This window comes from Lepidochelys olivacea (genome assembly GCF_965140295.1).
Source record: "Lepidochelys olivacea isolate rLepOli2 genome assembly, chromosome: 9".
NCBI lineage: Eukaryota > Metazoa > Chordata > Testudines > Cheloniidae > Lepidochelys > Lepidochelys olivacea.
In genome coordinates, this window is record NC_140419.1 from 82,181,645 (window position 1) to 82,304,964 (window position 123,320).

The 123,320-nt window shown below is 45.7% G+C and overlaps 2 protein-coding genes across 3 annotated transcripts; one reads left to right on the plus strand and one right to left on the minus strand.

Annotated features, from left to right (window-relative positions):
* Positions 1 to 37,453: 37,453 nt before the first annotated feature.
* On the plus strand, positions 37,454 to 39,185 carry LOC311526545 (G-protein coupled receptor 12-like). The gene has a single exon (XM_084639703.1). The coding sequence runs from the start codon at positions 38,048 to 38,050 to the stop codon at positions 39,128 to 39,130; it is 1,083 nt and encodes a 360-aa protein (XP_084495829.1). The 5' UTR covers positions 37,454 to 38,047; the 3' UTR covers positions 39,131 to 39,185.
* A 16,750-nt stretch (positions 39,186 to 55,935) lies between these two features.
* Positions 55,936 to 120,529, minus strand: LOC311526236 (actin-binding protein WASF3-like). Of its 2 annotated transcripts, none has more exons than XM_084639067.1 (10): positions 120,501 to 120,529; positions 90,631 to 90,790; positions 85,431 to 85,565; positions 81,731 to 81,884; positions 80,472 to 80,589; positions 78,741 to 78,856; positions 77,834 to 78,094; positions 74,824 to 75,215; positions 73,783 to 73,998; positions 55,936 to 58,940 (listed from the first exon to the last, which is right to left on the minus strand). In XM_084639067.1, the coding sequence occupies exons 2-9, from the start codon at positions 90,761 to 90,763 to the stop codon at positions 73,841 to 73,843; spliced, it is 1,467 nt and encodes a 488-aa protein (XP_084495193.1). In that variant the 5' UTR covers positions 90,764 to 90,790; positions 120,501 to 120,529; the 3' UTR covers positions 55,936 to 58,940; positions 73,783 to 73,840. The 2 variants fall into 2 exon arrangements, with proteins under 2 accessions (XP_084495193.1, XP_084495192.1); XM_084639066.1 differs by having other exon boundaries at positions 78,681 to 78,856.
* Between the last annotated feature and the right edge of the window lie 2,791 nt (positions 120,530 to 123,320).

The window sequence follows — 123,320 nt, forward strand, 5'->3', positions numbered from 1 at the left end:
TTCCAGTACAGTGGGGCCCTGATCTTGAGCAAGGCCTCTGGACACTACTGTAATACAAATATTGAATAAGAATATGAATTTTGTAAAGTGCAAAGCTCAGTCTAGAACATTAAAAAAATCTCAGTATCATCTTTATGCAGATGTTTACAAATAGTATAATAATAATAATAAAAAAACCCAAAGCCCCAAGTGTTCCTGAGACACTGAGCAGCATGTGTGATTCACTCTGCAATTCAACACGTTCTGGCATCACAATACAAGTGTTTGCAAACAAACAGGAGGAGATAGTACACACCTCCAAAGCAGTGCTGGAATATTGCTGTACACAAAGATGTGGGGATTGCAGAAGTGAACTACAGAGCTATCATTTCAATTATCATGCTTGTTAATAAGGATGGTCAGAGATGTAGAGCAAAGAAGCAGTTCACTCAGGTCAGAACTGTAGCACTTTGGAGAGACAGCAAGGGGGAAGCTTATACCATCCTTGTCCGAGCTATTCTTATTCCATGGATAAACAGAGGACCTCTAGGGTTGTCAATCCGGCATCTTTCAGCAGCACCAAGTAAAACAGGCTGCGTGGCAATAACAGCACGCTGATAGCATCATAATGTACATCAGCTAACCATAAAACATAGAATTTCCTGGCTTAAAGAGAACAGAAAAAACCCTGCAGAGGTTCAGTAACAGGTGACTGGAAGTGCTGTTAAAGGAACAATTTGTTATGAGATTTCTCTCAGTTCCTTGAGTCATCGTTGCCTGTTACTTGGTAACAGTGCCCGCCAATATAGGAGAGTATTCAGTCAGAAATGGTGGCTGTCAGAGTGGACTGTAAATGAGACATGCATTGTGTCTTACACATGGCCAAGAAGGGTGTGGAATTCTGCGATGGTTTAATGCTTCGTTGGGAGACAAATAAGTGGCTACACCTCAGGATAATCTTTCCTGAACTGCTTTTATTTCCAGTAGCCGCTTCGAACACACAACCCAGCCCCCACCTGCTGTGGGAAACTTGTGTGTTACAGCTCCATCCCAAACATCTTACAGTCCCTTTGTAAAAACAGGTGCTTGGCTGTCTGTCAAAAACATTTTAGGCTCACAGATACTGAGCCAAAATCATCCTCAGTGAAACTCCATCAACAAGCAGAGGCTTGTTTAATGGAGGCTTCTGAAAAGGGATCTAGCATGCCTTGTTGTTGGCTACATTTGCATCTAAAGGGCTGCTTAGGACCAATTCAGCTCCCTCATTGGTGACACCCGTTGTCAGCAATGGGTAATTTTTGTAGTGTGGACAAGGCTTAAGTATCTTAGGATATGTCTACACTACAAAATTAGGTCTAATTTATAGAAGTCAGTTTTGTAGAAAGCGTTTTTATACAGTTGATTGTGTGTGTCCCCACACAAATGCTGTAAGTGCATGTAGTCGGCAGAGTGTGTCCACAGTACCGAGGCAACCGTCGACTTCCGGAGCGTTGCACTGTGGGTGGCTATCCCACAGTTCCCGCAGTCTCCGCTGCCCATTTGAATTCTGGGTAGAAATCCCAGTGCCTGATGGGGCTAAAACATTGTCGCGGGTGGTTCTGGGTACATATCGTCAAGCCCCCGTTCCCTCCCTCCCTCCGTGAAAGCAAGGGCAGACAATCATTCCATGCCTTTTTCTGTGCAGATGCCATACCACAGCAAGCATGGAGCCCGCTCAGATCACTTTGGCAATTAGGAGCACATTAAACACCACGCGCATTATTCAGCAGTATATGCAGCACCAGAACCTGGCAAAGCGATACCGGGCAAGTAGGCGACGTCAGCATGGTGACGTGAGTGATGAGGACATGGACACAGACTTCTCTCAAAGCACGGGCCCTGGCAATGTGGGCATCATAGTGCTAATGGGGCAGGTTCGTGCAGTGGAACGCTGATTCTGGGCTCGGGAAACAAGCACAGACTGGTGGGACTGTATAGTGTTGCGGGTCTGGGACGATTCTCAGTGGTTGTGAAACTTTTGCATGAGTAAGGGCACTTTCATGGAACTTTGTGACTTGCTTTCCCTTGCCTGAGGTGCAAGACTACCAAGATGAGAGCAGCCCTCACAGTTGAGAAACGAGACAGCTACCGGTCAGTCGGGAATCAATTTGGAGTGGGTAAATCTACTGTGGGGACTGCTGTGATGCAAGTAGCCAACGCAATCAAAGATCTGCTGATATCAAGGGTAGTGACCCTGGGAAATGTACAGGTCATAGTGGATGGCTTTGCTGCAATGGGATTCCCTAACTGTGGTGGGGCCATAGACGGAACCCATATCCCTATCTTGGCACCGGAGGACCAAGCCGGCGAGTACATAAACCGCAAGGGGTACTTTTCAATAGTGCTGCAAGCACTGGTGGATCACAAGGGAAGTTTCACCAACATCAACGTGGGATGGCCGGGAAAGGTACATGATGCTCGCATCTTCAGGAGCTCTGGTCTGTTTCAAAAGCTGCAAGAAGGGACTTTATTCCCAGACCAGAAAATAACCATTGGGGACGTTGAAATGCCTATATAGTTATCCTTGGGGACCCAGCCTACCCCTTAATGCCATGGCTCATGAAGCCATACACAGGCAGCCTGGACAGTAGTCAGGAGCTGTTCAACTACAGGCTGAGCAAGTGCAGAATGGTGGTAGAATGTGCATTTGGATGTTTAAAGGCGCGCTGGTGCAGTTTACTGACTCGGTTAGACCTCAGCAAAACCAATATTCCCACTGTTATTACTGCTTGCTGTGCGCTCCACAATATCTGAGAGAGTAATGGGGAGACGTTTATGGCGGGGTGGGAGGTTGAGGCAAATTGCCTGGCTGCTGGTTTCGCACAGCCAGACACCAGGGTGGTTAGAAGAGCACAGGAGGGTGCAGTGCGCATCAGAGAAGCTTTGAAAACCAGTTTCATGACTGGACAGGCTACAGTGTGATAAAATGACACCATTTCCATGATGAAACCCACCGCCCCTTGGTTCACTCTACTTCCCTGTAAGCTAACCACCCTCCTCTCCTCCCTTCAATCACTGCTTGCAGAGGCAATAAAGTCATTGTTGCTTCACATTCATGCATTCATCACACAAATAGGGGGATAACTACCAAGGTAGCCCAGGAGGGGTGGTGGAGGAGGGAAGGACAAGACCACACAGCACTTTAAAAGTTTAAAACTTTAAAACTTATTGAATACCAGCCTTCTGTTGCTTGGGCAATCCTCTGGGGTGGAGTGGCCGGGGGGCCAGAGGTCCCCCCACTGCATTCTTGGGCGTCTGGGTGAGGAGGCTATGAAACTTGGGGAGGAGGGCAATTGGTTACACAGGGGCTGTAGCGGCGGTCTGTGCTCCTGCTGCCTTTCCTGCAGCTAAACCATACACTGGAGCATATTGGTTTGATCCTCCAGCAGCCTCAGCATTGAATCCTGCCTCCTCTCATCATGCTGCCACCACCTTTCAGCTTCAGCCTTCTCTTCAGCCCGCCACCTCTCCTCCTGGTCATTTTGTGCTTTCCTGCACTTGGACACTGTCTGCCTCCATGCATTTGTCTGTGCTCTGTCAGTGTGGGAGGACAGCATGAGCTCAGAGAGCATTTCATCACGAGTGTGTTTTTTTTTTGCCATCTTCACTAGCCTCTGGGAAGGAGAAGATCCTGTGATCCTTGAAACACATGCAGCTGGTGGAGAAAAAAAAAAGACAGTGGTATTTAAAAAGACACATTTTATAAAACAGTGGCTACACGCTTTCATGGTAAATCTTACTGTTGACATTACATACACAGCACATGTGCTTTCGTTCCAAGGTCGCATTTTGCCTCCCCCCACCACGTGGCTAGCCCTTCACCCCTCCCCATGGCTAACAGTGGGGAACATTTCTGTTCAGCCACAGGCAAACAGCCCAGGAGGAACGGGCACCTCTGAATGTCCCCTTAAGAAAAGCACCCTATTTCAACCATGTGACCATGAATGATATCCCTCTCCTGAGGATAACAGAGAGATAAAGAACGGATGTTGTTTGAATGCCAGCAAACATACACTGCAATGCTTTGTTCTACAATGATTCCTGAGTACATGCTACTGGCCTGGTGTGGTAAAGTGTCCTACCATGGTGGACGGAATAAGGCTGCCCTCCCCAGAAACCTTTTGCAAAGGCTTTGGGAGTACATCCAGGAGAGCCGCAAATGCCAGGGCACATTAATCATTAAACATGCTTGCTTTTAAATCATGTATAGTATTTTAAAAAGGTACACTCACCAGAGGTCCCTTCTCCGCCTGGCGGGTCCGGGAGGCAGCCTCGGGTGGGTTTGGGAGGTACTGGCTCCAGGTCTAGGGTGAGAAATAGTTCCTGGCTGTCGGGAAAACCGGTTTCTCCACTTGCTTGCTGTGAGCTATCTTCCTCGTCCCCAAAACCTGCTTCTGTGTTGCCTCCATCTCCACTGAAGGAGTCAAACAACACGGCTGGGGTAGTGGTGGCTGAACCCCCTAAAATGGCATGCATCTCATCATAGAAGTGGCATGTTTGGGGCTCTGTCCCGGAGCGGCCATTTGCCTCTCTGGTAGGCTTGCCTCAGCTCCTTAAGTTTCACATGGCATTGCTTCAGGTCCCTGTTATGGCCTCTGTCCTTCATGCCCTGGGAGATTTTAGCATTTTGAAAACTGGAACAGAGTTCTGATAGCACGGATTCCTCTCCCCATACAGCGACCAGATCCCGTACCTCCCATTCAGTCCATGCTGGAGCTCTTTTGCGATTCTGGGACTCCATCATGGTCACCTCTGCTGATGAGCTCTGCATGTTTACCTCTGCTGATGAGCTCTGGCCAGCGTGGCAAGCTGCAGGTGACCATGCAAACAGGAAATTGAAATTCAAAAGTTTGTAGGCCTTTTCCTGTCTACCTGGCCAGTGCATCTGAGTTAAGAGTGCTGTCCAGAGCGGTCCCAACAGAGCACTCTGGGATAGCTCTCGGAGGTCAATACTGTCTAATTGCATCCACAGTACCCCAAATTTGACCTGTCAAGGCCGATTTAAGCACTAATCCACTTGTCAGGGGTGGAGTAAGGAAATCGATTTTAAGAGCCCTTTAAGTCGAAAAAAAGGGCTTCATTGTGTGGACAGATGCAGGTTTACATTGATTTAACACTGCTAAATTCGACCTAAACTCCTAGTGTAGACCAGGGCTTAAGCACTGAGTCATTCAGCTGACCTGTGCAGAGATGAGGTCAGCTCAAATAAATCTTTGTTTAATGAATGCATTATTTCCTTACCTTTCCCACTCTTGTTGCAATAATTTCTCAATATCTCACCATTCCTCAGGGGCTCTGGAAGGTGGCAACAGAAACGTTACAATGTAGGAAAAGTCTTTTATTTATTTGGTAAGTATACTCTGTGCATAATGGAGCTTAACTATGCTTCTTTCAAACGTCTTCCCCAGTAATATACAGTCATTCTGTCATAGACAAAGTGACTACATGGTACTCACATAGTTAAAGTGTCCTCAGATGTAGAATTAAAACTGTGGGTCAATGTAAATAGGAGGTTCCAGTTTACTGTAATTCGACTGCCATGCCTGACTGTTTTCCAACTCCCTCTGCTTTCAAGTGGAATGCTCCTACAGACTTCAATGAAAGTTGGCTCAGATCCTTATCTGAAGAAAAGGATTTATGAATGTATAGGCATGTACAAAGCAGGCAGGATAAAAACTTCATGATGTCTTCCTCAAAGCCCACTAACTCACTTCCACTAGCAACCCAAATCCATTACCAATAATAATACACTGAAATAGCACATTCCTCTGGGCCCCTCAGTGTATCTGAGCTGTTTGTTCAGAATGTAAACTCATGAGATCAGGGGCAATGTCTTTAATGTGTTTTTTTTACACACACACAGTGGTGAGAACAACTTATGTCATGATACTGTCTTGTGGACTGTGAAGATTGTATCATGATCAGTGGAACTGGAGTCTGAGCACCAGTATTCCCTGGAGGGACTGCTATTGACAGGACTTAGGAAAACAGGGATTGCGGGAGTTAGGTTGGAAGCAGCTGATCCCCATGAAACGAATAGTGCACAGGGTTTAACAAAGTTCCCTTTGTTCAACTTGGCCTGCACTCAGCTGCATGCTTTGCTAATGAAACATGGGGGAAACATCTGAGCTGTGAGTCCTCTGAAGTGCAGCAGCTGGTTGCCGTGAACCATGTCAGTTGGTCCGAAGCCCCCCAGAGCCCTGGATTTGCAAACACCAAACCTAGCCAAGGATGGACCCAGAGGAAGGAGGAGTTTAAGCTGTAGCCAGACCTGGTCATGCAGGAGGATTACAACAGCAGGAAAGTAAAACTATTAGTTCACCTTATTGGGGAGCCAGGCAGAGAGGTTAGCACCACTCTGAAGCTCACCACCACAGAAGTTCATCACAGCAGTCCAAGGAGCACTGGGGACCTATTGGTCCCCAAAGCAGAATGAATCTGTGGAGCAACACAGGCTTTTCACTAGAGATTAATCCAAAGGGTAGGGGCCCTATGTTACTGCCTTATGCACAGTGCCTGCCACAATTTTGGAGACCTGACAGATCCTCTAATTTGGGCAGTGTGGTCTGTGGCAGTTGGGATCACCCCCTTCAGGATGGACTGCTCCAGGAAGGGGATCTCACACTGGACACGTGCCTAGACATGGGGTGTGCGGCAGAAGCCTCAAGAGAAATGGTGAAAACCATAGCGGGCACAACACCCCCAGAAGTACATGCAGTGAGATGACAAAGGAGAGCAGTGTTCCTTGCCCATAGCGAGATGCATTTACTCTGGTAGACAGCATGAGTGGGTAAAGGAGAAGTGCCTTGCACTAGGAGAGCATTGCAAGGTGGCATATTGGACCATTTCAGCAATGAGTGCAAGAGCAGAAGAGGCTCTCAGAAAGATTCAGATTGTACAAGAGGGGGATGGCACATCAGACAGTGGTGATAACACCATGACTCTCTCCTTGAGTCCCACAGCATACCGAGTTCAGGCTGTCAGGACAGGAAAGCAACAAGGGACAATACCAACCTCCATGCATGCAACAATGTCAATAGGGAAATATCATGTGATTTCAGCTGGATAGCAGGGCCTCCTGCAATGTGTTTCCTCAAGGTGAATTGGACTCACACACATCCATTACAAAAAGCAGTTGCAATCCAATAATGTATGATGAGAATATAATGCAACCAATAGGAAAATGTGACCTCATAGTAACTATCCCAAAAAAATAACAGATGGTACCAACTGAAGTTTGTGATGGTGGATGGTAAGCACCTCAGACCCCTCTGGGGGAAATCAGCGTGCAACATCAGAATTTTATAGCTGCAGAGCAAGCAGCAAAAAGGGGGTGTCCCATTGACAGTGGAGACCATATGGGGGTGTTTTCAAAGGCCTCAAAGGAAAGCTGCAACTGGAAGTAGATCCTACAGTGGAACCTGTGTGCTTTCAGGAAGGAAAATTCCAGTGGCACTGCATAATCCAGTATGCAAGAAGCCTGAAAGTCTCTGCAAAGCAGGGATATCATAGCACCCATAGAGGCCAGAACAACCTGAATCAGCAGCATGGTGGTAGCAGAGAAGCCATCAGTCAATTACACATCTGCATAGACTCAAAGCCACTAAACTGGGCATTGAAAAGATGCCAATATCCACTGCCCACAATTGATGACAGAACTCTACAAAGCCATAATCTTTATGGTCTGATCTGAAGAATGGGCTTTAGTACATACATGTGGATAAAGAGTCAAGCATGCTGACAACCTTTGCAGCACCATTTGGTCTCTACATTTGGCTGTGTATACCAATGGGCATAAGGCCAGCACCAGAAGTGTTACAGGAAAGATTCACTCAAATGCTGAAAGGACTGACCAGGGTGAAAAATAATAGCAGATGATATGCTTTTTGTAGGTGAAGGGAGTGATGATACAGAAGCTGAACACCATGACAGAAAACTACAAGTTTTTCAGTAGTGATCCAGGAACATTATGTAGAGAGGTCATGCAAAAAATACATGCCTTGCACCTGGGCATTGACAGCTGTCTGAGACGGTCTCGAGAGTATGTTTACTAGCTGGGATTGAATACACAACTCAAATTCTTTATAGAGGGGTCTGACACTTGCCAGTCGTGTGATACCTGCCAGCAGAAGAGGCCACATGAGTTGGCCACCTGACCATGGGAAAGGTGAGAGCGGAGTTATTTACCTTCAAGAAAAAGCAGTCCTTGATTACAGTGGACTACGACTCACATTTTTGGGATGTCAATGCCCTGGCTGATATAAGAAGCAAATCAGAGAATGGCAAACTGAAGGCCCATTTTGTGAGATATGGCTTTCCAGACACTGTATTCACTGACAATGGAGCCCAGTTTGCCTTGGAATAATTCAAGGAATTTACATGCAAATGACCACCACACTGACATTATACTCCATATTCTTTATGAAAATATTCTTGTGGTAAGAATATGAATAAGATATGCTTTATGCAAGATAACTCTTGTAAGGTATCATTGGAGAGGTTATAATTAACTGAACATGATTATCCTATTTGTATGCATGTATCATTTCTGTATCTGAAGTTAGGAATATTGACTATGTATCTATGTTTCAAACATGTTACTTTGGGGGACGCCCCCTGCTAACACTTCAGGTACAACAATGAAAAAGCGCAACAGTGCTGATGGCTCATCAGCAAGAGACAATGGATTGTAAAATAGCTTAGTCTTCCTGTGACCGTCAGCCTGTGAAGAATGGCTACAGGGGCCCTACAGAGGCACGTGACCATGTCACCTGATACTGGAACCCATCTTGAATTCTGTACTTTTCTCATGAGAAGCTGGGGTGGGGGTCCAAACTAGGAAACAAAGGACTCCCACCTTATGCAAATCCTATTTAAGGGCGGGAAGTGAGGTAATCCAGGTCATCAGTTCTCCCCTGCTACCCCACCCAAGATGACTGCTGGAACAACTAAGACTGAACTGGGGGAAAGAACTGGATCCAGGCTGGAAGGGCATCTGGCATGTGAAGAAGATTATTGGAACCACATTTAGGGTGAGAATTCACATGGAACCAGTTTCTTTAGTTTATTAAGCTTAGTTTGCGTACTCTGTTTTATTTGCTTAGTAATCTGCCTTGTTCTTTCTGTCTGCTACCTCCTTAACTTCTTAAGATACACCTGTTATAGTTCATAAATTTCTGGTTTATAATATAACCCAGTTTATGTGATTTCTAACTGGGGCGGCGAGGAGTTGTGCATACCCTCCTCCCCATTGAGGAAAGAGGCAAATTTCATATAATTTTGGGTTTGTACTCCAAAGGAGTGGGGGTGGACATCTGGATACTGGGGCAAGCCCCTTAAACTGAGCCTTCCCAGAGTGGATCTCAGTCTCTGTGCAGCTGGGTGTGGCCCTGCCTGTGTGCTTGGCTGGAACAGGCTGGGGACCCTAGCTTAGCAAGACCAGGTAAAAGGAGGCCCAGGCTGGTAGAATAGTCTGACTTAGTGGCATCCCAGCACACTAGGTGACATCCCAGGGGGTCCAGCTTGTCACAAACACCTCTTTTGCAGCTAGGGTTGCCAACTTTCTACTCGCACAAAACCGAACACGCTTGCCCTGCCACTGCCCTGCCCCTCCTCCAAGGCCCTGCCTCGCCCCTCCTCCAAGGCCCCACCCTCACTCACTCCATCCCTCCTCCCTCTGTCACTTGGTCTCCCCACCCTCACTCACTCATTTTCACCGGGCTGGCTAAGAGGGTTGGGGTGTGGAAGGGGGTGAGGGCTCCGGCTGGGGGTGCGGGCTCTAGGATGGGACCAGAAATGAGGAGTTCAGGTTGTGGGAGGGAGCTCCAGGCTGAGGCAGTGGGCTGGGATGCAAGAGAGGGTGAGGGCTCTGGCTGGGGGTTTAAGAGGGGGCTCCAGGCTGCGGGGTGAAGCCGAAGCATTCAGAGTATGGAAGGGGTCTCCCGGCTGAGGCAGGAGGTTGGGGTGTGGGAGGGGATATGGGTGCTGGGCTGGGGGGGTGGGCTCTGGGCAGGGCAGAAATGAGGGGTTCAGGAGGGGGCTCTGGGCTGGGGGGTAAGGGCACTGGGGTGTGGCTGGGGGTGAGAAATTTGGGGTGCAGGAGGGGGCTCTGACTGGGGGTTCAGACTCTTGGGTGGGGCTGAGGATGAGGGGTTTGGGTGCAGGAGGGGGCTCCAGGCTGGGATCAAGAGGTCCAGAGGGGGATCAGGGCTGGGGCAGAGGGTTGGGGTGTGGGGCCGTGAGGGCTCTGACTAGGGGTGTGGGCTCTGGGTGAGGGGATTGGGGTTCAGGAGAGTACTCTGGGTTTGGATTGAGGGGTTCAGAGGGCAGGAGGGGGATCAGGGATGGGGCAAGGATTTGGGACACAGGAGGGGGTCAGGGGTGCAGGCTCTGGGTGGCACCTACCTCAAGCAGCTCCTGGAAGCAGCAGCATGGCTCCCCTCCGGCTCCTATGTGGAGGCGGGGCTAGGCAGCTCTGCATGCTGCCCCATCCACAGGTGCCGCTCCCGCAGTTCCCATTGGCTGTGGTTCCCAGATAATGGGAGCTGCAGAGCCAGGGCTTGGGACAGGGGCAGCATGTGGAGCCCCCTGGCTGCCCCTATGCATAGGAGTTGGAGGGGAGACATGCCACTGCTTCTGGGAGCTGCACATAGCCATGGCAGGCAGGGAGCCTGCCTTAGCCCTGCTGACTGGCCTTTTAACAGCCCGGTCAGCAGTGCTAACTGGAGCTGCCAGGGTTCCTTTGACTGGATGTTCTGGTCAAAAATCAGACACCTGGCAACGCTATCTGCAGCATACCCACAAAGTAATGGTAAAGTGGAATCCACTGTGAAAACAGCTAAGAGACTTACATAAGGCTGTTTCTTCTAATTCAGACCCTTTGCTAGCATGTTGGCACATAGGAATTACATCACAGGCATGCCAAACAGTCCAGGACAGGCACTGATTGGATGAAGGACCAAACCCTGCTACCAGTGAGGGGAGACCTCTTGCAGCCAGAAGGGGTTGGGGAGAAGAGACTTCATCAAGGGGAGATGGTCACCAATCAGAGAAAGCAGATACTAGAGTATGACAGGTCAGCCAAGGACCAGCTGGCCCTGGTGACGGGCTCTCTTGTGAAGAGTCAGCCATTAGAGCAGGGGTGGGCAAACTTTTTGGCCCGAGGGCCACATTGGGGTTGCAAAACTGCACGGAGGGCCGGGTAGGGAAGGCTGTGACTCCCCAAACAGCCTGGCCCCCGCCCCCTATCCACCCCCTGACTGTCCCCTTCAGAACCCCCGACCCATCCAACCCCCCTGCTCCTTGTCCCCTGACCACCCCCTCTCGGGACCTCCCACCCCTAACCACCCCCCCGGGACCCCACCCTCTATTCAACCCCCCCTGCTCCCTGTCCCCCAACTGCCCCAGCCCCTATCCACATCCCCGAGGACTCCCACGCCTATCCAACCCCCCCGCTCCCTGTCCCCTGACTGCCCCCCCACCCAGAATCTCTGCCCCATCCAATTGCCCCCTGACTGCCCCACGGGACCCCCTAATCCTTAACCAACGCCTCTGCTCCCCGCCCCCTTACCATGCTGCTCAGAGCGGCAGGAGCTCGCAGCCACGCCACCGCGCTGCCCAGCAGGAGCAGTGGGCCAGAGCACCAGCAGCGGGGTGAGCTGAGGCTGTGGGGGAGGGGAGACAGCAGCACAGGGGCTGGGGGCTAGTCTCCCCAGCCAGGAGCTCAAGGGCTGGGCAGGACAGTCCTGTGGGCCGGATGTGGCCCGCGGGCCGTAGTTTGCCCACTTCTGCACTAGAGGAACACTAGAGATAATGGACAAGAGGAGGCATGAGGCATGCAGTGGCACCCAGGTCATTTGAGATGACTACAGAAGAGGGACAAGTGACCCGAAGGAACAGAAGACACAGGCCATCAGACAAACCCAGAGAGCTCCTACAGAGATCACAGAACAAAGACAGAACCATTCAGAGGCCAAGCCCACAGGAAGGGAGGAGGCTGCACAGAGGTCGTTTGCTAGAGTCAGAGACAGTTGGCAGGGAGAGCTACATAACTCCCAGTGTGGTCACCTGTTGAGGAGACCAAACTGTCTCCAAGACCATGTAAACCAGCTGAGTCTATGATAAAGACAAGATGCCAACTCAGCTATGTGCTAACAACCTCTAAACAAAGGACACGGAGTGGGGCATCAATTAATTGTTTTTAATGTTTATACGATGATGTTTGTCAAATTGAAAGGCTGTATCATGATCAGTGGAACTAGAACCAGAGGGCCTACATTCAGTGTGTGTGGGGGGGCTGTTATTGATGGGACACCAGGAAAACAGGGAATGTGGACAATAAGGTCAGAAGCAATGCAGCCACATAGCCAGAGCAGTGCACAGGTTTAATAAAGTTCCATTTGTTCAGCCTAACCTACATTCTGCTTCACTCTTTGCAAAAGAAAGAAGAATATCTAACAGGAAGGAGGCTAGAGAGACACACAAAGTTAAGGGTTCTCCAAGTCCAGTTTCATCCATTATGGTGTTGATGTAATTGTTACGTAAGTATTGGTTCCTGAGATTCTCTGCATCCACAAGTAGAAAATAAGAATAATAATGAAACTGAATATTGTATTGAAATTGATGCCCAATTTTCTGTCATGCTCCATTATTTGTTTTTATTTTTACTACTTTAGCACTTATCAAACAAAAGGATGCAACTTTCCGGGATACCCCTGGCTTGGTTTTTAGTCAATTACAATAGTTATTAAAACCGAGCTAGTAGAAGATGACAACAAACAGAAATATCCCCTAACATCAAGACTAAATATTGTAGGACCATTCTAAACCTAAACAAAAAGCTAGCTTGGGCTAGCAGGACTGCCTCAGTAAGGTCTATCCACAGTTCAGAGAGGTGGGACCATAGCTCGGTAAACAAGCTGGGGTTAAGAAGTCAGCCCCCACTGAGTGATAGTATAACATAAAGAATGGTCACATGTTTAGTTTCTCTGAAGCTATTAACTGAATAAGCACTCAAGCTAAAGTTAGCATCTTAGCTGAATGAATGATTCCATACATTTGAGAAGAACAGGAGGGGCAAAACTCAGAGAACCAGGATGAAATAAAGGAGAGGAAAATGTCAGCTGGACATCAGAAGATCTGGGGAGTGATGAATGTCACCTGAGATTAAAACTAGACTATATAAAGCAGTGGACAACACATGGTAGAAAGCAGTCAGACACTGGCAAGAGAGTAGCCTAGATGACTAACTGAGTGTTGTGGGGAACTGTACCTTTAAGAGGCTCTGGTAAGAGCCAGCTGGAACCAGCTGTTATGCCAGACTCCTTGGCTTTGAATGCCTACTGACCACCCACAAGTGTTTCCCAGCTCTAACTTCTATGACATAGTGGCCTAATTTCCAAAGGGGCTGAATATTCACAGCTCTCATTGAAACCAAATTAGGCCACTCCGGTATTTTCTTGTGAGCTGAACTGCTGCCTCTCCAGGCAGCAAATTTTGATGTTGTGATGCTGGACAAGACTGGACCCATTCAGCAGCTACTTCCATCTGAGTGGAGTTGCAACATGCTGACCTTGTATCAGGCCACCTCTTAACCAGACTGTTGTCTAGGTTCCCTGGGCTCCTTCCTGTTCTCCCCCTCGGGTGTACCTGCATCCCAGGATTGTCCTCTGTCTCCCCAGGATATACTGCCAAGGGTAACAGTAGCAGCTCCTCAGCATTGGGAGTGACAGGGCCCTCGGGACATGTAGCACAGTGCTCCTTGGTATCCTGCTCCAGCCACAGGGAAGATACATCTGTTCCCCTCAGCAGTTCCCTCCCAACTGAGCTGCAGGGCTAGCCTTTTATACTTCCTCTTCCTGTCCCGCCCCTCTGCTTCCGGTGTGCAGGGTGTGGTCCCCCGGCTCTGACCACTAGGTGGCTTGCAGCATTCCCTCCGCATCTACCTCTGAGGGAAGCCACACCTCCTTGCTACACCTGCAATCAATCCACAGCTGAGAGCTAGCCCCAAGACTCTTCCCAATGATATGGTCCAGATCCTCAAAGATATTTAGTCTCCTAACTTTCATTGAAAGGATAGGAGCCTAAATACCTTTGCGGATCTGGGCCTACAGCTTCATCCTTCTCAAAACTCCCTTTGAAAGGCCTTAGGTACAGGCAGAAAACTCTTGCTCCCATCAGCCTCCTGTGCAAGGAACTCCCACTGAAGTCAAAGAGCATTCTGCACTCAGAGGGCTTCTTGCATGCTCCATCCCCTTAGCCGTAAGATTGAATAGAGCCCTCCTTGGCAGCTGCTACAAGTAAAGTCACATCTACTAAAACTGGTTAAATGTAAAACTTCTCTTTAAAAGTTACAGTGAACTGGAGTTTAGTTCATAACTCATTGGGATTATAATTGTTGGTGGTTGTGTTTTCTCATGACAAAGAGCCATTACTGTAATTAAGGTATTCTCTCTCCCTCCAAGGAGAATTCACTGAAGAATTGCTATAGCAACAAGCAGTCTATTCCTGTTAAGCAAGTGAGTCATCAAACACAATTACACTGATATCCGTAAAGATGATTGTGACATGTATCTCTGACAACAGAGCTCACCTTTTTGCCAAAATAACAGCACAAAAGTGGCCACAGAAAATGTGATCAGATCAATAGCTATTGGCAGGCGTGTCTCTCCTCTGGCCAAGAGAAGGCCATATTTAGATTCTTTTAATTAAAGGGCAAATATTCTACAGGTTCTAACATCATAAAACCCACTTGATTCTACTCCTGTATTTCAGGATTGATAAACAGACAGACACATAAATAGAGAGCAAAGTGGCTGGCTTCAGCTTTATTTGCATGAGTTTGGAATCCCACGTTACTCACCTGTGATGAAGCCAAGAGTGAGTGATGCAGCTTATCCCAGCCAAGAGCCAATACAACCTTTGTGCCACTCCACTGAATCATGCCTTTTGTACACTATATGCCATGCATTTTAAAGGAAAATGTAGCTTTGTTTGCAATTTAAACTCCATTTGAAAGGCCTTATGTGTGGCTATAAAACAGACAGGTAGGATTTTAAAGATATTCATTGGTGATATTTGTCCTGTCCCTATGGCTGCCTTTGTACCATAAATACAAGCCTCAGAGCTAATGAACCTCCAGACTGACCTGTAGTAGTGTATCTATCCTCAGTAATGTCATGATTCAAAGGTAAATATTTCACCTTCCACCAGGGCTGGAAGCAAAAGCTTTATCCTTGGTAACCCCTGGTATAAAGCTCCCTTTTCTAGCCCTGAGGAGTCACTGAGCTATGTCTGAGGCCAGTGAAATTTAGAAGACAAACTTCCATAACTGGATGGGAAAGGAGGAAATGTTTCTTTGACAAGCCGATTTTTAAAATGGCAGCTGTTTGAAGCTGTTTAGAGGTTTAGAATGGTGCAGGTAGTCCAAGCTGAGATGGACTAGTGGGCAGAGTGAAGCAAAGGTGCACAATATACACACTATGTCCCATAGATAGTGTACTATTAAGCAAACACTCACAAGCCAGGCTTGTTAGGAGAGAAGGCACAAAACATTGTACAGCACCACACTCTACTCAGGCTGCATGTTCAGGCTTCTGAAAATATCCTCACTACACTGGATAAAATCCACTCCTAGCACAAAATATTGTGAGTAGCTCTAGCCTGATTGTAGGACCCCTACCTAAAATTGCCAACAAGCATGCCATTTACTGCCAGATGGGGTGGCAGTTTTTATGATGGGGACATTTGTCCACTAGGAAGTGGACTGAGTTCCTCCAAATTCATTTCACAGAGGCCATCTGATAATATGATCTTTGGTCACAGCTGACCTAAACTATATTTGAACCTGTGGCTTAGAGGTGAAAGTCTCCGTGTCCTATTACCAATGCCCTGAAATATTAATTCCCTGCATTCTATCTATTAAAACTGTACTTTGTTTATAAGAACACATGTTATCTGCTGGAAGTAAAGGACCTGAATTTACAGCCCCCTACTCATGTGACTAGTCCACTTGACTTTAGTGGAGCTATTCATGTGGGTAAGTGCTACAGAATCCAGCTCAAGAGGTCTGTCCCTTCCATTATTTCTCTTTCCCTGCACTATATAGGCACAAAATATAGTAGGTCCTAAATGACCAGTGTCTCTGGTTTGGTTTGGTTGTGGTTTCTGTAATCTCATCACTGCAGCATTACTTCTGATCACAGCAACTTCACCCAGTAATGCTGTATCACAATGTCTAAAAGACATTAAACGGCTCCATGAGTTTACATTGCAGGACGTGGGAAAGTCAGGCATGTTCCATGAGTTTTCAGGATGACTCTCACTCAGGGGAGACAGGATGCTTGATACTGTCAGTAATTAGGCAGCAGGAGGCATACACAGTAAGTGCAATCATCACAGTCCTGGAAAACCTGGGCTGAAGGAGCGACTTAGGGTATGTTAACTTTTGTGCATGTTGCTATGTTGTGTATTCCTGCCCAAGGGATGTCTGTAAGATCTTAGCTTCCAGTCTTAAAATGAGTTCCTTGTGGGTGAAAGCCTTATGTCTGTGCAGAGTTCCATTGATTTCAGTGGGGCTCTTCATGGGTTCCAGCGTCCATCCCTGAGGAACTCATTGCAGGATCAAGGCCTCAGCATTTAACACTAGTACATTATAGGGTTGCCTGACACTTCCCATTGCAAGGTCCTGTTTTCAGTTGCTTATAACTTTGAAGTTTTCCATGCTGGATGTCTGCCTGAGGCTTGATGTTAAAAAAAAATCTGCCAAAATGGGTCAGCTGTTTCCAAGAATCAGACTGGGAAAAATTCTGGTCACCTTTTCTTTGGAAAGCTATAATGACCCCATGCTTTTGAACAGGGGTTAAAGTTTGGCAGGAAGGTGGACTTTGTGTCAGAGATCTGCCTTTTGCTGTCCCCAAACTACCCAACTGGCCAAGTTATAAGCCTTTAGAAAATCACAGTTGAGACTTTTTCCATGTTTGCAGCCAAAACCTCTGAAGAGTCTGTCCTCCCTGAGCATGCTCAAGCCTTTCCCAACTCCTAAGCTAACCAGACTGCTATCCCCACAGAGCAACTGAGCATGCTCCAGCCAAGGACTACTGAGGCAAAGTGGGTCTTTCCCTGTAATGGTTGCTCAATTGCTCCAGGCTGGGCGCTAGTGCCGAGAGCTTGTCTCTGCTATGCTCTGAATGACCTCCCTTGCTGGCACCGAGGCAGTGTGGAGGAGGAAGCTGAGTCAAATGTAGCGGGGACAAAAGCCAGAACAGGGGTAGGAGGGAGGATAGGAATAGATTGGGACAAGGAGTCTGGTAAGACTGGGATTGGAGTGGGGAAGAGAAACTGACTGGAAGGCAGGAAGGGGTGGGAGGGCAGGCTGGAAGTGGTTGAGTAGGGAGAATGGGATGGGGAGCCAAAAGAGGGGGCAGAGGGAGACTGGGACTGATTGGGCACAGAGACTGGGACTGAGAGCCAGTGGGAGGGGGAGAGTGGAACTGATTGGGGAAGGGGAAGGAGACTGGGACTGGGAGCTGGTGAGGGAACCGGGGGGACTGGGAGCCAGTTAGTTGGGGGGTGTAGGCATAGATCTTGTTGGGCACTCATGATTTGAGTGCAAGGTTAAACTGTAAGCAAGGGAGTGACAGGCTGGATATGTTTTTTTGGGGCTGTTTGAGGTAAGTGGACATGCTGTGAACTGATAAGCTTGAAATGTGGACAAGGTGAGGATGTAAGCAATTGGTCCTTACACGATCTGTGCGATGTCCAAGATTCAAGAAGTACAGAAGTTAGCAGCTGGGAAGAATGTCCATAAACTGTGTAGTGTGTGACATGATTTGGAATTGTGGTGTACCTAAGTCCCCTGCATCTGGGCCTAGCCAGCAAGGGCATAGGGCTGTTACATGCCTAATAAAGTAACCTGCATGACAAGTTGGAGTCGAATGAGTTTTTGGATCTCAGAGAACTGGAGGAAGTGTTCTCGCAAATCAGGACAAGGGGTTCTGGGTAAGCTGAGTGGAGAAGGTCTCAGAGGGAATCCCAAAGGGGGAAACGCTAAGATCGGACAAGGAGCTGGAGGGAGCTGGGGAAAAAAAGACTGTCTGGGAAAGGAGACTGGGACTAGAAACCAGTGTAGGAGGGAATGGGGTAAGAGATGGAGAAGAGACATATATGACATGGAGTTGAGGTGTGGTGGGAGAACTGGGACTGGCTGTTCAAAGAGACTGGGGCAATGCCCCATGGAAGGAGTGAGGGGGGAATTGGGTAAGGAGCCCAGAAAGAGAGACTTGGACTGGCTGGGGGCCTGTGGAAAAGCACTTACGTGATCCATGTAATTAAAGACTGTATTGCAATGCATATGCACAAGCAACCTTAATTCTGGCCTTTCCTAACTTCTGAGTGCTTGACTTTGCAGACATAATAATGTTCTTTGATGTAGTTTTTTGTGTTTAATTATAAACAGCAGCATGTCATGGGAATATGAGCTACATACATGTGATACAGTGATAATATGCTGGAAACCGTCACTGTCAACAGGTAGTTAGCAGCATCTTCGGTGCATCTGTGCAAGTACCAGTCAACCTGCAGTGGTGCTGTTTTGACAAGGGAATAGTTGGCCACGGGACAGAAATGCCTTGTTTGTAAAAAGAACCTTAAAAACCAAACTTGCATTTCCCATCGGAATAGCTGCATCTCCCTGCTGTGCCATTGACTGGGTATCTGATTTTAAAGCAAACAATCTTTCTGCTCCCCAGACAACCACATGCTCTCTCAGTGAGAGTGAGAGCTTTATTCAATAGTCTGCTTGTCTTGACGTAAGAACCAAGATGATGACATTGTGAAGAAAAGTCAACAATAACTCTGCTGCAACTGCACGTGTTACTTTGGGTGTCTCATCTCATCTCAACTACTCGGCATCCATCACCATGATATCTGGGTGCCAAGAAAACATTTAAGGTAAGAATTAGTATGGAGATCTATATTCCCAACTCTTCCCTTGCCTTTCCCTGGTAGCATTATCCCTAAATGATAATATATTGCTGTTATTTATGGATGAACTCCTTTGTGTCTTCCATTGCAGTAGTAGCTGGGAGCATTACAGGGTGTTTTATCAATTACTCTGCACTTATGCCCTCCACGTAGAGGGTATAAACCCCAGTTTTCTTTGTAATTACTTCTGCCTACTAGGTTTTCTTTAAGGAATACATATAACATGTATGTGCAACAGACCTGTGCAGACACTCAGATGTGCCGATGCACCTAACCCTAGAGCTGCCACAGGTCTTTTCATTCTGGTGCTAGCCCTTATAATAACTGAATGTACAGATCCCGCAAGGCTCCTCAGAGGAAACCTCCTGGAGCCAAAAGCAACCTTCCCCCATTTAAACCACCAAAAGCACTGAACAAGATGCCAGGATATTTACAGACCACCAGGAGCCGCCTGGGAAAGCCATCTAGGCCCGCATCCACAAAAGGACTTAGAACATCACTGGAACAACAATGGGATCCACAAAGTGTGAGTTAGGCACCGAGGCTCTCTCTACAATAACTGGGGAGAGAAAGGTGCCTGAGAATGAGATCTACAAAAGCCTGCATGCTAAGCCAACCAATGGAAGGGGTGTGTCCTAAGCTCTGCCCCTCTCATAGAGTGAGGCACCTATCTCTGCTTGTGATCCACGGCTGGGAACCCCTCTCTTGGAGCCAGGTGGCATAAGTGCCTAAGCTGTTCCTTGTGAGAACAAGTTAGGCACCTGCCTCACTCCATGCAAAACACCAGCAGTAGGTGACTGTTTAACTTTTAACCCAGGGGCTAAAGCGCTCACCTGGGATGCAGGAGACCTTGTTCAAATTCTTTTTCCCCATCTGGGGGGTGAGAGGAATTGAACCAAGATCTTCCCCACCCCAGGTGAGTGCCCTGACCACAGGGCTATTAGTTATATGGTGTCTGCTGTTGTCTCTGGCAGCCAGATTTTGAATAGAACCCAAATCAGTCAGCATGCTCAGAGGCCACCTACTAGATTTAGCCCCAAACCCAAGATAGATGAGCAAACATCTGGTTTGTAGATCACACTGGATACCTAGATGGAGGCAGCAGTGCACATGCCTAGAGGCAGAAACTTAGGCACCTAGGGAACTTTTACAGCCAAAATGTAGGCACATATAGTTAGGTGGCAGCTGAGCAGGGGGTTTGTGGATAGTGGCAACTAAGAGAGGGACTTAGGCCTTGCATCTCTTTGTGGATCTGGGTCCTACAGCAGGCTGGCAAAATCCATACAGAATTCTGACCTGGTGCTAGCCAGAATGCAGGCATTGGGAGTGACACGACTGAGGAGTGGCTAGGTGTGAACTCCTTTTCTCTCCAGCTTGTCTGGCTGAGGAAAAGCAGCTGAGCTTCATCTGCTCAGGGCAGGTGGCCTTGTTATCTTTAAGCAGTCCAATTAAGGTAACCTATAAAAGTGGTCTAGTCACTAACACTAGAGGGGTTTAGTGCAAACTAGGAGGCTGGGTTCTGGGTGTGAATGTTGAGGTATAGGTGTTTGATGTGGATTTCAGTTTAATCATGGCTTTTTTAAACCATCTGAGGGCAACTAGAGCTGGGTCAATCTATGCTGACACCTCAGTGTCTGCTACCACTTATTTTGCTTAATTATCTAGTGCTAGCAACATTCAGGTAGGATGGTTCTCCCATGATATTATTATTATTAATTGCTGGCTAATGGGCATTTATTTAAAAAAAAACATACACACACTAGTCAGATGCACAGAACAGAATCTGGGGCAGGGAAGGTCTTTGATTTGCTACGGTGCCTGTCTAAATATTTTATTTAAGATAAATAAAAAGACCAAACTGTCCTGGGATTAGGTGAGAGTCTTCGGTTCTTGTCTTGCTTGGCCTCAAAGCAGAGAATTCACTGTGTTGTTTATTAAAGCAAGATTTACAATAGTGCCCAGCAGGAAATGAATTAGTAGGTTTGAGGTCCTCTTGCTGCCACTTCATGTTAACTCTGCATGCTGAGCAGGTCCAGCCTGCAGCTGTCCTCTGTCATACTGCAAAGCTGTCTCTCCATCTGAGGGCTCACATCACTGACTGTATGGAAGGTGATAGTCCTGCATAGGACTGATTCCTCTGCATCCCTCTTTGTTTTTGGAAATGTGCCCACGCCTTAAGATATTACTGCTATCCCCTGTGCTGAGCAGTGCCATAAGGGCAGTTTTGAAATCTCTGTCGGGACTGGAATGTAAACTCGATGAGTGTTTTTCAACCTACTCACCCACGCAAAATTTCAGAATAACAGAGCATTAAATGTGGGCAGGGTGCAGGTCCCTGCCACTGAGGTCTCAGTCCAAATTAGACATAACCCAGCAATAGCTAATACACACAATCTGGCTGATCTAGCATGTAATGCTGCTGGAGTTAATCTTCTCAGACAGGGTTAGCTGATATCTGTAAGAGGCCTAGCAGGAGAAGCCCTTCCATCCCATTCACTGCCTCAGGTGTTGCTGGGACCATGTTGTTGTACTATCCCTGCTATTTTCTGTGGGTACTCAGAATTCACTGAGCATCCTTTGGGTCCTGCATGGGGCATTCATCATTCACTACTGATATGGGTTACGGGAAAGGGGCCTTTTGACTGATGGGAACTCAGAGACCATAGTGAGTGGACGTAGCAATGTATCCTGCTACCTAAATACTCTGGGGTAATGGCTAACTGTAGCACACATCCCATTGTGTGTGCATATCATACCGGGAGGGACAGAGTTAACATTATGTCTCATAAGATGTCACATTTGAGCACATGAGAGAGAAAGAGAGAGGTGTGTGATCTGCTGTCTGACCGCTGGACCTGGAGCCCTACTCCTGAGATCTGATCCTGGCTCTGATGTTTCCCATCATGAAGTGGAGATACTGATTCTTCCAAATGTCAAGCTGGATGTTGAGGGGGTTTGATAGCTAAAGTTTACAAGCGTCCTGCAAAATACCATGGTTACTTTGAATCATAAGAACAGCATAAGGAGAATGCAAGAGGTAGCTTCCTCCCTGCCTCCCTTTATCACTTGTGACATGGGGATGTAGTGCTTGCCTTCAAAGGGACTGACACGGGGCACTATGCCAGCACCATCAAATTCTGGGAGGCTTTATGAAATGGCTCCTCACATCCTATTCTGTGCTGGCACACCTAGCAGAGGAAGCCTAGTGCCCAGTGCCCTTGGTGGTCAGCCACTCCGGGAGCAGAGATTCTTATATTGGCCCAACTGCTGACAGTGTGGTATTCTGTCTCTGACAGTGGCCAAATGCTTCATACAGTCCCTGAAATGCACTTGTATGCAATTACACCTGTGGGGTAATGTTACACCACCAGCAGACATTCTTTCCTGCCCCTAAATGATGGTCAGCCTATATGCAGATGACAGAGAACCTTTGTAAATTTATTGTAGTGGGATCACAGTATAAGATTTGCTTATTCAAACAGATCTTCCCTTTTCTTTTGTGATCAGCTCTTCATTATTTCTACATTCCTCCCCTTAGATGTCACCTGCAAAGCATAATGGAACAGTGACTGTCCCAGGGGCTCAGTTATCCAACCCATCCCCATCCCTTTGAAACTCTTTAACAATGTATGGCCTACATTTTTTAAAGTTCCTAGTGATTTTCAGTGTCTCCATTTTTTGGTGCCCAATTTGAAACACCTTTGAGGGACCAGAGCACCCACCCCTTTAAAACATCTCTAGCGGGGCATTCAAACTCACTAATCAGTTTTGAAAATGTAGGATATATATGAGTGTATAGATGTGCATTACCTTTACACTAATAGGGGTGTATGTGTGTTCTTATTACCCTATTCTATTTTCAAAGATAAAACTGCACAAATTACCATAAATTATTGTTATTACGTCTTCCATTTACTCTAATGTGTATTTGCACGCAATGCTTACTGAAAAGTAGTTAGGGAGAAAGAAACTCCCAGCGAGAACTCAATGGGAAGCGGTGCTGAAAGCCTCAGTAGCACAATAGCTTTTCTGAAAAATACAACCCTCTTTTCCCTTAGTAACTCTTCTGCCATTGATCCCAAGCCAGGCAGGTCATTCAGAGGTGGGTCTCTTTTTCAAAGTAAGGTAATTAACCAAGGGAGATTTCCACTCTCGGGAATGAGCTGTTATTCTGAGAACTGTGAGAGATCATATCATATGAAACAGTGATTCCGCTGCCTTCGCTGTAGACGCTGTGGGTTCAGTGAAAGCCTGGCCCTCCCGATTCCTTCACCTCTCAGTTTACAGGTCAGTGCTTTGATTTGAGGAGTTAGCAGCACACTGTAAGACTTTGCCGCTACACAGTGGATTTGGTGACTCTCTCCAAGAATCAATTTCTTCAAGGCCTCATTCTCTTTGAGATACCTGACTTCATCTGTGACCCTGTATTACAAAGCACTGTTCTCCCGTGGATGGATTGATTGTTGGTTTCACTGCACACCACACAAGCCTGTCTATTTAAAAAAAAATGTTGTGAGTGAATGTAGCGCTTGTGAAAGAAAGATTATTAGGGCAGATTTGACTCAGGCACAGCATGGGCAGAAACTGCCCAAATGTCTCCCCACCTACTGTAGTTCTGCCAATACATTTCCCTCCTGGCCCACAGCATGCTATGCTCTTCTAGATTCAGGGGCCCATACAGCTCAGCTCAGAATGCACCTCAGTGCTGATCTGCAGCCACCCTAGTCTTGCAGTCCAGGTTCAGACAGCGCTCTGCTAATGCAGCACCACACTCTGCTATTCTTTTCTAGTCTCAGGTTCTCATCATACGTGTCTGCTAATGCACTTCAACTACTGATGTGCTGCTGTTCCAGTGCTGGACCCCTCCGCCCCACACATGGAGCCAATGCGCAGCTTTGCCCCGCTGACCTTCCCAGCTACTCCAGTCCTTATCCATCCGTAGCAAAGACTGTCAGTTATGTTGGACTGTGCCAAACTCCAGGGTGCCAAATTGTGCCCAAACTGAATGACAGTGCAAACTCCACTACCAAGACCAGACAGTTTCTGAAATAGTTGCTCAATATGAGTACACGTTGCAGTCTTTGTGTCGGTACCCAGTAACTTGGAAATAAAACCACCTACAATTGTTTGCAGAAGCTTATGTCGAGCATTTATAATTCATAATTAGCTTCTGATTTTCTATTCATGTTCAGAAAACTTTATTACATAATAATAATTCTTTGGATTAGTATCTCATTGCACAGGGAGCAAATGGGAAAAAGGTCCACCTAGAAATCCCAAACTCTCCTACATAACACAATGTGGGCAGCAGTTGCTTCTATGACTGTTTAGTCCAGGCCCAAACTTAAGGAAACACTGTTTGGTAACAGGAGGGAGCCCTGCCAGAGCCCAGTAAGTCTAGCAGATAAAAAGAAAAGGAGAAATACAGTGTCCAGCAGCAATCTGTGTCCAGTAGCCTCAATAAAGAATCTGCTTTATATTCAGCACAACAAAGTCCTGTCTCTTCTCTACCACAAGGCATGCTAGTCACTGTGTGTGATGCAGGAGCCTGAGTCCCATTTTCCAGAGACTTAGGCACAAAGGAGGTCCTTTAATGAGGTTCATTGTCTCTAAACTTTCTCACTACTTTGTCACCGAACGTGAATCAAATTATTATTCCTGGCAATAACAATTATTTATTTATATGTATTGCTTTTCATCCTGAAGGAGTCCAAAGCATTTTACAGCTATGTGTACCAAAGCACAAATAAAATGCAGCCTCCTCTAGGGTGAAGTGCAGCAGCCAGCTTGTGCACAGACTGCTGTACAGCAATGGGAGAGGAGGAATTTTAGCTTAGGAAACTGGGAAAAACCCCATCTCTTCCAAAAATTTACTTTGGGAATTTTAATATTGGTGCAGTACAAATGGGGCCTCAGCTCTTAAAGCTTGCACCAAAAGATGATTGCAAAGTCTAAATTAACTAACTGCAGAGGAAGTGCAGGTCTACAAATCTCTGTGTTCCTTTGGCTCAAAAGACCTTAATAATCTGGAGCAAAACTATTTGGACCAAAATATTTCAATCAAGTGGGGTAAAAGTAAGAACACCTTCAGTTGTTTTAGATGGGGTTTGTCTAGAAATAGGAGTGAGAAATCTGGTATTTTCAGGTGTAACCCTGAAAATACAGGGCCTGATTCTCATCTCACAGGTATGTTTTGCACCTGTGTAATCCACAGAAGTCAATGGAGTTACTCCTGATTTACACCAGCCCTGCGGTGTACTTATTCCAGTGGGGCCTCCAATACATATGTACATTCCATAGGGTGCTCCAAAGCAGCAGCAGGATTCAATTGAGCAGCATAGCAGCCACAGAAGAGCACTGTGGGGCACTTTCAAAGATGCCATTAATTACTGAGCACACCCTGAAAAGTTTCACCTGGAGTTGCCACTGCCACTAACATCATATTAATGAGTTAGTTGCTCAGAAACTCACGATGGTCTTTATGAAGCTAGATTGCAAATATTAAAGCCCAAATGGCATTGGTGGCTAGAGATGAGTGAATAACGGAACTAACTAATTTTATCTCTTACTGATCACAAATTGTCTGCATGCTAATTACAATTTGCTCCAGTTTGTTAGTTATTCAAAACGATTTGCCAAATAACATCTACAGTTAATTCTTTCTCAGTAGACAATGCATGAGTAGTTCTTTGCAAGCACTTGGAATTCAAGTTGTGAATATTCACCCTTCGATTTTGTGCCTGCAGATAATTGAGAGCACAATTAAATGTGGGAACATTTTACAGCAGTTGTGTGTCAAACTGTAATTCTCAGTTTCACCTCGTGCTTTCCCACTATCTGGTTGATGTATCCATGTGTTGTTTCTCAGATATGCTTACATTGTAAGCTCTTTGGGATAGGGCCCACCATTCACTATGTGTGTATAGTGCCCAGCACAATGAAGCCCTGGTCCAGGATCCGGGCCTCTAGGCTCTACTGCAATACAAAATAAACAACAGCCAAGTACACATTTGTCTAAGAGCTATAAAAATGTTCCTACGCTTATTCCTAGTGATGTTTTTAGTGCAAAAACAGCGACCACATCTGGAAACGGGGCCTTTAAAAACCTCCCTAATTGTCCATTACACAGAATCTGGCACCTTCCTCCAAAGCATCTCCTGCTGGTCGCTGTCAGAGACAGGATTCGTGACTAGCTGGGATCTGGTTTGATAATTCCTATGCTTCCCTGTTACCAGACTGGTGTTTGTATAAGCTTTGTCATTTGTATCATAAAAACCCAGTACGAAAACCCTTTTCCTTTCATCTCATTGGATTGATCTGAGGCATTTAACTCAAATGACACTGGTCGCAAAAGAGCCTCCCCCACCCTCTGCTCTCCAGGGATTGCTGCGGCAGTAATGTGGCCTTCTTTTCAGTGCTGTCTCTGTGTAGATTATGCAAAGACTTTAAATGTAGAACTTTCCACAATCTCCAGCTGAAAACAAGCAGACCTGAAAGTTCCCATTTGGGAAAGACTGCAGGCACAGTACCGTTGTTTCCCCACTTGATTATTCAGCACTGCTAATTATAACCATGCTTAACTTCTTATAATTTCAAGCACCATTGGAGTAATAGAAAATAACACAGCCCGTCAGAAAAGTAGATACATCTATTTGCCTCATAAAAGACACTCTCCAGTATAAAATGTAGGGTAAATACCTGGAATTCCATCCTCATTTCATCCTTGTATAAGGAATTTTAAAGATCCTTTCTACTCTGTGCTTAAACATGGTAGCAGCAAAATTGGCATCAGATATCAGGGCCACATCTCTCTCACACTCACACGCTGCGGGAGCTAATATGGTTGCATTTTCCATTGCAGACAAGCCCTTAACCATGTTCTAATAGCCTTGGACTTATTTTACATGTACATATTGTGCTGAAGCACCCAGCACTGGTGAGTCGCAGAGGAAGGCCAGTAGATTAGACAAACCATTGGTCTGTTCCTTTGTGGTAATTTTTAAGCTCCTAAATATGAAAACGCTGAATTAAAAGCATAAGATTTGAAGAACTCGTCCTGGTTCACAAATGATACTAATCGCCCCTCAACACCTAATTATGTAGTTGTGCATCCATTTGTAATATCTATTAGCTGAGAGTCTTTGCTACAGATTCTGTAACAGGAATTCAGATAAAGGATATTTACTACACTGTAAAATATTCATTTCAGGGAAGCCCAGTACTTATGACTTATCTAAAAACATACACTCACCCAGCACAAGAGAGAATGGCTAACAATGGTCCATCCTGAAAGGTGCAGTGACCGGAATTATTGCTGGTTATTATGATGCTTTGCTGGCATGGTTATGGCTCTATTGAAAGTGGTCAGATGCTCTGATTGCTGTCTTCAGAGCATTAAGAAAACACCAGACTTGAGGCCCCGTTTTCAGTGGCTTGAAGCAATCTTACAGCTAACTTAACTTGCTACTTTGCAATTCCAGCTTCAGGGAGGAATCCCAAAATGGTGTAGCCGGGATGGTGGGGTATGGCTGGAGGGCTGTCGCAGCATGAGACTGTTTGGAAAAAACACTTCTTATGCTGCACAGCATTTTAGATGGCAAGCTCTTCAGGGTCCATGTTTTCCTATTTGCATGTACGTTGCCTAGACCTCTGGGTATTCCCATGCTATTACTCTCAGCTCCCCTCACCATAGTATTTAAGAATTGGCCAGGACACTGCATGTCCCAATACCTTTTTCCAAAATGCCAGTTGAATCTTAAACATTCAGCTGGACAGTCCAGCACAGGGAGACAGAAAGAACTCAGATTTAATGTCTCAGATGAAAGCTTGCCAGTGCATTAAGATACTACACTCTCTGGCCTCAAGGTGGAGCCGTGCTGACAGGCCAATGGAAATGAGGGCTGAAGAACCAAAGCAAAGTCCTTTACCATAGCAATCTGATCAGTGAGATTGGCTGAAGAGGCATCTGGAGTCTTACCACATGAGGACAGGTTTCAGAGTAGCAGCCGTGTTAGTCTGTATTCGCAAAAAGAACAGGAGTATTTGTGGCACCTTAGAGACTAACAAATTTATTTGAGCATAAGCTTTCGTGAGCTACAGCTCACTTCATCGGATGCACATGAGGAAAGAGTTTCCATTACACAGTGCTCTGACAGAGCTGATTATGGACAAGATAATATGATGTGGCTCTTGTGTTAGCAAACGCATCACCTTGGATCCCGGAACTGCATGGACAACTTCTGGTCTTTGACATCCCTCTAAGAAACATTTTGGAGCCAAACTGATGCTGATGTTTGACACAGTGACTGACAGCAGGGAGGAGGAAGAATGGGAGGGGAGATTTATGCTAAGAGAAGTCACAGGTGTGTTTGGCAACCTAATGAATCAAATCTCCTGGATGCATGCAGACTTCCTAGAAGGAAGGAAAAGTTGTGAGTTCCTGTGAGATTAATAGAATCACAAATAATATTCCTAGGAACTTGCCAGTGGAGCAATATCATATGGAAATAATCTTTTTTGGAGGTACAAAGAGAATGGCAGAGCTCGTGACAAAAGGAACTGTTGTACAGCTATTGTGCATGGTGCTTTGTAAGTGTGTACGTAGGGACGCAAAGCAATGCTCCAGATCGGAACACTCCAAACTTTGGTGTTGAAATACCAGCCCTCAGCTGAACCAAAAACATCCATTGACCTTTTATTTCTCTACTAATGCTGAACTTTGGGGTGTTCAAAACTCCAGGTCCAAACTCTGAATCTTGAACTCATCTCTTGTGTGTGTGTGTAAGGCTTTCTACATACCTGAAGTGTTCTGATGACACAATGGTAACATGGGAATGAATTCAATATACGTTGTGATTTAACCAGATTACAACAACCTCCCCCACAGCCTGTGCTACCAGCTGAAACCACGTGAATAATCCAATGGGAAATAATATTTATTGTGAATGTTGGCAAAACACATTATCAACTAATTACTTGATGAATATTTTAATTATTCAGCCAGCTCTGGAGTCTGCATGGCTGTAGAACGGCTCAGATAGCAAGCTGTGATGAACATTCATGAGGGTATTTGCTGTTTTTCATTGAATAAATTATTTGCAAATAACTAATAGGTTGGAAGCTCTATGGGGCAGGGACCATCTTCTAATTTATGTCTGTACAAGGCATAGCTCATGGGCCCTGATCTTTGACTGAGCACTCTGGGCACTGTTGCTATACAGATAAAATCACCACATCAGTGCTGTTATTTGTTATTCAGCTGGCTTTACTCTCAGCTTAGCCCTGGCTTTTCAATTCTCCATCTATTAAACATAAAGCACAAGGTAAACTCCGGAGAGGAAACAGCCGTGACTGGCTCTGGCTCTCCCTTCTCAGGTGACCCTGGCTCTCTGAGTCACACTGAATGAACGGGTACGCTGCCTCTGCTGCCCCCTGTCCAGTGTAGTTCACTGAGCACTGCCCACTGCGCGCTCAGCTCAGAAAGCAATATGTGACGCCCATGCTGGCTGCCGAGTTAAGAAAGGCAGGTAAAGCATGGAGCATCGCCAACACTTCCCCTTCTCCCCCCACCCCTAATGGAGCTGGAATAGTGTGGCAGAGCTCCGACCTTGTCTCAGGGGGTCCCACGCTTCCTGGCGGATTACGCTAGCCTCAGAGGCTCACTGTGACCCTCTACGTAGCCCTTCTCCCTCGCGAGGCAAGGGTCACAGCCTACTGAGCCATTTTCATCATAAGCCAGCAAGGAGGTTGGTGAGAGAACTCCCACAGTCTCTGTTGTCCCTATGGGCTTATTCCAACATAGTTTAGCCTCCTGTCCTGACAGGGGCCTGTCTTCCTCTCCCAGGAGGTGTTTCTGTAGTGACGGGTTGGGGAGAACCCAGGCCTGCCCTCTACTCCGGGTTCCGGCGCAGGGACCCTAATGGCAGCAGTTGTTGGCAGCCAACCTTTTACTGCCAGAGTTGCTACATTTCACTGGGCCACTTCCCCACAGCTCTCCTGCTTCTCTCTCTCAACGCCTTTGTCACCCTTGCCTTAGGGCTCCCTTTCCAGTGACTTGAGGGTGTCTTCATTACCCAGCCCTTCAACCACACTTCCTCTCCCCTAGCTCTCCCTGGCCTGACTGGAGTGAGCACTTTTATAGTATCAGAGGGGCCTTAGAGTCAGGTGTTCACATTAGCTTAACAGTCTCACCTGTCTCTTTTCAGGTTAATTGGAGTCAGGTGTTCTCATTAGCCTAATGGCTTCAACTGACTCTTAGCAGGTTAATTGGAGTCATACATCCACCATAGCCTGGAGCAGCCCCTGCTCTGGTCAGTCAGGGAAGAGAAAACTGCTTTTCCAGTGGCCAGTATATCTGCCATCGACTACTCTGCTATACCCAACTGGCCTGGGTCTATCACAATAGTTATAGTTATATCAAAGGCAACCCTCCTAGTGGGGACGCAGCTTGTACCAGCCAAAGAGTTCTTTACTCGTATAGTTTCTACCAGTTCCCTAAACAAAATAAGTTATACCGGCAAAGGACCTTTTGCAACTATAACTGTGTCTACGCTAGGGCTTTTGCTGGCATAGCTATTTCAGTAAGGGGGTAGTTTTTCTCCACACCACACCTGACATAGCGAAGGCAGCAAAAGTATAGACCAGGCCTAAGAAAAAAATTAAGCCGCTAAACCTTATGGTTGGGAAGATAGCCTTCAAAATGTTAAACCAATGTAAAGCAGGCAGGGATGCCTGTTGGACTCTGCAGTCAGAATGGTTATGAGAGCAGACTGTATTTCCCCAGTTTATCACAATGGGAGACTAACTCTGCAGCCTAATGAGGATACTTTAAATGTCAATGATGTTAACTGTTTCCTCCTGAGCATTTTAGCAGAAACATTCTGGCTAATGAATCTTTTTGCATTGTTGTTGGATGCAGGAGCTGATATTGGACAATCCAGTTGTATCCAGGTTTGCTAAGCTCGGGAGTGAGGAATTCAGCCCCTCGCCCCCAAGTTTAAACTCACCTCTGCCTTTACCCTAGGGGAGGGAGAGAAGAGATGCATCCTCTCTCCAGAGCCAACCATTTTAACTACCTCCTAGTTGGCAAAGACAATTCCCACACCCCCCTGGGAGCCAGAAGTTCCTGCAGTCCGCTATGCAGCTATCAAAACATGACAACTTCTGTAAGGCAGTCATGTGTTTCAATGCAAAAATCTGCAGCACACTGAAGATCTGCCATGAATTGAATTGGATAACAAAATAAATGATGATCTAGTAAACCTGGCAGCAGGGACAAACAAGGGAGAGGGCTTGGGGACAGTTGTGTTGTGCATAATTCTAAGGCATCATTTAGCTTGCCTACAGCCCAGGACAGGAGGCTATGCCAATGGGTGTAATATCAGGATTTAGCCTGGTGCATTTGCCTGGTATTTATACATTGACAAATTATGGACACACCAGTCACTGTCCAATATATTGATAGTTAGATTGAGCGTTGTAATTTTCCCCCCTCACTCAAACCCTAATAATGCGATCAAGTGTGTTCAAAGGGAATGTAACCAGCTAGAGCAGCACGCAGGGTGTATCAGGGATTGGATTGTTTGAATATCTGTTTTGGAAATTAGATCTGACTACGAAGAGGTGCTTTGGCTTTGCTGATTAGCTATTGTACTTAAACCAAAAGCCGGGGCTCTGGTCTCGCTTTCTAGTGTTACATTTGCATATTTTTTCATTCCCCACGTCTCCTTTCCGGGGACAGGCTGCGCCCTTTCTCAGCAACATGTATATAAAAAGTAAGCTGCTGCAACCAGAATCTGCAGGGCCCATGTGACTGAGCACTCGCTTCAGGTACCGGCCAGAGATTCTCCTGTGTTTCAGGGGACACACGCTCAGTGAATGGCACAAGTTTTAGTAAAGACATAGACAACACTTGGAGCAGTAAATAGCTATCCGTACCCGGTACACACTCTTATTTAATGCCAATTGTTATAAGTAGAACTATTCTATATTAAGTGTCCGGAACCCTATAGATTGCACTAGTATTACTCCTGTGATTTGCCCATTGCTATTAAATATTGTAGCATGTATCTTACAATGACGGGCACTAGCTATTTAGCTATTTATCTGTTTGTCTAGGCATTTAAACTGCATTCATCACCTTGCTATCGGATTACCTGGACACTCCTGAGTGTTAAGAACCTCAGCCCATTCCGTTCATGGTGATTGCACAGTCTCAAGCAAAGTACCTGGATCTTCAGCCTGAGATGTGAGCAAAGTGATTCCCCTTTTGAGGATAACCTTTGTCCTAAGCCATGCTGGTTTGCAAGCAGGGAGAGAAGATATAAGGAGCCCTACCTGCACCCCACGTAATCTGCATGGCAGAGTCTCAGTAGAGCCACAGCTCATATACCTGTGTGGCCTACAGGTAAGGGTCATGTCTAGTCTATTACTTACCCTCAAACTGGCTAATGCATATGCTGCACTCTACATCAGCTACTATCCAGGGCACAGTTGGCACCTACTCAAAGAGCAGCACAATGCACTTGACTAAACATACCTTATCCCCCGAGAGGAATTCTAGGTTTCCTTTCTGCAGAGAATGCAACTAGCCGAGTCTTCACTCCCCTTTTCTTCACCAGCCAAGGCAGCAGATTTTAATGCTGTGTAGGTAGAATAGGTAGATGGATAGTTTACCAAGCATTTTGGGATTCTTTGGGATTAAAGTTGCTAGATAAATGTTCGCTATTACAAAGAGGAAAATCACTGAATTCCCAAGAGAAGGGACTGCAACAGTATGATTACTCAGCTCCACTGAATAGGGGAAGGCAGATCCCAGAAAGAAAAAAATTGCTTAGAACAAGATCCTGAATTAGTCTAATAAGGAATGAGGGGCTTTGGAGAACTCAGAGATAAATAGATTAAGAATAATCTTATGCCTAAAGTGGGACTCAGGAGATCTGGGTTCTCTTCTCAGCATTGTTGGAGACTTCTTCTGCAGCCTCAGGCCAGTCACATCCCATCTCTGTAGTTCAGTTTCATTGACAGTTCCATCTGTCTCTCTGTTCTAGGGTTTTCTATCAGACCCATCTAGTTTCTAAGCTGGGGTCATAATTCTTGCCTACTTTACAGGGTTCTTGTCAGGCCATTTCATTTTATAAAGTGCTTTTAAACCTTCAGATGGAAGTCATAGAGAAGTGCAATAGAATATTATTATTCGCGTTGCTTGGTGCGTAATACTATAGTTAGACAACACGGTGGTGAGGATGGTATAAATGGTAGATAGATCAAAGATCTAATTGCGTGCTCTCTGTATCGATCTATACCAGAGGTTGTGATTGCCTAATATTGAAGAGAAAGCATGTTGGGGGTTTTTGCTTCTAATTGGCCATGAGTCTGTCTGCCAAGTGCTGAGCACCTTCATCTTCCACTGTAGTCAATAGCAGATGAGAGAGTTCATCATTTCCCAGGAGCTGCTCATCTCCAGGTTCGTCTTGTATTGGAGACATTACTCAAGAACTGTTTTTCCTTATGTAAAGATTGCCTTGCAGAGCTGCCAATGTCTCTGGGAACCTGGGAGGGAGGGGGCACAAGCCATGTCAGAACCAATCACACTTGTTAGCGCTGCCCTGGGGCAGTCTGATGGATGCACCTGGGTTTTAGTGATCGTTTTTAACTGTTCTTTGATTGTTTTACAGAATTTGATACTCAAGTCTAAATATAAAAACAAAGCTCATGGTGCCATCAAAGGCAATTCTGGGAAGGCAGAATCATGTGCAATAGCCTCTGAAAAGTCCATCCAAGAATGCAGGTGATGTGACTTTACAATTATAGGAATGAAGATGTCTTCCCTCATACAAACCCATGCATGTAATAGCATGTTGCTGTAGGCCAAACACTGAGTCCTTATTCAGCCCCAATCAAATTCATGTGGAGGTTTGCCTGAGTTAAGGCTTCAAGATTTGCCCCCGTATGTTTAAAGTGGGAGCTCAACACTGTAAAACAATCCTTTCATATCTCTTGGAGCTTCTGCTTTTAGAAGCAGACTCCATCTTGTGGTCCTGTTCTCCCCTCCCACAGACAAATCCATGGGCGGGCTGAGGGGGGAGGAGGAAGTTCTATGGAGTTCTCCTCATGGAGTTTCCTCTGAGTTCTCCTGTGTGAGGAGGAGAGGGTTTGCTCACCAGAACTGGTAGCTCCCCCACAAGATCTGCTAGAGGGAAAAAGGCCTCTGTGCACAGGCCTGGGGTGCTTCCTCCATAGTGTGGGGGCCCCTGAATCCCCCTCTAGCTCCCTAGCCAGGCTCTCCCCAACTGGTGATGCCTGCTCCTTCCCCAAGATGGGAAGTTCAGTAGATGAATCAGTTCCCCTCATGTCTTTATCCTGAGGGAGGGAGAATTGCACTCACGCCACTTTAAAATCATCCACTCTTTCTTCAGTCAAATGGTGCTTGCCTCACTCCCACAGTGGGACCTAACAACTTCAGTGGGACTGAGATTGAATAGACTGTAAACTCCTGGGGGCAGGTACTGTCTTTTTGTTATGGATTTGTACAAGGCCTCGCACAAGGGGGTCCTGAGCACCAATCAAGGCCTCTAAATGCAATTATAGCAAAGATCAATAATAGCAGCGCAATTTGGACCATTATCTTATCACAGGAGGCTGTCGTTGCAAGATCTGTCAAATATTCTTTTACATCCTGCCCTTCCAGTTTTACAGTATAATTACTGTTAGTGTGAGTGTATTCATTCAGCTTGCTTATTTTGGTTTCCCACTCTCTTTTTCATGTTCCCTTTCCCTCTGCACATACCAGCCATGTAATCACATGAGCAAAAAACTCCAGACAGGAGACTATTAAATCTATGTCAGATACTCCAGAGATAGGCCTGGCATGAGAACCTAGATGCATAAAATGATTCTTCTAGGTGAAGACAAATCCTGCCTCAATTAACTTCAAATCATAATACTGCCATGAACCTGATCAAAAAGATCTAAAAATCTGCCCTAAATAGGAATTTACTGTAAATCCTATTTATTATTCATTTCATTCATTATATAGAGGTAATCTGCATTATTTTGAAAACTAAGAAGTGTTAGGTAGCCAGTATTTCTTACTATTGTTAATAATAGTAAGTAATATATTAGTAAGTAAGTAAATAATCATAAGTAACTGTTACTATTGTTAATAATAATGATTATTGTTTTAGTTTATTCAGTATGGTTACATTTTAAAAATATACATAAATGAGCCCAGATTTTTATTTGTGACATTAAAATATTAAGAAAATACATGTTTTATCTTGTATTGTTGATTTGTGTTCTTGGCATTCCTATTTTAATAATACTACCTACTGTATGGATTATGAAACGACTCATGTTATTAAAAATCATTATGCCTTTTGGGGTGTTCTTTGTAGGATGAGTACCATCCAAATAGAATATCTAGGGAGGAAATTTGTTTATACCTTCCATTGTAGCAGTGCGGTGATATGAAGCAATATTTTGTAGGGGGGACACTGCAGTTACAGTATATCACATCCTCTGCCACCACCTTCCCCCTCCCCGTCCCCCCGGCTATAAGGTTGGAATACAAAAGACAAGGAGCAGAATAAGCAAATGCAACACTAAATATTCTCCCAGTATTTCTCCATTACAATGCATGGCAGTCTGTCATTGTAGCCAACCAATATCATTTGCAGGTTCCCCCACACTAAGGGTGGCAGACTGCGGCATGTCAAATTTGACAGCTTTCTTTCTTGTCCAAGCACAAAAATATTAGACTTTAAATACAGTCCGTCTCAAAGAGGATGGGGAGGAAATATGCATATTTCTGAGCTCTAGACTGTAGCTTTTACTATCTGTGTAATAAAACAAATCTGCATCTGTGTGTACACGCTTTCTGAGCAAATGTGTTGCACGTACAGATAATTGTGGCTGGTGTAGCACTGATGTTTTTTGGGCTGGCTTATACAAGGCATAATAAACTCACCCACTCACACACACAAATATATGCAAACACACACACATAGACACATAAACACATGCATAGGCACAGCTACATATGCTTTCAGGTTTAATATACACTGTATGTTCAGAGATCAATTTTTGTCAGCCAGATGACAATCCATAATAATTTCTTTCTTCGCCAATGTACAGAATACATTTTTGACCAGCTTCCTACTAAACCATTTGGGGTTTGGTTTGGGTTTTTGAATTGCCTTTGAATTGCTCTCTGGGAAAAATGGTCTGAAGGGCATTGCACTTGGTCAAATTACAGAATAGATAGGGCACAGTATAGTCACTGCCCATCAGGCAACACAAATATTTTCATCAGAATCAGCAGTAAAAATATATCTTCTCCCTTTGTTATGTCTTTATCTTGCCCCAGATGCCTAGGCAGGCATAGCAAGCTGTAACCCAATCTACATCCGCAAGATGCAGGTGTGAAAGATTTGACCTTGGGGGAGGTGTGTCCTAGTGTCTCTGAAATCTTCTGAATGAAATTCCAGAGGATTGTATGTGCGTGTGCCTCTCTCGCTGTGTATGTGTATGTGTGTATCTCCTCGTGTATGCGTGTGTATATGGATCAAGGGAGGGAGGCTAGTTGTTATTCTGATCACAGCTTCCCTGATTCACAGACTTGGAGCTGATCATGAATATAAGTGAAGACTTTGACGTCAGAGTTGAGATATATCAGCAGACCCAATGGGGCAAGAATATTAAGTGCAAGTCAATGCCAGCAATCTGCCAACGTTATTAGCAATGTTAACCAAGGAATGAGGCTTAATCCCAAGGACTGGAAGGACTAGCACGAAAAAAAGGGGAAAGCTGATCAGCAAGGATCAAACAAAGGTAAAACATCAGAAATACATGTCTGCCTATGTTGTTGCATGTGTTTGACTTCTCTTCTGCGGGCTAAGGAAGGGGAAGGGTGTTTGCGTTGTATTGAGTTTGGAAAGCAAGCCAGCTAGAAGGTGGCCCTTTCAATATTTTAATCCTAGCGCTCTGGTAAATTGCATTATGGACAGCACTCTCAGGAGCAGCAGCAAAAACCTTGACGAAGAGATTCCGGACTAAACCATCTGTGTGACCTTTGCAACTTTTGTTTTCATAAGAGTGAAATGTGAGACGATATATACAAGGCGTTGGAGGAGATGTGATGGAGGGGGGTGAAAGGGTTCCTACTTAGTGCAAGGGGTTTACTATGAAAGAAAACCATGTTTAATGCAGCTGAGATCCTGCAGTTTGCCGCCAGCAGTCCCTGAGTATTAAAAACAAGCAAAGTTAATGCAGAATATTTCTAGTCTGTAGCCTTCACTGGGATCCGATTTAACCAGGAGGTTTCCTTAAGTATGAGGCTTGCCTGGCCAGAAATAATATATTTTTATTTATTACTAACAAAATTATTGTGTCAGAAAGACACATTTACAACAAGGGACCAGATGATGTAACCATTACTCTGTTTAACCCCCAAATTGCTTGTCCCCAAGTGTTAGTGTTGGAATCGGTCTGATCATGCTATGAATCTGCAGCTCTGTACCGTGCCTGATGCAACCGTCTGCCTTTTAATGGGAACGCATGCAACGAGCATTGTGACGGGTGAATTATTGACACTCAGCCTTGCTCACCTTCAGCTGTTCAGACGGAACCCGAGATCAGACGAATCCCCCATCTGTTCATTCGGGGGAAAGGAAGGGGAAATAGCCAAGATGGGGAGGAAAATAATTTTATTCAAAGATCGAGCCTGGTTTTTTTAAAAATAAATAAATAAAAGAAACGGGTTTGGGGGTGTTTCCTGCGGCTGCGTTCGCGCTCGGCTCCCAGAGGAGGGTGGGGGGTGTGCCACCGGGGAATGGCCCAGGCAGGGTACCGGTCTTTTAATCCTGTCTGTGTCCGATCAGTCCCCATTGCAACCGGCACTGGGGATACTGGGGGCCAGGCTGGGACAGCGGGTCTTGTCGTGTCTCTTGCGGGCGGCCCCGGGCTCAGGGGTGGATAGTCCAGGCTCTTTCGATGCTGCTTTCACCCTTGTCTCCTCTCTCTGTGTGTCCCTTGTGCCTCCTCTCTAGCGATGCTCCGCAACCCCGCAGCAGCTGCGGCCGCCATGGAGGAGCAGCTGCGGCAGCAGCAGCTCCTGGTCCTGCTCAATGCCTCCTCCAGGCCCTTCCCCAGCAGCAGCAGCGGCAGCAGCATCTGGCCGTCCAACTCCTCTGCCTCGGAGCCGGTCACGGCGGCGGCGGGAGGCGGAGGCGGAGGCGGAGGAGGCGGAGCGGTCAGCCCCTGGGACATCGCCCTGTGCGCCACGGGCACGGCGGTGGCCTGCGAGAACGCGCTGGTGCTGGCCGTGCTCTTCTACACGCCCAGCCTGCGGGCCCCCATGTTCCTGCTCATCGGCAGCCTGGCGCTGGCCGACCTGCTGGCCGGCCTGGGGCTGGTGGTCAATTTCACCGTGCAGTACCTGCTGCAGCCGCCCAGCGCGGCCGTGGCGCTGAGCGCGGCCGGGCTGCTGCTGACCGCCTTCTCCGCCTCGGTCTGCAGCCTGCTGGCCATCACCATCGACCGCTACCTGTCGCTGTACAACGCGCTCACCTACCACACGGAGCGCACGCTGACCTTCACCTGCGCCATGCTGCTGCTCATGTGGCTACTCTGCCTGGGCGTGGGGCTGCTGCCCCTGCTGGGCTGGAACTGCCTGCGGGACCGGGCCACCTGCAGCGTGCTGCGGCCGGTGACCAAGGACAACGCGGCGGTGCTGGCGGTCACGTTCCTGCTCCTCTTCGCCCTGATGCTGCAGCTCTACCTGCAGATCTGCAAGATCGCCTTCCGGCACGCGCAGCAGATCGCCGTGCAGCACCAGTTCATCGCCACGGCGCAGGTCACCTCCACCCGCAAGGGGCTCTCCACCCTCTCCTTCATCCTGGGCACCTTCGCCCTCTGCTGGGTCCCGTTCGCCGTCTACTCGCTGGTGGCGGATTCCAGCTACCCCGCCGTCTACACCTACTCCCTGGCCCTGCCCGCCACCTGCAACTCGCTCATCAACCCGGTCATTTATGCCTTCAGAAACCCGGACATCCAGAAGTCCCTGTGGCTGGCCTGCTGCGGGTGCATCCCTTCCACCTTCTCCTCCAGGCCCAGGACATCCAGTGATGTATAAGGGTGGTTGGCCGCCCGGATTGTCAAATGGTTTCAGGCTCTCCTCCTCCGCGGCGTTATGATGTGTTACCACCAGCAGGAGGAATCCCAGAGCGACCCGCGTCTCCTTCCCTGGAAAAAGATGTCAACGAGAAAACAAAAATAAGAGTGGTCTCCTTTAAAAAATGCTTATTTTCCTACATATTTTATTTATTTTTTATTTAAAAACAACAACAAAAGACCAAAAAAAAAAAAAAAAGATCAGCGCTTGATGCTTTTTTCTCATCTCGGTGTAATGGAAAGGGGGAGCAGCACGTTTGCCAAACCTGTGGCCCGAAAATGTTCAAGGGCCCAGGGCAACTCTTTACTTATTTCAAGCCTCCCAGCGAGGGGCAGGCCGTTGGGAAGGTTCCGGTGAGGAACGGGGAGAGACCGCGGGCCAACTCTCCCTTGGCCCCACACCAGGAGTAACCCCACTGAAGTCACTGGGGGTCGCCCCAAGTCAAAATCCTGTCAAGTGCGGGGGGGAAGTCAGGCCTGGGACGTGGGAAGAGAATAAGATAGTGCCCTGCTGTTTAGATGCTGAGGGCTCGGGGCAAGATCTAGAAAAACGTGTACAATATTTGCTTGCTGTTAGTTTGGGTTTGTTTGGAATGGTTAAAAAATGACCATATCCAGGGGGCTTCACTTCAGGGGGGTAGAGGGTTTTGGTGGTGGTGGTGATTTTTTTTAACTATAATCAGGTTTTGCTCTGCTATGCAATAATAAAAGGGACATTGTGAGATGCGGTAACCTGCCAATATTTTTCATGCCAGACCGGTTCAGCACCACGAGGTCTGGATAGCTCCGTGAGAAGTGGTAGGAGGACAAGTGGCCTGTCTTACGATTTTATGTTTATTTTTGTAAAAAAGCACATGGAAGTCAAAGATTTACATAGGCCTCTTTAAGCGGGGGGGAAAGGAAGTACGATCCTGAGTCAGGAACAAATGAGGTCCATTCCCCTTCACTTGCTGTCCTAAACAATTGTATAGTGTTGCTATGTGCTGTTCAGCTGCTGCATTGCACCTCAGAGGAGGCTGCATTTCAGTGGTGGGTGAAGTGATGCCTGTATATTTATATCTCCTTTGTGAAGCACTTTGAGAACCTGCAGGATGAAAGGCACTTTAAGGTATGATTATTATTTATTATTACAATGTGAGAGTAAAGAGAACTCCTTGCTGAAAAATATGCTCACGGTGCATCATCAAATCTAAAGGTGGGAGGAAAGGACCTTTTAGGTTATCTAGTTAATCCCCCTGCCAGGGAGATGAAAGCAGTGGAAGAAAGTCAGAGATGAGGTTTTCTTGACATCGGAACCTAGGTTAATCTTTCACTTATTTCAGTGCAGGCATAACACACTGTCTTTAGCGGCATTGTTAATATAGTATGCTGATCTCGCATACTGGGTGTGGGGAGGGAGGATATGATCCAAAGACTGATATTCTGAATGAAGTTGGTTCTTCTAAAGGGAAGCCTACATCATCACGTGTCTTGTTCCCGAAACTACGAGATTAACTTGCTTCCATAGAGAAGCTACGCTAGCCTCCCGCTCCTCTACTCTATCATGTGCTTTGTCGTGTTAGTGAGAAAATGATGAAGTGTCCTTCGTCTTGTGCTGTATTTTGGCCAAGAAGTGGAATAGTGCATTCCTTTAAAAACAGAATAAACCTTCAGAGACAGACGGGGACTCTGTTCTATAGGAGAAATGTCCAGGGTTGCCTCTTGGGTTGGGGGTTTGTCTTACCACCTATTCTCTCAGTGCGCTGCAAGGAAATTGCTTTGAAGTGTGACCTGTGATGTCAATGCTCCAAATGTGTTGCTCTCCCTTAGAAAGGAATCTGTGCTACAAACGCCAGAAAGATCCCTCTTTCAAACAATAGCCTACCCCTGCAGCATCAGTTGCAAACCTGGCTTAGGTTTATATTATATAAAAAGACCAACAACAAAAGAGAGAATATCGCATGTAAATATTATAGTTCCATGAAGGACAAAGTGTCCAAATTTTATGTCTGAATGCAGGTGAACCAATCGTTTATCTATAGAACTGTGCAATGAAGGTCTCTTTCTAGCTCAGCAAAGCTCACTGCACATGACAAAACTGTGAATCTCAAATGTGTGCTTTGGGCCTGGACTTTTTTTCTTGCTCCTAAAGGTGTCCCAGCTTTTCAGGTTTTTTATGAGGAGCAACGTACAACATGCACAAATTCTAGTCACTATTTTTACAATTTTATTTAACGTTTTTGCTGTTCATTTATTTATTATTCTGTTTCCATGGTTGCAGACAACTTCCTGCAGTTCCTAAATGTGAAGACTCAATGCAGAGTTAATTAAAAACATTTCAAAATAATGTTTTTATACGATTTGATCTACAGGGCAGGTATTTGTGTTTCTCTGGGCAGCTCATTTTGTATTTTTAAATCAAATGTAGCATTTAAACATTCACTCTAGGCACACAGTTAAAATGAACATCTTACATTTTCTTGGATTTTCAGTTGATTTCCTTTTATCAAAGGTTTTGATTTCAGAATTTTCCTCATAAGGAGTTTAATGGTGTGAATGAAATTTAATGATGTGAATGAAATTTACTCGCTTTCCAGGGATTTGTAGATTAAATATGACATAGGTGCATAGCAATCAAAGCAAAATAATGAGGTTTTTTTGTGGCCCTCAATGTCAGACACTCAGAGGAGGAGTGTTACATTGGGATGTAATTAGATAAAAGGAGGAAGTTACTGATTGTAAACCACCATGGAGAAGTCAGAGATTATATGAGCATGTCCTCTAAAATACTGTTACTGGCCAAATCTATTTCTATCCATTGAAATCACTTGGCTAAATTCAGGTGCTTACATTAAATAGTATCCTACCCTGCTCCGGTGGTGCTAATTATGGAATAGGTGAATGGAATTCACTGTGGAATTCCTTGAAAATAAGGGTATCAGGATCTGGCCCAATGAAACTACACCAGAGGTAAATTTGGACCCAGATGTTTTGGATAAAGATTTTAATGTAGTTCTTTCCTTGTGGTTGTCTCAGAGAAGCAACAAGAGATGTTCAAAAAGTGCTAAGTATGTTTCATGAAGAATTTCTAAAACTCTTCATTTGAAAATTCACAGAAAAATTGAAGTTTTCAAATTTATATTTTTCAATTTCTGAATTTAAAAGATCAGGTTGAGGGGGGTGTTTGTTTTGTTTTTCCTTTTCGCTCCCCTTTTCCTTTCTCCCTCCCTGACCCCACCTTTATCACTGGAAAAATGAAAAAATGAGGGAAGGACTGGAAAAAGGAGGATAGAAAGGGAAAAAAACCTGAAGTCCCCCTTCCAAGTTTGTTTTTCATTGAGTTGTGGAAATATCAGAAGATTTCTTAAAAAATTTGCAGTATGAAAATAGTCCATTTTTGTTGGAAAAAGTTTTAAACTAAATATTTTGACCAGCTCTACACTGCAGCACTCTTTGTCAATATTTATTAAGGAGAGCTAGGTTAATTATTGGAAATATTTACCAAGTTAGTAAAGTTGTATGCACAATGATAACACAGTGATGGTCTATTGTCTTTCAAAGCTGAGTTCATGGAATGTGTTGCTACAAAACACTGGGCATGATTCTGTTCATTCTCACACTGGTGTAAATCAGGAAAAAGTCCACTGAAGTCGGTAGAGTTACACCAGTGTAAAATGTCTGGTGGAAGAGGAATATAAGGTAGATAGGGCCTGATTTATCAGTGGATGCTTTGTAGCACTCTAATGTTGCCAAGCAGCTGTAAACACAGTTTAACTAGTCTGATGAGCCAAATTTACAGCTGCTTTGCATTATGGAAGTTGCACAAAGCAACTGGAGTGCCCTGGAGAATCTGGGCCATTGCTTATTGGCAAGGATCCTCCTGTTGGATTTAGTCCGATAAAGAAACCAAAACTGACACAAGCTATTTGAAGTGCTGAGGTATTGAGAAGCGAGCTCTGCTTTAATTATTGTCATATTAATAAAGGATAACAGTAGATAACAGTATAAAGGGCAGATCCTCAGTTGGTGCAAACTGGCATAAATCCTTTGACTTCAGAACAGCTAAACTGATTCATGACATATGAAGATCTGGCTTACTTTGGAGGGACTGCTCAGTACGTAGTCAAGGTTATTTATCCACTAACACATAGTTAACACTTTGCATATCAGAGAGAACATAATGCAGAGCTATATCTATTAAGGTCAAATGATTAATATCACGAAAGTTTTGATTTCTCCAGAGGACCAAATCCTTGCTTCTCCTTTCCCACCTTATTCAGTAGCACATGGATTTTGTTTGACTGTTGTTAAGGTTTCCACCTTGTTCAGAGTGAACTACTAATTCAGTTTTCAACAGATGAACCGTGCCTCATTTAAACAATTGGTGAAAATGACCTCTCATCATTCCCTCCTGGAATGGGATGACTTACCTACCAAAGATCGCTGATGAGCAGGAGCCCCCATGTCCATCTCTGGGGCAGAGCCGGCTGCCTTTGGGAATAGGAAAAAGAACAATGCCAGCAAACCTAAGTGTAGGTAGGAAATCATGGGCAACATTCACAATCAGGGACATGCCTCCCCTATAGCCAGGTTCTATGCCCTGGACCTATTTCCTCCATCCTCTTGCTGCTGCATATAGCTCCCCTCTGCATGGATGAAGTCTTTCAGTGTGGGGAGCCAACACTGCACAGATCAGCAGTAACCTGTGTAGCATTTTACCATGGAGTTTTGCTCCATGTGTATGGGTAGCATGCCACATCGAGCAGCCACTTCCCCAGCACCAGCCTCATGGTTGCCTCATGTGGAGCTATTGCTCCTCCCGTCACTTATCATCATCACTATGGCAAATCCCAAAGGGACATAGTCTCCTTGCAGATCAAGTGCCATCTGGATTGATCCTCCCTTTGTCGCCCCAGCCACTTCCAGCCAGCTTCCTCTCCTTTCACCACTGCAAGTGGCAGAGAGGATCTGGCCCCAGTGTCTTTAGCTGAGACACACTTGATCCGCAGTCATTGCTCCCCCTTGGAAAAGCAAAGTTCTCACATGCAGGCAAAAGGCTGTTGACTGACTATGACGAGCCAGATCCTGATCTTAGTTACACCAGTAAAACTCCTGGTGACTTCAGTGGAGTTAGCCCAGATTTACACCAGTGCAAGCGAGTGAAGAATTTGGCCTTAAGCAATTGCACAAAATATTTAACACACCAAAACCCACCCCAGAGTTCTTTCAGAGTGACCAGAGAAACATGAACCTGTTTTTTAGTTTTTTCACTTCCGGGTGTCTTGTTTGCCCTTTTCTTTCCTACCACATGTTTGATAGCCAGCAGCACAGTTGTAAGAATCACTTATTAAGTTGCTCTTTGTTGGTTTTTTTGAGAGGTAGGTAGGTTGTGGGGAGAGGATGGGAGGTGGAAGTGAAGGAGAGGGGAAGGGGAAACATTCCTTAGATACACACAGTATTTGAAAAGCTTGGGAGCACAGATAAATGGGACACTGTCACAAGCCACATGAATTCCTGGGGCACCTGCATTGAACTTAATGGATCTGGTCCCATATATTTAAAAATATGCCTTTATCAGTGTTACTAACCATACCTTAGATTGTTGACTTTTACAATTTTTTTAAAAAATATTTTATTTTTTGTTTACTTCCCCCTACTCTCAGTTTGGTCAGTGGAACTGTAGTTGTCACTTTCACTTTCTGTCTAACCAATTTCACTTCACTAGCAGGAATGTTATAACCTTTGGGGTCTCAATCAAAACAGTGACAATTTTTACATCCCAAACAAATAGCTTTCATTGAATTTAGAATAAAAATAATGAAAACATTACTGTTCACATTGTTAGAAAGTTCCTCTTCTTTTTTTTTTTAACAAAAACTTAATTTTGGGGTCTAAATCTACTTGACAGTAAGCCTTTGATCTTCATAATTACTTAAATTGTATCAATGTATAGTAATAAGTAATGGGACAAAATACATTTTAACTGTCAGGAATAATTGTATGCTGCGTACGGTATTTGCCTCTAATTCTTCTCGTTAAAGCCAGTCTTTTTCTCTTGGTGGGGTGGCGGCGTTGGGATCTTCTTACAATTTCATTTGAATCATCATGATAAAGGCTTAATTGCCTCTTACAAAATAGCTAATGTAGTTGCCTTGGTTTTTGTTCCTGTGACCCTAGAGAAGAGAGGCAATTCCTGTTGAAAACTTTATGAAATGCTGTACAGTGAATGATGCAGAGAGATGGAACAGTCTATAACTAGAGAAGGCAATCCAGAACCATTGTTCTAACACCTTTGTATCCCAGACCTCTGGGGATGTGGATAAAATGGGCTCTGGATCCAAACTGACCATGGGTTTTGCAAAACCAAATCCTGCTAGCAACATTTTCCAAAAATCAGCCATTTCTGGCTGCAACTGCTGTAGTCCAGAACTGGAAAAACAATATGAAAAGTGTTGTTGTGATCCACTGAGAAATGCTAAAGTGAAGCTACATGCTAAGTATCAGGCAGGAGATCGGCTTTTTCACCAACTGGGTAGGTTGAGAAGAATAATGGGTGCCTTAATAAATTCTGCTCCATATCAAGTATAATTGTTTTTTAGACAAAGGTTTTTCCCTTCACAATCTGTGTATCCTACAGTGGTCAGGAGGCTGAATGTCTGACAGCACATTATCATATCAATAGACTCTGAAGTCACAAACACAGTGTTATGATTTTATTGCAGGATCAAGGGGATAAGACATCTGGGTTGTCTAAGAAAAAGTTCTTATCCCAATGCACAGTTTCACTAATGAACAAATCTGCAAGCGAATGCAGACACTTATGGGCAAGGGAGATGTTAGATTTAAAGTTTATGCAGCATAGCACCTGGGACCTGTTTCACCTCTCCACTACAACAGTTTTACACTGGTGTAAACCAGCTAATGTCAGTGGCGCTACTCCTGATTTACACCAACATGAGATCAGAATCAGGTTCATAGCGGAATAAATTGCACTGTGTATACAGATCAACTGTAACTCGGAGGGACAGGTTTCTGACTATAAGGCTTTAGCAACAGCTCTATGCTGAGGGTTGCTGCAGTGTCAGACGAATTTTCTTTATGAACCAGAAGGTGCATCTAGCCTTTAAAGATAAATTGATGAGCTCAGCCAGATTTAAGAAATACAGGCCAGATTCTGCTCTGCTACACCAGTGAAAATCTGGAGTCTCTCCTGAAGAGAATGGATTTAAGCCACTATGTAACTGAAAGCAGAATCTGGCCTGTAGTATTTAATATATTTTGGACAGTTTGTGCCCTTAAGGCCAAATTTTCCTTTGGAAGCACATGCACAACCCCAGCTAAAAGTCAATGATCCAAATTCAAATTCTGCTCTCAGATCTGCACCGCAGCTGCCACTAACATCAATGGGAAAGGTACGGATTTGGGGAAGAACGTAGCTCTAAACATATGACTGAGTCACATTGTTTTTGAAGTCAGGGGCATCGCTCTAGATCCTGGGGTTTGGCCTCATCCTGCAAGGTGCTGAGTTGCCCTCAGATTCCGTTGGCTTCAGGAGGGGGTTAAGGGCATTCAGCATCTTGTAAGGGGCTTCTTGGCATGTCATACAAGTGGGCCCTTTGGGCTTGAACCTGCACCCTTTGGAGTCAGGGGGAATGGTGTGAGTGCATTTAGGTTCAGGCTCTGTGGATGAAATTCATCCCTGGACAGAGGGCAAGCAGGGGGTCTATACACAGCTAAGGGGGCCCACTGAAGCCCTCAGAAGGACTAATACCCCAATTTGCAGCCCATTCCTAACTATGTGCTAAAAGTTAAGCGTGTGCTTGAAGTGCTTTGCTGAATAGGAATGTGGACTTAAGTATGTACCTAAATGCTTTGCTGGGACCTGGCTGGTGCATAGCTCTTGTGCTGGCTCTCTGTATAATGCTGGCGAAAGTAGTGAACAAAAGGGTAGCCTTTTGAAGGAACAAAGTCATTTCACCGATCTAGGACCCCAATAACGCAAGCCTTTTGCGTGCAGAGAAGTCAAGAGAAATATCATATACAGAGGGTCTTGTGGGATCGGATCCACGTACATTGTCTCAGAACTATTTTACTTATTATTCTGGGAAGTAGGAAAAATCAGAACAATCAGGACAGCAGATTATTTTTATGTAACTTTTCATTATCCTTTTAATCTGAATGGGTAAATTGATTACAAAGGAAAGTGTATCACTCCCATTCAGTTATGATTAAATAAAGCCCCTGCAATGCACTTTATGAACAAGTGACAATAAATCAATGCTGTTATTGCACTGTATCTCTAGTGTGTATATTATACATGCCTCTGTTAAGAGTAATTTATTTTTATTACTGTAAATAAAAAGGTTAAAGTGATTTGTCAAGAGAATATCCAAAATGGAAAAAAAAATCAAAATTAAAACAATCTAAGATCTGGGCTCTTGTCCCAGGTATGTGCCATTTTGTTTGTGTCTGTGTTTTTATTCCAGATAAATTAATCCAGAAAAAATCACTTGTATAACATGGTATTTAAAACAGCTGTTCAGTGACCTATGTGAGTTGAGCTGGTGGCTTTCAGACGACCTACTGGCCTGGTTCTGCAAACTCTACTCACCCAAGTTGGAGACTTACCTACATGAGAAGTCTCACTGAAATCTCTATATCTAGTCACAACAATTCTTGCTGGTGGCTGCTCTGACAATTTTCCCTAAAATACTTAATTAGCTTTAGGAAAAACAAATAAATATGCACATAGATACATCCAAATTTTTGTCATTTATTTATGTAAGGGTTTTTTGTTTTGTTTTTAAACTCAATAATACAAATAATGTACAGTTGTCTCTATACTTTACTGGACCTAAACAGAACAGAAACACAAATAAGGAGCTTTGCAAGTTCTTGTCTTTTGTTGTTGTTTCTTTTGCTTTTCTGGTTGCTTTTTTAAGACTTGCTAACTAGTAAGTCTGCTGCTATGAAAAATGATATTTGTATATTTGTTAATATCATTTTTCACAGTAGCAGACTTGCTAGCTAGCTGGGAGGCAGTGAAAAGTGATATTAACAAACACACAAATATCACATTTCACAGGAAATTTACAAAGCCCTAGCAAGCTGGGGGACAAATTAAGTCCTGGATGGGGAGGTGGGTAGTGAGGCAGCATGGGCCAGGGTGAAGGAGGAGGCAGTGGGACCAGTGCCAATGGACTGGGGGAGGCAGTGGGGGCCAGTGGGTCTGGGCCAAAGCTCTGTGGCTGGAGACCAGAACCCACCACCCCAGGGCTGAAGCCAGAAGCCCAAGTTCCACCAGCCTCAGGAACGTTGGGAATTCACACTGACTGCCTGTTCCTCCGGTGTTTCTGGCTCCAGAGGGGGGCAGGGCCCAACCCTTGCTGGTGGCCTTGCAGGAGGGGCCATTGTTTCCCTCCCCTCCCACCAATCACCGCCCAGAAGCCTGTGGCCTCAAGAAAAGTTCCTGGTAGCCACATTTGAGAAATGCTGGGACTCTAGTCAATGAGTAAGGGTTGCCAGATTGGGCACTATTGGGCCTGATTTTCAGAGATACTGAGCATCCACTACTCCCATTGACTTTAACTGGAGCTGAGCATGTTCAGCACCTTTGAAAATCAGACTCTATATATCCACCATGACATCATCTATCTATCTATCTATCTATCTTGTCAGGCTCCCTAAAGAGGAAACTCCATATAACAAACACAACAGTATTCCATAGTAATAGTCCAAAATATGGCAGTGTCTTTAAGGTAAGTCCTAGGGGTAGTCCTTTTTTAAAATAACCAAACAATTAAATGGGCATGGAAATAGGAATAGACTTTCCTCCCTAGAAGTGATCCATTCAGGGCAGGGATCAGACAGATAAGTCAGGGATGTGGGGGCGTGGGGAGGAATCGAATGCCATTGCACTGTTATTCCTGGAGCTGTACCTATTAGGGGGGGAATCGAGCATTTCAGCCTGCAGAGCTGTCAAGTCACTGAGTTTCTCTAGCAGTGAATTCACATAGGAAAAGCAAGACTAATAACATGTTAAAAGCAAACTGAAATGAAGCCCAATGGGCCCAAACCAAAACCTTATCTGGATTCCAGCCTCTCAGAACTTTGGGGAAGTTCCAAGCCAGCTCAGCATGAACGTTGTTCAACACCAAAGAAAGTCATCAAGTCATCTGCTGCACTGGGAAGCCTATCTCCAGGTTAGCTCACCACCAGATCCAGCAGGGTGTTCCTCCCTGTGTCAAAGCCAGCTCTCCTTCTTCTGATCTGCAGCTGCTCCTGTTGCCCAGGTCCATAGTGCCCATTCCTCTAGCTCAGTCTTCTGGTTTCTGGTGGAGTGATGCCATCACCTCTAGAACGGAGAGCTGCAGCTGTTTCATAGTGTGCAACAATGGGCACCCAGGACAAAAAGTGAAGAAGAATGCTGCATGCATTTGAAAGTGCAGGGGGATTTTGGAAGATGCTTAGATATCAAGGCCAAGATTTTTCAAAAATGGGAGCCTAAAATTAGGCTCCTAGGGTTAGATTTCAAAATTAGGCTCCTAGGGCCAGAACTCAGCTACCCAAAGCTCCCATTTAGGCACCTAAGCAAGTAGTGAGATTTTCAAAAGTACTGGGTACTTAAAAATCTCTCATTGAGGGCTGGGAGCTCAGCACATTTGTATAACTGGCCATTTTTTTAGGTGCCTAGCCTTTGTCTCTCTCTCTCTCTTTTTAATCTTGGCCCAGGATAATAGGTAGTGCTTAAAATACTAGTGAGAGAGAGAGTGATAATAACTCAAGCTGGACTTTAGGTTGATCACTGGGGCTAACACCTCTGTTCTTGGCACAAGGACCCTGAGATTTTCAGTGTTCACAAATGGTCAGGCTCTATTGTAAAGACACTTGCTGCAGTGTTGCCTAACCCCTCCTCTGCAGTGCTGGTTTACTACTGAGTCAGAGGGAAGAGCACCCTACATTTAATCGCATCACTAGGACCAATCATTACTGGGAGGTCTTCTAGCAAAGTATCTTCCAGGACCCATCTTCAGTGGAGATCCCAATCTGAGGGGGCATGGTTGCTGGACAAAGATATACATTGAACTTTGCATTAAGCAAGACTTAATGTGTAAAATGTTATAAATCTGACAGTGTTGCCAACTCTCATAATTTTATTCTGAGTCTGGGAATAAGTGTTTTACTGAAAGCGCAAGTTTGTGGATTCAAGAGATTGCGTGAGGATCTCAGCTTCCATTAGAAAAAAAGCAAGTTTCTAGCCCTCAGGGTTATGGAGAAAAGCTCAAAAATGTCACTCAAGTGCACACAGAAAGTAAGTAAAAAAACCCTCATGATTTTTAAGTCAATCTCATGATTTTGGGAATGGTTTTTGAATGTCTGAGGTTGGCAGTACTGGACTAGGATATTAATCAATATCATAGGTTCAACTGAGAGCCAATCAGTGTGTGTTTGAAATCTTGATAGTGGAAAGGAATAACAAAGAGGAAAAGACCTGTTCATTAGCTTCACTGCATGGAGTGGGTGTAACTACTAGGAGGGGAAAGTCTGACCTGGGCACACGCTGGGAAATGCTTGTCATGCAGTGAGTACACAGCAGGGTACTCCTTGCAATATTTAAAGCCACCTATATTATAGGACCTGCTTACCTGAGAGAACCACCTGTTGCTCTGTGTGCTGTCACAGCAATTGAGGCATGGCATGGCAAGCGTGGCTCCACTAATTAGGTGCCTGGACCCTGGAGAAGACTCGCATGTAAGGTGAGGTGGTGGCCTTGGGGGGAAAAGGGGGTAAGTGGGAGGGGGCAGTGCACTGAGAAGAGGGGGTGGGGAGGAATTTGGGATGTGCAGGGCTGTGGCGGCCAGAGAAAGAGGCGACTTTCCCCAGCTCCAGGGCTGTGGCTGCCGGGGAGAGACGGCCCTCCTCCCCAGCCCCAGCTCAGGGGCTGCGGCGGCGGGGGAGAGACACCTCTCCTTCCCAGCCCCAGCGTGGGGGCTGCCGCGGCGGGGGAGAGAGGCACCTCCATCGCATTCGAAAGGTAAGACTACTGATATGAAAATCTGAGTTGTGTGCTTTTATGTGTAGAAGAAAAAAGGTTTATTTTTTTTCATATATAGTGCTTTTACCCAAAGCGCTTTACAATAGTTAGCTAATGGTGCAAACAACATTTGAAAAGATCATTAAGTGGTCCGCCGAGACCCTCAGCAATTTTCAAGTGGTCCACGAAAAAAAAAAAAGTTTGAGAACCGCTGTTTTAAGAAATTCCCAGTGACTGAAGTTACAACACGCCTGTGCAGGTTATTCTTACTGTGACTGGGAAGAGCTGGCTTGTGAGATGTGAGTCTGAATACAGGGCACATTAACACCAGCTTTGCATGATGTGCATTCATTTGTGGAGGTGTGGGAGTTATGATGCCTATTGCCAGGTACCTGAGAGAATCTAATCATATACGCTATTGCTATGCAACTTTGGTGGGTTTCTGAAAGGTGATGGCAGGTGGCAGAGAATGTTAGCAGGCTGTCTTCCATTAAGCCATTTGATTTGCTTTAACCTTCACATTTCTATAGCATCCATCTCCATGGTTTCTGAGTTCTAAAGATGCTTTCTTAGATTGGCATGGTGGATATTCATGGTGGTGTGTTCTGCTCTTTGCAAGGTCCTAGTATTAGGACCTCTGATTTCTAAGGTGCCCATCACCATGGTATCTAAGCATCATTTTGCTAGTCTTGAGTTTTCTCTGCCTACTCAGTGGAAGAAAGGGATGATCTGCAAAGAGGAGGGAATTCAGAGGGGAGCAACCAAATGCTAAAAGGACTGATTTACAAATCGAGATTAAATGCAAAGTAATACACATTGGAAAACATAATCCCAATTATACATATAAAATGAGGGTGTCTAAATTGTCTGTTACCACTCAAGAAAGAGATCATGGAGTCATTTTGGATAGTTCTCTGAAAAGATCCACTCAATGTGCAGCGGCAGTCAAAAAAGCTAACAGAATGCTGGGAATAATTAAGAAAGGGAGAGATAATAAGACAGAAAATATCATATTGCCTCTATATAAATCCATGGTACACCCACATCTTGAATACTGCATGCAGATGTGGTCACCTCATATCAAAAAAGTTATATTGGACTTGGAAAAGATTCAGAAAAGGGCAACAAAAATGATTAGGGGTATGGAACGCCTGCCATATGAGGAGAGATTAATAAGACTGGAACTTTTCAGCTTGGAAAAGAGGCGACTAAGGGGGGATATGCTGGAGGTCTATAAAATCATGACTGGTTTGGAGAAAGTAAATAAGGAAGTGTTATTTACTCCTTCTCATAACACAAGAACTAGGGATCACCAAGTGAAATTAATAGGCAGCAGGTTTAAAACAAACAAAAGGAAGCATTTTTTCACACAATGCATAGTCAACCTGTGGAACTCCTTGCCAGAGGATGTTGTGAAGGCCAAGACTATAACAGTTCAAAAAAGAACTAGATAAATTCATGAAGGATAAGTCCATCAATGGCTATTAGCCAGGATGGTCAGGGATGGTATCCCTAGCCTCTGTTTGCCAGAAGCTGGGAATGGGTGACAGGAGATGGATCACTTGATGATTACCTGTTCTGTTCAAACCCTCTGGCATTGGCCACTGTCGGAAGACAGGATACTGGGCTAGATGGACCTTTGGTCTGACTCAGTATTGTCGTTCGTATGTTATGTTCTGAGCCAAATCTATTTAATTTGGCTACTAAGGGTATGTCTACACTGTAATTAAAAACCCGTGGTTGGCCCATGCCAGCTGACTCAGGCTCACGGGACTCAGGCTAAGGGGCTGTTTAATTGCAGTGTAGACATTCGGGCTCAGGCTGGAGCCCGGGATCTAGGATCCTGTGAGGTAGAAGGGTCTCAGAGCTCAAGCTGCAGCCCAAGCCCGAACGTCGACACTGCAATTAAAGAACCTCTCCTGCCGAGCCCAAGTCAGCTGGCACAGGCCAGCTGCGGGTGTCTAACTGCAGTGTAGACATGTCCTAAGTGGGAAGGAAAACACCAAGGAGGGAGAGGAATACATGGGATGATGCACAGGAGTTTATTAGGAAGTTATGGGAAGAAAATTAATAATTTGGCCAGACAGCAGGAAAAAACTGCAAATGGGTTTGCTTTTCGACTGTTATCCAAGGGAACAGGTAGAAGCCCAAGTGCTTGAGATGCTTAAAACTAGAACAGGCAAAGCAATGGAGAATGAAAGGATAATAGGCCCCAGGATGGATGAAATATATGAGGTCTTTTCCCACCCCAGTTTCTATGATTCCAATTGTGTCATGACAAGCTGACTGAGCATAAATAAATAGAGCTTGATCCTTTTATATTGTAGCAGTCAAAAAAGCAGCAGCAGGATGTGAAGGTACAAGGGATACCATTCCTCGGGGGTCAGAGGCCTGCAGCTGGTTGGCACTGCACCTGAGAAAGAGCTGGAACTTCGGTAGCTGATCCTTACGAAGAGAGGGCAGCAGGAACTGGCGTGAGAACTGCCTCTACAAAGCTGAGGGGCATGGGGCTGTGCTCCCAATGGGCAGCTACTGGAGCTGCTGCAGAGAGGAATTGCTCCAGAAACCAAAAGGGCAGAGGGGAGACTGTATGGAGGCTCTGAGGTAAGAGCCAGGAAAGTTTGGTTACTGAAGTTACTGGTGGGAGGGACACATCTGGGGAGGGGCCTGCACAGACTTTGAGAGAGGAGGGTGCAAGGTTTTGATTTGTTTGTTAATGAGGCTTAAAATAAAACAGCTAATCCTGCTGGACACTGCTTCCCCGGGTTCCTTGAGAGAGCTCCGAGTTAAGCCATCCAGTGAATGGACTTAGCAAGAGTGAAGTCTGGGCTGATAGGAGGAGGGCGCTAAAAGATAGGTCCCAACCTTTTTGCAAAGCAGAAAGTGCTATTTGTGTATTATTCAGATATCATTCTGGCTAGGAATGTGCTGCATACACCCCACACGCCCTGTCACACATTCATACAAACAGAAAAGCTGGCCTTCCTCACTACGTTATTCAGTTTCTTTTTTCTTGGTCCTTAAAGAGGGCAGCAGATGAATGGGCTCTGTTCAGTGCCTGTGCGGTTACAAGACAGCATGGGCAAGTATAAAATAGATATGGTTTTCCCATTCATTCACTGTTCCCTCACTTTAACAGGCTGAGGAGTTCCTCAAAGGCCTGAAGTGAGTTGCTCTGTGTGTTTCATGACTCATCCTGCTCTACACCAACACATAACTTAATCCAGGTTTATTCCTTTAGGTGCCAATAATCACAATCTGAGCTGCTTGGTCAAATTAAGAGGAGTGTCAAATTCCAGCGAGGTCTCTTTTAGATAAGCCAAATTCATCCCTGCTGCAACTCCAGCAAGGTCAATTCAGTTACGTCAGGGGTGAATTTGGTCCTCTGTGGTTTATATCCTCACCTTGGGGAGATGAGCCTGGTTTGAGGATTATTTGTTCAGCATGAAACATTAATGGCACATGATGCCAATGTAAGGATCATGCCAGTGATGGCTGTAGTAGACCTCACTTGCAAATTCACTGACCGTGAGCATGTGCGCAGATTGTGCTTTTAACTTGAAGAGATGTGCATCAGTGTCAAGAGATGTCTAAGGAATTCCAATGGAAGACAAAGGCAGCAAAGAGCAGTATATTATTCTTGACACACTGGGCTAGATTCTCCTCTCACTTCCTGGACACCAGAGAGACACTAGTGTAACTCCCTGACTTCAATGGACTTACTCCATATGTACATCAGAGAGGAGCAAAATCAGGCCTATTGACAACTCTGGGAAATCTCTGCAAAATGTTTTACTTCAACACAGCTCTGCTTAGGGAGCCTTCAACATAATTCAGCCATTGGTTAGTCTGATCCTCCAATTAATATGCTGGTCAAAATGCTAAGGACAAGGAGGCTTTTTTCATTTTAAAAAATGTACTCTCTGTTTTGGGGTTCTTTTTTTGCAAAATTGTTGACATTTTCAACTTTTTTGCAAAAAAATAAAATAAAAATGCCATGTCTTTGCTTTTATATTTTGATTCAAAATATTATCAAAACCATTATCTAAGTGGTTATCTAAATATTCCATTTACTCCAAAATGGGCTGAACAAAAAGTATTAATAATCATTTTGATACTATTTTTTCAATATTTGTATCAAAAATGGTCTGAAAAAAATGGTTCCACTTTGAACACTTAGAAATGAAGCCAACTTTGACATTTCAAAACTTTTTGCAAAACTACTTTCTGCCTAGTTCTGTTGATGTGATCCAAACCTCAACAATGCTACCACATTATTTTCCATAATAAAAGTGTTTGACTATGGAACACTTTGCTTTTAGGTTGTTGCTGCGATCCCAGATCAGGATGGCAGTGACCACAGTCTAACTGTCACCTGAAGGCTATTTGATGACTGCAGAATGAGTTGGTGTATCTCCTTGTGGACAAATGTCAATATTGCTAAAATGCCACCAGAACTGGAACCAATTGGCAACCTCACTGTTACTCTCAGCAGAGAGGCTGAGGACGGAATGAATATGGACAGAGAGCTATATTTTAAAAGGGGTTCCTCTATTTAAGGGTTAAGGTGATATAATGTCTTGTTGCTCCCGATTCCATACCTTTTCTGTGGATACAGAGGACTTAAAACACTAGGGATGTTAATCCATCCATTTTTAACAGAAATAAACACACTCTTAAATCTCTTTCCAACCAGAAAGAACCCAGGAATTTGAAAACCATAAATAGCCCCAGACAGACAAACCATAAACCTCTTAAAATCTTTATTTTCTTTTTATTACCACATGCATATAGTGTCAACAGTCTGGGATTATATTGTACAACATTTTTTAACAAATGTAGTTACAAGCAGTTTTCAAATCTTTACAGTTTTCCTCTGTAGATTGTACAGAAGAAAATTCATTTTGCAACCATATAGTTCATACCTTTCTTTGATAGCATCAAGACAGGTAGAACTCACAACACTGGGAAAAATACACTTGCTTACATTTAGTAACTATGTACAGTGGATAGAGAGAAGCAGCAACACGTACTGAGCTATTGACTAAGTGCACATAGTTAAAAGACCCCCTTAGACAGTGAACATCTCTCTTATGTCAACTATATAATAATGCAAATCAGTAATCAAGACATATCTTGAAGCATGTGCAAACTCACAAGGTGGAGATAACTTTCTCCTGTTAATCACTTTTACCAAACGGAAATTCAGTTTTAAAAAAATAATACTTAAGTTTTAAAAAGTAAAAACCATTATGTGAGCCTACGAGACACCAACGTAATTGTGCTGGATCTCCCATTTTGCTCAGTCTATTAGATGTCCCAATAATGCAATGTATGCAGAAACAGTGTTCCAATTGTATGGTTAAAGTTAGATGAGGCCTTCCTCACAGACTGGTCTGGTGTGTAATACGTCCCTTACTTGCTGCCATCCCATTGCCTTACTTGCCGATATCACACCCAGAACCACTCTTACGGAACAAAAGGGAAGCATCTTGCTTGTGATGGAAAATCTGCAGTCACTTTTCATAATCAGCATGGCTACAACTCACACCTGCTCACTGAGCTTCCTCTGGCAAAGCTAAACAAACATGAAGGAACACATTGTGTACACGAATGCACAAGAGGTGGGAAGGGCAAACAGAAGTCCCGCCCCCCCGGCCTTTGCACACCCTCACAGGGACCAGCCACAGTGGATGTCCTTATGCTCCGCCAAATATATTCTAGGTCAGTGGTTCTCAAAACCGGTCTGCTGCTTGTTCAGGGAAAGCCCCTGGCAGGCCGGACCGGTTTGTTACCTGCTGCATCCACAGGTTCAGCCGATCACAGCTCCCACTGGCGCGGTTCACTGCTCCAGGCCAATGGGGGCTGCGGGAAGCGGCGTGGGCCAAGGGATGTGCTGGCCGCCGCTTCCCACAGCCCCCATTGGCCTGGAGCGGTGAACCGCAATCGGCCGAACCTGCGGACGCGGCAGGTAAACAAAGCAGCCCGGCCCACCAGGGGCTTTCCCTGAACAAGCAGCGGACCGGCTTTGAGAACCACTGTTCTAGGCTCCCAGCCCCTCTCTTAGCTGCCAGGAGCTTGTCTCTCACAGGAGGTACAGGGCATGTGATGCTCCCAGTCCCAGGGTATGCTGAGGACTACAGGGGCTCCCTCTCTGGCAATGCAATTTTGCACAGCCCCCTTCTGCAGGGCCCAGCATACTAGGACAATTTAGCCCTTAGTAGTAGTTCTTAGAGGATAAAAGGGGTTCTTGAATTATACGCCAGAGCCCAGTGGTCTGGAAATGCTCCCAGTTCTGCTATCTCTGGGTATGTGGCCAGGAAAGACACAGACCAGCTGGGAGATATGTCATTATCCACCATTCAAAGAAGTAGTTTAATAAGTGACCTAGCGATCAAGCTACTGTAACTAAGGGGCCAGATCAGAGCTCTGTTTTCACGCAGCCCTGACTCAGGGAAAGCTCCCGCCGATGGCAGTTGAAGTTTGGCCCAAATGAGGATTGTGTATAAGTGTTAAATAATCATTCATGAAGAGCCAGTGATTGCCGATGTAAGCGTGAACTTACAGTGTGAAACTAAGCCCCGTGCAAGTCATTCCCTGTAGCCCCAAGCACTCCACTCAGGAGCCAGTGCTCCCCCTGCAAGGGCTGATGGCAACTCAACCACCCCAGAGCAGCGCAGAGCAGGTTGGGGGAGAAGGGGATTGGAATGGGTGCCCCAGCAGGGCCAAGAAAGAGACCTGGTTAATATGCTCTTATTTGGGATTTGCCTCTCTGCACATACAGAACTGTACTGATCTGGGGCCTTTACCAGAGATTTTCCTTCTTTCCCAAAGTTTTGCAGAGTTGGTGTATCCCTCCAAGTGTCCAGTCCTGGGGTGGCTCTTACTGATTTTTTATTCAGTCCCCGTTTGGTTTTACCAGAAGAATAAACAACACAGCCCCTCCCCAGGGGAGCTGATTAGTCTCACTGATTGTTTAGTTACAGCTGTGCTAACAGGCCCAGCTGAGATCACAGCCCCGCTGTGCAAGGCATTGTACACGCATATAGTAAGAGATTGTCCCGTGAAGCAGAAGAGTTGATGGGCCCAATCCTGCCTGACTGTACTCACATCAGTAGTGCTTAGGCACACAAATAACCCGACTGAAGTCAATGGGATTACTTGTGAAAAGAAGGGTAGCAGCAGCCTCTAGTCCTATGGTCATCACCTCTTTGTTGCCATAGGTCACTGCATTATTTCTGTGACGTGTCAGTATTATGAGTAGTTATTAAGTGCTGTGGGTGGATATAGTTCTGCATGAACACCCATCTCATTGGAACAGTGATGTTTGGGAATGATGTCACCAGCACATGGGCGGAGCCAGGCCTGTATGTTGTCCCACGTACCATGTGTGTCACTAAGCAGCCAAGACACTGTAATAGAGTTTTCACTTTTTTTGTTTTAATGAAAAGCTTGCAGTTTGCTTTAAATCATTCTGATTTTGTTACCATAAAGCGCAATCCATTGATTAGTAATAATGAAAGAAATTGTTTGCACTGAGCAACATTTGTGAATGGATTCACTGGCTTGATTTGGGACCTACATGTGTTGCGTAGAAATCCAGACTGATTTCATGGACTGAATTCTGGCTCATCTTGTGCATGGTCACCTGCCAGAAAACCACGGCCCAAATCCATGCAAGTCACATGGTGGAAGATGGCAGCTTCAGTTCTGGCTCCCCTGAAAATACTGTCTGCAGACAGAAAGCTCCACAAGGCTGCTGAAAAAGGAATATTGGAGGATCATAACAGGGCATGGCCAAAGGACAGGGGGCACAGAACACATGCTCGTAAGCATATGCATATGTGGCTGCACCAGCTGCACGATGGCTTCTATGCACAGTCCTCTCTGCAATTGATTCCCACCCCGAGATGGAAGAGTTTATGGGGAGGGCTTTGGGTTGGCCACAACCAGAATAAAGGCTTAGAGCAATGCTACGTCCAGTGAACAGATGGAATCATGGTTGATATTGTGTTGTAGTTTGTGAGGCACAGATCTCTTTGTGTGGGGGGGAGCTGATGTTTCACTGACATCTGCAGTGCTGGTTCTTCCCCGCCCCCCCCCAAGACACCCCTTTCCTGGTAGCTGTACTGGAAGGAAAAGTTAAATCTTGGGGAAACAACCACTGGAAACAAAAATGAAAAGTTTACCACCTAGGTACAAATCTTAGTGCTTCTGAGGACTGTGGTATAATCCTCACCAGCAAAGTGTGACTCTTACTGGCTGGACCATGAACTTTGGCTTATGAGTCTTGGTCCTCTTGTGTAAGCAGTAAGGGCTTATGCTAGTAAATAGAGAGCATCCAGATTCAATCCCTGCAGCCAACCTGCATTACACTGGGTTAACTCTGAATGGCTGGATTGAGGAGCAGTCAAAATAGAGCCCAAATGCCACATGTAGCCCTCCAGCTCTTCTAATGCAACACAGCACCCTACTCAGAACTGCAGACACCTTCATAGCAACGGGTGCTCTTCACAGCCCCAACAGGCCCCGGGGTAGCAGCCAACTGGCAGCCCCCAGCTTCTGTTTGTTCCTGTCATCACCCTGGCTTAACAGGGACAAAAGGAGACAGGCCCAGGGCACAGCAAAAATAACAGGAAGTCTCAGGCTGGCAAGCTGAGCTCAAGGCGGGTGATATGGGCCCAGTACTAGTGAGATAAATGGTAAAATTCCTATTTGCTTAAAGGGTCGCATGAAGAGCTCCTGTGTAGGCATAGTCAAAAGCAGAAAGTTAATCTAGACAAAAGCAGAAAGTTAATCTAGACTGACTGTGTGGGTCTACCTTGGCTCTGTGTGTAGTTTCCCAGCCCGACCCACACTAGCTGAGAACCCTACAATGCTATGTGCATGCATGTCATTTCCTGGTCCTGCATGTTACTGATGATTTCATATAACCATCCCTCTCCCCCCTGCTCCTTGGAAATGTAATGTCAATTTCCATAAAAGGCACTTGTGTCAATAATGAATTTTGCTAATGCAGCATTTCCCAATGTCTTGCTAGAAAAAGAATATAAAACAAGAGTTCTAGCAACCATATATAGCACAGTGAAACCTCTCAATACTGTGAATAAGCAGTGGGGAACAGTCTCATAGTACGGTCAAACTAGCACTATGTGAGTGTATCATTCCAAATTCTCCACCGGCATGTCAAGCTGCTTAAAAATGGAGAAAGGTTATTAACATGGGGAAGTCTAAAGCACTCCTAAAAAATCATTTCAGGGAAAGGTTTTTAGCTACTTTAATATCCAATCAAAGCCAAATAAAGAGTTTGCATTGGTGATGAATCTGACCAGAATGGAATGAAAATCTTAAACTTCTCCATATGGAAATAACTACTGAAAAAAAATCACTGAGGCTTTGTGCCAAAGATGCACACACCAGCAAACACTCCCCACCCCAGCACTGAATTAACAAGAAACAGAAATGTAACCAAGTGCACATTGCCATGCTCCTGGGGAAAATATGAAGGGAGGCTGGATTTCACACCTGTGCAAAGGGAGGGCTCAACACCTATTGCATCACTTAAACTCCAACTTGTGGGATATAAGTGATTCCTTGGGCTGGGCTTCTGCACAGGAAAGAATTTCACCCACAGTGAGCGGAGTATGGATACTAAGCACATATGCTCCACTCCCGCCCCGGTGAGAGTCTCACAGAGATGGATAACTTCATAAAAATGCAGACATGATAAGAAAAAGAGATGGAAACTTTTAGTCCGTATATTCCCTGCCACCCAAGGAGTCTGCTGTATCACACTGCGTTTAACAAAGGTGTCAAACATGTAGGCAGCTCATTGTCAGTTTCATTCTAGGTGGAGGAAGTGTGAGCCATATCATTTGCAAGTATGGCCTTGAAAGCTTCACATTGTTTACCTGCCTTCATTTCATTGGATTCTCTCTCTCTGCTCCCCATTGGTTTTCTACAGTTTATATCAATCCTTGTTAGTAGTAACTGGTGCCAGCACTGTGTAGTTTTCTCCCCGTAGGCACTGAAATTGTCAGTTTCTGGGTCAAAAGTTACTAGGATGTGGAGAGAGCTGCCAAAACACTTTTTGAAGGAGCAGCAAAGAACATTTCAGTCTAGTTAAGCACAGATGGAATCCAGTAAGTCTCATTATTACAGCTCTCATCAACACGCTGCAATAACAGATCATTAATTTGTCCCCTTACACTACTTTATTCATGATTATATGACAAGGAAAGGAGTTCAGTCACTTACTTTCAGAAAAACTATCTTGAACCAATGACAGTGACCTTTCTGTCAGGCATTGCAGGTCTCATCCTGTCACCCAAAGCTCTAGGAAGTTTTGCCTGAGCAAGGGGGACACTTAATCCCTACATATTTATAATCACATCATTCTTTCTCTGTGGACAATTACTTACAATGGCCTGGTAATGAAATGGAATCAACCCCCTGTGCCTAAACAGAGCCCCATTGTCTTAACTGGGTTTCACAAGAGCTCAAGGGTCTGTTTGCCTGGATCTCATTACAAGATCTAGATGAAATTTACCCCTTTGAAGATGGCCAGGACAAAATCTATGCTTGGATCTAAGGGCAGGAACTAGGTGAAATTCACAGTCTGTGCACCACTTCACTCTCAGTTCAGCCTTGTTTGAAGACACATGGGCCATAAGTGGGGCTCAGGAACTCGTGTGAATTTCACTCTTTTGGAACCTGCCTCTGAACATTCATTCATCCAGCTCTCACCCACTCCCAAAGCAGCAGCAGCAGCACAAAACTTTGGACAATCTCCTAGTCTTGCGTGAGTATTTTTCCACTTTGAAAAACACTATGTTAATTAAAAATATAGATGTTTTAAAAATCAGTAGTAAAACAATACCATGTAAAGTGCTCCTGAAATGCAATCACACCACTGTGAGAGCATAGGCGATAAAGTCAAGAGAAAGAGATGGGCTTCATTAAAGGATTTTGCCCCCCTCAATATGCTGGGGGGAAGAGTAGAGTTTAATACTGCAGTGTTTCTCACTTCAGAACTTTGGCCCTTTGTGTAGCACCTTTCTTCTAAGAATCTCAAAGATTGATTGATTAAATTAATCCTCATAACACTTCAGTCAGAGAGGTGAGCATCAGACCCATTTTCCAGATGGGTAAGCTGAGACACAGGGAAATAGTTGCCTACAGCTACAACAGTATCCAGTGAATCAGTGGCAGAGCCACAATTAGAACCCCGGAATTCTGACGCCCAGTCATTCGCTGGAACAACCAGACCACATTCCGTAGAAGAAATCTTTATGCCCTCAGTTTTCACCCATGGTAACTTCATTGGGCTTAGTCAAAGTCAAATTTGTTTTTACTCTTTTACGAATAGTCTTGTGGAAAAAGTGTCTCTCTTTGTACCAAAAGTACCTAGCATGGATGTCAGGTATAGGCAAGCATGGATTACAGGCTAAAAAGTTACTGCTCATCAGCTTCAGTGGGAACTAAGACCGTTCAACCACGATAGGGCCTCCAGACAGTGAGGCATTTCCTAACACGGTGATGGACAGAATTTCTTCCTGAATCACATTTTTTTGTACTGTCTGCTCAACTCCCTCAATTCTTGCTTCCCCATTATTTATAGCCCAATTTCCAAGAGTGGCTACTCATTGGGAGTGCCCAGGTTTTGGATGGCCAACTTGAGAACATATTAGACTTGGTTTCCAGAGGTGCTGAGAGCTCACAACTCTAGCTGAAGGCAATGTGAGCTGCAGATCCTCAGTACTTCTGAAAATGAAGCTGAACAGTCTCAAACTGGGCACCCTGCCCGGAGCCACCCAAAATCAGCAGCCGCTTTTGAAAATGTAGCCTTGATCTAATACTGTGTGACTTATGGACGGTCTATGACGAACTTCCAAGTGGTCCACAGAAGTGCATCCTTTTCCCTGTTAAAACACCTCCCATGCTTCAAGCAGTAACATTTTCCACACACTGCAGCCTTGTCCAGCACTGGTTTTGGGCTACCACTTTCCAACAAAAACCAATTCGTTTTTTTACCAACCAAGTTTAAAAAAACCTCTCCAAGCACCTCTCCTTCTCTGCAGCTGCTTCATGTCTTCCTTTCTCGGGTGTTTCTTTGGGGGGTAAAGTCAATCTTTATCACATTTCCGGAATACATTAAAACCAGAGAGGGGCAGCAAACACAAAGGAGGCCAGAAACAAACTGCAGTGCCACTGGAACGACTATGGTTGTAATCACCAAAGCGAGAGATGGACCTAATAAATACAAAGTCTCATGCCTAGGGAAGGGAAATAAGAAGGAGAGATACAAAATGGGGGGACGTGCAACAAAATTGCTACATTAGACAAGTGTATTTTCATCTTCTCTCTTTAATTCTGTCCTTCTAATAATTTCTCATGCAACTAACTGCCAAAAGTTTCCATAAGGAGGTTTAGTATCAGTTCTGGGAGGCCAGTTGTGGGGAGGTACCCATGAGAGGGTGACCATCTTAAGGAAAGGTGCATTGTGTGGGAAAGGGTGAGAACCCACTAATCATTCGCACTTTACATCTTCAGAGCTCTGTGCAAACTCTGACTAACAGAGAAGAGATTAGACCAGCTAATGTGCCAGTTTTGCCTCCCAAGGACACTGTGGTGCGCTGCATTCCATCTGCCTGGCCATATTTTCTCCACATATTTCATGGAGTGATAGTTCATCCTCCCTTCCTTCCTGTGACACATTCTCCTCTGTCCTGGGTTCTCCAGTCAGAGATTCCTACACCACAGAAGGAGACGATTAGGGAAGATCAAATCATCTCTTGTTTTGTTTACCTTGGAAGCATTTCTGAAACCTCAAGCTATTGGAGTCTTGAGGGCTTACTCAGGGAAAATAGCCCATTAAAAGTAATACACACTTTGCCTCAGCAAATGACTGCAGGATCAGTCACTTGGGCAAGGCTCAATCTGGAGAGGCAATCCTAGACAACTCACTGAAGGAAAATCAGACCTGGCTAAAGACCCTTCTGGATCTTAAATAAAGATATTAGGGGTCAGCTATCTACGAGTCTGACCTTGCCTGTAATGCCCAAGGAGAAACATTCCTTAAGGGCTAACTGAACACAACATGAATGTACAGACAGAATCCCAATGGGAACCAATCTCACCTCTTGATATACAGCCTTAATAGGAAACCCTGAGTACATTTAATGCATCATGATCATTATTTATCAGGTCTAGAAACTATGGAGTGAAATCATGCAGCTAATTAGTCAGATTCAAAAGCTAAACATATCAGACTATGACAATCCTTGAATTTCCTTAGATATTAAATTGGCATGTGATTTAAATTGTCATGTTCTGGATGCATGCACAACTTACTAACGTTATTGACCATCCAAAACAATAGAGAGAGAGAGATCAAATCCTGGCCTTGTGTAATACATTATGTGTGTGTTTTATAGATTAAAAAAAAAGCCAACTAGAAAGCATGTCTTTAATCGTACTGAACACAAGGTTTCTTCTCCACATTTATCTTACATTATCTGATGTACAAATTGTTCTTTTTCATTAAGGGTTATATATACTACACAAAGTACCCCAATGCGCTAAGCAGACAGTGCAAAGCATAGTCATAGGGGTTAACCGTGCCAGTGGAGTTCATACATTGAGTGTGCCCCTGGGAGCTGTGAGGATGTACCACTGAAACCCCCAGCTAGGCATTTCTGAAAATTCTGCAGGGAAGCAAGCAAGCAGGATGTGCTTGGTCCATGTAGTCAAACTGCTGACACACGTTTCTGCAACCGAACAAGCAGACTTTAGCACTTGGGACCAGATTTTCAAAGGTAGTTATGTGCCTTGCTTGCTTAGGTGCTTTTGAAAGTCCCACTTGACATCTAGCTGCATCTTTAAGTGCCTGAATACCTTTGAAAATCTGGCCCTTGATTTTTACTGTCTTATCTTTGGCCATGTGTAAATATTCATATTGTTTGGCGGGGAAGATTAACCTATTATCTTTTGAGTCTATGACTAGCTCTACCTCTAATCCATTATTCCTAGCAGTGAGTATGATAATGAACACTCTTGGAAAGGAAATAATGTACCCAAGCAAGCAAGGCACCTAAATACCTTTGAAAATCTGGTCCCAAGTACTAAAACCCTTGAAGTATACTGTACTAGAATGTGATGGATGCTCTGTGTTAGTCTGTGCTGTGACTAACCTCTGACATCCTCTGGCCACATGTTTATTCTCAGCTATGTCAGTGTACCATCAAAAGTACATGAATTGTTTACTACATCAATAAGCTGTATACCCCTTACTATCCATGCTCTATGATAGACTAAACATCACCACCACCTGCATGTAGAATACTTCTTCTCAGCCAGGCATGATTCATGTATGGAATGATACCAAAAAGGGAAAAGCTAACGGTACCTGGTAAACTAGACCCCATTTTTAGTGCTGCTATACGGTGCTGGAAAGGCAACTCTGGGCCCAGCTGCGGGGAGGTACCCATAAGTCTACAAAGGAGTGTTAGCACAAACACTCCCAACTTACCATCCATGTGTTGCAACCTTCACCCGGATAGACCCCCTTCTAGGGGAGACAGGTTTGTTCAGTCTCCAGGGCCTAATCAATCAGTTTCACTATTGAGGCTCCCAGCTAGGCATGAGTGCCAGCTGTGATGGTGTTTGTGAAATGGACATCTTTACCTCTACTTTGGGCTATGATGGATGAAGGACCAGCATGACTGCCTCATTCAGTGCAAAGCAAGAAAGACAAATAAAGGCAAAATATGTCTGGGAGCACAGATACCAGTTTTAAAAATACATAGTATTCCTTCCCAGGGCAACACTTCTAGCACTTTAATAGATGCTGAGAAGCCTAAACTGCCAATCTCACCCTAAACCCCTGGCTCACTTGTGCTCTCTCTTTATTCAGGCACTAATGAGTAATTACAATGTAGTGGCAGGGTAATTAATGACACCACAAATAGCATCTAATTAGATGGTAAATTTATGAATGTGTAAATGATTGATCTTTTAAAGTGCAGTGCAGGTTATATGATCTCTACGTTAAACTGCAAGCTCCTCAGGAGACCGTCCTGTCCTTTTATTTTTGTCCGTAAAGTGCCACGCTGACCTGTGATGCCATAAATAATAATAACGGTAAATACAATCCCGCTGATTGGATCTAGTGACACAGGACCAGAGCCTCTACCATGCACAGAGCCTGAGAGCTCTGCATAGGAAAGTTCCTTAGGGTTGGAATGCCTCTCCTGGGACCACGGAATGGCAGGGGAGCTGATGCTGCCAGGCATAGGGGAGCCTCTGCAGTCACTGCAACACCAATACCAGGGGTTTTCTGGCATGTGGATCCACTGGCCACACCCTGAAAACCCCCCTCACAAACCTGCTCAAGGTAGCTTTGCTCTGCTAGGGCTGTACATTCATTATCCTTGCAGTGCTTCTCTCTGCACAGTAGACTCTTGTTCTGTGCCATCGTGTCCAGGACTTTACTACAGTCCTGACCTGAGTCAGAAGATTTGGTCCACATTAATCCATAGGAACAAGTAATTTCAAGAGAGAACAATCCAGTGCTGGTGGACATATGAACTAAGACAAGCCCCACAAGTCACTCATCTCTAATATCTATGGTTCTATCAGTGTGTAATTACATGGCACTTACCACTAAAGCCTAAGTAAAGTTATTACAGGCCTGATCCTGAAGCCCTTATTCAGACAAGGTTCTCATTGACTTCAATGGGTGTGACTTCAGGACCAGGCCCACAGTTGCACAACATTTATGCCCCAGTACCATGAAGTGTCACCTGTTCTGAGAAATTGCTAGCACATCACTCAAACATAAAAGTATCAGTGTGCCGAAAATGCGGGAGAGGGGGGAGCTTCTCTCAGCTAAAACAAGCAGCTACCGGTTACACTGTCAGGCAGCTTAAAAAAGAGCTAAAGATAGAAGATTTATGAGGTCAGAGCTCTCTGGAGAATCCAAACTAAATATTATGTTTGGTCACCAAAAGCAAAGCCTTCAAGGAACAGGACATCTTCAAAAGTAGGAGCATTTGAGCAATATGATGGTAGCTCTTCCCCAGTTTACTGCATCACAACAGTATTCTTCAAATCCTCAGAGGAAGGTTGGAAAATAAATAATCCCTTGTCTTTCAGGTAATGATCCTGTGAGAACCGCTAGGCTCAAGAGCCTGATCCAATTCTCACTGAAGTCAAGGGAAAAACAGGGTCTGATGTCTGGACCTGCCCTGCACTGCACTTTCCATTCACTTCAACAGGAGTTGGATCAGACTTCAGTAACATAATTAGCCATGGAGAATAGACCTCATTTATGGAAGATCTACCTCTCTATCTCTGGGATACTCATCACCATAGTAACTAGTCATTTCCCAGGAAGATCTGCACAGACACATCCCTTGTGGACTCCATGGAGTAGATGCTTCAACTGATTCTCCATAGCAGGCTCAACATAATGTATTTATTTTTAACTGGCTACAGGATATCTCATGTGGTAAATAAACTGAATACAGTTTCCCCTGTATGCAATCTTTTATTTACTATTTTTAATCAATGTCCATAAATTGGCAGGCATGACAAGACTCATAAAATGGAAATAGGAGCTCTCACTAGGTAGGTCCAGGTTGTTAAATGTTTGGCATAGTGTGATTGTGTGTTGTCAGTAAACTATCAGGCTCTCTTTTAACATGACACATTACACCTTAATGTATAGTGGATTTTTGCTCAGCCTGCTTCTGATGTACTTGATAGAGAGGAGAAATTCAATCAGCTGTGACCTGGATTGTACTTTTTACTGGCTGCCAAGCTAGATAAAATATTTAAATATTCACTTTTATATCACCCCATCTGGGGACTGAATGTTTCTGGTTGTATAACGTAGCCTGGCCTACTTTTAGCAGTGTATATGGAAACAGGCACACATATACAAAATATTTAAAACTAGGAGTTTATGGACCCTATTCTCAGCTGGTGTAAATTATTATAGTACCGTTGACTTAAATGGAGATACATCAGTATACACCTGTTGAGGATCTGGGCCTATATACATTTGATTTGATACATAATGTAGGACTTGGGACAAAAATATATTAATTCTGCCTAACAAAACTATATAAGGACCAATCCACTGAGGTGCTGAGCCCCTCAAGTCAATGGCAAATGAGGATGCTCACCCCCTTTGTAGGATCAGGCCCATAGAAAACATGTATGGTCCGATGGAGTAACTCAGTGTTGCTCCACAGAAGTCAGGTGAACTGCGCCAGTTTATGGGGATCTGGCCCATAAACTCTTAGTGAGCTGTGATTCTCCTGCTTTGCTTGCAGAACTTTGTGTAGGGAATGTGCTTATGTCTGAGGGGGAGTGATGGTTCTAGACAGAGCTGCAGCAAAAGGACAGCAACATGTGCTCTGAATCAGGTGGTATTTATGAGGGAGAGGAGGGGAGCATATGGCACAAGCACGTAAATAGATATGGAAGGAAAAGCAAGTCCACTCAACTGCTGTGAGAGGGTTCACGGTGGCATTTTGTCTCTGCAAACAGCACAAGTGCGCACCTACCCGCATGCACTGAGTAGATATAGCTTTAAAAGCGTCTCTGTTAAACACCCCGCCATCCAAAAGACTTTGTCCCTTAGGCTGCTGTGCAACAACCATGTGGCCAAATGGACTTTCGGAAAGATGGCTGGTGTGACCCCAGAGAGAACAAAACACTCCAAAGCTGTGTGCTAGGAAATATACTACAGGATCAATCCTGGCATGGGCCTGATCAATCTTACTACAGCTACTCCTCAGTGGATTGCTTAGCACAACACATAATGCAACTACAGCTATAAACACAAAAGAGAGGGGCCAATGGTGGCCAGCGGTGCTCCAGCAATGGACTGGAGTTGTTAAGGAGACAGAACAGGCTGGGGATCAATCCCCCTAGTGCAAGAGCAACATAGGGCCAACGTAAGCAGCCAATACACTACCCTCCTCAATCGCAGCACATAAGGGCCCCTTTCTACTCTGGCCATCGCATGCCAGTGTAGGAAGAGGTGTCCCCATATCACTCACTGTCGTGGGCTGTAGTGCAGCCTACAGACAGCCACGGGGATGGTGCTGTAAGTGAGAGTAGCCCCTCTTCGAGTTCACACCAGGAGCTGTTTCAGCTCCCATAGCAGGCCAGAATCTGGGCAGTGCAATGCTGACATAAAGCCATGTGCTCCGGGGCTGTGACCTGTGGGCTATGCCTCTGTCTCCATGTGTGTCTGTCCCCACAGTTCCTAACCAAGATATGTCTTCCTATGTACAGCTTTGAGGGCTAATCTTGCTTCTTCTGAAACTACCAGGGGTTTTGCCACTGACATCAAAGGGAGCAGAATCATAGAGTCATAGACGTGTAGGACTGGAAGGGACCTCGAGAGGTCATCTAGTCAGGGCCAGCTCTAGGTTTTTTGCCACCCCGAGCAAAAAATTTGCCACCCCAAGCTCTGAGAGCGCAACTGCCCAAGCAAAAAAAATAAATAAATAAAGGGTGGCCAGAATGCCGCCCCTGGAATTGTGCCGCCCCAAACACGTGCTTGCTTTGATGGTGCCTAGAGCCCATCTAGTCCAGTCCCCTGCACTCAAAGCAGGGCTATGTAATAACTAAACCACCCCTGACAGGTGTTTGTATAACCTATTTTAAAAGCCTCCAGTGACGGAGATTCCACAACCTCCTAGGCAATTTGTTCCAGTGTTTAACTACCTGACAGGAAGCTTTTCCTATAATGTCTAACCTAAACTACCTTTGCTGCTTAAGCCCATTGCTTCTTGTCCTATCCTCAGAAGTTAATGAGAACAATTTTTCTCCCTCCTCCTTTTAACAACCTTTTATGTATTTGAAAAGTGTTATCATGTCCCCTTTCAGTCGTCTCTCCTCCAGACTAAACAAACCCAATTTTTTCAATCTTCCCTTATAGGTCATGTTTTTCAGACCTTTCATCATTTTTGTTGCTCTTCTCTGGCCTTTCTCCAGTTTGTTCATATCTTTCCTGAAATGTGGTGCCCAGAACTGGACACAATACTCCAGTTGAAGCCTAATCAGCACGGAGTAAAGCGGAAGAATTACTTCTCATGTCTTGCTTACAACACTCCTGCTAATACATCCCAGAATGATGTTTGCTTTTTGTGCAACAGTGTGAAACTGTTGACTCATATTTAGCTTGTGATGCACTATAATCCCCAGATCCCTTTCTGCAGTACTCCTTCCTAGGCAGTCATTTCCCAGTTGGTCCAGATCATTATGAATTTTAATCCTATCCCCCAGGCCACTTTATGCCTGAAAGCAGGTGTGCCGGTTTGGAGAGAGGCCCCAGCTTTGGTTTGTTATGATGTCTTATGAAAGGCCATGTCAACAATGCTGGAGAAAATGATCAACTAACATCTTGGGTTGTGCAAATGACAACAAACCCATTGCAGAGCCAAGTCCTATCCTCTAGTTCAGGCCAGGCTCCCATGAACTAGTGAGTTTTGCTTGAGTAAACTGGGCAGAGTCTGGCCCTGTCACAGGTAGGAGCCAATCTGTGGTGGGCAAGACTGTGCACCTGATTCTGATGTCATAAGCCAGAGTAAATCAGGAGTAACTCACTGAAGTTAATGGAGCTACACAGGTATGAAACCAGTGAAAGTAGAGCAGAGTCAGGCTCTGTGGCTTTAAGACACAGCTCACATTTGCAAAGGTGAGAAGGGTAGTGGTCTGCGCTCTGGAGGCCATTCCCTCAGGCACTGTGCCTACAATGCCTCACCTGACACCAATATCCTTCTCTGCATTAGAGTCCCCACACCTTGCACATCCAGCATGCAAGGGCAGGGACTGTGCCGAGGCCCCACACAAGGTCATAAGGGGAAGTCTCCTTGCAGCCTTTTCCCTTCCTGAGGTGCCATGTAGCCCTCAAGTCAAAATCCCCCTTCCTCCGCACTCACACACAACAGGGCCAATGTTCAGGGGCTGTTGCCAATCCCATCACTGCTTTATCACAGCCATGTGGGCCAGCTGATATAAACCTACGATCAGTACCAAAGATAAAGGCAATTACTAAATCTCGTTAGCATTCACTTTATGTCTGAATATATTATGTTTTTCATCTTACACATCAAGCCCATCAGTCTGGGATTTCTCTTCATTTGTGGGTCACATCAAAATCATGCATATATTAACAACACCATATAATAAATACTTATGTGGTTTTGTATATGTTATTTTTAACATACAAGGCTTTTCCTGACCTTGCAGTAGGGGTCTAATCCTACTCGCCTCACTGAGGAAAGCAGCATCATTGACTTCAGTGGCGCTACTTGCCTGAGTAAAGAGATCAGGGTTTGGCTTGCAGTTTCCTACCTCTGTATTTTCCATTTCTCAGGGAGGGGGTTGCCTGCTAGTTCTTAACAGAGACAAGATGATGGTAGGAGCAAGAGCCTTTGGTGTAACTACTGCATACCAGGACTTCCCAGCTCAACAACACGGCACCAGCTTTTTCTATATGTGTTTAACATTCCCATTGCCCCAGGAGCTGCAGCTGAGCTGTTGGGTCCTCTGTTAATGCCACTGAGAATCTGTGTTGCATCCTGCTGGATTGTTGTCTTGTTTTCTTTCTCCTTTCCTGTTGCTGGTCTGACATGTGCCGTCTAGCTGCAGTTTTTCAGGAACTATTGCTGCTTGGTTAGAATAGCGAACCCCCTCGCCCCCGCTCCCTGCAAAGCGGGCTGGCTCAATAGCAGCATTCTCTAGTAGATAAGGGTGAATGGTGGCACTAGCCAAATGGGACCCTATTCAAAGTGACACTTGTGGGCTCCAGCCAACGTTTTCCCTGCCCTTCACCAGGTCTTCCTGCCTGCAGGCACCCCAGGCATTCTCACTCCGGCTGACCACTAGCTGCCTGTATCCTTCCCTTGGCTTTTTTCAGTCACCTGCATGGACAAAGAAGCCAGAGGGTGGAGCCAAAGTGTAAGCTTCCTCTTACCGGGAGGGAAATAAGAGAATCCAGTTTCATTCACCACCCATGAGTCAGACAAGACTGTGGATGGGGAAGTGGAAATGGTGAATTTGCTGATGTGTACGTGTGTGTCCCTGGAACACTGGGGCCCTATTTGACCATATCATACAGACTCAAGGGTGACACTGGCCAGTTTTCTATTGGTCAGAATCCATTTCCTTTTCTCTTGTAGTTTTCAGAACTGACTGTGGGTTTTCAATATTTCCCATAGGATCCCTTTGGATTCTCAGGGCTTCTCCCTTAGTATGCATGAAAATGCTTTTATGAATCACTGTCCATTTGGATTAATAAACCAAATACTATTCACTGGTGTTTTCAGCATCTTAACTCAGGGCCTGATCCTGCCAATCTTACTCATCATCCCCCAGTTCAGAGTCATTGTCAGGTTTGCTGTACTCCACCCCGACCCAGTACCACTGCTCTTGGAGTACAGTACTATTCAGCCTGAGTAAAAGTGGAAGAATTGTTCCCTCAATAACTATTTCGGGAATAAGATTGAATTCGCCTCAATTGTACAAGGAGATTTTCAGATACTAGAAACTGAAAATCAAAATTCAACCCAAAGGGACAAATATTGCTCCCTACTAACTCCAGTGGGGTTGCTTTGGTGCAGCTGAGAGTTATATTTAGCCTGGTTAATTTTATTTCAAATAATAATAAGGTGATACAACAATAGGACAGCACTGTCAGCCAGTTATTTCTAGGCCTTCAGAATCTTTCTTAGACAACTTAAATCTATTGCAAGGTTCTTTTCTCTTTAAGCTGACTTTATCCCTTTCTACTCAGTAATGAGTGCTTTGTTTCTTGGCTGATGGCAAGAGAAGAGCAGGTTTACATTAAACTTTCCTTTCATGCTCTTCTCCAGGGAATCTGAGTGCAGAGAGGGAAATATAACCATTCCACAAACATCTGTGCCACCCCAGGATGTGCTCTTAAAAGTGAAACTGGGAGACAGCAGAGAACTCTCCTTTCTGACTGTCAGAACGCAAAGCTAACGACATTACTTTAAAGGGAAAACAGACTCTTTCTGCATGTAACTTTCAGGGCAACGAACAGAGCTTTTCCCTGGTTCCTATGGTCCAAATCCCAACAATTTTAAACATCTGCAGAAAATACAAACAAGTGAATTGTGATCTCTAGACACCTAAGACCATGTGGCTGTATTTGCTATGGGAACAGGATGCTTTTTCAGGAGCTTTTCATTATAAAATTAACATCTGGCCAAATAAGCAGTGCTGTTTCTGCAGTTTTGTTTCTCTACAAACACATGCATGGGGCCAGCTTGTGATTGCCGCCACCCTAGTGTAAATCCAGAGTAACTCCATTGATCCTCACCTCATTGTGTTCTCAGCATTATTAAAGTGTCATAGCCACACCTGGCGAGATTCTGGGCCTATGGCTGTTATTACTGCTTTTAAAGCATGTCCCACCAATGCACACTCTCCACTGACAACACTGCCATCATTTTTTGAACAATGCAACATGGTGTAAAAGCAAAGCTCCTGAATAAGCCACACTAACTGCTGACGGCGGTCAGCATTCGCTTTCAGGGAAGCCCAGCCATGCACACCTTCTTGTGGAGAAGCAGGGAGGGGGGAGTACACTCCAACACAGCATTCTGAGCTCTCTTAATCTGACCACTCATTGTCGTCCAGCTCCGAGTCATCGTCGGATTCGCTGTACTCCACTGCAATCCTGCGGGACAGGATAGTGGCTACATCATTGCCAACTGGCTCCTTCTTCGCCTCCTGCTCCCACTGTTCCTGGACTTTCCGGAGTTGAATTCCTGCAGTAGAGAGGAAGGAAAATCTCCAAGGTCAGCAAGAGCAGCTTACTCCCATTGTCTATATAAGCATGTGTGATGGCCACCCAAAGAGTGAACCAGGGACCTTCAGAACTAAAAGCATTGGCTGCTGTAGCTTAAACTACTGCTCCCTAGCTGGTGCTGTAGCTGACTCATCTCCTCTATGGATCTGGCAAAGAGGAGGACCTGTAAAAATCCACCCGCCTGCCCACCAGTGGGCTCCACGGGGCTCCAGAGCCACAGCCTGCCTGTCTGCCTCCCTCCCTACTGTTTAACCCAGCGTTGTTCGCAGAAATGAAGAAGGAAAAGGCATGTTAGATCATGCTGTCCACCGCTTTCTCCATGGTGCCTAATGCAAGCTTGTTCCCTATTGGGCATTTGCTTGTGCTCTGTGCATCCCGGTTTTAAACATCCTGAATGATGGGGCTTTCCACCACGTTCCCTGGGAAGCTGCATGCAGTATGTTTCCCCTGATATCCAGACTGAATGGTCCTTTGCTCAGTTTCATCCCATCTCTCCTTCTTCTAACCCCCCATCAATAATTCCCCTCTCTTCAGTGTTTACAGGTAACATTAGCAACAAAATCTTCTTCAGAGGTCCCCTGAACACGCGGGCCTTGATCCCAGATCATGGAAACCAGTGCGGGACTTTGCACTGACTACAACGGGCTTTGGATCAGGCCTCTAGCGTGCGTGGGCATGTGCGTCTGCTGGAATCCCCAACATGTCCTTCTCTCTCCATCTCTGCTGAGCCAAGACCCCTCCCCCTCACTGCTGGTCAGTGCCAGTGTCCCAGGCCATAACTCACCCCTCCGAATCGCAGCAAGCAGGTCGCTCCTGGCATCGCTCATTGGTATCAGAGGGATTTGAGGTTTCCGAGGCTCAACCACCGCCGCCGGGGATGATGCCGAGTGAGCCGGCGAGGCAGCGACTGTTGGAGGACCAGGTGGAGGTGGGGGAGGTGCGACGGGGGGCCCCATGGGGCCAGTCTGAGGGGTGGAAGCAGCATATGGGCAGGGTGGAGCCGGAGGCGGGGAAGGTGCGTATGACGGGTGAGCCACAGAGGCTGCCGCGCTGGGCGCCAGGGCAGGAGGGGCTGAAATGGGGCTGTCGAAGGCAGTCTGAGCCGAAGGTATCACAGGGGGTGGGGGCGGAGGAGCAGGAGGCACAAAGTATTCTGCCAGGGGCATCTGCTGGGGACTGCAACAATTAAAGGACAGAAAGCAAATCAATGGCAATAGCAGAAACCACGCTTGCTAGAGAAATACCACACACGAACCGTAATGTAAGGAGCCGCCACTCAGGGTCCCCTAGTGGCAACCCAAACATCCCAGCTTTGGGAAATGCACAAGCTCAATTCCCCCCCGCAGTTTAAAGTGAGCACGGCATTTATCTCCAATGTCTGTCCTAAACTATTGTGCAGCTCAGCTATGTGCTGGTAAACAGCTCCCATGTTCCACCCCAGCAGTGGCTGCATTTGAAATGATTCCTATATATTCAGAGAAACCCACTTTGGTAACAAAAGCAGACAGTTTTCTAAAGTGTCACCCGAAAAGACATAAACACCAAAAATGACAGGGAACTCAGTCCCTGTAAGTGGATATACCGGATCAACTCCAGGCCTGGTTCCAGCAGGTGTAACTGCCAAGGAAGTCTCTGGGCCATGGAAGTTGATTAAACAATGGGCATAAGCTGTAAAATACTGTATCTTGGACCAGTTTGCCATTCAGTGAGTATGTAAAAACACGTGGGATTTACATGCTCAGAGGCAGGGGCAGGACAGCAACTGAAGGAGGGTGTAAGGCAAAGTAGTGTGGGGAGGGAAGCTTGTAAATCTTGAGTGAGAGCTGAGACGCTGGTGAACGTGGCTTCAGATGGCCTGGAAGGTTATGTTCCCTCTGGTCAGGGGACACCTGTTCTCCGTATTTCACCTTGAAAGGATATGCTGAAGTCCTACTGAGTGACTGATCATTTAAACATACAAAAAGTAAGGGGAATACAGAGATCTGGCTCAATCCCCATCCTTAGGTCAGTACATTGTGCCTCTGAATGGAAACCGCTGTGACAGGGGTCCACAGCCTCTGATAGATCAGTGTTCCACCCAAAAGAAAATATATTGTTAACTTATTGTTTGGAAAATGTCTTTGCCTTGCAGATGCCAAAGGGGCAGGTAACATAGTGGCAGTGAGGTGCTTCAGACTCATTCACAAAAGCCGGTTAAGTCCCTGCATCATACCAGGAACAGTATCCGCAATTACACCAGCTGAGACAAAGTTAAAGGGGCTACAAATTATTCTCTGTCAAGGCTGGTCTGACTGACTGCTGGGGTCAGGATGAAATCTCCCTCCCGTTGTACAGAATTGTGCATTTAGGTTCATTTCTGTGAGGGTGCAGGGGAGATTACACCTTCCTCTGAAGCCTCTGGCATCGGTCACTTTAGCTATTCAAAGTGATACTGAATTAGAAGGAGCAGTGTGACAATCTGTAGGATCCTGTTAGGCTCAGGATACATAATGATCTTTGAAGACTGAAATCCTTTTATTTGATGGTGAAGCTGACCAGACAGAGAGAGAGGATACATCTACACTGCAATAAAAAACCCTCAGCACCAAGTCTCAGAACTTGGGTCAGCTGACTTGGGCTTGTGGGGCTCAGGCTATAGGGCTAAACATAGCAGTGCATCTGATGAAGTGGGTTCTAACCCATGAAAGCTTATGCCCAAATAAATTTGTTAGTCTCTAAGGTGCCACAAGGACACCTCGTTATTATAGCAGTGTAGGACGTTCAGGCTCGAGCTGGAGTCTCAAGGGGTCTCAGAGCCTGGGCTCCAGCCCAAACATCTACACTGCCATTTTATAGGCCCACAGCCCAAGCCCTGTGAGCCCAAGTCCACTGATGCAGGCTAGTGCTGCCCATGCCATGGGTCTTTTATTGCAGTGCAGACATACCCAGGAAGAGAATTGAGTTTAGAACCCAAATGGCCCCTTTAAAGGACCATCTCAAATGAATGGATTGAATTTTTTTTTTAGTCTTTTGTTTTGCTTGTGACTCTGGAGTAAGAGCTCCCATGGGATTATGAACTTGGAGGGCACTGAAAAACAGAAAGAGAATACTTGCAGAATAGGAAACGTCTCCCCAAGCCAAGTGCTCACTGGAAGCTGTCCAAGGTCCCGAACAAATTATTTCCCCTCCCCTGCCACCTTCTAATTGGCAGAAATCATCACGAGCAAAATTCTGCCCTCAAATAGAACCATGTACAGGGTTCCACGGGATGACAGAGGGCAGAATCTGAGCTTGATTATGACTTTTTTGACAGCAGTTTATCTTTGGGTGACAGTAAAGGCTAGTAGCAAGGGGAAGGCTGGATGAGTCAGAGAGTTGGGACTAGGATAGGGATCTTTACATATCGAGGTTACTGGATTAAATTTGGACCAGTCTTGTACTGGTCTAGTCATCACTGTGGCATGATGTGAAAGGAGATGGTGTTTTCTGAGTGCAGCTCCTGATCAACAGGTGTTGCCCTCTCACAAAGCACCCTCACAGATGGCACCAACTGATGTTCTTGTTGGCAGGCTGATCACATGACTAAAGGGATGAATGGGCCATGGAGACTGAACTACCATCTCTCACCTCATGAATGGTAAGGGACACTTACAGAAGGACCATCTACGGGACAGTTGCTGCCTATCGCTTACTTGTTCTGTGGACAGAGGACCTCACTTTCTATGGCTGTCAACCGGGCACCTTTCCAAAGCACGAAACTCATTTAAAGGGAGAAACAGGTCACTGGATGAAGGAAAGCAGGTTGAAATCCATACCCATACTCCTTGACTATCTGAGGTCTTGGTCCATTCAATATAGTCTCTGGATGCTGCGGCACATGGGGCTGCTGGACTCGGTTGAGACTGTTCTGACGGCTTCCTGCTGCTGAGGGCCTGTAGACATGTTCCTGGGCCTGGTTAGCGACCAGGATGATTTCTTTGTTGTCAGTTGACAGGTGTGAGGCTGGAGCTAATTGCTGCACAGGGTGGTTAGGACTGGCTGGGTATGAGTGATCAGCTGCATCTGACGCATAAGATCTATTGCACACAAAAATACCAAAGGTTGTATTCCTGTATGGAGGGCCTGGAGGGAAGGCAAGGTGAGGACAGGTCAGGGAGGAGTATTATGGCACCTACTGGCATTTGGGATCAAGGCATCAACACGAGGAGACATGATGTGTAGCCACCAAAATACAAACATGCAAGACCGTATTGGGATGGTGCAAGCAGAGGGTAGGGAGGCGGCAATAGCCTTTCAGGCTAACGAACTAGCCTTTCAGCTCAGCTGGGTGGAAATCCTAGCTTAGGTCCCAAATGAAAATGTTCTGGTCTCATCTCAGCTCCACACAGAGATCGCAAAACCAATGCGGAATTAGACATGATTCGGCAGGTGCAGGACCAACCTAGCAGGGGTGTTGCACATCAGAACGCAGGTACATGTGCTAAGCAGCAGGCTGTGGGAGTAGTTTGCACAGTGCCTGCCTTCCCTGAACCTGCTTCCTAGCCAGCACTAAGGGTCCTTCACTGCCATGAGGAACCAATTCACCCAGAAAATCGAAAAGGAAAAAAGAAAGGTGAAGAAAAGCAAAGAAAAACAATAAAGCGTGTAATACAGAAAACCTGCCTATTGTCTGGGGACAGTGATCCTTCCGATGAGGCCATGTGATATGGGGATGGTGAGAACCTGTTATCGGGCCGGAATTCTTTATCATATGCCATCATGTTCCACTCCAGGCGCCGGTTGCGGGCTTTTCTCACTTTCTTCACCTCCCGGGTGGAATCTTCCACTAACCGCTGCTCCTGGAAGCAGATAAGCACTGTCCTGTTAGCATGACTGCAGGGTGGCTGCCTGCTGACTGTACACAGCACAATGTTTGTTTGAGCTTGACTTCAAGTAAGGATTTTAGGTTATGTATATAAGGGTAACAGGGATACCAAACAATCCTGGAATTCTCAGGACATATTATTTTAGATCCTGAGTCCCAACTACTAGGACATATTGTTAGCACTTCCCCTCCACACTCCCTTTCCCTCCTGTAATGATGAGTCCTGGTGCACCACCACTGCCTGTTTTTCATTCAACTACGTAATAAGGTTGTGCTGATCTAAACACCAATCGCAATCACAAGGCTGGTTCTGGAGCAGCCCAGAGCATGTACAATGGAACGGAAGGCTGTGAGCACCGGCAAGTTCAGCCAGTGTCTTCACCTTCTAAACTGGTACAATTAGCTGTGAAAGCTGGGGTAGAATCATTGGCGTCTGGAATACATTCCAGAGACTTTCCATGTGATTTCCATGTAGATTTGGAAGCCTGAGCCAAACTACTGACAACCCAGAGAACAGTGAGGACATCAGTAACTCAGCCAGAGGTTAGGAGTGGGTGAAGTTCTGTGGCCTGCAATGTGCAGGAAGTCAGACTAGATGATCATGATGGTCCCTTCTGACCTTAATGTCTATGAGTCTATGAGAACATGGAAATTCAAGTCCGCAGTCACACTTGATGGAGGTAATAGCGTCAGGGTGAATCTCAAGCTCATGCCAATTGCCCTTTGTTGCATAGCCCATGTGAGCCTTTGGATTCCAGTGGGCCATTCCCACACCCATTGCTCTGACATCTTCCATCAGAATAGGCATTAGCCAAAGCAAACAGGACAAGACAAGGTCCAGCAGCATCCACTGGTGCTTATGGGATAAGCCTGTTTCTCTTCAACCCAGGCCTTAAACATGTTTTCTGACCACATGTGGGGCTTGCTTCTATTTTAAGACCTGCTTTTCTGTCCCTGGGCTCTTTAAAAAGAAAAGCAATGGGGTATCCTTTACCTACCACTGAAACTCCAGATTTCCTTTATATTTCTATTCTCAGGGGCCAATCCCTTGAATGCCTTATAGCTAAGGGGCATATAGGGGACTTCAATCAAGGTAGCATAATGTCAAAAATAGCCAAGAGGGATTTGTTTTCCAAAGGTTTCAGTGTCATATGACTCCCCAAACCAGAGCAAGCAACAAACCAGAAATGCATGGACACTAGACTGTCTTGTGATTCTTTTATTGCTGGTCTGGACATTAGGAGATCTGTATGTTTCCTGAATGTAAAAACCTCACAACTGGTGACTGGCACACATGAGGTAAGAATACCCAAGCTCCACCCAGGGCTCCTTGGGCAGTAGCCTGTTCAGGTGATAGGGTGGGAACCTAGCAGGCCTCCTTCACAAGTGACTACCACCAGAGCAGCATTGACTGGACATGAGTTTGAGGATGATAGTACGGTGAAGGGCACCTTAGAAATGGCAGAAAGAGCAAGAGATACTGCTCCCATTTCAGAAGGACACTATAACCAGACCGTATCAGACTATCAAACTAAGTCCAGACCAGCCTCATCTTAGGCCTGATTCAGAGCTTTCTCTGATGCCTTTACCTTCTGCCGGCGTTTCTCCTTTCTCTTGTCCTCAGTCGCCTGCAGCATCTTCTCCTTCCACAGGTTGAAGAAATATGAAGGGTCGGTGTAGAATTTGAGGCCATCTTTCTTGTCATCCCTGAAATGATCACAGCAGAGTTGAGGAGGGGTAGAGGAAATTCTCAGCAACAGGATAAAATATTATTAATAACTTAATGGCTAAAAACAAAGGCACGTTAATGAGCCCAGCACTTGGGAAACGAACCCCAACGAGCTCCGCTGGTTGGTGGCAAGACACCTCTTTGCTTCAGCCTATAGTTGCCTATTCTCTTCTCTCTAGCTGCCGCCTTCCATCCCCTCACTGTTCCATCCCCATCCCCTATCCCACTCTCCTCCCATTCCCCTCTCACCACAACATAGATCATTAAGGATTTGGCACAAAGGACACTCAAGTAATTGCTAAAAAATGGAAAATACTATTGGCTTCAAAGTCAGTGGTTTATTAAGGCCTGTTTGACATACAGGCTGATATAGAATTCCAGGAGACCCTCTAATTTTCCAAAGAAGCTCCCATATGTTACAACTCCCTCCCACCCCCTAGAGATACATGAGGGTTGGGTTTGGGTTCCTGCCTTTTTAGATGATCCAGGCCATATTTAGCTTCAAACTGTTAGTGATCAGTGACGCTTTCTCACATCACATTTGTCATTGGAGGATCTGCACTGTGCAAGTACAGAGTATTATTGGCTGTATTAAATAAACTCTGGGTGGTTTCGGTTGTCTTGTACGAGAGATGCGATCGTGGTACCTGCAATGCCGAGAAAGCTGAACAGCCGGGAAAAGAGCATCATTTACTGAACCATCACCAAACAGTGGACCAATATTCTCCTGTAACCACCCAGTAACACCGCTCGAAACAACTGTGACTTCAGGCTGACTCCAGCGCAGCACTTGAGGACAAGGGCAACAATGGACTTCCAGAGGAAGCCCCATACAGCAGCATGAACAAAGTGTACAAGCAAAGAGATAAGGGGCCTGATTCTGAGCTAGCTAATGCTGATGTAAATCAGAAGTAACACCACCAAAGGCAATGGAGTTACATTCGAGTAAAACTGATGTAAGGCTGATCAGAAGTGGATCCTTCCAATCTGATAGGAAACAATCTCTTCCAGAGTAGGTTTGGCTCAGCTAGGAATTGTTTGGTCTATGTTGAACCGTACACCGTGGTCACAGAGTGGGCATGAGGCATGTTGCTCAGGCCCAGCCCCCACATGCCCTACCTGTATGCCGTGAGGATGTTGAGCGGTGGCGGCTTGTCACACCGCTGGTACATCTCCATCACGGGGTTAGGGATGGAGTTCCGAGAGACCACCTGCTGGTTCTGCACCGTTGAGCTCTTGAATGCTTTCCGCATGTTGATGTCTTGAAGTGAAACTGTGACCACACAAGAAAGAAACCTTCATGTGCCAGGGGAAAGGCTGGGGGCCTGCTCTTTGCATTCTCAACACAACTCCTGAGCCAGGTGCCGGCCTTTTCTCTCTGCACCCTGCACTAACAACGCACCCTCGCCATTCGCACTGTGTCCTTGCATTTGAGCACTCCAGCCCTAATGCTCACATTGTGTGTTTGCCAGTCCCACCTGTGCCCAACATGTGCACTGCATCCAGCACTCACATGGCATGCCTGCTGTTTTCCCCTGTGCCCAACACTCATGCTGCATGCTTGCCGGCCTCACCCGAAACCCAGCGTGTAAATGTACAGCTATTCAAAACATAAACCAGACTTTGATACTCTAGACTAAAAGGTTGGCTCGTGTTCAATTTGAGTTTATTTGTGCAGGCTAGAGACTCATCCCAGGTCACTTTGGATGCCAATGGTGCCTAGGCATTAATATTTCCACCTCTGTGTTATTTCACTGTTAAAATCAAAGCCTCTCCGATGGCAGCAAGCGGAATTTCTGGCATTTCCTCCACAATCAATGACAATCCATCCAGCCCTTTAGATCAGCGAGCATTTGCCCCGGCCTCTCCTGCATGTGGGCAAATGAGGCAGAGCTGTGTGTGGGGAGAGTGGGAGGCAGAAATCCAACCTCCGGCACAGCCACTTGAGCCATCCAAAGCTTTCCTGCTGACTGCCTGAGATGCCAACTCCACTACAAGTCGTGCTGCAGGAGCTCCCACCGGATGGAAAACAGCAATTTGCCAAAAAAAGGAACCACTCTGAGCTTGCACACAGGCATACGCTGTGACAGCTCTGCTGACAGGCCTCCCTTCTTTGATGGGAAGTGGGCACGTTTTCATCACTGAATTGAAAGAGACCTACATTGGGTGAAGTTTCACTCGTGGCAGGATTTGTGTCAGGCAAGCACAAGCAGAAGTTCCGCACATCAGTGTGAGCTGTATGAATGCACTGGATGTTACAGAGGCTAAATGTCCAAGGAAAGGCAAACTGTCTCTAATGGAGGGAGTGTGCCAGGCTCTGTCAGATACACATGCAAATTTACTGGGGCAGATTCTTGACCCTGGTTAAGTCTCCTTTGCATGGAACAGCGGTACCTTTTGATTGGTGAAAAACAGAGCAATTTTGCTCCAAAAGTCACAAAGCGAAGGGACGTGGCAGAGTGCAATGGGATTTTGTGCAGAGGAATTTTTCTAAGCTAAGCCCAATGATAAGTCCAATTTTAATTTTCTAACATCCTTTGCAGCCACATGCAGCGTGACACTTTTACAAACAGTGGTGTTGCCTACTCTGCACTATATTCAACCAGGCTGTCTTGAATTCTTGGCCAATTCTTATTAGAGATGGGCCTGAACCAACCCCCCCAGATCTCAACACCCGGAAACTTTGTGGAAGTTCTGCTCCAGGCTAAACTTCAGGGCTTGTGGTTCATCTCTAACTCCTAATGCCTCATCAGAAAGATTGCACTGGCCCCCCTCTGCTATTTGCTGGGACTCTGGCTTTGTGGACCTGTTAGCATTTGCCACTCTCCTTCTTCTCCCCAGTATTCAAAAGATATCAAGTTCCCACATCAAAAGCCCAGCACAGTCATGGCTGTCTCCTAGCCTGTTCAGCAGACCAGGAAGCAACCTACATCCATTGAATCCGCTCTCTAGCCAGGCTGTGTGTGTCTGCAATACAGCTGGTCAGGAATTTTTCAATGAAGCTTTTTAACATCAGCAAATGTCGATTCATCAAACCCAAACTTTTCACAGGAAAGGGTTAGTTTCAACACTTCTTTTTGACTAAAAAAAATGTTTGGGAAAAAAGTTTAAAAGTTGTCAAAATGAAACAGTTTGATTAACTGGAGCCAAAAATTTTTTTTTCAGCTTTTCAGTCTGTAAAAAGATTTGAGAACGATTTCTCGCCCTGATTCGGGGTGGGGCATTTTTTCAGTATCTCAGAAATTTTCCTAGGATGGGAAAATCATTTCCCTCACAGCTCTCATCTGCAGACACACTGAGCGCTTGTTTAGCAGGAGAAAGGCTCCGTATGTGTTACGGCCTGCACTCCTGTACCTATGTACCAGGGTCTGTTGCCTGTGCTCCAGTGCCTAGATCCCCATGTCTTTAGCCTCCATTGGGATGTTTGTAGTGCTTCTTCATATGTGTGACTGTCCATCAGTCACATTGATTAATTAGGCAGGTTTCCTGCTTCCCCGCCATCCTCTGCTCCTCTCTCAGGCTAATCCCATGCAGTGAGCTGATCAAATAATTGCCTGTATTCTCTCTGCTCCCAAACAAGGTAACTGTTCATATGTTTGCCGGCGGTATTTTCTCTTAACATATTTTGCATGGAGGGCTGCCAAGGCAGCAGCTACGCCACACAAGGAGGGAGGGGTGGTCTGGAAGGCAGGAATCGCCGCCTTCTGTCTGCAGGTGTTAAGGAGTGGCAGTGACAGACTGCCCAATTCTCCTTGTCCAGGTGGGTAGCCGCTGTGACCCCGGGTGACGGGCAATTCACGGCCGCATCAGCAGATACCTAAGGCTGCCCATGAGAAGCACTGAGACGTGACTGATAAGTTACCTGCATTCCAGGGATTCAATGAAGAAATAACCATAGCAACTGTGGCATTACACGGGGCTACCTCTGAGACAGCGCAGGGAAGATCTTCTTAAAGAAACACGCGGCAACATTTCCAAGGGAAGGACGTGTGTTGCAATGGGCACAGCCTGCAGAAATACTTCCAGCCAGCTGGAACCAGTATTCAATGCCAGAGGCCAAATCCTGTTGCCACTTAGACCCCGGTAACTTGAACGGGCCAGAGAATACACCATAGTCCTGATCATATTGGTAATCTTTCCTTAACCCTCCGGGCTGCTCTAACCTACACTCAGCTGCCATAGCCCCCAGGGGCTGCTCCAACAGCTGAGAACAGCTAACCTGCTGTGAGTTATGTTATCTGGGGTTAGAAGAGCAAGGATTTAAAACAAAGGAGTTCTGGAAAGGATACAAACCCTCCTGCTTTCCGGCATTAGCTGGCCTCCAGCTAAGGGGGTTAGGAAGACATGTTCCCTAGGAGCACTTTAGCGCGTAGCTGACTTCGGCAGGGTTCCTTGCACCTTCCTCTGAAGAATCTGGCAGTGGTTCATGACAGGATACTGGCCTAGACAGTGCACTGGCATGGTGTGGCAGTTGCTAAGTTCCTCCATTTCCATGTTTCTAAACCTCCCAGGGTTTTTGGGGAACTTCCTCACTCAAAACTGCCTCTAAATTTGGCTGTTCATGGGCATTCACAATCTCAACAGAAATAAGAATTAGGGTTTTTTTAAATGACTTCCAGGCTAGCAGGCTAATACTGCCCACTGATCCTTTGGAATGATTCTCCATGGCAGAGAGAGAGAAAGGAGCAGGCCAAATATTAGTAAAATCTTAGTAGAGCAAAGTTACCACTGAAATTCCTTCCAGCTGCAACCTCCACATTCTACAACCAACACAACAGAGATGAACAAAGACAACTCCTGCCGGCCAGCCCCATCTTACCTTCCTCCACAGTTGAGTCCAGCTGAGTGACCTTGATCACCAGAAGATCTACCCTCTCCTGCAGGGAGTTCATCCGCATATAGAAACTATTGGCTTCATTGAACAGTTCTCCAAATATGTCTTCAGCATGTCTGCCTTAAAGAACAAAAGGCAAAGGGGGGTGACCATGGCAGCTCAACTGAGAGATGGATGATTTAGTTATAGAGAGAGGCAAACGTAAGGATTGTCCCATGGGGACTCCGCTACAAAGGACAGGCATAGCCAGTACAAGCCTGGCCTTCCCAGTTGTTCTCCATGACATTAGTCTGCATTCCCAGCCATTATTTCTGCAGATCTGTGAAGCCTTCAGTTTGCACAAACTAGCCACAAGCATGTGCAGTGCATTCCTCCTGGGGTCTTGGGAGACATGTAAAAGATGGGAACACAAGTCTCCAGCCCTCATGCTCAGCCATTACAGGTCTGCTTGTTTGCAAGAATCTTTCCATATTTTGTGTGTGCAGTAAAAGGTTTTGGTGGGCAAAGCAAGTGATAATGAAAGACAGGAATACGCCTGATGGAACGGATTTCCTTTTAACTGCCATCTTCATGTCTAAATTGTATAACTGGCCAAGTGTATTAATTGTGTATATTGTAATGAGCTGATGTGTTTGTGCACAGCACTGCCTTCAGCTGCACAGAATCAGAGCTGCTCTGAGGTCTGCCATCCGCAGCATACTGCTGTCTGCTAAGGAGATATTCTCCTTGAGCTCAAAGGAGAATTCTGCTTTTGAACCAGCAGGAGCTTGTTTCTACCACCTGCTATTGCCATGAAGGTCTCAATAGCCATGGTGAGCACCAGAGACAACGGTGAAATCTTGGGTGGCCATGGATTTGTTACACTATATAACCAAGAAAAAGGAACAGGAGGACTTGTGGCACCTTAGAGACTAACACATTTATTAGAGCATAAGCTTTCGTGGGCTACAGCTCACTTCATCGGATGCATAGAATGGAACATATAGTAAGATATATATATACATACAGATAAGTTGGACATCACCATACAAACTGTGAGAGGCTAATTAGTTAAGATTAACTAATCATCATAACTAATTAGCCTCTCATAGTTTGTATGGCAACTTCCAACTTATCTGTATGTATATATATATATCTTACGATATGTTCCATTCTATGCATCCGATGAAATGTAGCCCACGAAAGCTTATGCGCTAATAAATGTATTAGTCTCTAAGGTGCCACAAGTCCTCCTGTTCCTTTTTGCGGATACAGACTAACACGGCTGCTACTCTGAAACCTGTCATTATATAACCAAGAGCACAGGTTCTCTGCAGCACCCTCATTCTAAGTGGCTTTAACATCAATATTTGTGCATGTTTCTGAATGCGGAAAATGGCCATTTTGTCACTGTCAGCGAGTGCTTGGCCCCTTCAAACCCTGTCCCAGAACAGGTGCTCCCAGTTTAGCTATTTAAAAGGATGGGGCAGCACCTAGGGCTATAAAGAGCCAGGCTGCCAGTAAGGAATGGGGTGCGGCTGTGACTGCCACAGTCACTGGGAGGAGAGGCAGTGGGAACCTGCTGGGAGGAAAAGGGTCTCGTGGGAGAAAGCCCTGGGAGACAGTGCTCTGTGAAAAGGGCCAGGAAGAATCCTGCAGGAGGCACTGAGAGGCAAAGGGGAAAACCCTCTGGCAGCTGCAGTCCATGGTGGGCTGAGAGACACTGCTTTTGTGTTTTGACTATGTTTAGAAAATAAAACTGTGCCTGGAAAGTATCTCTGGGCATGGGCAGTGAGCCCTTCATGGGCTGGGGACAAGCCAGTGCCTTGCAGAACAGAGCCATAGGGGGAGCAGGAAATCTAGAGACCCTAAACATGATCAGGGTTCTGTTGCACCAGGCACCGTACACGCACATACCAGCAAGACAGCCCCTCCCACAGAGAGCTTACAACCGAAACAGACATCACAAAGGTGGGAGAGGGGAAACTGGAACAAGAAGCAGCTTCACAGGGTTCCACAGCAGGTCAGCGGGGAGGACTATGAATCAAAGCTAGGTCTCCTCAGTCCCCATCCAGTGCTCTAGCCTTTGGACCAGACTGACTCTTATTAGAGAGCATACAGACTGAAATGGTATAGCCAAATCCAGGGATTAACGTGTGTGTGTGTTCACTATAACTGCCCTGTTAGTGACCTCTCAGACTATTGAGATCAGTATTGTTCCCAGTCCATATGGAGTTTAATAACATCTATTCAAATTAAACTGTCCTGAAAGAATTCAATCTTGAATGAGCAAAAACTGTACTAGGGCTGACTCAACTGCTTAGAAGAAAAAAATCCACTATTCATTTTGATGCAGTTGAAAGACTCTGAATTAAGGCTGCTTATATTATTTCACAGTTCATCACATTTCCATGTTAAGTCTTTTAACGTGGGAAAGGTCTAACCATCACAATGTTTATCAAAGCTCTACTGACACCTGCAGGTGAGAATCATATTAATTCAACCCTGGTACATGACTTAATTGGACTGATCTCTCCGTCTCTCTCCTTTTGAGAAATAATATAGTTTTAAATGTGGTGCCTTTAGGTTGACAGTTCTGAGCTGATTTTTTTTCCAGCTACCTCTAGCAAGCGATCCCCACAGATTCAGGATCAAGGAGCTTTTCATGCAGATAGATATCTTCAATAACAGGGAACTCTGTGCTTTGTAGCTTTCTGATTTGATCCAGTTGCAGAGCAACTCAGCCAGGCTTGGTTTAATTTATTTCCATTCTTTGTGATGAGTAGACCATGGGGATTGTCATGTGTGTGTGTGTTGTCCCTGCATGTGGCCCACTATTATCAACTGTTGTGCTCTAAGAAGCTCAGAAAACATTTGGGATTTTTAAAAAATAAAAGTGAATTTAATGCAGATGGAAGATACCAGAGTGACAGTGTGGAGAGAGAGTAGGTCACTGTTTATCCACTACATAAGCACAGCACGGGTAGAGCAGGGCAGGTTTTCCCATACCACCCTCACCACTGCCCCAAAGGAAGTTCATCTGTAGGCAAGAGGCAGGTTCATCCTCCACACCCCTTTCTCTCCTCAGCCTCTCTGCTGAAACTGCCTCTGGGGAAGGTGCGGGGGGAAGGGGAGAGAATTAGAGCCTTTTACAAGCTGGATACATATTAATAACTGCAAAGATATCCCCAAACTAATCTAGCAGAGACAAGTGATTATCCATTAACAGCATGAGTGCCAATCTGGGTCAAATTCAACCTTTGACAGTGGAGGTAAAAGCTCCCAGAATCCCCTTTCCGATCTCCTAAAATATACGGTCCCTTTCAACATGCTCCACAAAAGGCAGTGTGCTCTAGTGTTTAGGTCCCTGGATTCTATCATCAGCTCTGCTACTGACCTGCTGTGTGATCCTGGGCAAGTCACTTAATCTCTCTGGGCTTCTCGTTCCCCTCCCACACTTTGTATGTCTTGTCTGTTTAGAATGTAAACTCTGTGGGGGCAGGGACTGTCTCTTATTACATGTTTGGCAATGCCCAGCTCAATGTGGCCCTGATCTCATTTGGGACTTCTAGAGTCTATTAATAATAATACATGTGAAAAAAAATGTAATCACTACAGTGAGAAAACAGCTCTGCATAGGGGACATTGCAGATTATTCATTTACATTATTTCCGTAGCAAGAGGTATATTTAATTCTTCAATCTATGTTTCAAGTACTGTACATAATAATCACTTCCAACTTAGTTTAGACTCCCCAATTTAAGTTTCAGGGCCTGCAAAACTTTCTCTAAATAAAAAAAAAACTATTCTATATTATTTTTGAGATGGGGATACCAGAATTGCATGCAGTATTCAAGGTGTGGGCGGACCATGGATTTATATCATGGCATTTGATATTTATTGTCTTACCCCTTTCCTAATGGCTTCTAACATTGTTAGCTTTTTTGACTGCCACTGCACATTGAGTGGATGTTTTCAGAGAACTATCCATGATGAGTTCAAGATCTCTTTCTTGATTGGTAACAGCTGATTTAGACTCCATCATTTTGTATGTATAGTCGGGATTATGTGCATTACTTTGTGTTTATTAACAGTGAATTTCATCTGCCATTTTCTTGCTGAGTCACTCAGTTATATGAGATCCCTTTGTAACTCTTCACAGTTAGCTTTTAACTTAATTATCTTGAGTAATGTTGTATCATTTGCAAGCTTTGCCACCTCATTGTTTACACCTTTTTCTAGATAATTTATGAGTATGTTAAACACTAGTCCCAGTACAGATCCTTGGGGGACCCTGCTATTTATCTGACTCGATTGTGAAAACTGACCACTTATTTCTACCCTTTGTTTCCTGTTTTTTAACCAGTTACTGATCCATGAGAGGACCTTCCCTCTTATCCCATGGCTGCTTAGTTTGCTGAAGAGCTTTTGGTGTGGTACTTTGTCAAAGTCTTTCTGAAAGTCCAAATACACTATATCCACTGGATCACCCCTGTTCACAAGTTTGTTGTCCCCCTCAAAGAATTCTAATAGACTGGTGAAACATAATTTCCCTTTGACAGCCATGTTGACTCTTCCCCAACATATTGTGTTCATGCATATGTCTGATAATTCTGTTCTTTACTATAGTTTCAGCCAATTTGCCTGGTATTGAAATTAAACTTACCAGCCTGTAATTGCCAGATCCCCTCTAGAGCCTTTTTAAAAAAATTGGCATGAAGTTAAATGCCACTGTGATAAGTTTCTATGATATTTCTCCCCCATAAGGATGTTAAATGAAATCACATTATGGTGGCTATTGCTGAGCAGTTCAACTATAATTCCCCTCTCGGACCAGATCCTGTGCACCACTTAGGACTAAATCAAGAATTGCCTCTCTCCTTGCTGGTTCTAGGACTGGCTGCTCCAAGCAGCAGTCATTAATGAGGTCTAGAAATTTTATCTCTGCATCCCATCATGAGGTGATATGTTCCCAGTCAATATGGGATAGTTGAAATCTCCCATTATTATTATTGGGGTTTCTGTTTTTGCAGCCTCTCTAATCTCCCTGAGATTTCACACTCATAGACCTGGAGCCCATTCACACCAGCTGACATTCTGACCCAGTAAGCCCTGAAGTGGGGATTTTTGCAGATGATGAACAAACAACCACTCTGCTTAAGAACCCCACAGAAGGTCCATACTTGCCCTCCTGTTTTCAACTTACTGAGGCTACCCAGCTGCTTGATGATGGCAGCCAAAGTGCTGTTGGTTACACATTCCAGCTCGCTGGTCACCCCATCAGGAAGAGCGCCACGGCACAGGTGACGAGGTTCAATGTTCCTCTTCACCAGAGGCATCTTTCCAGGGAATTCTCACTGCTTTCCCTGGGATGAAGCAGAAAAGGAGAGAAATCTGTTTTTCTGGAAATCTCGAACCAAACAGGGAATCCTTCTAGCAGCTGCCCTTTTAACAAAGGAAATACAAGTCTGCCCTTTACCTGCCTCCAGCAGAGTTCTTAAAATAGGTCCCTGCCACTGGGTTGCTTGAGAGGTGATTTAAGCTGGACGATGCAGGGAGCCCTGCCTCTATCCTCCCATGGATTTTTAATGCTCTCACTTGGCAAGCTATGGTATTCCAGGCGGCGGGGGCATAAATAAAATGCATCTGACGGGCAGCAAGCAGCAACCGCTTCGCGGAACACCTCCTGAGCAAGACACTGTTTCATCTCATGCGATTCAAGGTGTGCAGAAAACGTGTATGCCCAAACACACGGCTCCCCATCCCCAGGGCATCCGCCTGCCCACGCACACACGGAGTGAAGGTGTCAGTCTGGAGACAGTCTACATTTTTAAACGTGTTGTAATTGAGTTTGGCACTCATGAAAGAGGCCAGCTTGATAGTCCTAGAGACTGCACTTCTCTCTGCCAGGCCGGGCTCTGTGCAGACAGCAGCAGTGCAATCTACCCTGACATTGGCCTCAGAGGGACCTCTGCTAGAGGGGAGGAGATCCACAAGGCACCCTGGCCCATTCAATTCTCCACCTCTCTGGGGAGGTCACGAACAAGGCTGCCATGCAGTACCAGGCTGTGCTGGCAGAGTCACCTGTGCTAAGAGCCAGGCTGAGTCACCTCCCCCTCACCAATTCTTTGCACACAAGCCACCCATCTGCCAATGGTAATGCTGTTCTGTCACTTACCTCACCCAAGCTGGATCCAAGCCAGAGACACAGCACTATAAACCTCCACATCTTATCATCAGTCTCTTGCGCCATCCAGCCTCCTACCCTCCACTCTTGAAAAGCCCCTGAGTGGAGCCTTTTCCAACCAAAATGACAAAACTGAAACCAGCAATCACATGTAATTCCATTATCTCCAGCGGAGTGCAAAGCTCTTTGGGGTTTATTTTTAATTTGGGGCACCATGATATACTGATACAGGCCATCCAAGTACAAAGGCGCCAGTCTCCGCTCTGCCCTGCCCCAGCAAATCATGCATTTTGGTGTGTGTCAGTTATTCCCAATCATTCTGTATGTGTTTCAAATCCACACGCTCCTTCTTTTGCTCATTGAAACTGGGTTACTGTCCATCAGTTACAAGAGCCCAGCTGCTTAGAATGAAAAGCAGCACAGAAATCCTGCTCACGCCGGCTGCCAGTTCTGTGACAGCCCGGAGCAGTGAGCACACTCTATTAACTGTTATCATCAGACACTGGCAGGCAACCCAGAGACCGCAGAAGAATCCAGGGATGTTTAATTTTCTGACAGGTTCAGTGAGACGTTGGGAGATCCCAATATTAAGCAAGCCTAATGAATTCGCTTCCCATGGCCTCCTTCTCCCTTCCCTATTGCCAAAGAAATTCTTGCCTTCAAAATTTGCTAATGCAGATGGGACCAGCTTAAGATGGACTAGCTGAAATAACACGGGATTGATTCGTGGATGAAAGGCCTGGAAAAGCCAATACCTTAATGGGGTTCAGTCAGACTCCTCCATTAGCATGAGGGGTTGGTTGTTGTGGCAAAAATTAGCAATGGGGCAGAGCAGATAGTAGTAGTTACTGCTGTCCATTTGAGAAAAATGAAGACATTTATCAATGGAGTATGGGCAAATTAAGTGCATTATTAACCTAGTACAACCCTATGCTAGTTGCTTTTCAGTCAGCAGGAAGACAAGGTTCCTGTCTAAGACAGCTTACAACCTAAGGGTCTGGTCCTGATCTCACTTACAACAGGGTAAGTCAGGTCTTACTCTACTGAAGTCCATGGAGTTACCCTAGTACGAAAATGGCAGAAGAGGAGTATTAGTCCCTAAACAACCAGTGGGCTCGCAACAAAGAGCAAAGTAATGGACCAGTGGCATTTCATTTTCTCCTTAGACTTACGCTTTCTGTTTGGAATTTTTAATTAATATTTGCTACCAGCTATTTTGTTATCTCTTCTTGGGGCAGCGGAAGCTGAGAGAGATGGGGACTTACAAACACCCTGGAAGAAGTGTCCGTGGGGGGGTGCACTTGTAGGCGTTCCGGAGCTCGGCAGCTGCAGTTTTAGCAGTCATTCGTATGACGGCAATCATTCCAAAGCTCAAGCGGTTCTACTGCTGACTTGTGCACAGCCATGGGCTAATGCCAAGCAATGTCAGGGAGGAACACTGAAATCAGCATTTATTAAACATGAAGTTACCCTGGAGCTTGAGGAACTGTGTTGCAGTGACTTTCACCTCTAGATCACTGGTCCAAATCCAGCTCAAAGTTATTAGTGACCCAGAGCCTCTACAAAACAGGCCAGTGAAACGAGTTTGGTGGGTCTCAGTTCTCTTCCCAGTTGAACGGTATCCATAGAGCTAAAAACACTATTGAAACTGGCAACGGTTGGACCCCTTGCTGACAGTCTCATCCAAGAGGCCAGGGATTGAACGGGCCATGGAAAATGAACTCTCCTTTTGCCTCCACGGCAAGATTGAGGCCCATTGTATTCCCATTCGTCAATTATCACTTCCATCCCAGGCTGATGCAGACGTGTGGAAGAAGCTACAACACACCAAATGTCAGTACAGCTTACAGCCGAGCTAGCTGTGATAGATACAGGATGGCAGCTGCATGCAATATCTTTGGGGACCATATTGTATCGAGTTTATGAATGGTTTAATGTAACACTGTGAGCCAGGGACTGTATGAAACTCTGGAGCAGAGGTGACCACAGCTCCTCCAGGAACGAAAACCAGCGTGGAGGTGGGGATGATTCCGGTGAATCATTCAGGTTGTAAACACCTCCTGAGAGGTATCAACCCCAAGTTACCAGAGACGTAGCTCCAGCTACAAGTTATGTCTTCCTCTGGCCCTAAGGAGCAGAGCAAGGAGGGACCTCTCCTTGCCAGGAGGATGGTGAGGAAATATGACCTCCTCATAGGCCACTGCTAGGATCAAGCCAATCTATGAGCTGAGTGTCTGTGCAGGGCTCCGAACAACCATTTATATTGCTTGTTATTAAGGCTGGCCCTAATGAGCATTAAGTAATCTAGGTTAGCTTGCTACATATGGTCCAAATTCGCCCCTCAGTTACACCCATGCAACCCCACTGTTATTAATGAGCCTAAATCCTGCCATTTTATACCCCATGCAAACCCATTGCAGCCCTGTGTCCTTAACTAAATCCTGTTATACTTCTGCAGTCAAGGAAAAACAGCTTACCAAGTCAGATGTCAATAATTCAAAGCAGAGTAGTTAGGCACTATTAACGAGAGCCAGAAACCAGCAAAGTTGGGGTGGGGGGGGGGTTTGGTCCATCAGTGTGGAGAGCAGAACAGCATCCCACTGGAACCACATGGTCAACTTTTCCGGCAACGCCATACCCCACAGTTCCCCTGTATAGCTTGCTTTTTGTGCAGACGCTGCCATTGTTTTCAAATGCAGATCAGGGACTGTGCAGCACCACAAAGTTGTTTCTAAATAATTAATACTGAACTCTAACGTGGTCCGAATTGTGCTCCTGCTGTGCAAGGAGAACAGACAACGGGTGTGCTAAACGGTCATGCTGCTTAGTCTAGATCTTAACAGGAATTGCCAAAATGTGCTACAGATCAGGAGCCACAACGTTGCTACCCCTCCCTCCCACAGCACTGATACATCGTTGTTCTTGGTTCAAAACTATTTTGAGAAGGTTTCCCTCAAACACTTGAATTTGAAATGAATATATTTCCCTGGGACACAATTTTCATGGGAGACCTTTGCTGTCTGCTGGTATGTGTGAGCCCACAGAAGAAACAAAACTCATTTTCCAAGCACTTGGCTGCTTTAGACACCTGTAGCCCTTTTCTTCTGCACACATGCATATGGCCAAAAGGTCTGAGGTAAACTGTAAAATAGTGAATGCAAAGCAACAATCACAGGAATGTGAGCGAAACGTTCTAAATATGCCAGGTAAGAAATCGACGACAATGCAGGAATTCAGTGCTGATGGTGACAAGGATTAGGATGCTTAATGCATTCCAATGGATCCGGGCTCCTCTGCACAAACTGTTGTAATAAAGGGCTGGGGATCACCATTACAATTTTACTTTCATTTCCTAGTTCCCACTCTCTGGATCAATTGCAGAGATGAGAAACTTGGTGTAACTTACACCTTCTTCTAGCCTCCTAGTTACACCAGTTTCCGCTGCCATCCTCTCACACCCATTACTGGCAAGTAAATTACACCTCCCCTAAAGTATCACCTTTGAAATCAGTCCCCTGAGGCTAAACTGGTGTAATTTATATACTATGGGGTTTGAAGAGAGGAGAATAACTGGGAAAGCAACTCACAGAAGGCTGGACCTAGGAGCGCAAAGTAGAGGGAGCAGGTACATCGACACTGGAATAAAAGACCCCTGGCACAGCCGCAGCTGGCCTGGTCAGCTGATTCAGGCTTGCAGGGCTCAGGCTGCAGGGCTAAAAATTGCTGTGTAGATGTTCAGGCTTCGGCTGGAGCCTGGGCCCTGGGAGCCTCCCCCTTGCAGGGTCCCAGAGCTTGGGCTCCAGCCCGAGCCCGCATGCCCACACAGCAGTGTTACAGCCCTGCAGTCGGAGCCCCACGAGCCAGAGTCAGCTGACCCAGGCCAGCTGCAGGTGTTTAATTGCTAAGTACCCAGAGAGCCTAAGGGAGTCTTGGTCAGATTGGCTGGTATGCGCCAGATGCTTCGCACCACTGCAGTGATGCCAAAGAGCTGTAAACCTACTTTAAGTGCTCAGTTAAGCTGAGCTTACAGCTGTTCCTAGAGTGGTGTGAATCAGCCAGAGTGTAGCCGTGTATCTGGCCCTCTGTGTCTAGGACCTTGTCTAGACTAGGAAGAAAGGTTGTTTTTCAGTCTCAAGCTGGCCAGTATGACTGAAAAATCACTCAGCACCAAGTGTAGACACTGCCTGGCATCTTTCCAGCCTGGCATCTTTCCACTCATGGTAGCTGGTTGTGTTCTAACCTAGTAAGGAAACCAGAAGGCACCTTTCCACTGGCAAATGGACTGAGACCCATCCATTCTTTTTCACATAGGCCACCAAAAGGCTGTTTAGATGGCAATAGCTGCCAGTCACTGCTAGCCTGGACTTGATTCAAGCTAGTGAGCTAAAAGCAAAATTCTCTGTGTGCCATACAACTAACTCTGCATAGTCCTCAATTCAACTCACTCTGAAGTTCAGTTGGGCCATGGCCAGCACCGGGACAGGAAAGGGAGGTTGGGGGAAAGCATTTAATGAGCTGCTTGAGCCAGACAATTAAAAGATGGAAACAAAGAGGGAGTCTTAGCATTGGCCAAGAAAATGGTGATCAAGTGCCAACATCCAGCGTTTCTGTCCTGCTGACACAAACTTTGAGCACCAGCAGTAAGACAATGAATGAAAGGGGAAGCAGGGTTTCCACAAAGATGGACACAGATAAAAGGCACAGCGGGCCTGATACAAAGCCCATTGAAGTCAGTGGAAAGTTTCCCATTGACTTTAATGAACTTTATTTAGTAGGTAACAGTCCTGCTGAAGTGGATCACCCTAAAAAGTGTCACTTTCTCTTGTTAAACGGCCAGAAAAAGCAAGTGAGGCTGGTACTGGGCAATTGTTATGGAAGAGGTTAGAGCCAGCCATGGGCCATGTATCTACAGATTCTTAATTGACTGCCATGAATAGCACTTCATGGCCCACAGCAAGCCAACAAAGGGTCCAAGGAAACAATGCACAGATGACTGGTAAATAATGATGAGGACAGGAAGACATACAGAGCCATCTGGATTGCTTGGTAACCTGGGTCCATTCACACAAATACACCCAAAGGCAGAGTTCTACAAGGAATGTAGGCCATGCCCACAGAATGGGGGGGGGGGGTGTATCTTGGAAAGCTGTGACTCTGAAAAGGATTTAGGGGTCATAGTAGACAAGCAACTCAAAACAAGCTCCCAGTGCAATGCTGTGGCAAAAAAGGGCTCACGCAATCTTTGGCTGTATGAATGGGGTAGTAGTGACTAAGAGGAAGGAGATGATTTTACTTTTGTATGTGATGCTTGTGAGACCCAATCCTGAAATCCATTCAGTTCTGTTTGCCACACATTGGAAAACTGGAGACAGTTCAGAAAAGACCCACAAAAATTATTCAAGGGCAAGAGAAAATGTCTTACAGTGAGAGACCTAGAGCTCTGTCGGTGTAGGTTATCAAACAGATTATTATTGAGAGGTGATTTTGATCACAGTCTATAAGTACCTTCCCGGGGAGAAAATACCAGGTACTAAAAGTCTCCTTAGTCTAGCAGAGAAAGGCACAGCAAGAACCAGTGGCTAGAAGCTGAAGCCCGACAAATTCAGATTAGAAATCAGGCATAAATTTGTAACAGTGAAAGTGACTAACCATCGGAACAAACTACCCAGCGAAGAGATGGATTCTCCAGCTCTCAATGCTGGATGCTTTTCTGGAAATTATGCTTTAGTCAGACACAAATTATTGGGCTCATTACAGGGGTAACTGGGAGAAATGTAACGCCAGTAAAGGCAGTTTAAGGATCAGACTCACACAGTTGCCAAAGCTCCTTTGCTGGGATCCAGTCCAGCTTTGCCCAATGCCTATAACACAGATCAGATGTCAAAAATATCACCTTTTTGGCTACTTGTAATTAGCTCAAAGGCTGTACAGACTCAAGCTTTTAGTCCAGTCACAAGAGCAGGGCAGAGTGCAGCACTGACCAGGCATGGGTTACACATAGCTTACACAGATGCAAATGTTATTTGTGCATACTATTCCCACCAGGGAATACCCACATGATCAGTAGTTATAAGGATTCTGCAGGTAAAATTCTGCCCTAAGTTATGCACCCCAGCCCCACTGTCTTCAGTGGAGTTGCCTGGGTCCAAGTAAGAGCAGAATTTGTCCCTGAAACTGGAATTGGGTTGAACGGAATAGAATTCAGCCCGTGCTCCCATTGGCTGCCTTGGCACGGCAGGGTTAACAGCGGTAAAATGTAGCTCGTTTTTATTTTGTTTTGCCTAAAATAAGCAGATCGGATTTTAAATGCACCCAAGGAGCAGACCCATTAGTAAGAAGGTGCTAATTTCACGGTAATTATGCTTCAGAGTAGAACACTTTAAAGGGGTCTCAGAGAAGTGCCAGATGTGTCATTGTGCACTATGGATTTTCATTAGTTCCTAACAGAATGTTCACGCCCAGACAGGTTGTTGAACTATTATAATGCCCTCTTGCCATCAATTTTCTCTAACCCACCAGTTTTCTGGCTGTCTGCAATCTGGTGAGACCCAGCTCACTTTAAGCCAACATCCTTGACATAGAAAACCCCCTCTCATAAGAGCACTCCAGTGAGAGGGGAAACACTCCAGGGAACCCATCCTAGAGCTTGGACTTTTCAACAGTAGTTTTTCTCCCCTTGCTTTTAAGCTTATCTCTCAAGAAAGCTGTCCCAGCTAATATTGAAAATTGTCTTGAAAACAACAACTGTGTTTTTTGACCTTGCTAGTCAGTCTCTCAAAAAGATCAAGTAAAAGGCAACCTGTTAGGAAATCAGCCATACCATCAACATCACCTGCAGATGTGTACCATGCAAAGCCAGCAGGATTTTTATTGGGACAGTGAGAGGACATAGCTTTACACACTCCTTTGGTATTTCAGTGCTGACAGGACTAAGAATACTGATCAGGAGAAAGTAGGGGCCTAGCTGGAGAAGAGCGGGTCCTAAATCACCTTGTCTCCACCAGAAAACATTGAGAAGAGTTAGATGTAAAGGACAGACCGTGTTTAGTGGTTAAAACCAAAGGACTGGGAACCTGGACTCCTGGGTTCTCTTCCTGACTCTAACACACTGTTGTATCATGCAGCCTTGAGCAAGTCACAGACCTCTCTGTGCCTCAGTCTGCCTATTTGTAAATGGATATAATGAGACCTACCTCACAATAGGTGTTGTCAGACTTAATTAACTGATGTGTGCAAAGAGCATGGAGCTCCTTAGCTATAAGGTGCTAGACAAGAAAAATCCCTATTTTGCCCCCTGCGACCTGAGCCAGCTGGAATTTCTCTACATCTAAAATTCCACACGGCACAGGCACCCCTGACCTCAGCCATCTTGGGTGGTGCAACTGGGCAGCAGTGACACCTCCAGTGGTTGCCAATGATTCAGTGTGCAGACCTAGGCCAAACCTCCCAGCTGTAGTGGGAGCCCTGGACATTTGGGACTTTTTTCTCTGTCTCCCCTTGCTTCTCACAACCTGCTTAGACCTGCTCCCCCAACCGCCCCCTGAGTCCTGACATGGCCGGAACAGAGAGATGAGCACGCAGCCAGGGGAATAGTCCTTCTTCTGCTGAATATGTCACCTGAGTCAAGCTCTGCTCTGTCTGGGGCAGAGTGGGGAGTGCTGATGAGGGGACGGAATGAAGGAGAGGAGTAGGTGGCCATTTGAAGGTACTGGCAGGGTAGGAGGGAGGTGAAGGACAGGGGAAATGGATGGGTTTGAAGGGGGACTGTAATGGGTTTCACTCCCATCACCTGGTAGGCAAGCAGTTAAGAGCCAATTAGTGCACCTGGGATTGATTGATTGCCCCCCTAGCCAGATGGGGCGGAGCTAGGTAAGGATCATTGGGCGACTGGGCCTTATAAGGAACTCAGGAGGAGAGAACTCAATAGGGGATAACTGCTATTTTTGTAGGGTGTGTGTGTATGTGTCTCAGAATGGAGACCTGCTTGGGGACTTAAATTTTCAATCACTAAAACAAAGGGGATGATCTTCACTAGAAGAAAGATTTATGAGTGTCATTCATATCTTTGTGAAGAACAGGCACATGTAGTTAATAGTTTTACATTTCCAGGTGTATTGTACGATAATAAACTTACTTGGAAGGGCCATATAGAAAGTATTACAAATATAAAGGAGGAGTAATGTACCTAAAGATATTGCTGGGATTAATTGGGGAGCAGATAAGAAAGTGCTGATGAAGCTATATACAGCATTAATAAAATCAGATTGTGGGTATCAAGCCTTTAGCTCTGCAGCCAGTTCGGAGCTTAAAAAGTTAGAGTAAAGTCAAGCTCAAGTACTACAAATAGCATGTGGTGCATTTCTCACAACACCACTGTGTGTAATGCAGGTGGCTACTGGAGAAATGCCTCTCCATTTAAGAATGAAAATGTTAGACCTGACGTTTTGGGCTAACAGTGGGGAGGTAATATCTTTTACTGGACCAACTTCTGTTGGTGAAAGAGACAAGTTTTCTTCCCCTAAAGTCAAAGGAAATAGTGCAGATAAGAATGCTGGATAAATATAGGAGGAATGTTTGGAAATAACTGGATGAAATTTAGCCTGACACAATAAACTCCCTTGTACTCTTAGGGTTAAAATGTGGGTAAAAAACTTAAGTGAAAAGGAAGGACAAGAAGATACTAAAGTCTATACTTCTGGGGCAATAAGTTATACCTGGAAAATTGTCTCTCCAGATTTGGATTTAGAATTATATAATAAAATCAAGAGAAACAAAGAGCTGTCTTATATGAAAGTTAATATATGGTAAATGGAGTCACAATAGCTGAATATATACTGATGGCTTGAAAGATGAAAAACAGGTACAGTGGGCCTTTTGACCCTCTGTGATTGGATTTAAGAAATCTAAAAGAATATCTAATTTTTTAGCTATTATGACAGCTGAATTGGTGGGAATAATATTTGAATGAAACTGGATAAGGGCCATATGGCCTACCGCATCTGTTCTCTTTTTGGATTCATTATCAGGTATACTGGCAATTCAAAGCAGTGCCTCTGAAAGCAGGAGTGAGCTAATCAATGAAATATTGTTTCTGACAACACTTAGTATGCTCGGACGTGAACACAATACTAGCATGAATTCCAGCTCTCTGGGATATCTGGCAATGAAATAGCGGATAGGGAAGTGAAAAATGGTTTTAAAAAATTGAGAAATTGATATAAAGATTCCTTTGAATAAGCAGGAATTTAAAAGTTTGGTTCAAAAAGGATTTAAATAGGAAGGGCAAGAATTATGGACCAAGGAGAAAAGAAGAAGATTCCATGAATTATGCCCCAAAACAGAGGATAATGCTCTACTCCGAACTTAGGAAAGGATCAGTGAAGTACTCATATTCAGACTGATAGCTGGTCACTATGGTTTGAATAGTAATTTATCTTTATTGAATAGACACAAAGATGGGTTATGTAAGATCAAAGAAACAGCTGATCACCTGATATGGAATGCAGGGACTGTTTTCAGGAATAATAGGTTCTTTAGAGAACAATTTAGATGTTTTAAGGTAACAGAATTTACTATAAGGGGTCTAGTGAGCGTAATGGGAAAGTTGATCACATTAAAAAAACTCTACTACTTATTTTAAGGCTATAGCGCAGGGTAAGAAAGTGTAGTGGCATGAATTTATGAGGAATATAGTAGGTGGCAGTTACAGACTCAGCAGATGAGTCGCCTTCCCCATAAACCATAAGAGAAGAACTCCATGGCACACCCACACCTTGAATCCAGCATTCAGGTCTAGAAAAGGGACAGAGAAGAGCGGAAAAAACAATTAGGGGTATGGAACAGCTTCCATACAAGAAGAGATTAAAAAGACCGGGACTGGTTAGCTTGAAAAAGAGACGATGATAGGGGGTCCGACAAAGGTCTCTATAACATCCTGTGTGGTGTGGAGAAAGTGAATAGGGTAATGTTATTTTCCCCTTCCCATAACACAAGAACTAGAGGTTACCTGATGAAATTAAGAGATAGCACGTTTAAGACAAGCATAAGGAAGTACTTCTTCACACAACGCACAGTCAACCCGTGGAACTCATTGCCAAGGCTTGTTGTGAAGGCCAAAAGTATGACTGGGTTCAAAAAAGAATGAGATAAGTTCATGGAGGATAGATCCATCAATGGCTATTAAGCAAGATGGTCAGGGACACAACCCCATGTGTAGGTGTCCCTAAACCTCCAACTGCCAGAAGCTGGGACTGGACAACAGGGGATGGATCACTTGAAACTTCCCTGTTCTGTTCAATTCCTGTGAAGCCTCAGGCACTGGCCACTGTCAGAAAACAGGATACCGAGTTAGATGGGCCACTGATCTGACTCAGTATGGCCATTCTTATGTAACTCAGTTACATACTGAGAAGGGAGGGAAACTGCAGAAGAGACTGAACTCTCCTGTGGAGAGAAATCCTAAGGGTACTGCTACACAGTGATAAAAAACCCACGCCACTGAGTCTCAGAGCCTCGGGCAGCTGACTCTGGCTTGCAGGGCTTGGGCTGTGGGGCTAAAAATAGTAGTGTAGACATCTGGGCCCGGGCCGGAGTCTGGGCTCTGAGACCTTCCCCCATCTTGGGATCTCAAAGCCCAGGCTCCAGCCCGAGCCCGAATATCTATACTGCAATTTTATAGTCCCATGTGCCTGAGTCAGCTGACCCAGCACAGCCAAAGCAGTGTCATGGGTCTTTTACTGCAGTGTAGATGTACCTACAGAGTGCAGGTGAGGCTTGGGTGGGAGGAACCTGGAGACAGAGCTTAAACAGGTAAAAATCCAAGTGGGATGATCCCCAGGGAGCAGGTTAGGTTCCTGTGGGGAGCTCCTGAGGTAGGGCCAGTTAAAGGCACTTCAGTGGTGGAAGAGGGGTTAGTCCAGCAGAGAAAGGAGAAGCTGGAAAATCTAGAGAGATGCTAGAGGCTGACAACCAAAAGGAGGTTCCGTTAAGCACAGGCTGGGGGTGGGGGGAGAGCACAGCTTGAGGGGGCTTAGAGGTAGGAAGCAGCCCAGGGAACCAGCAGTGTATCTGAAGAAGCAGACCTAGCTGCTTAATACAGGGTCACTGGGCTGGAAGCCAGAATAGAGCGTGGCCCTAGGTTCCCCTACAAGCCCCAGAGGATGCAAGCCCTAGGGAGGCAATACTGAGCCCAGGGTGGAGCTGAAGACCCCGAAGGACGGGCTGAGGAATAGTCCTAGCGGGGGACTGAAGACTTGTTTCTGTTGAAATGTTTTGTGAACTTTCAGCTGGACCTGTTTGTTACCCTGGAAGGGGACTGAACTGTATGTGTCTTGGTCAGAGGGTTGAGCCTGGCGAGAGGCAGATGGGATGGCCTGCAGGAGGTTCTGGAGGCAAGGACCCCTTGCAGCACTGAACCCTGACACAAAGGGGTGCTATTGGTCGCAAGTACGCTACCTTACAAGGACAACGAAGAAGGAGGGGGAGGGGTCAGAAAGTGAAGTGGAAGAAACAAAATCCAAATTTCCCTTCAAGCCTGAACAGTCTCCCCACAGCACTGAGCAAAGATGCTTCAGACACCACAACTAAATCACATGGAGACCTAAACTGATTAACCTTATGTCTGTCATCTGAATCCTTCCTTACTCCTAGTGAGGTTGCATCCTCACCAGCCTCTCAAATCCATCATTTACACTGAGGGCTATTTGGGGCAAGGCCCTCTCATCTACATATTCTTAGTGCAATGTCCAGCACACCTGTGAGCACTATACAATAATAAATAATAATGGGCCAGACCCTCCACTGATGTAAATCAGCATAGTTCTATTTTGGTCAATGGCGCTATACCAATCCATGCCAGCACAGGATCCGGCCCAGTAAGTGACAGCTCTGCCAGCAGTCATTACATGGCTGTCATTCTTCAGAGAAAGCTTCAGGATGGATTCCAGCCCTGCAGGATGATCTCACACTCAATATTTCAGCAGCCTGTTCCTGCAAATTAACCTGATGGCTTTGTTTACCTTCCAAATCTCATTAGAAGCTCTGCAACTGTATTGCACATTATGAAACAGCAATTAGTCAACACTAGAAGCTGCTACACTAAAGTCAGGCATTTAAGGCAATTTCCCAGCATGCTTCTTAACACGCGCTTCTCAGAGTCAGGGTCAGGCAGCTGGGAAACTGGAAACGATGTGTCTGATCCTGTTAAGTCTTGAGCACCCTCAACTCCTGTTGGTGTCAATAGGAGTGGAGAGAATTTACCGCCTTGCAGGATCATGTTAGCAGAAGGTTTTCATCGTTGTGGGCTGTTTCATGCCTATAAGATTGAATGCACCTACAGGCGGGTGCCACCAACTCAGGCTAATGTAATGAAATACATGTCTATGGGTTTGCTGTGCCACATGCAGTGGAAGGACAAATAAAGGCAGAAACCCTGATTCTCCTCTCAATTAAACCAGTGTAACTCTATGGACTAACTGGAGTTATACCTGACTTTCCCCCCACACCACCCATATGAGACCTGAATCAGGCCTTCAAAACTAGGACTTAAGTTTCACCAGCAGGTTCTTTGAGTTGAAAGAAACAACTTCTCTATGAGCCTTTACTGTCCCATAGTAACAATCAACCCATTACAGTCCTTACTTTCTTTCACCGTGTAACTAATATCACCTCCACTGAGTAAAGACAACTACCCTCTAGTGCGACATTATTTATAAACCAATGATAAAGCTGAAGATGCTAAACTAAGAGGAATGAAATCTCAGGCTTCAGGGCATAACCTGGTCACTCATGGCAGTCAAGATGGAATCCTAATCTTTCCACTCTGGTAGAGCATTGCACATCTGATCTTGTAGGAAGGGTGGGAAGTCACTTTTCTCTGAAGCATCAGGAACTGGCCACTCCCAGAGGCAAGATAGACTTGATGGTCCTGCGTCTACATGTTGTACCTTGAATTTACTTCACATCTTGCTACAAATACCCAAAGAGAGAAGAAAGCGGAAATGCGTAGCTCTTCTAGTATGAAACTAGTTTAATGGGAAAGGGAAAAGTAGCTCTTTCCCAAGGGCACACGCTTAAGAACTTGTTATCTAAGCAAGGAAAACCTTTCAAGCTCATCAGCTGCTGGATTAGGCCAGCTGTTTTGCTTGTCCCGACGAATGTTTACTGCCTCGACACACCAGTGTATTCTGACATACCTACCCCCTAACTCTCAGCACAGTTCCTGGGGGCATGGCCTTTTGGGTAATTTCCAGATGGGAAGCACTGCATTGTGCTTGAGGAAAGGCACCGGAACCAGTGCAGCTGCAAGACTTGCTCTCCACACTGAACAGAAACCCTAGCAGGCAGCCGTGGTTCAGCCAGTGCAGGCACCGCATGCAGATCAGTATGAATAATGCTTGTAATGGACCTGCCATCATTGTAACGTGAGAACACAAGGGGCCAAATCCACCCTCCGGTACAGTCCCTCTATACTCCAGCGCCCTAAAGGGTTGCAAAGGCCCCTGGGTGAATTCACCCAAACAGAGGAGCTGTGCAAGGTCAACGTACACAGAACTATACTGCCCCCTCTTCATAAGGGCTTGGCAGTTGCAGAGCTGGGAGGAGAGGGAGAGCAGCTGGACCACTTTGCATGTTGGCAATCCTGGGCAGCAGAGCATCCCATAACAGATAGTTCAGATTGCAATAAGTTAGAGCCCCTTCCCCTCCCCCCGCACCACCTGTGCTATGCTGCCTGCGGGGTTCCAAGCAATGACTTCTTGTGATGTCTTTCTGCCCAGTGCAGACAGCGCCTAAGAGGACAGGACAAGTAGCTCCCCTTGAATGGGACCAGCTGTTGATTGTGTTTATTACTGGAGCCCTCCTATAAAACATGTGTACTGCTGCTGAGGTTGCTGTGGCTTAGCAGAAGAAGCAAAGGCTGTCAGCTGGCAGTCGACATTTTGCGAAAAGGAGCCCCTAATAGCCTCTCCCCAAGACCAGGTGGCAGTTCATTACCAACCAATCACAGCCAGTCAGCCACTCACTCCATTGAAAAGAAGAAAGGGAATCCCAGTCCTCCCTTAGGGCTCCTGCTTTTCTCCTCAGACTCATCTGGTAATTCAGATTAGGAAACATGCCAGCACTTGAGGGTTTGAGGCTTTATTTCTGCTTCATCTCAGAGTCCATTAGGAAATGCAGGCTACTGTATCAAGGGCTGCCTACAGAATCCAGCTACTGCAGGCAATGTCACTGGCAATGGGCCCACATCTACCCTTTAAATCCCGCCACTAGGTTACTCTTAAGTAATTGTTCAAGTTCTTTGGATGCCGCAGCCATACATTTACACCTGCCCTGAAGCCTTTGTGTAGCTGCCAGTGTGGAAAGCACCAGGGTTATTACAGCCAGTGCTTAATTCATGCCGGGGCTTGCCGGGGGGGAGGGATAGCTCAGTGGTTTGAGCATTGGCCTGCTAAACCCAGGGTTGTGAGTTCAATCCTTGAGGGGGCCATTTAGGGATTTGTGGCATAAATTGGGGATTGGTCCTGCTTTGAGCAGGGGGTTGGATTAGATGACCTCCTGAGGTCCCTTCCAATCCTGATATTCTATGATTCTATGACATTTCATAGTCCCAGCCGCTCTGGGCTTGCTGCATCAGTTATGAAAGCAAAAAAAAAAAAATGCTTGCACCCTAGCACCTAATTCCTGGAGCCCCAGTACCTCTTTCATTATAAATCAAGCACTGGTTACAGCTCAACACGTGTCTGAACACAGAGCTTTGTTCTAAGTGGGGTGTTTACGAGATTACCAGTTTTTGATTTCATTTACTCTAATTAAAATCCACTGTGTCTGATTCTCCTCTCACTGATATCAGTGTGAATCAGGATTAAGCCAAAGAAAACCAGTGGAGTTAACACTGGTGTAAAACTAATGTGAGAGGAGAATCAGGCCCATTGAACTTAACAGCAATTAGCCTGGGGTTTGGCTTCCTTAGACCTGTGGAAGCAATGATACATTTCACACACACAGAGACCCCAAAGTTCTCTCTGCTCTGTTGAATGAATCAATAACTCTGAAAACTTCCCATACTGGAAAATGTTTTGAGCAGAAGAGAGTCCTGATGACTCTCACAGAGCTGTCATGACAAGACAAGAGTCACCATTCTTGATGTTTACTGGAAACTGTCTGCTTCTAAGCAGCACATCGCTGCTTCCTCGGATAGCACATTTCAGCTTCCATAATGCATCCGTCAAACATTTTTGGCATCTCACCTGTGTTGGTTGTATTGACCTCCCCAAGCTGTTTCTGTTCTGGGAGATGCATTGGTTTGCTCAGTCCCATACACTGCACTTGCTAAATCTAACAGAGGGCCTGGCACTTACATCACAGAGTGCACTAGATTTCAGACACATTTTCACAAATCTCTCTCCAGGATAAAAAAAAAAACCGCAGCATTTTCCTAGGCCGCAAAAATCCACAAGCTGCCCAATACCCATCCAAGTCTTGAAGTGCTGCAAAGGCTGTGTACTCAGAATCAGGGGAAGGGTAAAGAGGGGAGAGCACCTTGAATGACCCCTCCCACCATTACCAACCAGTCAGTATTCTGAGCAACACAAACTCTGAAGAGAATCACATCCAATTCTACACAGCCGGAGTGAAGACGACCACAACAGAGGGACTCTGAGAGTAAGAGGAATAAAGAGGAAACAAGCTATGAGCTTCACACTGCGCAATCTCCCAAGGAAGGATCATGGAACTACAGAATAGGTAGAATGATATTGGCATGCCGTGTGTTTAGATTGCTGGAAGGCCTACACCTACATTCTCTCCTTCTGAATTTCTCTAAACCCTGCAGGGAAGGACCACGGAAGTGGATATGAAAACATGCAGCAATGCCAAAGAGCAGAGGCTGCTGTCCCTGCTGCCACTGCAGGCCTACAAATGAAACCACACGCAATTCATGAGCATGGTTTCATCTGTAGGTAGCATAGCTGCTGCTTGGACACTGCTTCACATTTATCCAGAGAGACTCTCTTAGGGTCACCTCCACCTAAGAAGCCAGTACAGGGGCAGTGAACGGGTCTGCTGCAGTCATTGATCTCATCAACCATCACCCATGGTGCCCTTAGAGTGAAGCAACCACCTGGAGCCCTACAGTAGAACCAAATACTCATTCGCATCCCCAGCCATGGCCCCATCCAACGTTGGCCTCCCTGTGCTGCAAAGATGGAAATCTCTATTTGCCCTGCCCCACAGTTCTCTTGGACACTTGTGTCTCAACCTTGTTGCTTCACAGTGCATAGAAAGGGGTCACTTGAGAGAGCCAGAGTGGGAGGGGTCACAAGTAGGCAGGATGAGGCTAGATGCAGGCCTGGGCATATGGAAATATGTGGTAGGGAGTGTGATACAGGAGGGCCAGGGAGCAGTGGGAGAGTGCTAGAGGGGAAATATATAAGCTCAAGGCTAATTAAGGCATGGTTCCCTGTAGACTAGGGAAGGTGGCTGCAGGTTAATTGGAGCACCTGCAGTCAATTAAGGCCCTGTTAAGAACCTAATAAAACCCCCTGCGTCAGGCAGACAGAGGAGGAGGAGGAAGGAGTGGAGCTTAGAGGTGTGTTGAGAGATTTGGAAGACCTGAGAATTGAAGTAAGGGAGACCCTGTCCAGTAGGACAGGGAGATTCCCTTCCCCCCAGCATCTAAGGACCGAGGGTAACCCCACCTAAGGGGGATGAGGGTAAGAAACCAACAGGGGTTGAGAGGGTCTGGGACTCAGAGCAAGGAGCAAACCCAGATGCCTCCCCCGCTTCCCTCCTCTACCACCTTCCCGGGCTATTAGCGGGGTCCTCGGCACCCAAGAGCAGGGGCAAAGGGTGGCATCTTAGCTCCCCGCCAAGAAAAGCGCAGGACCCACCAGACTAAAATCAGCCATCTTGCCACAGGAGGAACCGGTCACAGATAGCAAAGAGAGCTGGATGGGGCCCTGCGCATGTTACCATTGCATGGAATCCCTGCATCTACACTCGTACTGCCTTCATTTTACATCATGCACTGAGCAGTTCCGACTGTACCCAAGGAGCTAGGCAGACAGCATTTTCCAAGCTGCCTCTTGGAGCATTTGGAGAGGACCATTACAAGAAGTTCCATGTTCAGCCATCACTTCTCATTATTCTCCAAAGTATCCTTTTATGTACATGATTTTATCATCGCTCTCCTCAGGAGCCCCTGAAAGCTGCCTCCCATCTTACCCTGACCAGGAGGGATTCAGTCACTGTTTACGAAGCAAACCTAATTTCCTACAAGTGATTTTGGCCTGGAGTGGTCCAAGGAATCATTCTGCTGCCCAGACTCTGCAGGCTGGCGTCTGTGCACCATGATGCCCTCCATCAGCACACAGCACTTGTGATGGATCACACATTTCCTGGGCTAAAACCATTGAATCTGGGTAGGAAGGTGTAAATTACACCCCACCCCCCACACCAGCACATCTCAGGAACAGCCAGTCCGAGTCCTGCTGGCAGAGGCCACTGAGGGGATGTGCTATTTTAGCACATTCCTCAGCCAGCCTAGCCATGCCCCCTTTCCATCCAGCATCACTCACTCTCCAGGCAGCACTGACTCCCATTGGCCCCCCTGTTCCACCACCACAGCGTCCTCTCCTGACAAGCATTCCACCACCACCGTTCTGCAACTGGGTTTACACCAGCGCTGACCCATGAGTGAATCGGACCCCCCCAAGCTGTAAAACCACACGGGTCCTGGTGATGAGTGAACCTCAGAAGGTGCAGTTCGGAAAACCATGTGCAAGCTTAAATCCTCATCCAAAGCACTTAGGTCTGCAAAACTGGGAATCTTGGAAGAACAGGCTTTCTTGTCAAAATCTGGACACAGGCACCTGGAGAGAGGCCTTTCTTTCTGTATTTCTGCACTTCTGCTTCGGATCTTGGCTATGATCAAGAAGGGCAGATAAGTGAACATCAAAAACAACAGAGAAAAAGCTAACCAGACTGAGAGTTGGTTTAGCAAGTTCTTATTTCATATGAACATGTAAGATCAAAGGCAAAATGACAACAGTTCAGTGACAACTATATAGCAGTTGTGCATGCTAAGATAAGGCCAATCGGATCCCCCTCTCTCTGACACCGGTGCAACTGAACTTAGAATACTGCATTAATTTCCAGGCACCGCACCCCAGAACGATATTGACTGACAAATGGAAAGAAGCTCAAAGAAGAGCAACAAAAGTGATCAGGGATTTGCTGGGTTTGATTTATGATGACAGAACAAGGGAGCAAGATATATATCACCTAACTAAGACATGACCAGAGAAGGAAGGGACCACATGAAAGAGCCTATGAATGTTTGAAGGAGGTAAAATTCCTGGACAGAGAAGAATTATAGGGTGACATTGGGTGAATGGCTAGGAACAATGGGATAAACATGTAGGCTCAGAAGGGTTCACAGCAAGTGGGCTATTCTGAGGTTTTTATGTTCTCATGTACTAGGGATTCTGAAATTTCAGGTCAGCTCCATACAACTGGGCAATTATTTGCACTCTATTCAATCAGCAGCTGCTGATGCCACCAAGATTACAGTTCAGTCCGTGTTTCCTTTGAAAGCTTGGCCATGAACATCAAACAACCCAAATGTCATAAGCCCACATTTTCAAAAATTGGCCTCTGATTTTGGGTGCCTAACTCGAGACATCTTGGGCCTGGTTTTCAGAGGCACTGGGCACTCAAAGCTGCCGCTGAACTTTAACTGGACTTGTGAGAGTTCAGCACTTCTTAAAATCAGGTCCAAGGTGTCTTGATTTGGGCACCCATGAACTGAGTCTCCCAAAATCAGAGCTTTGCAAAATTGTGCCCTCGCTGTCTATGCGTGAATGTCCAGGAGAGATCCTTTGATGCTTTATGGACAGTTAAATAATCTCCTACTCTTCAGATTATATCCCCCATATGTGACCTTTAATCCAAGATTTAGTCTGCTATGATTAGCTCATTTCCACTGCAACTACATGTTCCTTCCCCTTAATTCCTCTGCTTAACTATATTTTTATACACCCTGAGGCCAGATCCTCAGCCGGCGTAAATCACTAACTTTAATGGAGCAATGCCAATTTATGCCAGCTGAGGACCTGGCTTCTTGTGCTTATTTTTTAACTCTCCTGTCTACTCACCCTCTGCTCCTGCTATCCAGTGCCATAGCTTTGCCTTCTGTAAAAATCCTGGTTCATCACTTGTTCATGCAGAGCAGGGACAGCCAGTGCGTGGCCAGCAGACCTAGAATGGCCCACAATGCTGAGGTGCAGCCTGCGAAGACTATAGGTTCCAGTGTGCGATACCTTGATCAAAAAACAAGTCACTCAAAGCATCACACGCTTGGAATGGTAGTCCCCGGGGTTTGTATTCCTCCATCCGTTTCATTTTAATTAGGTGCAGCTCATAGGCTGCTGGAGAGTTATCAGTGCAGCCTCAGGTTGGATGAAGTTTTAATCCCCCTCGCATGCAGCCAGTCCTCCTTGGGCAGGATGCAGAGGCTCCAAATTTATTTCCATTGCTTCAGAGCGTTAACAAAAAATCATCTCTCTCTTCATCCTAGCAGAGGAAACAGATGAAGCTCTGGCGAACTCTTCAGAGGAAGAGAGAGAACAGAAGGTGTTGACAGTTACAGAGGGTTGGGGACAATGTTGTAAAGATGTGAAGCAAGAGAAATCATTTGGTGTAGCATGGAGTCTGGCTACTAACATCAGGGGATGAATGTAGCTCAGGAGACAGGGAGGTATGTAATCACAAAGGCTGAGCCTTATTTATCATGGATGGCTTGGCAAAGAGGAGGACTGATGCAGAGTGGACTTCCGTGGAGATGTTTGCAAAGGGATTTAGAAACATACACGACTATCTCTGAAAGAGGTGGTGAGGAAAAAATCCGCCATCCTACTGAGTGTTTATCAAGTGAGAAACACACGGCTTGAGTCGCACATAATACAGACAGATAAAATGCAGAGTTTCCTAGTCTGCTCTGACAATACCCCTTCTCATGACCAACAGCACCTCCTATTGCTCCAGCAATGGGGCACTGGTAAGGGGAGACAGTCAGGTACAATGGATGCCTCTAAACTGAATCATGGATTTGCAATGCTGAGAAATGGGGATAAGCCCAGCCCTGACCTGGGATATGAGCCCCAGGCTCCAGAGATGAATGGCTAGCGCACTAAAGCACTACACCACCTAAGCTTTAGAATGGGAACCCCAACTATTGCATTTATAATACCAGCTTGTAAGGCAGCCAAAGTGCTAGTAAAGGGAGGTCAACAACATTTCAATAAACAGAGGAGAGCAGGTGATCAAGGGTGGCCCTGGTGCAAGTTTGTTTTCTAATTCAGTATGTGCACCAAACACGGAAGAGAAACATATTTAACCCAGGATAAGGAAATATATAGAGCATAACTGAAGACACTCCATTTTGGGAGGAATCTGGTAACCATGCATTGATCTCACCATGAGCTGTCTTTGGGGGAACCTCCAAAGGTTCAGAAGTTTATAACAGTGCCCAAAAGCTGATTCACTCAAAATGGGGGTGCAAAAATTGTAAGCACAGATTTTAGCTCAAGGTTTGCCCAAGGCTTTGGGGTCAGCTCTCATTTTATTTCAGTCACTTTGCCTACCCTTAATTATTATTGCACCTGCCCAGGATGACTGGCCACTTACTGTACCAGAATATCAGAGTATTGCTGAACCCAGAATGTCAGAGAACTGCCAGGAACCAGAGCAGCAGAGTAATGCTAAAAAAACCCGGAGTACTGGACTAATGCCAGAACTCAGAGTAGTTTGAGAAAATGAAAACAGTATATTGAATATCTGTAATCCTGGGAAAGGGAAAGATGAAAAAACTTGCAAATAAAAGTCAAAAGAAGAACAAAAAAAGGGGACTCAGGGCCAGATCCCATAGCCCTTCCTCACACAAGCAGCCCTCATTCACATGTGCAGTCCCAGTGATGGCAATAGGAGTATTTGGGTGAGTAAAAATTGCAGGATCAGGCTCTAAAATTGTCAACGAAAGCAAAAACACAAGACAGTCTTTAAATATTTAAAGACTTAAAAAGTCAGGCTGTGGGGTGAGTGAAAGGACAGGCGAGGGAGATGAGAATGAAGCTAGCTCCTGGGAGCTTGAATGGAATCTCTGCCCCAGCAGCGTTCACAAGAGAATCGGAGGGAAGGTTCATGCTGGACAGTGGAAACAAAAAGGATCCCTACACTAAGTGAAATATGAAAGGTTTTCAAGTCATAGGAGGAGCAGCTGAGAAATTAAACCAATTGTAAAAGAAGTTAGAGAGTGCTAGACCCAGATAAACAACATCTCCTGTGAATTAATGTGAGTCACTACTCACAACACTTGAACCCAAAGCTGCCTCAACCTTTGCATTGCTTAAAATAAAAAATATTTTAATTTATTGCCCCTTTGTCATTTCCCTGATTTCCCTCCACTGCCTTTATGATCTAGTGATAGCAACATGCTGAAATACAGCCCAGGCTGCTGGGTTTTCCATCCAGTACTGACCCTTGACTGAGCTCTACAAAGCTGAGGAGGAGGCTGCTGGACAGAGGGTGGGGAAGCAGATTAAAAATGGCAGCAATGCAGAAGGAGACCTATGCTGCTATCAGAAGAGCTGGGTAGGGAAGCCTGGTAGATGTAAGTTGACTAGCCAGCTGCTATCTGTGAAGGCTCTTAGCTCATTAACTTAGTCCCATTAGGAACCCAACATATATTTTCTTCTTCAACCAATCCATAATGCACCCAGAGGATGTTTATTTTTAAAAGCAGATTCATGATTTAAAATTTCACTGAGAGTAAGTCCTAAGCCTCATGAAAGATGCTGGACTGGCAGACTCACAGACAGAAGGCCTCTGCTTATCCACAGACCATATATAGGACAGGCATGAGCTGCTAAGCTTTCCCCACCAAGTCTCGGCAACATGTCTCAACCCTATCATGGAAGGATCAGGGGATTCCATCTCCATGCCAAACAGCCAGCATTGTGTTTTATTCTTTGTTGAGACTGCAAAAAAGGGTGCCAGTTGGCATCAACAGTGGTGGTGATTTTGGAGATGAGAACACTTGATCAGTGGAACTGAATAAAGAGCACACGGTAGAACATTCAGTAAACAATTAAGGCAGAAGAAGTTTTACTTCCATATTTTTTACTATTTTTGGTCAACATCCATGCAAGTTATTATTTCCCATTTGTCTATAAATTTGCTAAGACTCAAGTTCAAAGAGAGAAAACCCCATGGGTGGTTTATTTCCAAACTCATTGTTTGGCCACACGTTATTAAACGTGGTTTGCATAATAAAACATGTTCTCCACTTATGAGAAGGACAAATATATAAACGTCTTCATTAAATTAACATGTCGCTTTTTTAGCCCAGCACCATCAAGGTTTAAGTCAGTAGAGAGTAAAGTGCATTTTATTTATTTATTTGTCATCTCTAGATGTTGTTTTGTTTCCCTAGTACTGATGAAAGAACTGACATGGGCTGGGCAGCATCCCCAATGATGTGCTCCACCTCTGATCTAAACAGAGCACTTCCAGAGAGGAAGGATGGTGCCGTGTTTAGGGCATAAGTCTGGGCCAGCTTCAATACCCAGCTCTACTGCAGGGCTCTTGTTTAACCTTGGGTGAGTCACATAGTCTCCCTCTGTCTCTCATCTGTGAAATGGGGATAACAGGACTTCCCTACCTCACAGAGATGTTGTGAGTCCCCAGTGCAATGGGATTGGAGCCTGTAGGCATGACTGTAATACAAATAACAGTACTCAGAGAAGCTTGTTATCTACCTTAAAGACTGCGAGGTGCTGTAGTAACAGGGGCTCTATAAGCACCTTAGATAGGGAGTCAGAGAGGAATTCAGTCCTTGGCCTCTCCACTGAGAATGCTAGTTGGAGTAAATTGTGGTAGTAGCTTTTTGTGACACTCAAGTATAATCTTGGACTAAAAAGGGGGAAATTTACATAGAAAACCAAACATATGGGTCTGATTTATGCAATCGAGTTGTGATAGTTTATTAGTGATTGATATGAATGATCACTTAGACCACATATCGTATCGATGTGAAAAAATACCATAGCTCCATTTAAAACTTATCCCATAAAAACAGCTTTAACTATCAGAGATTACATTACACTTCGGAACTACTGCTGAACCTCACAAGGATTTAAAATAAGACAGAGGGGTAGACCCTCAACTAGTGTAAATTGTCATGGCTCCACTGACTTACACCAGATGAACGTTTTTCATACTCAAAGGTTTGTTGTTAGTTTCAGTTTTGGGAAACCCAAGCTGAGCCATAATGACCTCAATGAAATCAGCACATTTCAGGGACAGGTGTCAGACAATAATAACATGTTGCACTTGAGACATTGCCATGTAACACTGGTACCAATACTGTAAATAAATGTCAACACTTGTCATGCAGACATGAAAGGAAGAGGAACTTGGAGGCAAAAGTGATTAGGAACAGGAGCCAGAGCCTTTTATTTCTTGGTCATTGATTTAAAGGGTATCCAGATTGGGAGCCTCCAAACTTCATTACCATGTAATGGCTGCTTGGTGATATATGTGAAATGAGTTGATAAGCATCAGTCCCATTCGTAGGTCTTCACATCACTGAAATATCTGCTAGCAGAGAAGCCAAGAACTGAAGGGGCTAGGAAGATTGAGCTACAAATATCAAATCCTAAAGCCCTCCCAGGGCCTGGATGAGGCATCTTTGAGGCTTACGCTTGTTTTGTCTCTTGGTAGAAACAATACCTCTGTCTCAGTACAATCAATCTATCATCTTCCACCAATATTAAATTCATTCATTAAACAAAATCTGACATCCTTAACTTCGATAATAATTGAGTAGAAATTTTTCCTGTGAAATTCAATGTAACATTAAATCACACCTAAAAATATTCCCATTACTGCACAGTTTCATTAATAAACATTACATTTTGTCTCTCTTTCTTGCACTGTAAAATGCTCAAGATCTAGGAATTACACTTGACTAAATTGCTTTTAAATCACAAATTTGTTTGAAGACTAGGTTCTATCAAGGAACTATTATCCAGAAGCCTATCTATAAAAGGGATGTAATAAACTCAAATGCTTCTTTACCTCTTGGTCACTGTAAGACACCACTTGTACTGTATGTCTAACACAAAACACTCAGGGTTCATTATATATTTCTTATTTAAAATCATAAAGAATAAATAAAGAAAAATTAAATGTTATTTTACAGATGAAAGCTATCAAAGCCTAATACATAATTGGTAATCAAATTTTCATTTAGCTATTTTCCCTGTGCTTTTAGGTTTTGTGGTATTTTGTTTTTTTCATTTGATTACTTAGAAATATCTAATGTTTACTATTCAACAGTGTTATTAAAAGTACAGCTCAGTTACAGACCATTATCATTGTATTGTCGCCTGCACCTCCAGTCATGGATCAGGGCCTCCAGGTGATAGGTGCTGTACAAACACATTACCAAATGATGGTCTCTGCCCCAAAATATTTACAACCTAAGTCTAAAATGAGAGACAAGATATAGATGAAATAAACAGGGGAACGAGGAAATAAGATGATTGTCAATGACATGATAAGCAGTGGTCACAGCATGAGCTGCCTAAAAAGAGCACAGTTTTATCCCTTCCTACGTTTTGCCTCCTATCAACCACTAGTCTGCTCACTTCCCTGGATTTCTCCTACCCCTGGATTTTTCTCACATCACCCATCATGCATACAATCTGCTCCCTGATTCTTTGCACCTTCCAGCCTCAATCTTCTCCTTCAGACCCCTCGAGACTCACTCCCTTTCAGTTCCCCTTCCAGGTCAAACATCTCAGCTAGCTTTGTTCTCTTATAAATATAATATCTTCACATTTTGACATAATAGAGCATGGAACCAACCAGGTGAGGATGTAACAAAATCTTATGATCTTTTAACATAACCCTCTTCTTCCTCCCTTTATCTCCTCTCCAGCCTTTACCTGTCCTATGTTTAATTTTGATTGTAAGCTCCTTGGAGAAGGGATCTGTCTTCTTCATTTATCTGCAAAGCAACAGGCTGTAGAAATCCAGCAGCAGCAGCCAAATCTTGAAGTCTACTTTGGCCGAATAGTAACAGGCATTGGTCCAACAATAATAACTGTTAGGTATTTTAATTCCTCTTTTAAGCTTTGTCACCGGTATTCATAGCACGGCAACATTTCTTACCTTTTATAAGCTTTGTGCAATGAGATGTAAAGCACTATCACACTGACCCAAAGCCATTCTCCCACAATATCCCAAGGACTTTGATAACCCCAGGGACAATCTTTGAACAGTATATCTGATGTTTTCCTTTATTCAAATGCCTTTCTTGTCCCTAATTTTAGGTCATTGCCCGGTGCAACGCCTTTCATTGTGGTCACCTTGCTCTTCCATGATACTAGATGCTCTTCCAGACAAACTTCATTGCTGTTCGCTTCCCAGAGGAAAACCTCATCAATCTTTCTGGGGTCAGTATTGAACAGTGAGAACAATTAAAGCTCTTCAGCCACAATCAATCCAACCGAGGGACATAACTGCAATGTGCTGAGCAACCCAACTCCCACCGATTTCCGGAATGGAGGGCACTCACTACCTGGTAGGATTGGGCCCAAAGCTTTATATGAAAATCAGGTGCATGGTTATTGATGAACAGCACTCCAGGGGCATCCAAACATTGCCCACTAGAGGGCCACTTTTTCAGCTTGCCAAGATCTCAGGAGCCACAGGGCTCCATCATCTTGGCTACCGTCGCCTTCAGTTGAGAGCTGCGGCCTGTGTAAACGGCGGCTCCAAGTAAAAGATGCTTCATGCTGATCTCAGCAGCCATTACATAGTCTCTCTCCCGGTTCCACCGCCTTATTAAAGAAGAGAGCAGCCAAGGGTCGCACTGTGGAAACCCCACAGCCTAGATCAACTAGATCCACTTCAGCGCTCTCCAGATAGCGGGCATCCCTGTGTTCTCAGACAGCATTAATACACTGTGCAAGTTAACCTTTCTGGCTTACAAAATGAATTAATTCTACCCGTGTTGTTCTATCTACATATTTGTCTGGGTCTTTACACTGTACCCATTACCATCATAGCTGACAGTAAAGCTGTTGTAGACAAGATAATAACAAATAAAGCACCTATGAATTACGCTGAAATGTGCCCGAACTCATGTTTTGAGCTGTATAAACCAGCAGCATTTTTAGCACATTAAAACAATGACAAGGAGACAGAGAATCTCCTGAGACTTGAATTATAAAATGAAAACTCCCTATAAGTAAGAGTGGCTGAATCCCAGAGTGCTGAATCCTAGGTGCTCTTTATGGGTAATCTATACTTTGATTTCGACTTGCACCTGTCACTCTGAAACCCTGGTGATGGGCTCACTGGAAATGCACAGAACAGACAGACAGGTTAAACGGGCGTCCCACAGGAAGGTGCTGATTCCAAGCATTAACACATGCCTAATTACATCTGGTCACTTGCCAGGTGGAAATGAAAAAAATCCTCCTCGGGTGCCCCTGTCACAAGCCAGCAGCCAGCAATTGCAAATCTGACCTACAACACTGCCCCCTGCCCACACTAGCCCCATACTCTCTCAGGACAGACATGTTATTACACACAATATAACCACTGACACAGCAGGTGCAGCTGAACAGTGAAACTGTGCTAATGAAAGGCCTGATGGAAACAACACACAAACAAATCCGCCAGTCACTAGTAAAAATGTTACTCCAAGGAAATTAAAAATTGCACACCCTGGCACACACCTGCCCAGACCAACCGCCTCAAGATCCACAAACACTTGTGGCAGGTGTACTTTGTTGGCAGGTCAAGATCTCATGCTGAGTTGACAGCTGTTGTAACATTGATGTTTCTTCCTGATTAGCTGGGCTTTCCCCAATCCTCATCCCCATCCACCCAGCCAATCACATCTTCCAGGTCTCTCAAAATCAACTTCCAAATCCCCAAGGGATTGAGGAGTGGGAAGGGGGGGGGAGCATCTACAATTGTGAAGTCATCAGTTTAGGGGAGCCAATGGGGTGGGCATTTTGGGGTCAGCTGCCCTCAGCATGTCAACTTCACCTGCAAGCTTCCAGCTCTTGCTGCCTTGGCGGATTATCAACAGAGAGTGGAATCAATGCTGATCTATCTCTGCCTCCATCCTAATAATGGCCAGAGCGCTGAGCTCAAACCCCAGAGCTCTCCGCGCAGCCAGAAGCGAAAATCCATCTTTAAAAGCTCCCATTAAATAGATCTGAACTGAGCCTCTGATTCTGACAGGCATCTTGCAGCCCCGCCGGGTTACTCCAGCCTGCTCTGAGCTATCCAGCCTCCAGCCACCGCCAGCATCTTAGCCATAAAGTCCCAGGCTGCTGCTGGGAGGGTATCAGCTGTTGCTGAGTTTCTTCAGCGACCTACCCATCCTCTGCATGTGGGGCTGGATCGGTGCCCGGGAAACGCTGGGATAAGGTCCCCGGGCGTGGTCGGTAGTCCTCACACACCCAAATGCAGCTTAGCTTCCTTCCCCCTCCCCTCTCTGCTGCCCATCGTAGCGGACCCAGACGCTCCGGGCTCCCCCCCCCCCGCCCTTCCCAGGAAAGCTAGAGTCACTCCGCATCCCCACCCCAGCCCCGAGTCCCCCCTGTCCCCTAGCGCGCGGATTCTAGGGGGATCCTTCCCGCTCTCCCGTGAGACATTCCTGCTCCCCCACCTGTCCCAGCAACGGCTGGACCTGCTGCTCTCAGCAGCTATCTCTCCCCCCCCCAGCGCCCCCGTGCAATGGGAGGGGAACCCCCGACCTCCCCCCCCCCGCCCGCTCATCCACGCAGGGGGATCGGAGTCCTCATGCACCGCGGCGTGTCCCCTTCCCCGCGCCGGGGGATCCGAACCCTCCAGCCCCCCGTGCAAATGGCTGGAGAGCCCCTGCATCGTCACGCAAAGGGGCCGGGCAGCCCCCACGCCCCGCCATCCCTCCCCAGCCCAGGCGGGGAGAGCGGAGCCCCCGCTGCCGCCCTCACCGCGGTGCCGCTGCTGCTGGCGGGCGCGCTGCCTTCAGCGCGGGGCGGCCGGGGAGCCCGGGCGGCCGGCCGGGGCGTTCATGTTTGCGGCGCGGGCGGGCGGAGGAGGCGGGTGCCGAGCCGGGGCTGCAGAGAGGGCGGCTGCCTCTGCGCGTGTGTGTGCCCGGCAGCTTCGCCCAGCCTGGCACTCCGCAGTGCTCGCACGGCGCATGTGCTCCGCACCCCCTGGCTGGGGACAGCCCACATGCGAGGCGGCTGGGGCTGGCCCTCTCCAGTGGGGGGCCGGAGGGGGGGGGCGCAGTCTGCTGATTTCATTCCCCGTCACCCTGCCTGCCCGAGCTGGGCCGCCCCCTCCCCTTCATCTCCCTGAGCGCCCCCCCGCCCAGCATTTGACTCCTGTTTGTTACCCCCTTTGATCGGGGGTGGGGCCCCACACCCCACTAACTTTATTCTGTCATTATCCGAGTGATCAGATCTGCGCAGACCCCCCCCCCACTCCGAAGCTCCCCTGCATCAGCCAGCCCGGTGCTCTACGCTGCCCACCCCACCCCCGGTGTATCCCCACCTCCGCGTATTTCCCCATAGCCCACAGTGATCCCAAAGCACAAAATACTCGGTAACCCCCCCCCCCCACCGCGTAGCCTCCAGCTCCTCCCCACCGTGTATCCCCCCGGCCCTCCGCACACACGTCGCCTCCCCCCCCTTGCACGGATGACTGTAATTCCGTTGAGCGCTCAGATGCCATGGGGCGGGAGGGAGAGTCAGCTAGGCAAATGCTGCTTCCTCCAGATAACCCAGCACTAGGTAACTAGGGCTCAAAGGGTAAGGCTTTACCGGCAGGATCCCCTCTTCTTCTCTCCCCCTCCTCATGCATTCGGCTCATTCCTTCAATATGCCCATCTGCCTTCCCATCTCAGCCCCGGAAGTCCTGCGCGCAGCTCCCAGCCGGCAGTTTAGTTTCTTAACTTCTCCATCTGGGTAGAGACACAGGGGAGGCGAAGGAGGCAAAGCCTCCAGGACAAAATAATTGGCTCCGGTGTCTAGAAACCGAAAGAGCTGGTCACAGTAACTCAGATCTACCCTCACCACGGTGGCGTCCCTCTCAGCCGCCAACCCGGGAGGCAGACACGGGTGAAAATGCCCGCTCAGCATCCTCCCCTCCCATTCATAGCTGAAGTATCTATTCTGCCCTGGGTGGGCAGTGCTGTGACAAGCAGCTGGTTGTGAGCCGTGCAGGTTCTTTGCGTGGTACTAGATCACTGACTTGAACCGTGACCAGGAGTTTCTAAAGGCAGCAGCTCTATCCGGCGAGCCAGCAGGACAGTCTCCCGGGGGGAAAAAGACTCAGTGCTACTATGATAATGTGTCTATTGTACAGTTTGTGGACCCTATCCTACCCCCTCTGCTGTCAACAGGAGTTTCCCCCTTATCTGTAAAGGTGGCTGGATGAAGTTTAGATGAGCTATAAGCAGCTGCCTCAGCTTGAAGCTGTCCTTTGCTTATTTTGTACACACGCTTAACTCCCATTAATATTAGGGGGAGCTGCAAAGGATACTGTCCCAGCAGATCAGGTGCCTTAGTTTGTTGCCGTTAATACATAAGGGTGATGTTATTGTTTTTGCTGTTTTTATATGTCAGCGTGGACAATGTGTTTGTACTCAGACAGGACACAGAAGACAACTAGGTCCCTGCCTTCAGACGCTTAAAATCTAGGGGGCCAATCCTGCATAGAATTTAGACCACTCTTATATGTCTTTCTCCTGCAAAGGGCTCCACAGATCCTTCTGCTCCAAGCTGGAATAAGGATCAGGTCACATGGATGATCAGCCCCTTTTGCAAGATCAGGGCTGTAATTTCTTCCACAGAGTCCTATTGATTTCAGGTAACAATAGGTGCTGTTATAGCTCTTTGCAGGATCAGACCCTCCCTGATGTTGTAACTTAATAAGTATTATTTAGCATAGTACATAACATATATAACTTAATATTTCAGAGGTAATGCCCCACAAAGAAACCATTGCTTTCTAGTCAGTTATGCTTCCTGAATCCAAATTGAAAAATAAATACTAATGGGAGATGCAAGAAGATACCTTAAATCAGATCTAGTGGAAATTTAGGACAATTATTTGGTAGGTGTGTTCAGGGGTGCTGGAACAATTTTTATAGTGGGGGCGCTGAAAGCCATTGAACCAAACTGTAAACCCTTGTATATAATGGAAACCACTTCAAGCCAGGGGGCGCTACAGCACCCCGGTGCCCCTACTTCCAGCACCTATGGCTCTGTTTGTTTTATTAAAACAGTTAACACATGCCTGACAGTAACTCTTACAAAGAGTTTAAAAAAATCCTACATTCTGCAATGCCTGGCATACTCAGGGAAATACAGTTTTGCTCCTAGGTTTGGACAAATCTCCCATTGTATCTTGTCCAGCAAAAAATTAAAATCCCAGTGGGTGCTTTTGCACTTCCAGCCAGGCTCACCAATTCATCCCCTAGCACTTGAGGGTCAATGTTACAAAGCGCTGCTGCTCTGGGACTGCTAATTTCATATGAGGAGAAAGGGGAAGCAAAGCCACCAGAAAGGAGGAGGAGATGGAACAAAACCAAAAGAAACAAAACTAACAAGAAGAAAAGGAGTACTAGTGGCACTTTCCACTGGATGCATTCGATGAAGTGAGCTGTAGCTCAGGAAAGCTTATGCTCAAATAGATTGGTTAGTCTCTAAGGTGCCACAAGTACTCCTGTTCTTTTTGCAAATACAGACTAACACGGCTGTTACTCTGAAAACTAACAAGGAAACTAAATAATTAAAAATGAAACTAAAGCCTTGTAGGTAAATTCACTTTCTTCTCCCAAAAAGAAACAACACACAGAGAGAAAAATTACAGCCAAATACACCACCAACTCTCTCCACGCACCACCCCAAAGAAATTATCAGACAATCCTCAAACTACAGAACCAACTCAACAATGGACATGGATCCTGATTTATTTTGTTTCCATTCTGATGAGGTACAGATGGAGCTTCCCTGAGAGAGGAAAGGGACATGGGGTGCATTTGGATATTCTACCCGTTGCTTCATGCTTCCTTGTTCCCACCAGACAACAATTCACCTCTATCTATGGCCCCCACTACCAGAGTATCTGAGCACCTCACAATCCTTTATTTATCTCCACAATCCCTCTCTGAGATAAGGAAATAGTGTTATCCCCAGTTTACAGCTGGCACAAAGAGACTAAGTGATTTGCCCAAGGTCAGCAGGAAGTCTGTGGTAGAATAAGGACTTGAGTCTGGATCTCCCAAGTCCACGGCTAGGGTACTAAACACTGGACTGTCTTTCCTCTTGGACTCATTTGATTGTCATTTATTCTTCTAGAATGGTGCCTTCCAGTTTCTGCTGGGTCCTGTTCTGAACAACTCCAGCGATAGCCCCAGAATCCTTTGCAGAGGTTGCAGCAGGGCTTCAAAGGAGGTGTTATAGCACTCACCACCGAGAATGGTGTTGCACACCTGAGATCCCAAGGCACTCCCATCATACGGCTGAGCAGAAAAAATAATCCCCTTTTCTGAGAGGTCCTGCGGCTGAAGCACCACAAGTCAGAGAGAATGGTTTGAGGCTGGCCTGTTGGTGATTGACTGTCAAAGTCCCAGTGCT

Bases quoted from the DNA above. Each gene is read 5' to 3' on its own strand.
- LOC311526236 (XM_084639066.1), bottom strand. From the start codon at position 90,763: ATGCCTCTGGTGAAGAGGAACATTGAACCTCGTCACCTGTGCCGTGGC. The intron at 78,857-80,471 runs GTAAAGGCATCA...ATCTGCTTCCAG, and splicing joins AGGAGAAACGCCGGCAGAAG to GAGCAGCGGTTAGTGGAAGA. The intron at 78,095-78,680 runs GCAGGTTTTCTG...TGTGTGCAATAG, and splicing joins TCACTGTCCCCAGACAATAG to ATCTTATGCGTCAGATGCAG.
- LOC311526545 (XM_084639703.1), top strand. From the start codon at position 38,048: ATGCTCCGCAACCCCGCAGCAGCTGCGGCCGCCATGGAGGAGCAGCTG.